The 144,179-nt window shown below is 47.9% G+C and overlaps 1 protein-coding gene across 1 annotated transcript; it reads left to right on the top strand.

Annotated features, from left to right (window-relative positions):
* The first annotated feature begins 39,756 nt into the window (after positions 1-39,756).
* LOC147709684 (uncharacterized) lies at positions 39,757-117,003 on the top strand. The gene is made up of 4 exons (XM_086928193.1): positions 39,757-39,905; positions 76,319-76,474; positions 105,619-105,774; positions 115,994-117,003. The coding sequence occupies exons 1-4, from the start codon at positions 39,827-39,829 to the stop codon at positions 116,020-116,022; spliced, it is 420 nt and encodes a 139-aa protein (XP_086784319.1). The 5' UTR covers positions 39,757-39,826; the 3' UTR covers positions 116,023-117,003.
* The last annotated feature ends 27,176 nt before the right edge of the window (positions 117,004-144,179 follow it).

Below are 144,179 nucleotides of genomic sequence, written 5' to 3'. Positions count from 1 at the left end.
AATCTTTTGATTCCACTAAAAAGGCAACTGTAAATGCACCAATTTTAGGTAACTTTGACCCTAGAAGCAAAACTATATTAACAACTGATGCCAGTAGCAAAGGCATTGGTGCTACTCTCAGTCAAATGACAGATGCTACAGAGAAAATCATGGCTTTTGCCTCAAGAGCGTTAAAATATGCAGAGTGCAATTACTCCACTGTAGGACAACAAGTGCTAGCTGTGGCCTGGGCCATTGTTCATTTTAAATTCTACCTGTGGGGCTTACCTTTTACTGTACGCACAGACCACAAGCCCTTTATACACATTTTTTCAACTAAAGGCAGAGGACATACCACTCCTCGCATAAGCAGATGCCTCATTAGCTTAGAAGGATACAATTTCAAAGTTGACTATGTCCCTGGAACTAGGAATGTAGTAGCTGACTGCTTATCTAGATTACCGTGTAGTGGAGAGGGAGCAGAAGTGGACAGCATGGTAGAACAAGTTATACTGGTGGAGATTCCAGGTACTTCCAAAGAAGAATAGGAAGCTAGCATAGACAAGGATTTATCTCTCAACAAAGTCAAGGCAAAAATTATTCTTGGTTGGCCTTTGAAACAAGGGTGCATAGAAGATGATGTGAAGGATTTCTGGGGAATTCGCCATGAGTTAAGTATTGTAGATGAGAGAGTTATGAGAAAAGATAAGCTGGTACCGCCCAAGGATCTTTGGGATAGGATTGCAGATCTTGCTCACAAAGGTCATTTGGGAAGGAACCTAACTAAGTCAAAGGTCAGAGCAGCGTACTGGTACCCAGGTATGGACAGAATCGTAGAGAACAAAGTTAAAGAGTGTATTATTCGCACTTTAAGTGACAAAACCAAGGTCACAAGAGCTGTCTCTATGTCTCCTGTGAGCGTACCTCTAAAACCATGGGATAAACTTGGCTTAGATATTATTGGTCCTCTTAAAAACTCAGTGTGGGAGGGTAAATTCAAGTTAGTACTGGTGTATTCCCACCCTCATTGGATTACGACCAAAGTCTGTGCAAAAAATCAACACATTCTCTTTGATTGAATTCCTTTCTGATGTTTTTATGACTGAAGGGGTCCCCATTACCATCGTAACGGAGTTCAATTTACTTCAAATGAAATGCAGGACTTTTTGAAGAAATTGTTTATCCACCATTTTAAGACTGCTTTATACTGTCCAAGAATTAATTAACCACAAGGGCAACCCCAGAGCAAGAGCCAGGGGCTACAATAGCTGTTTTCCAAACAATGGCTCTTGAGCTATGTTCACACACTATATACAACTAAATACCCATTGAAATATATCAAAGAAAAAAGAAAAAGGAGAAAGGAGAAAAGGCCTGACATAACCATAATATTACAACTACCCATATAAGTAGTTTTAATGAAGAAACAACAAATAGAGGGCACTCAAGTAATTACACTCTTATCATACATCCAACAACACATAACTACTGAAAAATCAAAAGACACAATGGCAGAGGAAAATATGCATACAACAATTAACACTGTACATAATCAAACAGTAGTTTCCATTGGAATTTAGGCCATATAGGAGGAGTCAACGGCGTTTCAACCCAAAGTTGTTTAAAGGGTCATCATCAGGACAATAGACTTCAAGAGTGACAAGCGACCACTTAATAAAATGTTCTTAAATGCATCTTCTGCAAATTATTCCTCCTTCAATCCAATGCAAAATGTTGGTAGGTTAAAAAGATTTAGTTCTCAAGAAAGAGTCCTGTGAGTGTGGAAATTACACACTAAATGAAAGCTTTTCAATAGCAGGCGTCAATTAATGATACCAGTCGAGCAGTATTTCAGACAGAGTATGTAGAACTATACAACTTCAGGGCATTTCACAAAGTTAATTCATTTAATTCTTATAAGCGCTCCGTGAGTGATATCTCGTCCTCCAGCAACCGGCACGAGCATACTGTCCAAGGGCCAAAGGTCTTGTAGGACGTATAAATCGTATGATAAAAGAGTGTATTCAATTGGCCCAAATTTTTGAAAAATCTGTAGTAAAGGCACTTAAAAATATGCTTTGGTCTTATCACACTACACCAAACTCTGTGACAAACATTTCTTCATTTTTGGCACTCAAGGGTAGGTTACCTGGTACCAAAATCATCCCTAACTGGTTGGGAGGAGGAGAACCTAGATGGGTATGCAGAGAAGAGATGGATGGTCAAGTAAAACAACACCAAGAAGAGTATACTAAACGTTATAACCTAAAACATGCAGTTAAAGTTGCTGATTGGAAGGTTGGAGACAGCGTAGTGGTCAAACTTCCTGTCTCCCGTTGCTCTAGTGACAGCAAGTTCTCCAAACCTTTGAGAATAGTAGAGGTTAAAAAGAATGTGGTCACTCTGGAAGATGGTAGAGCCTGGAGCATGGATAGAATTTCACATGATAATCTTAGCAACAGTAATGGCAATCATCTGTTAGACGCATCGCACACGGGGAACAATCGTGCTATTCCTGAAGGTTCTCAGGGAGACGTGATTGCTAATAGTGAATGTGTATACTCTTGTTCACGCAGATCTCTTATGTGGCACAAAGATTATGACATCCGTTGACAATTCTACTTAGCATCAGTACAAATGCCTTCTTTCTATCTGTATCCATAGGTAATGTGGTTTACATTTGCTTTATTGTATTTTTCAACAGTGTCTTCACCAGGTTGGACAATTCCACATTGTTGTGGAAGGGAGAAGTGTTATAATTAGTCCTCTCTTAATCTACCCTCCATTCCTTCTGTGTCCTGTCTCCCATTTTCTATGCCACACCTTCTTGTGTTACCTTTAGAATGTTCCTTTGCCTAGATTCTAATCGTACAGTTTAACAGGCAGTCATAATACCAAAATATCGATGTTTAAATCTTGATATGACAGAATATCGACCTGCAAGAATATCGTCAACAAGAATATCAACATGCAGGTAAGAAATATTGTTTTACTAAACGATTTAGTTAGTAATATCGTTAGTAAAAATATAGTTGTTTAGAATATCGGAAAAAGAATTAGTGTTCTGTATGTTAGTATATGTGTTAAAAGTATAGCTTATTTTTTAATGTTTGAATTTTTTTGAAGTAATTTATTTTATGTTAGTTAATTTTTGTGTATTTTAGTTCCGTAGCAGCTTGTGGGTTCATAGGGGAATAGGGTGGGAAGTAATTTAATTATAATATATTTCTTATTAACCACATCCCTGCGGCCAAGATTTACCCCCTGTGCTGGGCCCTAATGAAAACGGGTGTGGTCATGACGGAACGGTTCCGTCATCAGCACAGCCTGACTGATGCTCATGACGGAACCGTTCCTTCATCAGCATCGAAGGGGTTAATTTTTTAGAAGTTGTTAATTAAAAAAAATGTGTTTTAGTTCCGTAGCGGATTGTGGGTTTATAGGGAAGTATGGTGGGAAATAATTTAATTGAAATTAATAAATTAATAATGTTATTAATGACAATGTTTGTATTTAATAATTTATATTATTAATTATGTTCATTAATGTGTTATTAATTAGTTATTCATTGGTTATTAATAATTTATAAATATTTGATAAATATGTTAATTGTGTAATTGTTTTAGGAGCGGGTTGTGGGTTGATAGGGGAGTAAGGTGGGTAGTAATTTAATTATAATTATTATTTAAAATTTGTATTAATTAATATTTATCTAATTAATATTTGATATTATTTGGTCATTTATATTAATTATTTTGCAGGAGTGGGAGTAATAAATTATTCCCCTCCGCTATCCAACACTTTCCCTACTGTTACACTTGGTAGAGTGGGAGTAGTAAATTATTCCCACCCGCTATCCAACACTTTCCCTACTGTTGCACTCTCTGGAGTGGGAATATTATTTTTTATCCCCCGCTATCCAACATTTTCCCTACTGGTACACTCGTTGGAGTGGGAATATTAATTTTTACCTACCCTCTATCAAACACTTTCCCTACTGTTGCACTTGCTGGAGTGGGAATAGTAATATTTACCTACACGCTATCCAACACTTTCCCTACTGTTGAAATTACTGGAGTGGGAATAGTAATTTTTACTCCCCCCTCCCCCCCCCCACTATCCGACACTTTTCCTGCTGGTGCACTCACTGGAGTGGGAATATCAATTTTTACCCACCCGCTATCCAACACTTTCCCTACTGTTACATTTGTTGGAGTGGGAATAGTAATGTTTACCCAACCGCTATCTAACACTTTCCCTACTGTTACACTTGTTGGAGTGGGAATATATATATTTTTACCTCCCTGCTATCCAACTCTTACCCTACTGTTGCACTGACTGGATTGGGAAATGTAATTTTCATCCACCCGCTATTCAACACTATCCCTACTGTTGCACTCACTCGAGTGGGAATTGAAATTTTTACCCACGGCTAGCCAACACTTTTCCTACTGGTGCACTCAGTGTAGTGGGAATAGTAATTCTTACCCACCTGCTATCCAACACTTTCCCTACTGTTGCACTTACTGGAGTGGGAATAGTAAGTTTAACCTCTATGCTATCCAACACTTTTCCTACTGTTACACTCCGTGGAGTGGAAATAGTAAGTTATTCCCCTCTGCTATCCAACACTTTCCCTACTGTTGCAATTGCTCGAGTGGGAATAGTAAATTATTGCCCTTTGCTATCTAATACGTTCCCTACTGTTGCACTCTCTGGAGTGGGAATAGTAATTTTATCCCCTATGCTATCCAACATTTTCTTTACTGTTATATTGCTTTCAAGATGGCCACCGCGCAGAAGTCTGTGCTTGAGCTCCCGGGTTAGGGATTACCAACCGGTAAATATCCCTTGGACTACCCGCCCATCCACCGTCAATTTGTTCAAGGAACAACCTTCTCAGATAAACCGACTAATATACAAGAAAATAAACATTGCATCGTACCTCTAAGCTCCAGGACTGCTCTGGCAGGGAGTGGTTCATCGAGGACGAGCAGCAGCGACCAGGCAATCCTCCAGTGATTGATGAAGATTACTAGTAAATGCAGACCAAACACGACCACATACTTTTGGTAGATTGTTTTTCCTGGGATTTTCTATTTTTGGCATGAACTGCCAAGTTAACCACCAAGGAGAAAGCAGCATCCATGGCATCTGTAGATTTTGATTGGGAAGAGGAGAAACTAGAATGTTACAATGTGAGACAGCTAAAGCACTACTGCAGGAAATTTAAAGTTGCTATGACCGGTCTCACCAAGCAAGGAATACCCCTGTGTATGAAGAGGGGCTGAGAATGCAGATGAGCAGCTGGATGGGCCATTGGATCCAGGGGGAAGGAGATCAACCTTCCCCAGTAGGTAGCAGTGTTTCTGCCAAAGGCCTGTCCCCAGAGGAGTTGGAGGACAGGAAGGAGTGTAGGATGCATGAGGTGGAGCTGGCCAAGCTCAAGTTAAGTGGGCAGTTAGAATTTGAATTGCAAACAAGGAAATTGTCCCTAGAGGAAAAGAGGATGCAATTGGAGCATAAAAAAAGTTTGAGGGAGATGGAATTGAAAGCTAGAAGCTTAGAGATTACCCCCTTTGGTGGCAGCACGCCGTCCATGCCTTTGGAAGCTAGGGTGCATATTCCTAAAGATATGGTGAAAGAGTTTTATAAGAATGATGACATTGGGCAGTGGTTTAAAGCCTATAAGGTAGCCATGTCTTCCCACCGGGTCCCCGAAAAGGATTGGGGAGCGGGGTTGTAGGATCGGTTCCTTAGTGAGGGGTGGGATACACTGTTAGACTTGCCCTCTGATGTCCATAATTCTTATAGCCACATGAAAGATGCATTGATGTCCAGGTATGGGTTGACTCCTGAATTGTATAGACAGAGGTTTAGAAATTGCAAAAAGTTGGAGTCAAGCACATGGGTAGAATATGTAACTTTGTTTTGTAGAGCGTTGGATGGTTGGGTGAAGGGTAGCAAAGTTAATGATTTTGAGGAGCTCTTTGATTGAATTGAATGGGAGCACTTGTTAGGTAATTGTTTTCCAGAGCTACACCAGCACCTGATTGACATCAGGCTGACTAACCCTAGGAAGCTTGCTGAGAAGGCGGACCGCTGGGTGAGCACCCGCGTCCACAAGGGTCGGGTGGAAGACTCAGCAAAGAGTGGGCATGGTCCCCAGAAGAAGAGTGGGGGGACAAGGGAAACAGAGGGAGCTTCAGAAAGGGCCCCAAAGTAATTCCCAAGGTAACCAAGGGAAAGGTTCCCAGCCTTCCACTGAGAAGAAGCAAGGGGCCCGACAGGTAGACCTGTTCCCAGGGGACCACTGAAGTGCTTCACATGTGGTGAAGTGGGCCATAAGTCTGTTTATCCCCAGTTTAGAAAGGCAGGGCCAACTGGTGCTCCACCCCGGCAGATGGTGAGTGTAGCCCTGGGGGAAGAGATGGGTGTCCAAGGTGGGTGGGGTCCCACAGAGATGTCCCTTGTCTCTTTAGGAGACTGTGGGGTGGTCCCCAGGACCCAACTGCTGGATAACACTAAGATGTACATGCAGTGGGTGACCATCAATTGCCATAGAGTGGAGGCTCAGGGCGGGGAGGAGTCCTGTCCAGAGGTGTGCGTATTGAACAACACGTGCCCTGGAAGTACCTATGATTGGAGTACAAATGTCACTAATTCATAGTGCCTGGTGTTTTAGTAACTACTAGCAGGTCTAACAACCCATCTGGCTTCCTCCACTTACCTTAGGCGTGTTGAATTCACGGGGTCCAGGAGATATCTCCCTTTGCAGGTCATCCCCTTAGCAGCACATCTACAGCTATTATGCATGTCGCTTAAACCATTTTAGAGACAAACCCTGAATATGATGTTAAAACATCAATACTGTTGAGAAAGGGGGAACTACAATCACTGACAACGTGTGAACTGCAGGACCGAAGCCCAGGAAAAGGGGTGTTTGAGTCTAAAATAACTTAAACTGGAACCTGGCCCTTGGTCCTAGCATAAGGCCACGACTTTGCTTAATTGAACCGCCACTGTTAAAAGATCAGCGAGCCGACGACGGTTCTTAAAACTGGTCCCTCATCCAAAATAGTTCAACCCACCTGTCCCGACTCCTGCGACATCAGGAAAAACCTGTTGCTTTCCTTCTCATTCCGTTCAACTTGGGGTGCAGCATGAATGGGGAAAATGCCCAAACTGAAATCACAAGAGGAAAAGACACACAAGCGCCGTCCTGTTCCCTGCCCACTGAACCGGACCTGCTCTGAAATGCTAAGAAAGTCCCCGAGACTCGCCGCGCATTCCCAGTGTTAGGTTTTCTGGGGCCGAGGCGGCACAGCTACTGCCATTGGGGGTGGGGGGGGGGCGATAGGCGCGCACTCGTGGCATCCTCCCCCGCGTCTGCCACCCTGTATCTTTGTGTCTATCTGCTCTGACTGCTGGGGCGGGCACCATGGTTTCTGGCGAGAGGGCCCATGCGTTCTCGTGGCAAAGCACCCCCAGGCCACAAGCCCAGTTACCTCCGGCGGCCACAACCCATGGCCCGCAACTTCTATCCCTCAGTTGGGACCCTCAACAACTGCACCGTGGCCATGCATGAACAGGCCACCCCCCGAGCCAGCCCAGGGTCGGCATGGGACAAAATTTAGTTGACCCGTCGATACCCCCGCACTTCCTGAGGTACTCGCCCAGGCCTGGGAGTTATGTGGGCCATGGGCACACAGAGCCCTGGCCATCCGTTTCCCCGCAACACACCACCAGGCCAGGGGGGGGGGGCTTGTTGCGGTCTAGGCCCGAGCACCTGCCCAGCTCAACCCATTATGCCAGGATCCAACCACAAGGTCGGAGCTGCCGATAGATAGGGGAACCCACAGCATGTCCAGCGGAGGACAAAACCGCGAGTCCTTGCAAGAAAGACAGCCGGAAACTTACAACCTCCTACGTCGCGTGGCCCAAACCATAAAAGCAATGCCCCCCATTTGGTCAATGCCGCCCTAAAGCTCCAAACCAATGCCTGTAAAAGACAGTCTGACTAGGCTGAATTTTTTCTGCTGGGCGATACCATCAGCGCTCGGCTCCCAGGCTACAACAGATGCCTGTGGACAACAAAGCGGGACATAAAAAGGACAATATTTACCGGGGTCCAGTGTACCTGTCCTAAGAGCATACAACCAAGTTATGTACAAAGTTCCCCAAGAGGTAATGTGAGTATAGCAAGGTAGTCTCTCTCTCTGCGAATGAATGTGCAATCAATAGTCAAGGAACCAAAGGGGTCCCTTGTCGGAACTAGGAAGCCTCACACAACTAATTAGCTGGATGACTTGTTTTCATCCCGCACGATGGTTGTCTTGCCTCATCAACGGCTTCCTGCTCCAATGTCAAGCCGGCGCTGCAATGCCTGACGGGTAACACAAAGTGCTACACTTTTATGGAGTTCTTCTGTTCCTTGCCGTTGTTGAGTGTGTGTGAGGGACCTGGGAAGGTGAAGTAGTGAGCGTGGGAAAGTGTGTTTTAAAAAGGGTAGTCTAGTCCACTAAGTCAACTTTATTCACGTGGCTAACCGCCTTATTAAAAGAGTGAAAGGAGGGGTACTGAGACGCAAAGTCAATGTAGTTTTGTCTCGTTCAACCCTCGCCTGTGGTCAACATGTTTCATGCCCTATAGGCAATTCTTCAGGACCTAATTGTGCTCATAAACTTATAAGGGGCCCGGAATGGGCTACAGTGTGTGCAGTATACAACCTGGTGGGTCAGTAACCAGAGCAGGCCGATGGTCCTGCGTGAAAAGCAGACCTAGAGGAATAAAGAGAAAGTGTTATATACAGAAGAGTACATGCTAGTTGTTGCATGACAAAACCATATACAGTCTAGGCACATGAACCGAGAGTCAATGAACGCCCAGCGGGGTCGTGTGATGTGAACAGTGAGAGAGAGACTAGGGATGCTCATCGCATTGTTATAAAAATGAGTGTAACAACATCTTGTTGCTAACTGGGACTGATAGTCTACATCTTTTCCATTTGACAAGCTCAGTCAGTTAGTATAGCGAAGTTGAGGGGCCATTAAAATCAATAAGGGGTAAGAAGTGGCATCCCAAGTGTAGAATGCTAGAACGAGGATCTTACCCTAATAAACCATGGGAAAATCCCCGCAGACTGTTCTTGTGGGACCTGTGCTTCTAGGTGATTACCTGCAAGGTGGAGCGAGGAAAAAGTCGGGGTTAGTTAACCCAGTCAAGGGGCAGGTAGGGGTCTGGAACTGACCAACAACCTGTGTGCAGTCTCGTCCCACCAAACAGCAGGTGCCCGTCAGACGTACCTCTCGAATCAAGAAGCAGCGCCGGCAGAGACGCCGCGAGTACCGCCCGAGACCCAAGCACTCTCCACTGGGGACCATAGGGATGAGTTGCGGTCCAGCCCAACCCCTAATGGTGCCTGTTAGACGGACCGGAAGGGTCGGCCGAGGACAAGGGGAGAGGTCTCCAGGGAGAGCCGTCTCCAGCGATCGTACAGACGAGTAACTTCCCCCCCACAGACGTACACCACACAGAGATAAGTTTTAACGTTCTTTATAAGTAATCTTTAAGTACGGTGGAATGGTACAAGGAGGTCTGGACTCAGGGGTCCCCTCGATTCTAGTCTCTTGGATGGGAAGGGGGTAGCGGGACAGTCTTATTGCCAATCTGGTAGATGCGATGATATGACGAATAGCTCACAATCCTCGAGCTCGGCGTTCTAGAAGGACGGGCCGCGGCAGAGCCGGCAGGTCCCGAGATGATCGTAGGTAGCGACGGTCCGCGGCGGCGCCAGCAGGTCCCGGTGAAGGTGGTAGTTACAACGGTCCGCGGCAGAGCCAGCAGGTCCCGATGAAGATGAAGGATGCAGAAGGTTGCGGCAGCGCCAGCAGGCAGGACGATAGTTCGCAAGGCAGGGCTACGGCAGCGCCAGTAGTCCGTCAAGGATGAGTTCTTCACGGTGTCTCTCGACTCCAGGATACAACTGCCTTCCTGCTCTGGAGATGCCCCAGTTATAGGTCTGGCGCCCTTTGATGTCCGGACCCTCGCACTTGGAGGTCGGGAGGTCCGGGATGAGGGAGTCCAGACACCCCGCAGGGGGGTGGAGCCAGCGCCCGGGGGAGCTGGGGGGCGATCGGCACCTGGCAGGGGAGAGCCATCGACACTTCTTTCTCCCATTGACCTGCCAAGTGGTCCGTTCACCTCCTGGGTGGATGGTGGTGCCGGGATGTCGGGGGCTGGCCAGGCCCAGGGTTAGGGTCGATCTGAGGCCACGCGGCCTCGTGGTGCAGTGTCCAAGATGGCGGCTGGGCCGGGCGAGGGCCGGTAGTGGTTCGGCCCCATGATACAGAGATGTCCGGGGGCAGGAGCCCCGTATGAGACGGGGTGCGGGGTGCTTCTGTGGGTAACACCTGGAGGGCCGGGGCTTAGGCCCTGTCATGCGGGGGGGGGGAGCAAGCCCTTCCTGTGGCCTGTCCAACATGCGTCCCCCCCAGCTGAAGGCGGGGAGAGTCACCCATCCTCTTGGGGACTCTCCTCGTCGAGGCGGAAAAAGCGGGACAGGCCGTCTGCGTTAGCGTGGTCTTGGCCAGGTCGATGTTCCACAGTGAAGTCCATCCCCTGCAGGGAGATGGACCAACGCAATAGTTTGGGGTTTTCCCCCCGCATCTGCATTAGCCACTGCAGGGGCAGATGATCTGTCTGCACCCGGAAGTGGGTACCGAAGAGATAGGGCCGGAGCTTTTTGAGGGCCCACACCACTGCGAAGGCCTCCCTCTCGATGGTGCTCCAGCGCTGTTCTCGGGCCAGGAGACGTCTGCTGATGAAGGCCACTGGTTGGTCAAGTCCTTCGGTGTTCAACTGGGAGAGGAACGCCCCAATGCCATGGTCGGAGGCATCCGTTTGTACGATGAATTCCCAACTGTAGTCGGGGGCCTGGAGCACAGGGGCAGTGCACATGGCGGCCTTCAGCTTCTCGAAGGCCGCTTGACAGTCTGGGGTCCAGTTGACCTTCTTTGGGTGATTTTTGGATGTGAGTTCTGTGAGGGGCCCCACAATGCTGCCATAGACCCTCACGAACCGCCGGTAGTAGCCGGTGAGCCCCAAGAAGGCTCGGACCTCGTTCTGTGTGACGGGAGGCTGCCAGGACTGGATGGCGGCGATCTTGAGTTGAAGGGGGGCCACCAGACCGCTTCCCACCTGGTGTCCGAGATAGGTCACGGACCCCTGACCAATTTGGCACTTGCTGGCCTTGATTGTGAGGCCGGCCCGTTGGAGGGCCTGCAGGACCTCTCGGAGGTGGTGGAGGTGGTCGGACCAGTGGCGGCTGTACACAGCGATATCGTCCAGGTAGGCGGCGCTGAACTCCTCGAGCCCCGCCAAGACCTGGTTCACCAGTCGCTGAAAAGTAGCTGGAGCATTCTTCATGCCGAACGGCATGACCTTGAAGTGGTAGTGGCCATCGGGAGTGGAAAAGGCGGATCGTTCTTGAGCCCGGGGTGTGAGGCCGATCTGCCAGTAACCCGCCGTCAGGTCGAAGATGCTGAGGTAGCGGGCAGCCCCCATGCGGTCGATCAGTTCATCTGCTCGGGGGATGGGATGAGTGTCGGTTCTGGTGACAGCGTTCAAGCCCCGATAGTCGACGCAGAATCGGAGCTCAGGGGTGTTGCCGGGGGCAGCAGCTTTGGGGACCAGCATGACCGGGCTGGCCCAGGGGCTGTCCGAAGGCTCGATGACCCCGATCGTGAGCATCTTTGACACCTCCTCTTGGATGCAGGCCCGTACCCGATCTGGTACGCGGTACGCCCGATGTCTGATAGGGGGACTGTCCCCAGTGTCCACGTCATGCAAGCACCAGGGGGTGACCCCTGGAGTGAGGGAAAACAGGGTCGCAAACTGCAGCAGGAGGTCCCGGCAGCCTTGGCGCTGTTCCGGGGTGAGGGCATCTGAGAGTCGGACCCCGTCCACGGAACCATCTTTGTCCCGGGTCTTTAGGAGATCCGGGAGAGGCTCGGAGTCTTCTTCCGCTCCGCTGTCTGTAGCCATCAGGAGGCTGAGCTCCGAGCGCACAAAGTGGGGTTTAAGTCTATTGGCGTGGAGGACCCGGAGGGGGTTCCGTGGAGATTCCATATCGATGAGATAGGTGACGGGGCTCTTGCGCTCGACCACTTTGAAGGGCCCCGTCCACTTGTCCTGCAAGGCACATGGTTCGGTGGGGGACATCACCCACACTTGTTGGCCAGGTTCGAATTCGATGGAGGAGGCATTTTGATCGTACCATTTTTTCATGTCCTCCTGACTGGCCTCCAGGTTCGCTTTCGCCATTTCTCTGAATCGCCTGGTCTGATTGCGTAGGGTCAGGAGGTACTTGAAGACATTTGGAGGGGTCTTTAGGGGGGCCATCTCCCAACCTTCCTTGACTAGGCTGAGGGGCCCTCGCACAGGGTGTCCGTACAAGAGTTCGAACGGGCTGAAGCCGAGGGACTTCTGGAGGACTTCTCGATATGCGAAGAGGAGGCACGGCAGTAGCACATCCCACTGGCGACGGAGGGGCTCTTCCAACCCCCCAATCATCCCTTTGAGCGTGCGGTTGAACCGCTCGACGAGTCCGTTTCCTTGAGGGTGATAGGGGGTCGTGAATCGGTAGGTGACCCCGCACTGTTGCCAGAGGGACTTCATATATTTTGAAATAAAGTTTGTGCCCCTGTCGCTGACGACTTCTCGGGAAAAGCCCACCCGGGAGAAGATCCCCATTAAGGCCCGGCCGACCACCGGGGCTGTTACAGTTTGCAGGGGAACAGCCTCGGGGTAGCGGGTGGCGTGGTCCACCAGTACCAGGATGAACCGATGTCCTTGTGCTGTACGGGGGTCCAGGGGCCCCACAATGTCTATGCCCACCCTCTAGAACGGGGTGGTGACAACTGGGAAGGGTTGCAGAGGTGCTTTAAGTTTGCGGCCGCTTTTCCCGCTGGCCTGGCATGAGGGGCAGGACCGGCAGTGGTTGAGGACGTCGTTTCTCATCTTGGGCCAGAAAAAGTGGGTCACCAGGCGACTGTAGGTTTTGTCTTGACCCAGGTGTCCAGCCAGGGGGACATCGTGGGCCAAATTTAACAAGAAGTCTCTAAAACGGAGGGGCACCACCAGCACTCGACTGGCCCCTAACTCCGCGATTCTCTGTTCACTGTACAACAGGTCGTTGTCCCAATACATCCAATGGGCTCCGGTGGTGTCCCCTGCGCTCTGGGCGTGGGCTTGCTGGCGGAGTCCCTCGAGGGAGGGACAGGTCTTCTGTTCTTGACGGAACTGTTCCTGGGTGGGCCCCCCTCTTGACGCCACTGAGCCAGGCCGGGAAGGTCCTGGGGCTGAGCGAGCCCTTCGGGAGTTTGTTCTGGGGGGTCGGTGTGGTCGGTGTCCTCTACTGGAGCGATCGGGGGAGGAGGTGCTGGCCATTCGGGTTCTTCTGGTCGGTGGATGGTACGGGCGGCCATGGACCGGGTGGTTACGCACGCCCAGTCCGGGAGGCCCAACATCCCCAGGTGCTCTCTTCTTTCTACGGCGGCCCACGGGGAACTCTCAAGATCATTCCCCAGGAGACAGTCCACGGGGGCGTCATCTCGGACCATCACCTTCAACATGCCGGAGACTCCTCCCCATTCGAAGGGGACGCAGGCCATCCGACATAGACTCTCCGAATTGTCGGCTGAACGGACGGGGCAGAGAATGTTCGGCAGGATCTGCTCTGGGGTCACCAGGTGACAGCGGACGGCCGTCACACTGGCCCCCGTGTCACATAGGGCTTCGGCCCTGCGTCCATTAATGTTCACCCACTGACTATATTTTCTGGTGTTGGCGGGTAGGGGAGCCCGCGGGACCATGTCTCTTCCCCCTAGGCACGCTAGAACCATGGCGGCCGGTTCCCACTCTTGTTGTTCTTGTTCGCATTCCTCCTGTTCTTCGGAGATTTGTTCTCCCCCCAGGGCGGCGGCAGCTACCTGGCGGGGTCTCGGAGTCTGTTTCTGTGGACAGTTCGGGTCATTGGCGAAGTGGCCGACTCGCTGGCATCGGTGACACGTGACATTGGCTCGGAACCCCGGGCGCACCGGGGGGTTGCCCCGGTTGGCCGGGGGCGGGGTGCTTGCAGCGGGAGCGGCCGGGACGGTGTCTCTTCCTCGTCCCTGGCCTCCTCCTCCTCCTCGGGGACGGTGCTGACCTTGGTTGTTCCGGTTCTGTTCGTGTGGCCCATTCCGGCCTACTCGAGTGCTCTCCCACCGGTCAGCCTCGGCGGCGAGCTGCCGTGGGTCAGTCAATTTACTGTCGAGGAGGTGCTGCCTGAGCTCGACGAAGCAGTTGTTAGAGCGGTGCTCCCACACCATGAGATTAAAAAGTTGCTCGTAAGTTGTTACATGGCTTCCCTTGATCCAACCCTCGAAGGCTCGGCTGAAATAGTTTACATATTCCACCCAAGTCTTACCCGGGATCCGGGTGCAGTCTCGGAACCTCTGGCGGTACATTTCGGGTGTGAGCCCATATCGGGTGAGGAGGGCTGCCTTCATGTGGTCATAGGAGGTCATCAGATGGTCTGGGAGCTGTAACAGGGCATCGCGGCCTTCATAGACGAACCTCCCCCATAGACCGGCTCCCCAGTCACTTCGATCGATCCGGTGGGAGGTCATGGCGATCTCGTAGGCCTTGAACCACTGTTGTATGTCGTCATCTCGGAAATATTCTCGAACGACATCCTTGGGGATGTGTACTTTCTTTTCTGTCGCTCCTGGGGTGCGCGGTTGCTCGGGCACCCCCAGTTCTTTGTTCTGCTTCCGTAGGTTTATTTCTGCTAGATTGCGCTCGTGTTCGTACGCTAATCTCTTTTCTTCGAGCTCTCTCTGCCTCTGTTTTTCTTCCCGTTCTTCTCGGAGCCGCAAATGTTCTAGGTTCAGTTTCTGTTCGGCTAATTTGAGTTCACCGTCCATTTTGAGTCGGGCCATTTCTAACTCATGCAGTCTGCTTTTTTCTCTCTCTTGGATCTCTTCCTGCGAGAGACCCGTTCTTCGCTCCTCGGGAGCCGTGGTGTTCCTCTCTGATGCTGCAACGTTTTGGTCCGGGGGTCTGACGGCCCCGGTTTCTGCCCATGACTCAATGGCGTGCTTGAAATCGTCTTTAGTACTCAGACCGGTGGTAGCAATGCCTAGTTCAATGCAGAATTGTTTCAATTCACGATGGCTGTACTCTTCCAATTTCTCCATCTGGAATTTCTTGGTTGATCCGCTCTCTTTGGTTGTCATTGTGTTTTCGTCGTGGGGTGAGCTACTCTCTGTACGATTACGCGTTGATTCGGATCGCGCCGCTGGCCACCAATGTTAGACGGACCGGAAGGGTCGGGGGAGGACAAGGGGAGAGGTCTCCAGGGAGAGCCGTCTCCAGCGATCGTACAGACGAGTAACTTCCCCCCCACAGACGTACACCACACAGAGATAAGTTTTAACGTTCTTTATAAGTAATCTTTAAGTACGGTGGAATGGTACAAGGAGGTCTGGACTCAGGGGTCCCCTCGATTCTAGTCTCTTGGATGGGAAGGGGGTAGCGGGACAGTCTTATTACCAATCTGGTAGATGCGATGATATGACGAATAGCTCACAATCCTCGAGCTCGGCGTTCTAGATGGACGGGCCGCGGCAGCGCCGGCAGGTCCCGAGATGATCGTAGGTAGCGACGGTCCGCGGCGGCGCCAGCAGGTCCCGGTGAAGGTGGTAGTTACAACGGTCCGCGGCAGAGCCAGCAGGTCCCGACGAGGATGAAGGATGCCGAAGGTTGCGGCAGCGCCAGCAGGCAGGACGATAGTTCGCAAGGCAGGGCTACGGCAGCGCCAGTAGTCCGTCAAGGATGAGTTCTTCACGGTGTCTCTCGACTCCAGGATACAACTGCCTTCCTGCTCTGGAGCTGCCCCAGTTATAGGTCTGGCGCCCTTTGATGTCCGGACCCTCGCACTTGGAGGTCGGGAGGTCCGGGATGAGGGAGTCCAGACACCCCGCAGGGGGGTGGAGCCAGCGCCCGGGGGAGCTGGGGGGCGATCGGCACCTGGCGGGGGAGAGCCATCGACACTTCTTTCTCCCATTGACCTGCCAAGTGGTCCGTTCACCTCCTGGGTGGATGGTGGTGCCGGGATGTCGGGGGCTGGCCAGGCCCAGGGTTAGGGTCGATCTGAGGCCACGCGGCCTCGTGGTGCAGTATCCAAGATGGCGGCTGGGCCGGGCGAGGGCCGGTAGTGGTTCGGCCCCATGATACAGAGATGTCCGGGGGCAGGAGCCCCGTATGTGACGGGGTGCGGGGTGCTTCTGTGGGTAACACCTGGAGGGCCGGGGCTTGGGCCCTGTCATGCGGGGGGGGGGGAGCAAGCCCTTCCTGTGGCCTGTCCAACAGTGCCTCCGGGCGTGGTAGGCAGACACCCCAGGGGACGAAATTGGATGTCCGCTTGGTAATATCCCAACAAGGCCAGTGGGTTGCATGTGATGTGGAGGCACCGCGGAGTTCGCATCAGCGCCGCTAACCCGGGTGAGGGTAGTCTTCAGTCACCACAGAGTGGCGGCGAACCGAGACTCAAACGGCCTCGCTAGAAGGTCCGTGGGCAGGGAAACAAAATTGCTCATCCATACACACAGGCTTACCTGGTCAGCACGAGGCCAATGCCTCTAGGAACCTACCCCCACACTCGGGCGTGGCAAGGCACGCAGAACAGCTGGTAGTGTTCTGGGATTACCACCGCCATTAAGTACGGAAGGTTCCAATCCTCGAGCATGTCTTGTGGGGGCGTGTCCCAGGGGACGTCACCAGGCGACGCAGCCAATCAGATGCCTAATGTGTGTGGAGTAGGCAAGAGAGTGAGAGTCTATGTGATTTTGTGCCACATGGGCGCACCATGTTGGGAAGGGGTTGCGTTCTCAGGACTGGCAGAGACAGAAGACCCCATCATGTCTACTAGGCTCCTGATGCTGTAATGCGCCAAATCCCGCCCTCAAACCGGAGGGGACTTAGACGGCAGTTAGTCGAGTTATCTGGCTAACAAATTCCAGGGGACAGAATCATTAAGTCCACGGGTGTCTAATTGTAAACGATGCACCCACCTCTGTTTGATTCTATGTAGTGCTTGCTGACTGATGGAAGGGTGCCATTCCAAAACGACCCATTGCATGCTTTCGGCAGCATGGCCATTTTGTTTACAGTGTTCATACAAACGTGTATGTGTCTTAGCGCAGCGGATGTTGCTATTGTGTTCCATAATGCGCACTTTGACAGTGCGCATCGTCATTCCAATGTATTTTAAACCGCAGGGGCAGGTCAACATATAAATGCATTTGCTGCTATTGCAATTTGTGTGCTTGTTGAGGTGCCATGTGAATGTGTCCGACAGTATGATGTCTTTACCTTGTGTGGACTAGGGACAGACGACACAATTACCACAGCGAAAATGACCTACAACTGGTGGTAACCCCCACAGGGTGTTCTGAGGGAGTGTGCTTGTCGAGTGTGGATGAGTGTGTCCTTAAGGTTTGCTGTTCTTTTAAAAGCAAAGCGTGGACGTGGGATATCTAGTCCAGCCGAATTAAGGATACCCCAATGAGTGTTCACAGTTTTTTTGATGAATGTAGAGTTTTTAGTGTGAGACGTTACACAGGTAATGACATCCTTTGTATCCTTTGTGTGTGTTTCCAGTAGAGCTTCTCTATTGTTGTTAAGTGCTCTCTTCACTGATTTTTTTAGGAGTCTCGTAGGGTAGCCCCTATCCTGGAGTTTATGTTGAAGGGGGGTTGCCTCCCGTTTGTAGTCCGTTACCGAAGTACAATTTCTGCGGATCCGCAGAAATTGACCGAACGGCAGATTTTCCCTCAGTGCCCTCGTGTGATGGCTATTGTAAAGCAGGAGGCTATTTCTGTCGGTCTCTTTTCTGTAGAGAGTGGTGGTGATCTCTGTGGGCCCCAACATAATTGTCAGGTCCAGGAAGGGTAATGAGTGTTCAGATATGGTACCCGTGAACTTTAGGAATGGGTTCTGGAGGGTAATCCATGTGCAGAAGGCCTCGCAACTTGCCCGGTCACCTTTCCAAAAGATCAAAATATCGTCAATATAGCGTCGCCATAGGGTTAGGTGTTCGAGAAACAGGTTGTTGTCAGGAGAGTAGATGAAGTATTTCTCGAAAGTGGCCATGTATATGCATGCCAGGCTAGGTGCGAAGGTTGATCCCATTGAAGTGCCACGGACCTGGTGGTATAGCTGTGACTCATATTTAAAGAAATTCTCCGTTAGAGCTATGTTGGCCAATGCCATGATAAATGAGATCGGGGTGGGAGATGTCCATTCTTCCGACCTCAAAGCGGACTCAACTGCCTCTAAAGTTGCCTGTTGGGGGATGTTTGTACATAGGGCTTCCACATCCAATGTCAGTAGAAGGTCGACATCTTCCCTACCATCCACGTTGTTAATCAGGCGTAGGACATCTCTGGTGTCCTGGAGAAAGGATGGGATTTTCTTAACTACAGGTTGTAGAAATACGTCACAGAATTGGGACAGTGGTTCCAATAGAGAACCTATTCCGTAGACGATGGGCCTACCCGGGACAGGGGTGACCCCCTTGTGGATTTTCGGTAGTGTGTAGAAATAGGGCGTTACCGGTTCAGTGGGGATGAGGAAATCGGCTTCCTTCTTGGTTATCTATTCATTTGTCTCGCCCTCAATCACCAGACTCATGATGGTAGTAGTCAGGCGTTTGGTAGGGTCCACGGTTAGAGGTCTGTAATGGGTGCTGTTGGACAACTGACGTCTGCATTCTAGGTCATAGTCGTCGTAGTCTTGGATCACCGTTGCTCCCCCGTTATCCGCCTGTTTGATGACAATGGTATTGTCATTTCCCAATGCGATGGAGGCATGTCTCTCCACATTAGTCAGGTTATGGAATTGGTTGATATGAGGTTTGTTTTTAAGGCTAGCAAGGACTGCTCGCTCAAACGTCAAAACCTCTGGAGGGACCATCCCATCCGCTGGAGTGAAGGTGGAGGGTTTCGGTAGTCCAGTGTCTGGGCTCTTTGGTTCGGGTTTGTCATCAAAGAAAGCCCGCAGGCGTATCTTTCTGAAAAGTTGTCTGATTTCGATCATTTCCTGAAAGCTGTCTGGAGTAGGAGTAGGGACAAAACCAAGTCCTTTTTCCAAAATTCTGCTTTCAGTTGGGGTCAGGACTCTTTTTGAGAGGTTAACAGTTAGACTCTTCTCCCCCTGGTCGTGCTCCTGGTCTCCACCGTGGTCTGCGGTGTTGACTGGTCTTGTCACTGGACCCCTTTCTGTCCGCCTCGCTTTCGCCCTCTTCCTCTGCCCCAACCTCTGCCTTGAAAAGGTGGCGGGTTCAAAGGGTAAAATTGCGGCGGGCCCTGTGGGTAAAAGGGATACTGCCATTGAGGTGCCATATGTGGCGGCCCATGGAACAATGGTCCCTGTTGGTAGCCTTGTTGCCAACACACTTTCCCATGCTCACTACTTCACCTTCCCAGGTCCCTCACACACACTCAACAACGGCAAGGAACAAAAGAACTCCAAAAAAGATTGAGCTATTGCAGAGCACGGAGCACGGAGGAGCACAGAGACGAGCATCGGGCTGAGGGCTGGCGGCGGCGTTCTGGTGAGCTCGCTTGACCGTTTAGCTACCGAGGCCGCCGTGACACCGAGAGGGGGGGCGGAAATCTGGCCCTAACGCTGAAAAGGAGAGCCGCAGTAGGAGCCAATTTGAGATCCCGGCACCCGGCACCCGGTCCCTCGGCACCCAAGCTCTCGGCACTCTCGGAGCAAGAGACACGGAACCCCCACCACGCGCACCCGGGGCTCTCGGGGTACCCGGAGCGTCCTCAGGCTGTTGGTCCGGCTCCCAGCTGGAGGAGCTGCAAGCGGCAAGCGACGAAGGAGCAGGCGGAGGCACGAGTTCGAGGTGGCCCGCGGCCCGCAACCAGCAACCGGCAGCCTAGCAGCCCAGCAGCCCAGCCCTGCCTGGTAAACCCGCCCAGCCTCCCGCCTCAGCTCTCCTAGTTCGGCTGCGAGCCTCAAGACACTAGCCACGAAAAGCGAGAGGCGAATCAACCTGAGACAGGCAACAATCAGGCAACAATCAGCAACAAAGCGAGTGCGAGCAGTAGAGAGCCAGAGCAGAGGAACGATCTGAGATTCAGTGAAGCTGAGCACCATCTGCCATCCAAACAGCAGCCAGCATCAAGTGCAGAGCTGTTACAATCCGCCTGCCCGCGAGTGAAGGCGGGCGGCTGAGAGAACATCTTGGTGTTCCAGGGAATTGCTGCCAAATATCCGGGATCCGGGATCCGATCTGACGACCACTGACAGCGGTGAGCGCGACCACGGCGGAGAGAGTGAGTACGCGACAACCTTTACCCTTACCTTCACCCTCACTCTTCTTCCACACTCTCCCCATAAAAGACACCCACCTGACAGCGAGAGAAGGCAGCAAGAACAGTGAGAGCGGGCGAGGTGACAACAGGCAGGAGGCTGAGGCTCCCAGCGGCAGGCACCTGTAGTAGCCCTACCCCCCCCACCTACCCAAGGCAGAGCACTCAAAGCAGTGCAATAGCTGCCAGGGAAGGGAATAGACCACAGTCTACCGCCCTCGCAACACCACGCAAACAGCCCATCTACAGTAAGCGTCTCAGCCCGGCTGCAGAGAAGCCCGAGATGCTGCAACTCACGCCAAACCGTCGCAGCGCCAACGGGCACCTGAACATCGGTCCACGGCAGCAGCAGCAGTAGCAGCACAGTCTCGGCGACACAGACACAGGCACGGAGACACAGAGTGACTTCCTGAGCCCCTGAAAGGAACTCACCGGTTCACCATGAGGTCGGGTAGGGAACGAAGACCTCCAACAAAGCAACCAGCCAAACGAAAAAGAAATAACACAACCACGAGCTCTGCGTCACCGGAAAAAAATAAGCGAGCTACCAACAGTAAAAAAGAAAAAGACAAAACAACAAGTAATGAATTCCACACCACCACAAACGACGGTCCGCAAACCGGTGGTCAACAATCCGATAAGGACATCAATCACAGCCCAACCCAACTTCTAGAACAATCCAGAAGCAAAAGGAAAAACACCCACCAACTACTCAATGTAGCGGGTCAGCAAACGGAGACAAAACACAATTTTCAGCTGAAAATTTACACAAAATTTGCCTTCCTAAAAAACCCAGGAAATGTCATCTTCTCCTCAAATGACTCCATTACAGGCCTCCAATCTCCATTACAACCCGCCAATGCAAACAACGCTCTCTTACAAACTATGAGCTACTCAGTAGCAGAAATACACAACGCACCGACCCTAAGGGAAAGAATGAATGACGCAGGAGGCGAAGCAGGCGCAGGGGACAATGGGGCAAAAGAAACCAGAAGACAGGAGCCACTAGAAGTCACCACAATCCAAGCCCCCCCACCAGAGGAACCAATCAAGGGAAGCATTGATGGACGCAACGAGGAAACAATCCAAATAAGTCCCTCACTAAAGGAGGACACATCAAGGAATCACCTGTCAGAGCTGGTGGGCCCTCGGGCCTGATAGCAACAAAAAACATCTATCTCCAACCAATTCCTTCCCACACACACAGCAAGGGGCGGCAGAAGCACTAACAGCCCAAGAATCAGCACCCCCACTAGCACCCATCGCCCATCCGGAACAAAAAACTCTAAGCCACACTGAGGCTCCCGACACACCGGGACCAAGACCTGACCCTGCAAATCCGCCACCAAACACAGCAAGAGGGGATCAAAGCTTCCCAGACAGGGACATGTCTTTCCTGGTATCTCAAGAATGGAGCGAGTTAGTGGCAACATACAACGTCACAGGACACACCAATGGTAATAGCGAAGAAAACTCCCATCTGCCAACAGAGGGGACCGGAGATTCCCCTAACCCCTTCTGGGCAACCCTACTCAACACAATACAGCTATCCTCAACGGCACTTCAGTATCAATCAGATAAGCTCGATCTACAACTGTCAGTCCTACAAAGGAGAGAGGTAGAGAGGTGTGGCTCACTGGTTAGAGGCGGCAGACCCGGAGGCTGAGAACGGCCCGGGACCAGGGTTCGATTCCCGACGCGGCAGGGTCGAGGACCAGGGTCAGCGGACTGATAATTCTCGCCTCGGTGCCCACTTTGGGCAGTGATCACACTCGGTAACTCTGAGCATTAAGCTTGCCTCATCTCTACAACGGCCCCCCACAGACGCCGGGGATGCCTGGCTTCACCTTGGAGATACCCAGCATGGGACCATCTCACAGGGAAAGCCAGGACGGGTTCCCCAGCGGTCATTCGCGCCAGGATACTCCGGTAGTAATTGAGCGCGCTATAAAACACCTTACATTTACATTTACATTTACAAAGCTTAGCAGAGGCCACTATGGGGATCGACAGAAAACTAGCTGACCTTAACGGCCTAATAAAAAGAGGACAGGAGTCAGCTAACCTAATTCAAATTGAAAGAACCAGCTGCATCTGCTCACCAATCATCGACAAACTATCATCTATACCCACGATGCTGGGCAACCTTTTGGAGGACATAAAAACAAACATCACAAAGCCCCCCTCAACAATTGAAAGGCATGTTAAGACTAAAACAGAACCAACCCCAAAGAAACTTCCATCACCAAAGAGATGGCCCGACGCCCCTCACCTCAAAGGGGCACCAGAAAACAGCAAAGACCCACACAAAATAAAAATAGCACGCAGTGGTGCCAGCCCCCACCCATCACAAGCTCACCTGAAGAACTGCCTCGGAACATCTTCAAAAGAGGACAAACTGAAGCACTGGAGAACCCACCTAACGCACGGGCACGACGTAAGCAAAAAAGAAAGGGCCGGAATAAGAAAACAGCTGAACTGGAAAGTAGAGAAGAGCACAGTCAACTTACCACACCGAGGGAAAAGGAGCAGCCAGGTGACAGTAAGCACCAAAAGGAACCTATAAATCTCCCATTATCACCTATAAACCCATTGCAAACAAAGACGCCAACAGTAGCAGGAATGGGATCTTTTACACTCCTAAAAGAGGCCCCCAGCCTCTACTTAGAGCAGAACCCCGCCAGCCAACCATCTAAACCGGCAACCGGAAACCCACCAGGACAGGAACAAAAAGGGCAACGGGCCTGTCAAGCGGCAACAACACAACTAACCTCGGAAGCAAGCAGACAGTCCCGAGTGGATCCCATACCAACACGAACCGAAGCTACATCAAAAAATTTCCCAGAAAAATGCACCTGCAAATATGAGACCGGCACTAGTGAAACAACACAGAACCGCCGATCAACAAGCGTCGCCATCTCGTTAAGCAGCCAGATAAAGGAGAAACCGGAAGGGGTGACATCCAATAGCGGAACAATAACTCCGCACATTCACAAGCCACACGGTAACACCCAAACCGAGCAATAAAAGCATCAGCAAACCCCTCCCCTGGGGGAAAAGGACTCCGACACAATCTTATTCATTCCTGAATTTATCTCCAGAGGAAGAGTGGACACTTTAAACAGGGGCAACATTTTAAAGCTCATCAATTCAATAGAGAAATTAAAAAACATAAAAACCACAGATCTGCTAACACTCGAATTCCAATCAGCCCCCCACCCACAAGGAAATGAAACAACAAAGACCACATGGTCATCAAGGGAGGTAGCAAATTTAATTATGAACGAATCACCTACTTTTTCACAGTGGGGAATCAAACTTGAAGCAGAAAAAAAGCCACCCTACCCCACTCTGCTCCTTGAAGAAAGGAACCAAGAACACACCCAACCGGCCAAATCAATACTGAAAGGAGCGCTCAGCCACTCCCCAGGGTTGGACAAATATTCACCGTTCTCTCACAACCCCCCCACACAGCAATCAACGTTATGCAGTCTTAAAATCACACGCACTATACCTGGAGGAGACCCCAACTGACAAAAAGTGCCATTCTTAGCACCCGACCCAACAGCCACCCTCACTAAAATCAAAATATGCAGTTGGAACATTAATGGCCTCTCAAACAAACTGGATGACCCAGATACACAAAATTACCTAAACAGTTTTGACCTGATCCTCCTCCAGGAAACATGGGAACCAAATGATATCCCTTTACAAGGCTACACAACTTTGACCCATCCGGCAACCAGAGGCTCCCAATATGGCCGATGCTCAGGAGGACTCGCAATACTCTCCTCAATATCTACCATCGGCGCAACGGAAATAAAAAGAGCAAACATCACCCCACCAAACAAAATACAGTTTATATCATTCGCAGTTAAAAACGAACAGGTCATTCAACAGTTACACGTCATAAACACATACATTCATCCGAAGCACAAAAAATCAGGGTCAAGAGAACTCGTCAAAGAACTGACAAGGCTCATGGTCGAGGAGGACATGGAGAACGAACTTGTGGCTGAAGATTTTAATCTTAACCTTTTCAGAGACAAAACCACGGACGAAATGACAAAGGAAATGAATACCATCTGGAAAATCCCAAGCCAATCTTTCCCCCCCGAAACAGATATACTAAAACCGCAACCCAGCTTGTACAAGATCTCGAGCAATTAAACCTGAGAGTGCTCAACGGACGACTCACTGAGGTCATTCCTCCAGCACCAACTTATTTCTCATCAAGCACCTTTTCACACCTCGACTTCATGCTCGTATCACTTCCACTGTACGAGAAGATAAGCTCGTTCAAGATAGGAAATAGCACCCAAAGCGACCACCTGCCGCTAGAATACACTCTTGAATTGGCCAGCATAAATAAAGCAGCTGCAAGAAGATACTTTGCTACAGAACACACCACCAACTACAGAAGAATAAGATGCAAACCCACCGAGCCTGAGAAACTCCTAAATAGCGCTAAAATAATTATACATCAGACATCCAGCTCAAATAAAAACCCCCTCGACGCCTGGGTTGACTTCGTAACGGAAATAGGAGCCAAACATGCAACAGAGATAAAAACCCAAAAAGGCAACAACATCGCCAGGATCACAAACGGCAAAATAACAACTGCAGAGACAATAAGCATAAAGCGAGAAATAAAAAAGACCCTCAAAGAACTCCGAAAACACCCTAACGTCGAGGACACCCAAAAGAACCTCCGCAAGCTAAAAGCACTGCTAAAATAGAAGACCTGGGAAAGAAATAGGCAACTAAACGAGGACCTCTGGGCAAAAATCCTCCACAACTCCAAACAGAAGAATAGTTCCGGCTTCTGGAAGATCATCCACAGTCTCCAACAACCAGGTCACATAGGCATTGACTCCAAAATTTCCGAATCTGACTGGGCTACCCATCTATCAGCTCACTTTAACGCAGCGGACCCAACAACGGTCAAGCCAACAGGGGGAGACAGGTCAGACGCAGGGTACCAGAGCCCCGACAACCTGGGCACACTTCCCTATAAAGAGAACCAAGCCCGCAGGTCTAAATCAATCGAGGACCAAATCCCACCCGAGGCTAGAGGTCAATCACCCACACTGGACCCAACCGCGCCCCTATACAAGCAAGACCCCGCCTTCTGGTGCAACACTCTGACACCAGTATTTCACGCAATAAGAGGAACGGCAAGTATACCAACATCCTGGAGAGGCTCAATAATAAGCCCGATCTACAAAAAGGAAGCCAGGAACGACCCAAGTAGCTATCGTCTTATAGCCCTCATTGATACAGAGGCCAAATACTACGCAGGCCTCATTTTGGAGGAATTAACATCTTGGGCATAAGAAAAAAACATCATCGCAGCAACCCAAACTGGATTCTGCAGCGGCCAGGGCACCTCAACCAACATCATGGCGCTTACCCTTTTGGCCGACGCTGCAAAAACCTCTAAGGGTGCACTCTTCACGGGCTTCATTGACTACAGTGCCGCGTTCGACCATGTGGATCGGAAAAAACTCTGGCGGAAGTTGGACAGATGGGGAATCCCAGGCCCACTCTTACAACAACTGGTAATGCTATACACCGATACCTGGGTCAGAATCAAGCTGGGTTCTGGCTCGAATCTTTCGAGACAAATTAAGACCAGTAAAGGCCTGAAACAGGGCTGCGTCCTAGCCCCCATGATTTTTAACCTTTTTCTCGCAGACCTCCCCGACGAACTGCAGACAGTTAAATCCCATGCCCCAAGACTAGGCAACATCACGCTTTCAAATCTCCTATACGCTGATGACCTAGTCCTCATCAGTCGGACCCCTGTCGGTCTTCAACACCTCCTCAATAAAAACCAACGCATTTTCAAAAATCAACTCATTAACCATCAACTTAAACAAAACAAAAGTAATGACAATAAACTATCATAAAAAACGGAAACCCGCATGGTTCCTGAACGGACAGAGGTTAGAGTGGTGTGGCTCACTGGTTAGAGGCGGCAGACCCGTAAGCAGAGGACGGCCCGGGACCAGGGTTCGATTCCCGACGCGGCAGGGTCGTGGACCATGGTCAGCGGGCTCGATAATTCTCGCCTCGGTGCCTACTCCAGTCAGGGACCACACTCGGCAACTCTGGGCATTAGCTTGCCTCATCTTTACAACGGCCCCCCCAGACCGCCGGGGATGCTTGGTCGCACCTTAGGGATACCCATTAGGGACCATCTCTCAGGGTGAGCCAGGACGGGTTCCCCAGCGGTCGAAGCGCGGAGATACTCCTCCGGGAGTCGATTCCTAGCGCTATATAGACCCACAATTAAATTAAATTAACCTCCTACAGATATCTAGGCGTCATAATAGACGGCAATGGTTCCTTCAAACAACAACTAGAGGCCATTCGCCGAAAGGGCACGACATTCCATCTATCGATAAAGCCACTGCAGAAAGCACTCCCAGACCGGTCCCTGGGCCCTCTCATACAGGTATTAAGAGCTCGCTTACAGCCAATGCTCACCTACGGCAGCGAGGCCATGAGAGGAAAAGACGCAACAACACTAGATAAAACTATCAGTCGAGCATACAGGGCAATATTTCATCTCCCCATCAACTCATCACCAGCACAAATTCGGCTTGAATTCAGCCTGCAGAAACAAGCGGTCGAGAGAAGAGGCGCTTACCTAAAAAGCTGGCGGAAAATCAGAGACGCGGACCATGGATCCTTAAACGCCCATCTATGGACGGAACTATCCATAAGAGACAACTCACCTGCAAGGACCTACTTAATGGACTCACTGAAGGTCTTAGGACTTGCAGACCTATGGGAGTCGGCAACTGACCCTCGTACTTTTAAACAAGTGGTGTCAAAAGTCACTAAGATGGTTTTATCAATTGAGGACAAAGCCACCCTAGCTAAGAGAGCGCACGGTTGGGTGGTGCTGAATGGTTACAGCGCTCTAAAACCACAACACTACCTAACGATGGGCCTCACACAGAAGACAAAAAATAAGTTTCTTAACATGCGCATGGGCAGAATTCCCATAGCTCCGCACCTGGCACCATGGACAAGGGAAAATCCCGCAAATCAATGCCGCCTCTGTCTCTCTGCGAAAGAAGACCTTATACACATTATCTGCATTTGCACAAACCTCCAGGACATAAGGCGTTCCCTGCTTCGAGCTTTATGGAACCAGAAGGGCATAACGAGCTGCAGGCAGGCCGTGATGCTCTGTTTTAACTCTAATGAAACTCAGCTAAACTGCAGAATAACAAAATACTTTGATATAGTGGCCAAAAGACTAAACGAAAAAACCAGAGGGTATTCTCTAGCAGAAGTCAAATAATAACAAAACAAACACCCCTGGCTATCAAGGTCATCGAAGAGGAAGCATTAAGGCCACGAAAACTCCACAGACTCTTATGCAACTAAAGCTGAGACTTTTTACATTTGAACTACTGCACCTTACTTGTTTTAACGAAGATACTGACTTTTTAAAATTTGTACGTTTTATAATTGTGAGTTTTTATTAACTGTACAATAAACAAACCTAAACCATAAAAGTGTAGCACTTTGTGTTACCCATCAGGCATTGCAGCGCCGGCTTGACGTTCGAGCAGGAAGCCGTTGATGATGCAAGACAACCATCGTGCGGGATGAAAACAAGTCATCTAGCTAATTAGTTGTGTGAGGCTTCCTAGTTCTGACAAGGGACCCCTTTGGTTCCCTGACTATTGATTGCACATTCATTCGCAGAAAGAGAGACTACCTTGCCATACTCACATTACCTCTTGGGGAACTTTGTACATAACTTGGTTGTATACAACAGATGCCTGCCTGGTGTACCGATGGACAGAGCGGCCCCATTTTCCTGAGCTGTAGCCAGGTGAGGAGCGGCACCTGCCTTTCATACTCAAGGAGTAGTGAGAGGACTGAATCAGGTGATATCTTGATTTGTTATGCACTCACTCATTTTTGAGGGAAACAGAACAGGGTGGCTGGACAGGGCAATTATCAACAACAACTATCATCCACGTAGTCACAGATATACCACGCGACCGCCGGGAGAGAATCCCAAAGCAAATCTATTTTCTTATTAGACTCAAATTTTAAAGATTCTAGGACATGAACGCAAACAAAACAACTGTTATGACAGTGGATTAATGATGGCAATATCTACAAATATACAAAATTTACAAATATACAATACATACAAAAGTGAATGAAGCCACATTAGTGAGCAAGACACACCAAAAACAATACAAAATTCAGTGGACAATATTGATTGTAGTTATATACAGTGCAAAAAATTTCAAGTATAAAGCAAATGTAAACCAGTCCTACAGACTGTGAAACCATGGGACAGGCGGGGAGGTGGAATGAAATGCCTGCCTGTCAACCAAGCCTGTGGTTAGTTGTTAGAAGCGGGTTGCACAACTAGGGTCCAAAGGAATCGGTATAGTTATGTCCCAGTGGCACCCTTGGGGGTTTTACCACAGGGTGGAGATGTCGACGCGTTTCGAACCGGCGTAGTTACAGGTTCTCTTCAGGACAGGGACTGGGGATAGTGGTTCTGTAAAAGATATACATGGTGGGTGTCAGATATGTGTTTCAGGACAATGTTATACATAACTCTGACTCCAAGGGACAAAGAGGGGTGATTACCTGCACAATGGCGTCAGAATAGCCGTGGTATCGGTTACACTCGACCGGGCAGGATTTCTGAAATAACAAATGGAAGGCTTAGCACGGTGGCGCACCAGGGAGGCTGGAAAGATACACATGTGGTGTAGGGCCATGGAAAATGCCATTTAATCATCCTACCTGTACTTCAACCAGCTGTTGGGCTGGAATTGGGGTGCCCACGAAGCGGTGCACAAACGGTGTTAGAAGGAAGCTCACATGTTTCAGCGTCTGAGGGTGGGAACTACAGGACCACAGAAAACACACGTTGCCCAAAATTACTATCACTTGCACATATAACAGGTGGTCACCACTACCCCACGGAGAGAGATTCCTACCTGAAATCCCAGCCAAAGGAAATATATTTATATAGTCTCTCGTCTGATCCGCGTCAGCAAGGGGTTAATGATATGCGCTGACCTGAAATGAGGGAAGCGCGAGCTTCAATTAGTCAGTGTCCCTAGCGGAGCATACCATCACCGTAGAGAAAAGCGAGAGACGCGTCCAAAGGGCGCGCAACACTTACTTTTACAAGAGGAATCAATCCGGCGTTTCGAGCAGCGACACTGACTCTGAGTGAGGCGCCGCGCTCGAACGCATAACTAATGAGACCGCCCGGTCAGTGGACTGGGGGGTGTGGCTAAGGTGGATGCTCCTAGAGGATGCTGGTCTTCGTAGTTAATGTGTATGGGCTGGTGGGACTCTCAATGCGAGTGGGAACCTTTATGTAAAAAATGCAACAGTGAATGCGATAGCGACCCGCAACAGTTTCATAAGCAAAGGATTTTCTTAGATTGATTATGAACATGCTCGATGTAGAATTGTAATGAACAACAACATAACAGTGACATTGGTTCAAAGTTCATGAAAAAACATGGAAATCTTGACATTTATAAAAGAAACATGCTCTAAGCCACAATCTTGATAATGTCATGCAAGCATTTGAAACCATTTCTAAACCTGGGTGGTATCAAGCGGGCTGAAACTGATTGTATTTTACAACAGCAATTGCAACCGTGACATAGGTTAAAACCTCATTAGAAGACAGGGATTCTCGGTCTCATGAAGGAAACATGATCTATACAACAGCCCTAAGAGTGTCAGGGGTACATTGTGTGACATAGTAAAGAGAAAATTCTTTACACACATATGGAAGCAACACATGAACCAATGTAGTGTCATAAGCACCATGGATGATGTTCTGGACGACTAACAAACTTATGGACGTGTTCCCCATGAACCAGATGCAGACCTCTATCAACCCGCCCTGGTGGCCTCAACGCGCCAAACAGAAAATGATGTGTAAGCAAGCACAGATTGAAAGGGGGAGTATTGAGACACAGTTCAAAGTGAGCGCACAGCCAGGCTCTGCCAAACACTGTATTCAAAGGCTAGTAGATTCAGTCATTTCGTTCAGGCCAGAGTTGGATGTATCAAACTTGAGTATGAGGTACGCCTCCTTTTGGGATAGGCGGACGTCTGGATCACCATTGCCACCCTTAATGACTGCAAGGACCGTCCATCTCATGTCATGACTGGAATGTTTTTGTTGTACAAAATGCGAAACCATGGGGGCCGTCAGGATTTTGTTGTTGATTCTTGACCGATGTTGTATAATTCTCTGACGCACCTCCTGTGTAGTTTTACCAATATATAACAGATTGCATGGACACAGTATCGCATACACTGTATATTTGGTTTTGCAATTTGTATGTTCGTTGTGGCGCCAAAATTTGTTTCCATCCGTGAAGAGTGAGCCTTCCATCGTAAGGTCACATACCGAGCAAGTCCCACATTTACGATGCCCTGTGACTGGGCTTGCTCCAAAGATAGTACTTTGAGAAACCTTCCTTGAAGGTAGTCTGGTGGATGTGATCATTTGGCCAATGCTCCTGTTCGTCTTGAGTGCAAATAGGGGGACGCCTATGTCAGGAAGGATTTCTTGCACCAGATGCCAGCTCTTTCTGATGATTTTCTGGAGTTGGTTGGTGTGGGGGCCAAAGGTAGAGACACACACCATCCTCTCAGTCGTTGGCCTAGGTCTTTTTTCTAGTAGATGTTCCCTCGGCGTCCACCTTGCCCTCTTCATCGAATGCTTCAAGAGTTTCTGGGGATACCCACGTTCCTGTAGCTTCGACGTGAGGCTCTGACCATGCAGCTCGAACTGTTCGGTAGTGGTACAGTTCCGTCTCACTCGGAGGTATTGGCCATAAGGGAGATTATCCCTTAGGCTCCGTGGATGGTAGCTCTTATAATGAAGAGCATTGTTCTTGTCCGTCTTTTTTTGGTACAACGAGCATGACAACACATTGTCTCTGACTGAGATTTCCACATCCAGAAATGGAAGAGATCTTTCGTGGTAGCTCAAGCTGAACTTGATATCTGGACTCCTATTGTTCAGCCACACGTGGAATTCTTCCAATTGTATAGATGTTCCATTCCACACACACCAAACGTCATCTATATATCGGAGCCACTGTCCGATGTAGCCTCTGTAGGGGTTGTTGTTCAAAACGTATTTTTCTTCAAATTGTCCCATATACAGGATAGCCATTTCGGGGGCGAAAGGGCAGCCCATAGCCGAGCCTTTGATCTGAAGAAACATTTCCTCTTCAAAAGTGAAAAAATTCTTTTTCAGAGCCACAGTGGCCAAGGAGATTATGAATTCGGTAGGGACTCTGTGAGGGCGTGGTCGGCTGTCCAGATACAGTTCCATTACATCCAAGCCATCTTGTTGCGGTATTTGTGTGTAGAGAGATGACACATCCATGGAAGCGAGAAGTTGACTGCAGGGATCAAACGGAAGGCCTTCGACTTTGTTTATGAAATCCATGGTATCACGCAGGAAAGATGGTACTTGTACCACAAGGGGTTTCAAGAAGACATCCACGAATTTGGAGATGGGCTCAAACACGGAATCACACCCGGACACGATGGGGCGGCCGGGTGGTACTTTGGGATCTTTGTGCACTTTGGGGAGGAAGTACAAGTGAGGGGTTCGCGGGTGTTTTTTGATGAGATATTCCGATTCTTTAGGTCCAAGAAAACCTGCATCCTTGGCAGCGTTGACCAGTTTGCTTACTTCATCTTGTATCTGTGCCGTCGGATCGTGGGTGATTTTGCGGTACCACTCCTGGTTGTACAAATGGTTGCGCCCTTCAGTACGATAAAGATCTTTGGACCACAGGACCACCGCGCCCCCTTTGTCAGCTTGCCTGATGACGGCCTCCTGCTGGGTTTTGAGTTCTTGAATAGCCTCTCTGTGTTTTTTCGTAATGTTTTTAGGGACGAAAGGACGTTTTTTTTCCAACATATTCAGTGATGACATGACTGAACGTTCGAAGGCTAGTATATTTTTGGAGACGTTATGGTTGGGCGGACAGAACGAGGATTTATTTCTCAATCCTGATGCTTCAAAGGAGAGTGGTTCGGTAGCATCCTTGAAAAACCATCTCAATCGGACCTTTCGGAAAAATTCCATCACTTCCATTTTGATTTTTGTGAAGTCCATGGCGACCCCAGGAACAAAAGAAAGACCTAGTTCTAGAACTTCTTGTTCAGCTTTGGACAAGATCTTCCCCGAGATATTGATAATGGCAGATGGTTTCACGAGTTGTAGTGTTTCTTGCGTGTTGTCATCTCCCATTGAGGTTTGAATCGTGTCCGCTTGCGTTGTTGGCCCTGGCCTAAAAAAGGCCTCTGAGTGGTGTTCCTGTTTTGTTGATTTCTATTCGATGGGCCATTTTTGAAGCAGTAGCAAAGTAGAATATTGGTCCTGAGGAAGCAGGAGATACCGCTAGGATCTATCAACTGCAGAGACATGTCGACCTTACCATACATGCAGAAGATATTTGTTATGAACTACTTTTACTTTGCACTTTATGTTTTTAATCTTGGAAGTGGTCTGCTTTCAAATAAAATTACTTGTGCACTTACTATCCAATTTTAATAAGAGCACCTTCACTCACATATTTTTGTTTAGCACTGCTTCCAGTTACCACTATCTAGAATACCTATGCCTACAGTGTGGACATGCCACCTTGTGAAATGGCCCAAATGATGACTACAAGGGCGGTTCAAGTCAAAGTCAAGTCAAAAAAATGTGTATAGCGCACTACTCACCCAGAGGGTCTCAAGGCGCTTGAGGGAGAGGGGTTCTCTACTTATCAAATAGCCAGGTTTTGAGTTGTTTTCTGACAGAGAGGTGGTTCTGTGTAAGGCGGAGGTGGGTGAAGAGAGAATTCCAGGTTTTGGCCGCTAAGTAGGAGAAAGATCTTCCTCCCATGATGGCTATTCGGATGCGTGGAATTGCGGCAAGGGCTTGATTGGACGATCCTAGTTGGCGGGTGGGGGTGTAAAAGGTCAGGCGCGTGTTGAGGTATTTGGGTCCTAGGTCGTAGAGGGCTTTGTGTGCGTGGGTGAGGAGACGGAACTTTATTCGCTTGTTGACGGGGAGCCAGTGAAGGTCTCTCAAGTGACTGGATATGTGATTATGGCGGGGTATGTCTAGGATGAGTCGGGCGGAGGCGTTCGGAATGCGTTGGAGCTTTTTCTGTAATTTGGCTGTGGTTCCGGCGTAGAGGGTGTTTCCGTAGTCCAGTCGGCTTGTGACCAGTGCTTGGGTGACCGTCTTTCTTGTTTCGGTGGGGATCCATCTGAAGATCTATTTGAGCATACGTAAGATGTTAAAGCATGATGATGAGATGGCGTTAACTTGTCTCGTCATCGAGAGGGAGGAGTCTAGAATAAATCCCAGGTTGCGAGCATGGTCCGTTGGTTTGGGTGCGCTGCCCAGGGCCGGTGGACACCATGAGTGGTCCCATGCAGAGGGGGATGTTCCTAGGATGAGGACTTCCGTTTTGTCTGAATTCAGTTTTAAGCGGCTGTTCTTCATCCACTCTGCTACGTTTTTCATCCCTTCGTGTAAGTTGGTTTTGGCGGTGTTTGGGTCTTTGGTGAGGGAGAGGATCAGCTGCGTGTCGTCAGCGTAGGAGATGATGTTGAGGTTGTGCTGGCGTGCGATGGACGCGAGGGGGCTCATGTAGACATTGAAGAGGGTGGGGCTGAGCGATGATCCTTGTGGTACATAGCAGATGACTTCGGTGGCAATTGATCTGAAAGGGGGTAGGTGGACTCTCTGGGTTCTTCCGGCGAGGAACGAGATGATCCAGTCCAATGCTTTTCCTTGTATCCCCGCGTTGCTGAGGCATTGTACAAGGGTTCTGTGACATACTGTGTCAAACGCTGAAGAGTGGTCCAGGAGGATGAGGGCCGCTGTTTCCCCGTTGTCGAGTAGTGTTCGGATGTCGTCTGTGGCTGTGATAAGGGCGGTCTCTGTGCTGTGCTTAGCCCGGAAGACGGACTGTGAGGGGTCGAGGGATCCGTTAGACTCGAGGAAGGCTGACTTTTGACTGTCTTCTCTATGACTTTGGCAGGGAAAGGGAGGAGCGAGATGGGGCGCTAGTTCTTAAGTTCAGTGGGGTCTGCTGTAGGTTTCTTCAGGAGGGCACTGAGTTTGGCATGTTTCCAGCTTTCCGGGAAAGTAGTGGTGTTGAGGGAACAGTTGATGATATCCCGGAGATGGGGTGCGATGATGGAGTCGGCCTTGTTGAAGATGCGGTGGGGGCATGGGTCGGTAGGTGATCCAGAGTGAATGGAGTTCATCAAGCGAATGGTGTCTTCGGTGCTGATCGGGTTCCAGGTGCGAAGGGTGGTGGTGGGGGGCTTCAGTTTGGTGGTAAGGGGGGTGGACTGGTCGCCGAAGCTGTTATGTATGTCAGCGATTTTGCTGTGGAAGAACGAGGCTAGAGAGTCGCAGAGGTCTTGAGAGGGGGTGATGTCGTTGGTGCTGGCGTTGGGATTGGTAAGCTCTTTGGCGATGCTGAAGAGTTCCTTGCTGTTGTGGGCGTTGTTGTTGAGTCGATCTTTGAATGCAGATTTCTTGGTGGATCGGATCAGCTGGTGGTGTTTGCGGGTGGTGTCCTTGAGGGCGCTCATGTTGTCTGTGGTTGGGTTTTTTCGCCAGGCTTTCTCTAGGGTGAGGCAGTTCTTTATAGAGTTCTTGAGGTCGTCATTGAACCAGGAGGATTTTTTGCAACCTGGCTTGTTGTGAGGGTTTTTCAAGGGTGCTAATTCGTCAACGCAGTGGGTGATCCATTGTGCAAGATTGTTTGCTGCTTGATTTGGGTCCGATGATTTGGTGGGAGGGATTTGGTTTAGCGAGGTGGTGAGCTGGTCGGTGGTAATTTTGTTCCAGTTTCTGCGGGGGACTTGTTGTGAGTGGTGGTGGGTCATGGTCTTTCTGAAGTTGAAATGAACGCAGCTGTGGTCCGTCCAGTGGAGTCCTGTGGCATGATAGAAGGAGACGTGATTGCTGGAGGAGAAGATTGGGTCGAGCATGTGTCTGGCGTAGTGGGTGGGGGTGTTTACCAGTTTTTTGAGTCCGAGATTGGCGAGGTTGTCCAGAAGGGTGGATGTATAGAAAATGAAAGAAGGTACCCTGCCTAATGTTTATAGAGATCCTAGTTAGAGGATCCAAAAGTGATAAAAAGGGGGGTGATTAGCCCAAGGGCTGACGCTGCACAGGACAAACACCAGGTCAATCAAAGCAGACTAAACAAGATATATTAGAAAAATACATACTTTTTATTTTTCTTCTTTTTAAATATATTATTAGTAATTTTCAGAGGACAGACATATACAGATTAGATAGTCACAATGATATATCGCAAAATACATAGCAAAAGTTTTTTTTAAAGATTAAGAGCTACCCAGTACTGACCACACTTCAGACAAACTTACACACTCATTCATACAGGGATTGTCTCTAGCTCTAGTTTAAGCATTCAACTACCATTCATCCATTCATATAGTCCTGGCATAGGCAACAATAGATATTCAATAAGTTTCCTAAATCGGGAGGTTCATCCAGGTAGATAGTATTAATACGGGTCCTGATGTAATTAGGACAGAATGCTGTATTCCTGGGAAAACATGCCGACGCGCGTTTCGGTGAAAAGCCAATATGGCCACACCTTCATCAGGGCCAGGGTAGTATGCTGGGCAGGGGGAGAGAAGTAAAATCTGAAAATAAAAAAACTTTGTCTTAGTCCCGTATTTCCAATATATAAGCACATAAACATTTCATTTTCATAATATTATTTGCTTTTAGAAAAAAGGAAACATGTATAGACCTTCTCTATATAGTACATATGAGGTTGACATTTTTTGACACTGTGCAGCAACAGACCAGTTGGAGACACTCCCATAACAGATTCCCTATTCAGTGGAATCTAAAGAAGGCAAACTGATAGCCTAAGCTAAATGAACAGTAGAGTCTACTTCACAACACTAGACACACATTTAATAAGCACACACTCATTGTCGTTCACCTAAGACCCCAGGGCTTTAGTTCCAGTTTCTGCGGGGGACTTGTTGTGAGTGGTGGTGGGTCATGGTCTTTCTGAAGTTGAAATGAACGCAGCTGTGGTCCGTCCAGTGGAGTCCTGTGGCATGATAGAAGGAGACGTGATTGCTGGAGGAGAAGATTGGGTCGAGCGTGTGTCTGGCGTAGTGGGTGGGGGTGTTTACCAGTTTTTTGAGTCCGAGATTGGCGAGGTTGTCCAGAAGGGTGGATGTGTTGCTGTCGTTGTTCTTTTCCAGGTTGAAGTTGAGGTCCCCGAGGAGAATGTAGTCCTCGGAGGGGAGGGCGTGTGGGCTGATAAAGTCAGTGATGTCTTCGCTAAATTGTGTGCGGGGTCCTGGTGGTCTGTAGATGAGGGTGCCTCTAAGTGTGGTCTTGGGGTCGGTGTGTATCTGGAAGTGAAGGTGTTCGGCTGCTGTGAGGGTGTCGTCGGAGCTGATCGTGATGCGGATGGTGTTCTTGTGGACGATCGCGATGCCTCCTCCTGTTTGGTTGATGCGGTCCTTTCGGATGACCTTGTAGCCGTCCGGGATGGCTATGCCCATGTTGGGCGCTGATGAGGCGTTCATCCAGGTTTCTGTAAGAAAGGCGACGTCCGGCGTTGTGGTGTCGAGTAGGTTCCATAGTTCAATTGCGTGTCTGTGGACCGAGCGGGTGTTGAGTAGGATGCACTTCAGGTGGTTATTGTCGGAGCTCTGTTTGGCGTTTGTGGATGTAGTGTGGGTTCTGATGCAGCAGAACTTACAGGATTGGCAGGTGAAGGGTCCATGGGTGCGTCCTGGGGCGGCTTGGTGGCAGTCGGGGAGGCGGCCGGTTTTGAGTGCAGAGAGGGATGCAGCGTCGTATGTTAGGCAGGAGGGGTGGTTTCTGCGGGGGCCAGGGGGTCTGGCGCTGGGCGCGGTCCAGGAGCGGACGGGCGTAGACGGGCTTACCTTTGGCGTGCCTTCGGCACGCATGGGGCGCACCCGCTGTGCGAGAACTCTGCGCGTAAGTCTCCCTGACATAAGTGGATAGTAGAGGGGGCGGAGCGAGGGAGGAGCAGCTGGGAGGCGGGAGCGGGGTGGCGAGAGGGGAGATGGGATTGAGTGTAGATGCTGTAGGGAGCGGGGGTGGGGCCGCGGGGGTGCAGCGGCTGGGAGCGGGGAAGGGAGACCGGCTGGGACCAACAAAATGGCACCACCAAACAACAACAAAGTAATGCACGGAGAGATCGGGGCACCAAACAATAACAAAGTAATGCAGGGCGAGATCGGGGCACAGTCTGGCGCGGAAATTAATTACACCAGCAATACGATCAGCACAGTCTGGCACATAAATTAATGATAGCAGCAATACGATCGGCACAGTTTGGCACAAAAAATGATTATAGCAGCAATACGATCAGCACTGTCTGGCACAGGAATTAATACGGTCGGTCAGCAGTCAGGCACAGAGCAAATACAATACCATATCAGGCAGGGGTACAGGGACGGCCAGGAGCGGGTGGAGCGACCGTGTCTGACCAGGTCAGAGCGTGTAGCTGATGGGAACATAATCACATTGTGATCAGTCCCGATGTATCTCACTGAATTCACACAATTTGCAGATTAGACACAGATTGAATACAGAGTTAGTAGTTATTCCAGACCCACAGTTATTTCTTGTTTATATAGTGTCTTGCTGAAGGGGCTATAACTGTGTATTGGTCTTTAAATATTTCCTTGGACCCTACCCCCTCCGTGTTTGTTATTACAAGTGAGGACACCCTTTCCCAACTGAACAACCTGGGGTTTTCCTCACCTCGTCCCAAACCGCGCTATCAGACCTGCCACAGATCACTCCAGGAACGCGCCATGGGAGACATCACGGAGTGCAGGGCAGAGCATTGAGCTCACGGCCCACTAAATAGCCTCAGCACCCCCGCCTCAGACGGCGTGATAACCGGAGCAAAAAAGCTCTGAACTACCTCTCCTCATCCCTAAAAGCGAACAAGGCCATCCACTTGAGAATGCAGTGCCCATGCGACCGCACACCGAGAGGTAGAAAATCGACTCACCGCAAACCGGAGCTGACCCCACAACGGGGATGTCACCAGCACGACGCCAGACCAGGCCTCTGTACAAAGCGTCCAGCAGGCACCCAAACAGCACGACGGGCGCTCAGGCTGGCGGACACCGGTCGATGTAAGGGGGATCCTAGTCCTGAAGGAAGAAGGGTGGGGGGGGAGGGGAGGGCTACCTATGGGCCTAGGCAAAATGGTGGCCCAGGAGCAACCTGCCTTTTTGTGACCTGTCTGGTGGGGAAGCAGCAGCAAAGAGGACACGGGGAGGAGGGGGAACCCCTTATACCTAGAGCCACGCCCCCTCACCGGCGGCTTGCCTGCGCTGCCCCCAGGGTCTTGCTGCCCGGCTCCCTCAAAGGTACTCCGGGGGGCTGCCCTCCTACGGGGTCACCTGCAGGGACCTCGGGCATCCTGCAGTGCAAGTGGGCTGTGTCATTGTTCTGTGACAAAACAATAGCTTCCCAGTTTCCTTGCCATGCATAAGATTCCATCACATATATGTATTATCTTTATTCAGTGCTTCAGACCACTCTTGCTACCAGTTCTAAGCGCTGCAAGTTGTCATTGTTACCTGATGGCATTCGGTGAGAGCGTATGTTGTATTACGTTGCCCATCTTTGGACATATGTTTGTGAACTTTGCTTTGGGTGAACAAAACCTAAGAGCAAAACATGAGAGCAACAATCTCAGTGACCGCAGCTTCACACCCACTTGCAAAACAGCATTACAAATTCTGTGTTTCATCACATTTTGAAATTATCTGTCAGGCCTGGAGGGAGGACATGGGTGTCATTATAAACTGCTAATTGGGTGTGGATAGGCCCCGTAACAGAGGGGCCCGGGGCAGTGACCTTCCTTGCCCATGCCTGTGACCGTCTCTGACCATGGGCAAGGTATAAGGGTCTGCTTCGGGACCCACACCTGCTTTCTGCAGCCTGCTCCTAACTTTTGATTCATCAGTAAACAAAAGTGAATGCTTTGGTGATTGTGTAATCACTGACTTTATTTCACGTCCAAATTTCTTATGCAATTTTAAGACCGGGATATCCGCTATTGCAAAACACCTGTTCTAGAATAGGGTAAACAGGAGGGTGGAGTCAGCGACACAAGAGACCAAAGAAGCCCCTTGGGTTGAGGCGTGGCTGGCAAAATGCTGAAGAGTGTGACGTGGACATTTATTAAATCCTCACTGGCTGATGCCGTTGTTCGTTAGCATGAGGTTCCCCTCCTTCCCCGCCTGTAATAGCCTATAAATACAGACACAGAGCACCTGATTCAGACATTGCTGTCCACGTCATGATGATGCCTTCAGGCGCCATCTTGCTTCTCGGGCTCTTCGTGGCGCTTCCAGTAGAGGGGCTGGAATTTCCTGCAGGTGAGTACAGAGAGTTTGGAAGTTCCGTGTTTTGTGTCTTGATTCTCAGACATCATTGACTCGTGTTTAGGCCCGGTTCTGGAGCAGGGAGGCAGGTGGGCCACGCCCTCCCAAGGTTCACATGCAATTAGAACAAACAACGTGTGTTCTTTTTGGAATGGTTCACGTGGGCCGCCTGCAGCCTCGCTCTCTCAGTTTAATTGTTTAACTTAATACCATGGTGTATTTGAAGTGTCTGGGGAAGGTGGGACGTCAGTGGGGTTGGTTGTTTGTATCTTGCACATGTGAAATGCAGGGGTACACGTGACACTCACTTTATATCTAAAGTGACCGCAGCTCCCGTAGCACCATAATGAAGACAATGCACGTGGCAGCAACAACCTGATAGAAGTTCGACGTCACAAGAAAAGTGCCCAGTGTATGCATATACAGGCACACGAACACTACACATTTCGATTATACGATTGGATGTATACACACACCTACTGATTATATGCACATATGCACACCACAAACATACTGTTCACACACACACACACATATGCTCGCTTTCTATTACTGTTCTTCGGATTTCAGAGTCCTACTAGATTCTGCCATATGGCAGATATGCATTAATCTCAGTAGAGGTGTGTTTTAGTCTCTTCCTGCTGTTATGCTATTCATCACCTGCGGAGCCAATTTAAACAATACTACCCTTGTCGTCACCAGGGCCGGTTCTAGGATTTGTGAGGCCCTGGGCCAAAAGGGAATGTGCGAGGCCCGTCTAATTTAAATACATGATCCCTTGGAAGGAGGCCATTCAGAGACACTGCGGAAGGCCCATTTTCCAGCATTTTAGTGCCTCGCAGTTTTAACTTTCAACCCAAAAGCAATTCTTACACCCGTAGCCCGATATGTGTGAGAATTGCTTGTGGTCTAAAAGTTAAAACTATTGGGGAGGTAATATGCTAGAAAATGGGCATCCCACAGTGTCTCTGAATGGGTCTCCTTGCATTTGGGACAAGAGGAAGCGTCTCCCTCCCCTAGGCCTCCAGACTCCAACCCTTAGAGGACCAGGGAGGGGGGACCCTCCCCTGGACCCTAATTGCAAGAAGACACCTTTCTTCCAAATTGATTGCTAGGGAAACAACAGGACACACCACCGGTGTGGAGCCCCATGCTGGTAGGCTTAGTGCGAGGCCCTGGGCAGCTGCCCACATTGCCCATGCCTTGTGCTGGCCCTGCTTGTCACAGGTTTTTACTTTTTTGGCATTGTGATGTGTCAGGGCCGCTCTGCTGAGACGAGTGATGTCTGCAATGCAGTAGTGTCTGTGAATACAGGTGTGAACGTAGAGCGAGTAAATAACACTCATTCAGGTCATGTATGTCATAGCAGGGGCCCCTGACGTCCCAGAGCAATGCGTGGGTGGGTCACCCTACGGCCCCTGTATATTGTCTGCAAGATGCCTTATCTCACAGGAGCCTCACGACATCTTGCAGTGGGGTGAAATGCAGCATTGATTTGACTTGCTCCACTGACCTGCTTACTGTGCTTACAGCACTTCACTCGCGGATAATTGACCGACCGTGCAGACTCCAGATTAGTTTGGAATTTAGTAGCTAGCAGAGCTCCGCCCACTCCACACCAGCAGTGAAGCTGTACTCGTGGATCTCCATTGACAAATCGCTGTTTCCAGGTGTGCTAGTCCAGTTGAAGTGAACCAAGACTACAAATCCCACATGCCCGGGGCTGCTACACAGAAGCCCAAACCCTGGATATGCTCCCTCGGTGTGGCCATTTAAAGTCATGGGCCTAGATTTTCAAAACAGGCACAGAATGCATCACCGCATCCAAAAATGCTGTGGTGCGTTGCATGGCAGGGTGGGACCAGGAGAGCACCGTATCTGCAGACACATGGCCCCCTCCTCCCTTTTACCTAGAACAGATGCTGATTTCTGCTGGGAGCGCCATGCACAGACCTTAGCACCACGGTGTGTGCGTGAGTCTAGCATAGGTTTTATACTGGAAGGGTACCCTTCTTGTACGAAATAATATGCTTAAACACTTTAACACGTTTCCTATTTTGTATGTGTGATGCACAGTGCAGCACACATGCAAAGTCAGAAAAAAAAGGAGAAATATAATTCTTTCTCATTTTAACAACTCTATTCAAATTGTGTTAATATTTGGTGCTAAACCCTGTCTACTACTGTTTGTCGATAGGATTTTGGGTCAAAAGGCATGGGTAGTTGGATGGGAACGCCCTTGCACCACCCAAATAACGCCCCCCTTGGCACTCAGTACTGCAAAGCAGAGCTTCACACAGCTTTACGTTAATTGTATTGTACTTTCCTTTCTCAAAACAAGTTTTGAGTTGGAAAGTACATTCTGCAAAATAACATTTTGTGCTGGTTAGTGTCACCTTTGTGACGCTAACCCAATGTATATTTATATCATGTGTTAATGTTCAGGACCTGCTCCCCCTTCGCTCTTCATAAGTAGTGACGCAATAGTCACTGGTCCAGACTGACATCTACTGGACTACGGAAATGTTTGGGAGGTTAAGCATCCAAGCTGCGTACTCCATGAACTCTCCCAATGACACATCTTGCTGTCAAATGTGCTCTTTTACTGTGTGAAATCACTATGCAGAAATCATTCGACACACAAGGCACGTAAGAGCAGAAAGAACAGCCAAGTAGATGATATAGGACCTCATATATGAGGTTTTGATGTAGGGCAGCGCCACAAGGAATATTGTTGTGCTGCCTTACATCAAAACAAAAGTGCGGGAATGCGCCATATCTATGTGATATAGCACATTCCTGTCCCTTTGCCCAGTGCACAATGGGCTGCCATGCGCCCTCACAGGCACCATGGTACTGTGGTGCAAGAATGCCTGCATTGCGAGGCTGATTGATTTGTGCAGTAACAAACTGGGGTAGCTCAGACGTGGGTCCCAGAGCCTCCACACCACTGGAGTCAAGCTAGCCGGGCTGATGAGAGGTGTTACCTCAAAACCGGTCCGGTCCTCGGATGCTTGATTCCGGTCTGGGAAAGATATGGCTGTTGTAGTTCGGACTGGACTGTTCCCATTGGGCACAGGGTCAGAGCTGATTTGCATAAAGCCATTATCTGAACCAGGGTGGTGTGGAGTGCAAAAAACGATGGATTTAGGCCCAGATCCTTGTACTGGGGTGAATGTAAGACATTGATCTACATTCTGTCCATCAAATTGTTTTTTGTAATTTTCTCCCTGAGTGTACTGGGGTAGCTCAGACGTGGGTCCCAGAGCCTCCACACCACTGGAGTCAAGCTAGCCGGGCTGATGAGAGGTGTTACCTCGAAACCGGTCCGGTCCTCGGATGCTTGATTCCGGTCTGGGAAAGATATGGCTGTTGTAGTTTGGACTGGACTGTTCCCATTGGGCACAGGGTCAGAGCTGATTTGCATAAAGCCATTATCTGAACCAGGGTGGTGTGGAGTGCAAAAAACGATGGATTTAGGCCCAGATCCTTGTACTGGGGTGAATGTAAGACATTGATCTACATTCTGTCCATCAAATTGTTTTTTGTAATTTTCTCCCTGAGTGTACTGGGGTAGCTCAGACGTGGGTCCCAGAGCCTCCACACCACTGGAGTCAAGCTAGCCGGGCTGATGAGAGGTGTTACCTCGAAACCGGTCCGGTCCTCGGATGCTTGATTCCGGTCTGGGAAAGATATGGCTGTTGTAGTTCGGACTGGACTGTTCCCATTGGGCACAGGGTCAGAGCTGATTTGCATAAAGCCATTATCTGAACCAGGGTGGTGTGGAGTGCAAAAAACGATGGATTTAGGCCCAGATCCTTGTACTGGGGTGAATATAAGACATTGATCTACATTCTGTCCATCAAATTGTTTTTTGTAATTTTCTCCCTGAGTGTACTGGGGTAGCTCAGACGTGGGTCCCAGAGCCTCCACACCACTGGAGTCAAGCTAGCCGGGCTGATGAGAGGTGTTACCTCGAAACCGGTCCGGTCCTCGGATGCTTGATTCCGGTCTGGGAAAAATATGGCTGTTGTAGTTCGGACTGGACTGTTCCCATTGGGCACAGGGTCAGAGCTGATTTGCATAAAGCCATTATCTGAACCAGGGTGGTGTGGAGTGCAAAAAACGATGGATTTAGGCCCAGATCCTTGTACTGGGGTGAATGTAAGACATTGATCTACATTCTGTCCATCAAATTGTTTTTTGTAATTTTCTCCCTGAGTGTACTGGGGTAGCTCAGACGTGGGTCCCAGAGCCTCCACACCACTGGAGTCAAACTAGCCGGGCTGATGAGAGGTGTTACCTCGAAACCGGTCCGGTCCTCGGATGCTTGATTCCGGTCTGGGAAAGATATGGCTGTTGTAGTTCGGACTGGACTGTTCCCATTGGGCACAGGGTCAGAGCTGATTTGCATAAAGCCATTATCTGAACCAGGGTGGTGTGGAATGCAAAAAACGATGGATTTAGGCCCAGATCCTTGTACTGGAGTGAATGTAAGACATTGATCTACATTCTGTCCATCAAATTGTTTTTTGTAATTTTCTCCCTGAGTGTACTGGGTAGCTCAGACGTGGGTCCCAGAGCCTCCACACCACTGGAGTCAAGCTAGCCGGGCTGATGAGAGGTGTTACTTCGAAACCGGTCCGGTCCTCGGAAGCTTTAATTCCGGTCTGGGAAAGATATGGCTGTTGTAGTTCGGACTGGACTGTTCCCATTGGGCACAGGGTCAGAGCTGATTTGCATAAAGCCATTATCTGAACCAGGGTGGTGTGGAGTGCAAAAAACGATGGATTTAGGCCCACATCCTTGTACTGGGGTGAATGTAAGACATTGATCTACATTCTGTCCATCAAATTGTTTTTTGTAATTTTCTCCCTGAGTGTACTGGGGTAGCTCAGACGTGGGTCCCAGAGCCTCCACACCACTGGAGTCAAGCTAGCCGGGCTGATGAGAGGTGTTACCTCGAAACCGGTCTGGTCCTCGGATGCTTGATTCCGGTCTGGGAAAGATATGGCTGTTGTAGTTCGGACTGGACTGTTCCCATTGGGCACAGGGTCAGAGCTGATTTGCATAAAGCCATTTTCTGAACCAGGGTGGTGTGGAGTGCAAAAAACGATGGATTTAGGCCCAGATCCTTGTACTGGGGTGAATGTAAGACATTGATCTACATTCTGTCCATCAAATTGTTTTTTGTAATTTTCTCCCTGAGTGTACTGGGGTAGCTCAGACGTGGGTCCCAGAGCCTCCACACCACTGGAGTCAAGCTAGCCGGGCTGATGAGAAGTGTTACCTCGAAACCGGTCCGGTCCTCGAATGCTTGATTCCGGTCTGGGAAAGATATGGCTGTTGTAGTTCGGACTGGACTGTTCCCATTGGGCACAGGGTCAGAGCTGATTTGCATAAAGCCATTGTGAGAAGTTGGCCTGATATGTAGTGTTTCCAATTCTGGAAACACTTGGTATCAGTCCAAACAAACCCCAAAGATGTCTGGTTGTAAGTCAACCTTGTTAGACAAGCTATCCTAGTGGTAGCATGGACTAAGCAGCCTTAAAGGCTTAACTTAAGAGGTCGTGTTAAGCGAGCTGTTTTACCACATACAATCCTGTAATCAAATGAAAGGACACCACACAAGTATATATTATAAAAATATATGTATTTATTTCTAAATTACTCCCCAGTACTCTTTATGAGGAAAGGGGCACAAGCGTTAAATCAAAAGCACAGTATAACATACAAAGTTGCACAATTTTGGATAAGGGCCGGTGGCCACTTAAACCATATACTAAGAAAGTGGTATAAGAGATACCAATCGAACAGTGGTTAGGCCTAGGGCCTAGAGATTCGCTGGGAGCAGTCAGGACTAGCAATGCTGAAGTCGGGAGTAGCCCACAGGAGACGGGTGCAGCACGGAAAGTGTGGCTCGCACCAATGCAATGTCAATGGTGCGTAAAAGTTAGATAAAGTGAATTAAAAGATACTTCCGCTGAATCTAGAGGAACAAAACTTTAGACACAGACCCTAGAGGTGTGTACCAGTGTGGGAACACCGGCGTTGCAATGTTACCTCACCCACAGGCCGTGGGTGCACAGGGTCGAAGTGGCGTCGGGTTTTGACACGCAGGCTCTTGGTGCTTGAAGCTGTTGCAGCTGCAGGCGATGTGAAGCAGAAGTGTCTGGTGCGATCCAAGGGTGGATCGAAGTAGCAAAGTACCTGAAAGCAGAGGGGACAGAGTCTGGGTCACTCAGCAGTGACCAGGGTGGAACCAGGACGGAACCAGGCAATGTCGGGCGCAATCAGGTGGTTGTCGATAGGCTTCTCTCCGCTGTCACGTGGGCTCTGGGGCATCTGCGACGTCCAGGAGCAGGTCACGATCTGTCCCACGTAGGCTCTCGCCGTCAGCACCGTCGGCTTCAAGATTGCAGCAAACAGCACTTGGCAAAAGCAATCCACGCGGAACCGGGAGATTGCTTATCACTCGAACCAGGAGGGTCAGAGTGGGGGCTCCTTTTCACAAGAGCTGGTGCAGATCTGGAGCAACCAGAAAAGCAAGTTGTATTCAAGTTTTCGTCGGCACAGGGGCCACAAGCCAGCTGGCAAGGGACCGGGCCAACGCGTCGAGCCAACACAAGCAGAAGGGCCCCACGCAGCACTCGTCGAGTGTGGAGGGGTGAGCTTTGGTGCAAGTGGAGCTCGGGGCTGGGGCTTCTCAAACCCCGGTGTACAGCTTCGAGGGTCACTCGTGGGCTGCACGGTCAGCGTCTCGTGGCCTTTTCAAGATGGCGTGCCCCACGCTTCCGGTCGCCTCCACTGGTCTCAGCTCTGCAGGGACTGTGGATCGGGCAGGGAGAAGGCAGGCAAGCTTGATCTCGTCGATCTCTGTCGCTCGAGTTCCGGCGGGAACTGCAACAGAGCAAGGGTCGAGGGCTGGATGTTGCCTGTTTGCACAGGGTGGTCACTCCTTGACCACAAGGGAGATTCTTCAGTCTTCTAACGTCGAGTAGAAAGTCGAAGGGTCCAGAATTCGTTTCTTATGTTTCTTCAGGATGATCTGAGTTGCATTGGCACTGCTCCCACTCTTATTCCAATCTGAGGGGTGGATCTCCTGCTAGGTCCCTCCCCTATGGGTGGGACCAGGAAGGGGGGTGGTTACACCCCCTTTCCTTTGTCCAGGTCTCACTGGAGCTGGGGCTGGGCTGCCCCAGAACCGGTTTGACCGGATTATGCAAGGGGAAGCCTTGTGCTCCCCAGGCACTGTCTGGTTTCATTCAAACCTCCCGGCTACAATCCACTATCTCCTGTCTGGGGTGGTGTCACACCTCCCTGTGACAGGAAATCCTTCGTCCAGGCCTCCTCTGCTGAGTTTCGGTCAGCAGCAGGAGGTCAGACATGTGTCTGTGGCAAAAGCATCCATTTTGTGGATCTGAGGCTCTTTTAAAAATCAACCGTGTTTTAGCAAAAGTAACATGTCGTCCCCTCTAGAGGGGTGGAATGCTACCCCCGTCGCCAGGACTGGCGAGGGGGTAGTATTCCAAATCGTATGACACCTTACACGACATGTTTTGATAAAGCCAAACCAAAGTTGACATATAACCGCGAGGATTATAATGCACTTAATAGTATATGGTTTGGCATTATCCCGGAACAGCTAAGGGAATTGGTCCCGACAGCTGCAGACAGGCTCAGCTCATGCTAGAGCACCATCTCACATTAAACCACGCACTCTGCCTTCAGGATTGTTAAGGCCTGCCATAGGAGTGGCTCACAGGTTTATATGTGTCCAGATAGGTTTAGATATAGGCATACTATATCTAAGCAAGGGGTGATTACACCACTTTGCCCCAGCTGAGTGATCAGCCAGTTGTGTCAATTTTAGATAGCCAGCCAGGGGTGGCAAAAGATATGCTGCAGCCCCTGGTAGGCCTTGGATGCACCTATGCCCTGGGCACCTATAGTGCTCTGTACAGGGGCTGATAAGGTGACCCAAGCCAATCTAGTTATGCACCTAGGGTACATGGAATCCATTTTACAGAGAGAGCAGATAGCCTGGGGCCCTGATTAGCAGGGAACCAGGCCAACTAAGTCGAAAACCAGCTAAACACAAGGCAAAAAATCTGGGGTAACCATAGTCAGGTAGCCACCTTCCTACACAACCCCACCCCCAAACGAAAGGAGATAAGGCTATCCTTGTCCAGGTAAGCCTTTATTGCCTGAGTGGCCATATAAGGAAGTACCTGCACTAGCATGGGTACCCCCTGTCTCATGGTCCACTAAGCAGTCCCTCACCCTTGGGGTATCAGAGGGTCTCCACCATAGGGAATCACTACCTTGGGTGTGTCTTTGCAAGTTAGAAGGCTGGTTTGGATATGGAGTTTTGAAGTGAGGTTCCACTAATTTAGGACTCAGCTTCCTCCAATTATCTTCCACCATGTGTGCCCTTCTCTCTTCAACTGAGTTGCACTGTGCTCTCAGGGTCAACCTCTGGCTACCTAAAGCTGGAGGCTGGGTCCCTCTGTTTGGTTTGCTGGAGGGACAGTTCAGGTTTGGGCCCTTTGGGTCCCAGGTTTGGCAGTGCCCAACAGAATCCATCTGTGGGAGGTCCCTAACTACTTTTAAGGGGTCTCCCTCAGGAGTTTTTAAAGTTTTCACCTTACTAGGGCTACTAGTTTTGGTGCCCCTAATCTGTTGATGGGGGTGCTTTATTTGACAGGAGGCCCTCTGGGTCTCACTGTCCTTCTTGTCCTCTGCAGCCCTGGGCTGACTGAGGCAAGGTAGAGAGGGGCAGGTTACCTGCTCCAGACTGGGTCCCACCTGAGAAGGGTCCACTGCCATCAGAGGCTCTGTCAGGCCAGGCCTAACAACTTCTGGGGCAGTTCCTTCATCAGGGGTAAGATCAGTTCCCTGAGGAGGCTGATCCTGTCCTAATGTCTGGTGAGGGGGAGATTTCTCTTCCTCCTCCATGCTCTCAGTTTGGGTGGAGTGATCCATCATTTCAGGCTTCACAACACGCATATCTGTTTGAGTTTGGGCTGTGGCCATCACAGCCCCGCCAACCTTTTCAGGAGGAGACTCAGTTTGGGTTTCTGCTGTTATCATAACAGCTTTGCTATTCTGTTTTGGAAGAGCTTCTGGTAAAGATGGGGCAGAGAGTTGCTCAGCCCTACCAACCTTTTCAGGAAGGACATCTTGGGTTGGGGCTATAGCCAGTACAGCCCCACTAACCTTTCCATTAGAGATTACCATTCGAGAATGGATTTCCTGTTCAACCTCAGCCCAGGCTGAGATTTCTAAATCATTACCCAGTAGGCAGTCTACAGGCAAGTTTGGTGACACTGCCACTCTCTTTGGGCCAGTGACACCTCCCCAGCTGAGACTTACTACTGCCATGGGATGATTTGTTTGGATACCATCAATGTTTGTTACCTGGTATGTGGCACCTGGTAAAAGTTGCTTAGAGGGGACTATACAGTCAGCCACCATGGTGATGCTAGCCCCTGTGTCTCTAAAGGCTTCAACTTTCAAACCATTGATGATGGGTTCTTGTCTATATTTGCTCAAGGTATTTGGGCAAACAGAGAAGTTGGCAAACCCCATGCCAGTCTCATAAACAAGATCATTTGGGGATGGGGACCTGGATAGGCCAGGGTCCCCCTGGGCTCCAAAAGTAAACCCACCCAGATTCCTGGGTGTGCTCCCACTTCCTGGGGGATTACTGCTGACAGTAACAGGAGGTGTTGGAGCTGGCTTTGGAGGTATGTTTTCTTTATTGCCATTCTTGGGACAACAGCTGTCTGTTTTGTAATGCCCAACCTGTTTACAGGCATGACAATAAGGCTTTTTCTCAGTTGATGAAGTGTCTTGGGACCCACCCCCATTCTTGGAGTTTTGGGGCCCTGGGGAAGTCTTTTCTTTACTTTTATCCCCACCCTTATCTTGAGGCTTGGTAGACTCCTTCTTCTGGTTACTGTCCTGATTCTTAGGCCTAATCCTGGTTCTGACCCATTTATCTGCCCTCTTTCCCAATTCTTGGGGAGAGGTCAAATCTGAGTCCACCAGGTGCTGGTGTAAGAGCTGGTTCTGACAATTACTTAGGATCTGCTCCCTCATAATCAAATTATACAATCCTGTGAAGTCATGTACTTTGCTGCCATTTAGCCAACCCTCCAGAGCCTTAGTTGCACAATCAACAAAATCAGTCCAGTCCTGAGTCTGTGTCTTCTGGGTATCTCTGAACTTTAACCTGTACTGTTAAGTGGTTAAGCCAAACCCATCTATTAGAACACTCTTCAGGACTTTGTAATTGCTGGCATCCTCATGTCTGACAGTGAGGAGCCTATCTCTCCCTTTCTCTGAAAAGGAGTACCACAAGATTGCTGCCCACTGTTCCTCAGGAACCTGCTGTACCATGCAGGCTCTCTCCAGAGCAGTCATCCATTTGTGGATGTCATCCCCTTCCTGATAGCTGTGGAAAATAGAAAATTGATGTACATAAGCAGCGTTCATTTGCCCTCTCCCGTCCCCCTCCCTGTAGGCACCACGTATACCCTGAAATATTGACCGTATCACTCCGCCAGTAAAAGCTCGTGCCCATATGTACATGACAGCCATTTTAGGCACCTTGGCCTCTTGCCCACTCATTAGAATCACTGGCTTCCCTCCTGCGCGCATTTGGGCACCCCCCTCCCACTCTCACATGCATAGACCATGAAACCCAGTACTCTGCGCGACCCTGCTATGAAAGGCAACCCTCCTGCTTGACCCAGGCGCCCCGCCCCCCCATCTCCCTCTTGAAGAAGCATCCTTCGCCTCAGCTGACATAGCCCCCAGCTGTATCTGACTGCCCCTGTTCTCTCATATACGGGTCATAAGACCTCTCTCTCTCTCTGTGCGACTCTGACCCTGCGCGCACCCTGACCCCCTCCTTCTCCCTCACATGGACAAGTCATAAACCTTCCTCCTCTGCAAGACCCTGTCCTTGAGAGCCACGGCCGCGCCTGACCAACACCTCCTTTCCTTCCATGAATGCCCCTCTGTTGACAAGCCTTCCCTCCGCGCTCGATTGTCCAGCCAGCATGAATACCACTCCTTTGATGACCCCCCCCCCGAGTCCGGCTGACCACACATGTCCGAGGCCATCGCCTAAGCCAGGAGATACCATTTACTGCCCTTATTGTATGAAGTCACTCCTCTTCAAAGGACCCACTATTGATCCTAGCCACCCCACCCCCTGGGCTATGATCAGATGCACACATCCTAAACAGTTGACGGAACACTCAGCTGCGTGATTGCCCTCCCCTCTTATCAGCAGGTCAAGGGTCCCTATTGTGAACTTATGTGGGGTAGGATTGACACGAGGATTATAGGGATGTCTTTTCCTTTGCGTCACACTGTCCTGATTGTACTCTCAAGCGTTTTGTAAGGTATAAAAGAAAGAGTCTCAGCTCACTTGTTAGAGCACCTCCCGATGACACCTTGCTTCGTGTCTGAAATGACTGGCTCTCCTCATGAGAATTAAACTCTGTTCTTGATTCCTGCATCCAGCGCCCGTCTCTTTATTTGATAACTATTCAGAATGGGAACTAAGAGGCGTCTTGCGCCAGCAGCCTGGGCATCGATAGCAATGCGGGCTCATTTTCCACAATTGGCGTCCCAACGCGGGGTCCATCAGTGACATAAGGTTCGGTAAGAGAGATCCAGACGAAGAAGCGAACATCTAAAATGATCGGAGTATACCTGCCTTGAGAGGGCCCTAGCCCGGCTGCCGATCAAAAGAACTTCGCCAATTCTGAACGGACCTCTCTTGAGTGACCTATTGTCCTGACTGGAATCCCACAGGAATGCTACACGGAGCAAGAGAACGATCGGGCGCTGGAAGGAGGAAGGCGAAGAACTGCCCACACGGTCCGGTCCGGGTAAGGTCGCGTAAATGCGACAAATTGTGAAATGATTGTTTTGGATAATACGAGTATTACGCTTTGTTGAAACCCTCTGGAGATTCACTGTCTGCAAACGGAGAAAACAACAGGCTCTCTCTCTGCAAGCAGTGAAGGATAGGTAACGCAGACTTTTGTCCCCATTGTAATCCGGCGTGCTTATCTTTCTCCCCCACTGTTTCCCGAACTACCGTTCGTGGATTATTGTCTGGAGATTCTCTGTCTGCAAACGGGGAGGAACAAGGTCTCTCTTTGCAGGTAGAGAAAGAGTAGGTAACGATAACTTTTCGTGCCCACTTATTCTCCCCACTGATTGTTTGATTGGCCGAACATTGATTGTTCGGTATTGGTTCGTTTGAGGTATTCACCGCCGCCAAACAACGGAGAATAGAAATATTCTGCCTAGTCTTTGCCCGCTGTGATAAGATAGATAATGCAGACTTTTGTCCCCGTTGTAATCCGTCATGCCTATCTTCTCCCCATTGGTTGGTAGCCTGTTTAGCCCGGACCGCTTATTAGAGTCGAACCATCCAGCTCCACTGGAAGGCACACCTAATAAGGACCTGTTCATTAAAGTGTGGACTAGTCGCTATAGCTTATAATAGGTTATGGCATAAAAATACAAGAAAAGGAGTTGAGCGAAATCAGTAGGCCACTGAGGAGTTATCAACTTCGCTAAAAATAAAATAAGAAACGTTAGAAATAACCCGTAATAAGAAACATAAAAATGGCGAGGGAAGACAAGCTTGACACCAAGGCAAGCCACGAGGTAACTAGGTTCCGTTGCCTATTCCTGCCCTAAAATATGTCTGCCTCATTGCCCACCACGCCCAAATAACGGTCACATGAAATAGATACAAATCAATAGGTACCTACCCCCATTCCGGAAACTCCCGAAGTGCCGCAGGTCCGCGGTTACGCCCATCCGGTAGGCGAGGCCTCGAGGCATGCGGGGCTCGCCTGGACGCAGTCGGAAGGGGAGGCTGTGGGGCGGACGGCCCAGAAAACGGTGATGGCCTCTCCTTCTCTCCTCTTCTGCTGCCCTGCGGGCCACGGGGGGGGGCTGTCTTGCCTCAGCCACCGACGACCCCCCTCCTCTGTCTCTCGCCTGGACCGGCCCGCGAAGAAGGCCGAAGCCACAAACAAGAGCGGCGGCGCTTACATGTAGTCCCGCCACATGTCAACGCCTGGACAAGTGCAAGTAGTCCTGCCACATGCCGACGCCTGGATAGTTACAGGTAGTCCCGCCACATTTCAAATTCCTGGAGAGTTGGAGGTAGTCCCGCCACATGTCCACGCCTGGAAGTTACAGGTAGCCCAGCCACACGACAACGCCTGGACAGTTACAGGTAGTCCCGCCACATGTCAAAAAGGGGGGGGGGCTGTCTTGCCTCAGCCACCGACCACCCCCCCCCCATCTTCAATAGCCGGCACGGCCAATATCGAAACGGCGGAGCCGAGGATCGGCGAGGGGTCGCTGGAAGGGGGAGGTGACGCGAACGAGCCTCCCCCACCTCCCTCCAGGTGGAGGCTTCCAGCGACACCCCAACGCTCTTACTTAAAGAGGGTCCACATCGAAAAGCGGTCTTTTGCCCGGGGCGGGCACATGCCCCATACCGTCTCTCCTCGACCTTGAAGATTCTATAAGAGCCGGGGGGCCCCCGACCCCTCTGCATGGGTGCCCCCGTCCCCCCTCATTGGGACCCGCGACGTCGACACACTCCTGCCGGCGCCAGCCTCAGTTCGGAAATGGCTAAAACACAGCCAAAGTACAGACTTGTTCAGTTCCGGTAGGAATGCCAGAATGACCCGGTAGGAAACTTGTTGTTGCCCTCCCCACTCTTTGACTGATGGTCCATTTGTTAGACTGTTACCACATTGCGAAAAAACATTTTGAACTGCCAACGGAAGGTTCTGGTCCGACCATGAGTCATTGGAGACATTCTGACTATACCGGAACCTGCCTGACCTCGCCCAAAATGGCGCCGATACACGAAACGAAACTTTCGAACTCCCTGTTCACCTGGATTGCTCGAATATTGGTGCTCTGAGATATGTATGCATTTTTGGACAATGAAAGTCGATAAGATGGATAGTGATTATGTGCTTAGAGAAGAAAGCAATACAGATATTGATCATGTGTTTTAACAATGAACTGATTTAGGGTGGGTACTTCTTATGAATGGGAACAATGAATTGGTGTAATTTAGACAGTGAACGAGCACATGGATAATGAATTAATTAAATATGACTGAATCCTTGACATGCATCATGCTTGCTCTGTAGTAAAGTTTTATACGATTTTATTGCACTGCCGCACTTTATGCAATTAATTACCACCAACTTTGTTCTTCTTATGTACAGTTCCAATCTGCTCCGTGGCCGGTCCACTGGGTCGTAGGCCTGTATTTTATACACCAGCACTTTTTATTAAAAGCATTTTCGAAAAAGAAAGCATAGTTGTAGCGGTTGCATTAATGAGTTTTGAATGTATTACTACTGTGAGCAACGAGAAAGTATGATGAAGGCTGAAGGTTAAAAAGGACCCGATATTTAGCAGCCACATTATGTGTCACAGGCAGCCGGAAAAGTGCTTTAGAAGCTTTAAACGACACCACAGAAATACCACCTGACCGCCACCCTTGCACGCAACCTAAAGGGGTCGCGACCAAGTAACTCATGTAGATACGCCGACTGTCAATGATTATCTATCTGACCTTACTGGTCCCTCTGGGCTTAAACGCCGAGATGGTAAAGAAATGCACTACGTGGAGATAGGTCGAGTATGTGGTAGGTAAAAACATTTTCCGGATTTATGCGCGCTGATGTGTTTTGAATGCTGCACCCCCCCCCCCCCCCCCTTCTTCTCCTCCCTTCTGCAGGTCACGTCGGAACCTTGGCTGAAGTATGGAAGGACGATGACCGAACCGCCGATGAGAAAGGGAAGAAGGGAATATGAGCATAGTCCTTATGACAAATAAGTTCTTAAAAAGACGTAGACTTGACATGTCTGTATCTCCTCAGAACCTAGCGACTGGGAGGATGGACTGACATAGAGACTTGACGGGTACTGTATGACGAAAAATTGGCTCGAAATAACACGTTAGAAGAATGTAACTAGACATTTGACTAGGTAGGGAAAGGAAGAAAAGAGAAGTGCATGGGTAAGGGTTACCTAGACCGCACCAATCCGGGGAATTAGAAATGTTGCTGATGTTCAAAATGTACTGCTTCCCCCTTCTCGTACTCTTATAGATCTAGCCAAGCTGTCCGACTGTTCTCCCGATCAATACTTGCCGTTGCCTCAGCCCGGAGTACTTCCCACCAAAGGAAGGAACTGAAAAATGGTTTAAGATCCAACCATGGGTAAATAGCGCAACCAGGTTAATTTCTGATCGACTGATCGAGATGTAAGTATTGGCAATTGAGAACGCTCGAAAAGATAACAGGTGAGAGGGAAAAGGGAGGAAAAGGTAGACAGAGCTAAGCACGTAGGTAAATAGGATAGTAAAAGATAAGTAGGATATAAAAACATATAGATCTCGTTGGCCAACTATTGTTTTATGTTTTTGTTGTGAATGTCTAATGTATGTAATACATGTACTGTCTTCCCTTGTCTGAGTTTGTGTGTATGTAATGTACGGGTTGATGTCTTCCCTCTGTCTGCGTTTGCGTGTTACCTGACCTCTGTCGTTCTGTGTTGTGAGCACACTAAATGACCTATTTTCGTACACGTCTCTCTCTCTCTCTCTCTCTCTCTCTCTCTCCCTCTCTCTCTACATGTCATACGTGTACCGAATGGTTCGTTTAGGTTGCGGACGACTCTTACTCCCTACGAGAGTCCCCCTGTCCCATCCTTTTTGTATGGTAATATTGTGCCCCGTCGGCACCAGTCTGATTGGATACTTATTGAACGCGAAGGTGTTCAGCGAAATTGACCAAAACTAAAATGATTGTATCTCGCCATATTACTACCTCTCCTTTCTACAAAATGAATGAACTTGAATTGGCTAAGAAAGAGAGGACAGGTAAGACGACTGATATCCCCTAATCTGGCCCTTCTATAAGGGGGACTATATGTCAATGGCATCCCAATTTTTTATTGTTAGAGACAAGCGCCAAGGTCCAGATTGACCCCCAATGCCCAGATTGCCCCACCCCTTTGCACCCAAGCGCGAATGCCCGAAGCGTCCCCGCCCCACTTGATTGACCCCGGCTGCTGTCCCCGATATATATACGATGACCATGAGTAACTGCCGCCCTTCGAGAAAAACCTGTTTGACCCTGTCTTTCAATGATTGCACCCCGCTCTGTTTGAAAGAGTTAGCCAGCTCTAAAGGGAAATGTAAGACTGTTCAGGCTGGGGTTAGAAGGACGAGTCTCCCCTGAATATTGTCAATCTTAGGGTTTTTGATGAAATACGCAAGTGACAGGAGTCTGACCTCTGTCCATATATGTCATGAACGAACGCCGATTGGACTTGGTGCGGACGCAGTAGAAACACCCACCTACTTACTTCATGGTAACAGACTTCTGACTATGACCAATGAGCATAACGCCAGGTGCTAGGATTGCGGGTGGAATTCAAATGTAAAAATCTCTTCTCCTGCCAGTTCTCTAAAACTTGTTTTTACCCATTTAAAGATACTCAATCACCGGAGGAGAAGGGCCGGACGTGACGCACAGCGTGGCTGCAGATCATGAGACACATGCGACCTCGACCAAAGGTGGAGCCACAGCACAACAAGAAACGGGATGAGGCAGCACTCTCAAAGGCGGTAAAAGAAAGGATGAAGGGCTGTCCTGAAGCTCTCTGTCCGCCAACCCACGTGTGCCTGGAACCTCCGTCCCTCCTTTTCAAGCCCGATTGATGGGCCTGCTTGCTTGTTATCCATTGCTCCCTTGGTCCCTTTGGTGTGTCCCGGGAAATCTGCCCCCACTCCGCCCTCTCACTCCCATCGACTATCGAAACAACACACCCTCTTTTCCATGCGACTCTCTGCTGAAAGGAAGAACAGCATCTAGATGGAAATGAGGTTACGCCACGGAAATATAGGTGCCAAGCTTAAGGCGCCACTCAAAGGATTGGTTAGGGAACAGGACTGTGGTCTAACAGCAGAGGACTGACCGCACCCTGCAACTCGTAAGGATAGAACCGAGCTGGACCTATAGCTCCACCGCCGGTGCTCAACAGCGCCAACGAAAGGACACAGACTAGAGCCTACCAGTGATGGCTCACTGATAAAAAGACACTGTTACGAAGAGATCTTGCGTATTGAACTGAATTCCTCCCTCAACTACTTGGTCAAAATGTTAATTGGTCGTATTCGTTTTTGAAAGTCAGAAGCATTTATGCTATGTAGTGCGCTTGCACCTATGTACTGCCTTCTGCCCATCACATCAACTGTTCATGATTTTTATGCAATATGTTAGTATTGACAAATGCTATTTCATCAACCACATGTTTATATGTACGCCCCTTAACAAGGAAGGATAGGAAAATGAACTTTGTTGTTTATATATACCCCCATCAATTAGAAAAATGAACTCTGTTATGTAAAAAGGGGCGACTGTGGAAAATAGAAAATTGATGTACATAAGCAGCGTTCATTTGCCCTCTCCCGTCCCCCTCCCTGTAGGCACCACGTATACCCTGAAATATTGACCGTATCACTCCGCCAGTAAAAGCTCGTGCCCATATGTACATGACAGCCATTTTAGGCACCTTGGCCTCTTGCCCACTCATTAGAATCACTGGCTTCCCTCCTGCGCGCATTTGAGCACCCCCCTCCCACTCTCACATGCATAGACCATGAAACCCAGTACTCTGCGCGACCCTGCTATGAAAGGCAACCCTCCTGCTTGACCCAGGCGCCCCGCCCCCCCCATCTCCCTCTTGAAGAAGCATCCTTCGCCTCAGCTGACATAGCCCCCAGCTGTATCTGACTGCCCCTGTTCTCTCATATACGGGTCATAAGACCTCTCTCTCTCTCTGTGCGACTCTGACCCTGCGCGCACCCTGACCCCCTCCTTCTCCCTCACATGGACAAGTCATAAACCTTCCTCCTCTGCAAGACCCTGTCCTTGAGAGCCACGGCCGCGCCTGACCAACACCTCCTTTCCTTCCATGAATGCCCCTCTGTTGACAAGCCTTCCCTCCGCGCTCGATTGTCCACGCAGCATGAATACCACTCCTTTGATGACCCCCCCCCCCGAGTCCGGCTGACCACACATGTCCGAGGCCATCGCCTAAGCCAGGAGATACCATTTACTGCCCTTATTGTATGAAGTCACTCCTCTTCAAAGGACCCACTATTGATCCTAGCCACCCCACCCCCTGGGCTATGATCAGACGCACACATCCTAAACAGTTGACGGAACACTCAGCTGCGTGATTGCCCTCCCCTCTTATCAGCAGGTCAAGGGTCCCTATTGTGAACTTATGTGGGGTAGGATTGACACAAGGATTATAGGGATGTCTTTTCCTTTGCGTCACACTGTCCTGATTGTACTCTCAAGCGTTTTGTAAGGTATAAAAGAAAGAGTCTCAGCTCACTTGTTAGAGCACCTCCCGATGACACCTTGCTTCGTGTCTGAAATGACTGGCTCTCCTCATGAGAATTAAACTCTGTTCTTGATTCCTGCATCCAGCGCCCGTCTCTTTATTTGATAACTATTCAGAATGGGAACTAAGAGGCGTCTTGCGCCAGCAGCCTGGGCATCGATAGCAATGCGGGCTCATTTTCCACATAGCGGGGCACAATCTTTGTCAGGTTTCTACTATCATAGGACCTGGGTTTCTCTTTAGGAACTTTGCTGCCACCAGTGGCATCTAAGCCACTTAATTTCTGCTGCCTTGCCAAGGTAAGTTTAGCTTGAGCCAAGGTAAGCTTAGCTTGAGCCAAGGCTACCTCCTCCCTCTCTATCTGGAGTTGGACAGCCCTCATTCTGGCCCTATGCTCTTTCCTCTGGGAGGGAGTCATCCCTCTTTGAGATTCTCTTGAGGCACTAGAAACATGAGAGTCCCCTGATGGAGATCTCACCCTCCTGTTGCCTGGGAGAATTAAGTTATGAGATCTGGGGAGGTGCTGGCCCCCTCCATTCTCATGTAGGTCTAGGTTGGCCTGGTTAAGCCTGGCAACCTGTACCTGGGTCACCCTCTGATCCTGATCTTCAGGCTCTTCTACATCTGAGCCTTCCTCTTCCTCTTCCTCCTCCTCTTCATCTTCTGGAAGATCCTCATTCTCAGGGGAGTGTATCCCTTCACCTGATTCTAAGGGAGCCTGACTCACCTTATCTAAGTCATCCTTTTCTAGGATAGCTATTAGGGAAGGAATGGTAGGGCCTCTGCCCTTTTTTAGCCCCCTGGCTGTGCACAAGGCACTCAGGTCTTTGTGGCTAAGGTTGTCATATCTGGAAGTTGCCTTGGTAAGGTCAACTGCTACAGGGGCAGACCCTGAGGCTACACCTGTATCAGACATGACTGCTAGTGAGGTGTAAGTGATGCACTTACCTACACTAAGTGTTTTCCTACTGTACCTTGCTAGTGAGTTGTAGTCAGGGTGTGCTAATCCCTTTAATCTACAACTACTAAGTTCAGTAGAACTTAATATGCTAAGCTTTTGATTTATATGTACCTAGAGGTACTTGATGTGATCTTTCAATTTGATGTAAAGATTGCAATGGTAAAACAAACAGCAAGCTCAAATCCGCACCGCTGCACACCAATGTGAGAAGTTGGCCTGATATGTAGTGTTTCCAATTCTGGAACCACTTGGTATCAGTCCAAACAAACCCCAAAGATGTCTGGTTGTAAGTCAACCTTGTTAGACAAGCTATCCTAGTGGTAGCATGGACTAAGCAGCCTTAAAGGCTTAACTTAAGAGGTCGTGTTAAGCGAGCTGTTTTACCACATACAATCCTGTAATCAAATGAAAGGACACCACACAAGTATATATTATAAAAATATATGTATTTATTTCTAAATTACTCCCCAGTACTCTTTATGAGGAAAGGGGCACAAGCGTTAAATCAAAAGCACAGTATAACATACAAAGTTGCACAATTTTGGATAAGGGCCGGTGGCCACTCAAACCATATACTAAGAAAGTGGTATAAGAGATACCAATCGAACAGTGGTTAGGCCTAGGGCCTAGAGATTCGCTGGGAGCAGTCAGGACTAGCAATGCTGAAGTCGGGAGTAGCCCACAGGAGACGGGTGCAGCACGGAAAGTGCGGCTCGCACCAATGCAATGTCAATGGTGCGTAAAAGTTAGATAAAGTGAATTAAAAGATACTTCCGCTGAATCTAGAGGAACAAAACTTTAGACACAGACCCTAGAGGTGTGTACCAGTGTGGGAGCACCGGCGTTGCAATGTTACCTCACTCACAGGCCGTGGGTGCACAGAGTCGAAGTGGCGTCGGGTTTTGACACGCAGGCTCTTGGTGCTTGAAGCTGTTGCAGCTGCAGGCGATGTGAAGCAGAAGTGTCCGGTGCGATCCAAGGGTGGATCGAAGTAGCAAAGTACCTGAAAGCAGAGGGGACAGAGTCTGGGTCACTCAGCAGTGACCAGGGTGGAACCAGGACGGAACCAGGCAATGTCGGGCGCAATCAGGTGGTTGTCGATAGGCTTCTCTCCGCTGTCACGTGGGCTCTGGGGCATCTGCAACGTCCAGGAGCAGGTCACGATCTGTCCCACGTAGGCTCTCGCCGTCAGCACCGTCGGCTTCAAGATTGCAGCAAACAGCACTTGGCAAAAGCAATCCACGCGGAACCGGGAGATTGCTTATCACTCGAACCAGGAGGGTCAGAGTGGGGGCTCCTTTTCACAGGAGCTGGTGCAGATCTGGAGCAACCAGAAAAGCAAGTTGTATTCAAGTTTTCGTCGGCACAGGGGCCACAAGCCAGCTGGCAAGGGACCAGGGCAACGCGTCGAGCCAACACAAGCAGAAGGGCCCCACGCAGCACTCGTCGAGTGTGGAGGGGTGAGCTTTGGTGCAAGTGGAGCTCGGGGCTGGGGCTTCTCAAACCCCGGTGTACAGCTTCGAGGGTCACTCGTGGGCTGCACAGTCAGCGTCTCGTGGCCTTTTCAAGATGGCGTGCCCCACGCTTCCGGTCGCCTCCACTGGTCTCAGGTCTGCAGGGACTGTGGATCGGGCAGGGAGAAGGCAGGCAAGCTTGATCTCGTCGATCTCTGTCGCTCGAGTTCCGGCGGGAACTGCAACAGAGCAAGGGTCGAGGGCTGGATGTTGCCTGTTTGCACAGGGTGGTCACTCCTTGACCACAAGGGAGATTCTTCAGTCTTCTAACGTCGAGTAGAAAGTCGAAGGGTCCAGAATTTGTTTCTTATGTTTCTTCAGGATGATCTGAGTTGCATTGGCACTGCTCCCACTCTTATTCCAATCTGAGGGGTGAGGTTCCGTGACAATTGTAATTGGTGTTTTTAACTCGCACGAATATGGTCGAGTCTAGTATCTATGAACCGCAAATGACGAGTTTTGTAAGTGTGCGCAGTTTCGCTGTGCTAACTTAAACCGTTCGTTTGTTATGTGGGTTTGTCATCTGTACCCACGGGTTCCATCTTAGATACGGCATCCATTTTGTCTCTTGCCCTCAAGTAGCCAGCGAACGGACGCTGTCCGCTTCGCGACCCTGGGACTCCCAAGATATGGCGGAAGACGCATGTTCTTTGTAAGTGTCTTTATGACGAGGGGGATGCTACTGTAAGGCAGATGGCGCCGCTCGAGGCTCATCTTGCCGCACGGGCTTATTGTCTCAGTCGTGCATCTCATTAGGCACGTCCCTTTGATGCCTGTATCTCGTGCTTCTCGACACTCCCCTTTTACACCCTTTCCGATCTCCCTACTGTCTCCGTCTTCCTCTGCACCTGTCTTCGTTCCTATTTCGATCTACTTTACTGCTGATTGGAATTTGCTAATGGTGGGAAGATGGGTTTTTACAGTTGGGAATCGCCAAATGTTTCCGCACTTATGTTCCGGATCTTGTGTGTTTCAAAGTGATCTAAGCGACCCCTCTGAGAGCGACTTGTGGGAACCAGGTTGTAAACTATTGTGTAACATGTTATCCTATGGGTAAAAACTGTATAAAAGGAGCGATCCACAAATACAATTTGAAGCAGTCTCCCCGAACTACACTCGATGTACTTCCTGTGACTTCTGTGTTCCCTGCAGTAAATAAACCTTGACTCTTTGACGCCGAAGGAAGTGTCCCGTGTCTCTGTGACTTGTACGCCGGAGCAGGTTACCCACGAAGGTTTCAGGTGTTGTGCCCTGGCACCGCTGGGTCCAAAGAACCCAGTCCTTCAGTTGGCGCCCAACGTGGGGCTGCATCAGTGGTACCGGTCCAAGCCCGACGATCGTGAGGAACTTCGTGTGAAATCTCCGAGGGAAGGTGCACCCCGCTTCATCGATCCTGTTGTCGAAATAAGTGGCCCGAAGACTTTTCCCGCGAAGATTCCCGCCTCCTAACGGCTGCGACGGACTGCTGCCCTGACTGTAGACCTGTTTTGGCGCCTGGCGTAGACCTTGGTATAGCGAGACGATTGACGGGCCTTCCTGAGGACGCCATTGATCTTTGAGTTAAGTATTTGTGGGTCGCTCCCAGAGTTCTTGGTTGTAGACACTTTAGCGAGTGTCTTTGTTGTAAACACTTTAGCGAGTGTTTTTGTTGTAGACACTTTAGCGGGTGTCTTTGTTGTACACGCTGTGTGAGTGTTTTTGTCGGTGACACTTTGCTAGCGTACTTTGTTGTTGTTGTATTTGTTTGACGACTGCAGCCGCCAAAGACCGAGGGTTTAGTTCTTTGCTGGGACTTGGTAAATCCCGAAATCCCGTAACCCTTGAAGTTTGTGAAACTCGGCTAGTGTGCAAGATGCCTGGTCGCAGTACTTTGTTCAGTTGCTTTAGACCTTGTGGTGCGGATTCCCTGCTGGAGGACTCGTGTCCGATACCTCCGGTTGGAACTCCTACATATGACTTATATAGCAAACATGGGCTAGGCCCGATTGCTTTTAACGATTATTGGATCAAATATACAAAGAAAGACGGCGATCTTCGTTGGCCACCTCACGGTAGCTTCGAAGCGTCGATCTTAGATAATTTGGAAATAAAGTTGTTCGAACGTAAATCAAGGCCGGCCATGTTTGATGCCTTTCGGTTCTGGCGCAAAGAAGCCCGACAGAAAGAGATCAGACAAAATAAACGTAGTCAGCGAGATACTGTTGCTACTATAGTGAAGAAAGCTGAGCAGTTTCAGCGTGATAAGGAGGATAAGGATAAGGAAGTGTTTGAGAGATTACAGCGTATGTCCATAGACAAATGCTATCCTGTTTTGCCTACGGAGTCGGATAAGAAGGAAGAGGCAGTTGAGGATTCTTTAATGTCCTATCTTATGAAGTCGCCACCTCCGTACGTACAGGGTACCGCAGCTCCTGTGGTCCCTGCCGTACCTGTTCTTCCACCTGTTATTCCTCCACCAGTTCCTCAACCTGCACCTGCTCTTCCGACTGTTCCTGCTCCTTTGCCTATTTCTATTCCTACTGCTCCTCCGCTTCCACATACTCCTGTTCCCGCTACTGCTCACGCTACTGCTCCTGTGTTGTTAACCCCTGTTGCTGCTAACGTCTCTACTCCTTCTCTTGTTAGTCCTGTGTCTTACTCTTCTCCCTCTACTCGTAATCGTGATTCTCCCCTTGCGACAAACTTCTTTCAGTCGCTCGGACCTGTTTTTGGGTCTGCAGGTTCTGATGGTCCACAGAGACGTAGCCAGCTTCCTGGTAATAGAGAACGTGTTGCGCTATACAATATGGCGATGGGTTGGATGATAAACCCTGTTAGAAATCCACCTCGTGTTGTCCTCGAAACGTTTGATCAATTCAACATACCTACTCAGAGATATGTGTTTGATGAAATGTGCAAGTTCTTACATGATCAGATAGCGGCCAATGCGCCTGACGAGGTGCTGACCGCCCTGTCTGAACTCCGGCTTCAGTTCGCAACTGGACTGATAGTCGACACTAATGTCCGACGTGCTATTGAGCGGTTGCTATCTCTTCGTCCCGCTCCTATTCCTCATGCATTGTTCGTTGAGGACATTGAACAACGAGATGGGTCTGGCCAATATCCTATGCGTGAAGTTCCGCCAGTTTGGGTACCCGCTGATAATACTAATGCTAATGCTCCAATACCAGCACATTTCCAGAGAGTGTGGATACACCTCCCTTGGAAACGATCGGAAGTGCTTCAGGTGAAACAAACTTTGCCTGATCCTCGCAAAAATCCTGCGGGGTATTACAAAGAATTATCGCAGCTCGTAGACGCTACGATAATGAATCTGGCCGATATCGACATGTTGTTTGGCAATGTCGTACCGCAACCGGTATGGGCCAAGATTCGTCACCAAGATCACGCGAATGAATTAGGTGGTGATTGGGCTGCCATTACAGCGGCAGACGCTGGACAAGTGGCTGCTACTAAACCCGATCAGTTGATTGAACTTCTTCCCCAGCGAATCATTACATTGATGAAAACGCTTATGCCAGCTATGAGGGTAAATTGGGACAAGTTGTCAGCCTGTAAGCAGAAGAAAGATGAGAGTGTTTCAGACTTCTTTACGAGGTTCGAGGAAACATTCGTCGATCATAGTGGGCAGGATATGGGTACTGAGGGTGGACAGAGGTTGTTTGTGGATAAATTCGTATCGAACTTATTGCCCGACTTGAGCCATAAATTGAAAAATTCAGAAAGTTCATGGGCCGTTTCTACCTCAGCTCAGATATTGGCTACGGCACAATATTACGAAAATAGAGAAAAAGAGGAAAATGACCGTGCCGATAAAAAGACGAAAGAGCTGAAAACTAAAGTGTTGTTACAACAAGCATATCCGCCGCGTTCTAATCAGAATGCGCCTCAGCAGAATAGATCGCAGTCGCAATCGAATCAATCGCAGCCGCGTAATGATTCATCTTTTCAGAGATCTTCATTAGGGTACAATCAATGTGCTTATTGTAGACAGGAGGGACACATTAAATTCAATTGTCCTGTTTTAAATGACCGTAGTGGTGGTAATTCGTCTAGAGGAGGTCGTGGTGGTGCACAGCACGCATCACGTGGTAGAGGTCGTGGTGCTCAGAATGATCGCTCTGACCATTCATCAAATTCTAATAACTGTTTCGATCAACGTGGATCATCGCAAGGACGATCTGCGCAGTACAATGTAGACGATTATTACGTCGATCAGGGACCTGACGATAGTAATTACTAGGACAGCCAAAGACAAGGAGAGGGAGTGGTATCAGTTCCGGTTGATCAGAGAGGGCCTTACGTCGCAGTTGCTACATCGGGCGTCGTTGAGCCTTTTCTGTTGGACACTGGTGCAGCGAAAAGTTCTATCATGCATTCGAAACTCCCTGGCGCACCTTTGTCTGGCTTAACAAATGTTTCCGTTGGATTCTCTGGCGCCCCCGTTAGCAATCCAGTTTCGCGCCCTTTGCCCCTTAAAATTGGGCCACGTGAGCTCGAAGCTCCATTGATTTTGTCTACTGGTTGTGGCGAAAATCTTTTGGGTCTGGATTTGCTTAAACGCTTGTATGCGACTTTGTATTGTTCTCCTGCGGGTGTAAAGCTTACGTTAGGAGAGAGGGTAGTCTCTCCCATGTACTTGTCCCTCGATAAGCTTCCACCGGAATTGAGTTCTCTTCCTGCATCTTTGTGGGCGACGGGTCCAAATGACGTGGGCCTACTTGATATCTCCCCTTATGTTGTTCAGTTGAAATCGAATGTGCGATTGCCACGTATTCCCCAATATCGTATCTCCCTTGATGGTGAACGAGCTTTGTTAGCGATCATCTATGATTTGATCGAGAAAGATGTCATTGAAGAAACTCGGGGAAACGTGTGCAATAGTCCTGTACTGCCCATTCTTAAACGTACTGATCCTACCAAACCGCCTGTTTATCGTTTTGTTATCGATTTACGGGAGGTGAATAAAATTGTGGTTCCTCAATTCCCTGTTGTGCCTGACATTACGGCGCTACTGACTCTGATTCCAGCTACAGCTTCATGGTTTTCGGTGATTGATTTGAAAAATGCGTTTTTCAGCATCCCGATTGCCGAAGAGAGCAGGGACCTTTTCGGTTTCTCTCTTGGTGGACGTAGCTTCCGGTTCAAACGCGCTCCTCAGGGCTACTGTGAAAGTCCATCGATTTACAGTCAAGCTTTGAAGGGTCAACTAGATGCGTTTAGGTTGCCGGTTGGTGCGGCTTTAATCCAATACGTCGACGACTTATTGGTGGCTGCTGATACTCAGGACATTTGCAAAATTGCTACAGTGTCGTTGCTGCAACATCTCTGTGAGTTAAATCACAAGGTGTCACCTTCTAAACTCCAATATTGTTGTCAAGAAGTAACCTACCTAGGTCACTTATTGTCAAAGGAGGGAAGGAGATTGACCCCAGAGAGAATTGCAGCGATTGCGCGCATGGCTGTGCCACAAACCCAAAGAGATGTGCGTGCCTTTCTAGGTATCACATCGTACTGCAGGCAGTGGATTCCTAATTTTTCATTGCTAGCGAAACCATTGGTGGCTCTTACGTGCAAGGATGTTTCGACTCCTTTACCATGGACGGAAGAATGTCAGAAAAGTTTTTCTGAATTACGTGATTCATTGTGTTCGGCTCCTGTGTTAGGTACCCCTGATTACAGTAAACCGTTCACGTTATATGTTCACGAGAGGGAAGGTTGTGCTTTAAGCGTCTTAACGCAACCTTTTGGTGGTAAGCAACGTCCATGTGCATATTTTTCCTCGACCTTAGACCCAGTAGCTAGAGCATTGCCGAGTTGTTTGAGAGCAACTGCGGCAGCTGCGGTCTCCATCCGACAATCAGCAGGATTGGTCATGGATAATATGCTTACGGTGATGGTTCCGCATGCAGTCGATACTCTTTTGAACCGTACGAAAACTCAGCACTTGACGAGTGCGAGGTTATCTGGGTACGAATTGACGCTCTTGGCAAGCCACATTCAGATAAAACGTTGTAATGTCCTAAATCCGGCAACTTTGTTACCAATTAGTGCAGAGTCAGATGCAGTAACAGAACATGACTGTTACTTGCGGACAGAGGAGGAAACAAAAGGTCGTGTGGACCTTAAAAACACCCCATTGGAAGACCCGGATGGCATCCTGTATGTGGATGGGTCATGTTTTAAATTGCCGAATGGTGATGTGACTACTGCTTATGCTGTGGTGACATTGAATACTGTTGTTGAGACTGCGAGATTGAATCAGAATTCTGCCCAAGCTGCAGAGCTGATCGCTCTTACTAGAGCATGTGTATTAGCAAAAGGTAAACGTGTGAATGTGTACACCGATAGTCAGTATGCTTTCGGTGTAGCGCATAGTTTCGGACGATTATGGCGAGAACGTGGTTTCTTGACGTCACATGGCACGAAAATACAGCATGGCCAGCTTGTGAACGATCTTTTGGATGCATTGACTTTGCCTGCTCAAGTTGCAATTGTTAAATGTAGTGCGCATCGTAAAGTGACGGATGATGTTGGTCGTGGTAATGCGTTTGCAGATGAGATTGCTAAGGAGACTGCCCGGAACCTTAGCACTCGAATGTATGTGACGAATTCGGTTAGGTGGCCTACAGAATCAAGTATGTGTGAGAATACTATAGAGAGTGTGAAAGCAATTCAGAATGAGGCCACCGATCAGAAAAGATGGATGTTGCCTGATGCGTATGTACTGGCCGTTGTGCAAATGGCACATGGGTTAGCACATATTAGCGCGAAAGGTATTTGCAAGTTGTTGGCTGATGTGTGGAAGAATGATGGAATTACTAAGTGTGCTGAACGTTTGGTGAAGAATTGTATGGTGTGTATAATGTACAATCCTGGCAAAGGAACCCCAACTCCCCCTGGCAGTTTTGCTCCTCCTTTGTATCCCTTTGAGGTGATCCAATTGGACTTCATCCATATGGAGCGATGCAATAACCTGAAATACGTTTTGGTTGTGGTTTGCGCATTCTCCCGATGGATCGAGGCCTATCCCCTCAAAGACAATACTGCTTTGTCTACTGCGAAAATCCTACTGAAGGAATACTTTCCTCGGTATGGAATGCCTAGAGTCGTGTGGTCAGATAACGGAAGTGAGTTTGTTGGAAGTGTGATGAAGAGTGTGTGTAAGGGCCTTGGAATAAATCAGAAATTCCATAGCGCCAACCATCCCCAGTCAGCTGGATTGGTTGAAGGGTACAATGGCACCCTTAAACTAAAATTAGCGAAGATTCAAGCTACGACTGGACTTTCGTGGCCTGATGCTTTGCCTCTAGCATTACTGTCAACTAGGGCGACTGTACACTCCCGAATAGGGCTCAGTCCCTATGAAATAGTGTTCGGCCGTCCTGCGAATGTGTGGGGGGTTCCTAGGCCAGGAATATTCTCTGATCTTGAGTTTCCGATGTTGATTGATTACTTACATGACTTGACTGCTAAACTGAGGTTAATTCATCAACAGGTTTACGACGCCTTGCCGACGCAGACGGAGGGTCCAGGCCACCAGCTCCAGCCCGGAGATTGGGTGGTTACCCGAAATTTTTCACGAAAAAACAATCTGGACCCTCGCTTCACCGGACCTTACCAGGTGCTCCTGGCCACGAGGACTGCCGTTCGTCTTGAGGGGCGGAAAAATTGGGTACATGCTACCCATTGTAAGCGAGTCCCTATTCCTTTGTCGGCAGACCCGTGGGTAAGGAAAGGCATTGCGTCAACAGAAACAGAAACATTGCCGGCGTTTGTACCTTTTAGCGACGCACAGCTTGTTGGAGAACCCTCAGCGCAGCAGAAAGCCACTGTTGAACATTTGTCAGCAAGAGACTCAAGACCAGACCAACGAACTGATCAGCAGGACGCTGTCTCTTCGACAGATCCTTTGTTCGACGTGCAGACACGTCCCGGGAAACATCGATATTCTTTGCGATCTCACACTAAGGACAAATAAAAATTTGCTTGCTTTGCTGAAATTGATAACTGCAATATCTTCGTTTCCCATGATCAACTTTGAACATTCGTATCATTGAAAATTGTTTTGTATATATATATATATCAAGCTTCTTCCTTGTATCTTTTTCTTCCACAGCTGAGAAATATTGTGCTAATATATACATATTGTGTATTGAGGGCCGTAGGGCCGCGCGCGTACTTCCTTCTGGACAGTAGGTCTTGACACTAGGTTAAAGACCGTCGGTTCCTAGGAACTCCTGGGGATTGACTATTGCTGCACAGAACGAAGTGCGTCAAGAAACGTTGCGGACGGTCGTAGGGAAATGGCATTTTCGAAGCTGAATGATTTGGAAGGAGCTCAGGCATATAGAGTCAAGCTGCAGAAACTAAGTCGTACGAAATGTTTTGTATCCCAGTTGTTTGTTTTGTTTTTAACTGCTTCTGCATTTTTGGCGGGTGGGGTGTATTACACTATGTCTTACTTCTTACTTCCTACCCCTACTCCTACTCCTTACCCTAACATTACTTCTACTGCTTCTCCTCATTCCTTTCATATGTTACCAGAACACGAACAGGCTAGACGTGTAGAATTCCGCAACAATTCCTTTATCCAGCTCCTCCATCAGCATCAGTTAGTGGTTAACACTACTAATTGTTGGGTGTGTGGGTTGATGCCACATACTACGGGTAAGGGAATTCCATATCTGGTGTTACCGTATAGTTCCCAGGGGTCAGCTCGAGCATACCAAACAATGCTTCGAAGCGCACTAGGTTTCCACCCCTCTCCAGAACGTTCCCCCAAACCAGGTCCTACCTCGTATCAGTGGGTGGTATCGATGGCAATACAGGATTTAGAAGATGAGATCTATGATGCTTTTCTCATCCCTAAGGCAGAGGTACAAGCCTATAGGGCACCGAATAGAGGGGAATATAGTACGTTCACTAATGAAAAGCAGCTTAAAAGCTCGCCTCCAATATGGGTCGTACCCCACACTGGTAATCTTTGTCTTGTGGGTCGTGGCTCGCAAGCCTCACTTGGAGTAAGTGCTTGCACTGAAAGTTACGTTTTGCCAATGTCCCCGTCCCCTGTGTTTCTGGCTGCCAAGGGTACATACTTTATCTGTCATGATCGTGCATACACATGGTTGCCCGCAGACTTCATGGGCTCATGTTTTGTTGCAAATCTGTTGCCTCCGACGTTTACTGTAGATGCCGATTATCATAAGACTAGAGTTGTACGAGGCGTAATTAGCGAAGAGGATACTGCCGGTCAAGAGGCAGGAGACTTTTTCAAGGGTTTCCTCCCGTTTTGGGGACCTATGGTTAATAGTAGGAACCTGAGACATTTGACTCGAGTGGTAGAATCGACAGCTAACATTACTGCCAGTGCCCTTGGTAATATCACCACAGAACTTCAGGCGGAGAGACTTATGACATTACAAAACCGTATGGTTTTAGATGTTGTCTTAGCAGATCGCGGTGGGGTATGTAAAGTGATCCATTCGAGCTGTTGCATTTTCATTCCAGATAATGCTCCTACTGTCTATCAAGCCATCTCGAAGTTGCACAAGATCTCCGAATCCATACACGTGGATGTAGGGGATTGGACGCTACTTGGTTGGTTTTGGGGCCTGGTGTCGACTTGGGGTTGGAAGATTCTGACGATCATCGGGGTTGTGGTAGTGTTCCTGTTCACGTGTTGCCTTTGTGTGCAGTGTGGTCCTGCCTTATGTGGCCTCTGTGCTACAACGTGTATGAGACAACCATCTGTTACCAAGGGGACTCGGTTGGACAGAGCTATGCTACAGCGACATCTTGATGGTCTGATGAATATCGAGTATGATTCCGACTAGTGCTTGCCTACATGAGGGCAAAAGGAGCGTCTGAGGTTCCGTGACAATTGTAATTGGTGTTTTTAACTCGCACGAATATGGTCGAGTCTAGTATCTATGAACCGCAAATGACGAGTTTTGTAAGTGTGCGCAGTTTCGCTGTGCTAACTTAAACCGTTCGTTTGTTATGTGGGTTTGTCATCTGTACCCACGGGTTCCATCTTAGATACGGCATCCATTTTGTCTCTTGCCCTCAAGTAGCCAGCGAACGGACGCTGTCCGCTTCGCGACCCTGGGACTCCCAAGATATGGCGGAAGACGCATGTTCTTTGTAAGTGTCTTTATGACGAGGGGGATGCTACTGTAAGGCAGATGGCGCCGCTCGAGGCTCATCTTGCCGCACGGGCTTATTGTCTCAGTCGTGCATCTCATTAGGCACGTCCCTTTGATGCCTGTATCTCGTGCTTCTCGACACTCCCCTTTTACACCCTTTCCGATCTCCCTACTGTCTCCGTCTTCCTCTGCACCTGTCTTCGTTCCTATTTCGATCTACTTTACTGCTGATTGGAATTTGCTAATGGTGGGAAGATGGGTTTTTACAGTTGGGAATCGCCAAATGTTTCCGCACTTATGTTCCGGATCTTGTGTGTTTCAAAGTGATCTAAGCGACCCCTCTGAGAGCGACTTGTGGGAACCAGGTTGTAAACTATTGTGTAACATGTTATCCTATGGGTAAAAACTGTATAAAAGGAGCGATCCACAAATACAATTTGAAGCAGTCTCCCCGAACTACACTCGATGTACTTCCTGTGACTTCTGTGTTCCCTGCAGTAAATAAACCTTGACTCTTTGACGCCGAAGGAAGTGTCCCGTGTCTCTGTGACTTGTACGCCGGAGCAGGTTACCCACGAAGGTTTCAGGTGTTGTGCCCTGGCACCGCTGGGTCCAAAGAACCCAGTCCTTCAGTGGTGGATCTCCTGCTAGGTCCCTCCCCTATGGGTGGGACCAGGAAGGGGGGTGGTTACACCCCCTTTCCTTTGTCCAGGTCTCACTGGAGCTGGGGCTGGGCTGCCCCAGAACCGGTTTGACCGGATTATGCAAGGGGAAGCCTTGTGCTCCCCAGGCACTGTCTGGTTTCATTCAAACCTCCCGGCTACAATCCACTATCTCCTGTCTGGGGTGGTGTCACACCTCCCTGTGACAGGAAATCCTTTGTCCAGGCCTCCTCTGCTGAGTTTCGGTCAGCAGCAAGAGGTCAGACATGTGTCTGTGGCAGAAGCATCCATTTTGTGGATCTGAGGCTCTTTTAAAAATCAACCGCGTTTTAGCAAAAGTAACATGTCGTCCCCTCTAGAGGGGTGGAATGCTACCCCCGTCGCCAGGACTGGCGAGGGGGTAGTATTCCAAATCGTATGACACCTTACACGACATGTTTTGATAAAGCCAAACCAAAGTTGACATATAACCGCGAGGATTATAATGCACTTAATAGTATATGGTTTGGCATTATCCCGGAACAGCTAAGGGAATTGGTCCCGACAGCTGCAGACAGGCTCAGCTCATGCTAGAGCACCATCTCACATTAAACCACGCACTCTGCCTTCAGGATTGTTAAGGCCTGCCATAGGAGTGGCTCACAGGTTTATATGTGTCCAGATAGGTTTAGATATAGGCATACTATATCTAAGCAAGGGGTGATTACACCACTTTGCCCCAGCTGAGTGATCAGCCAGTTGTGTCAATTTTAGATAGCCAGCCAGGGGTGGCAAAAGATATGCTGCAGCCCCTGGTAGGCCTTGGATGCACCTATGCCCTGGGCACCTATAGTGCTCTGTACAGGGGCTGATAAGGTGACCCAAGCCAATCTAGTTATGCACCTAGGGTACATGGAATCCATTTTACAGAGAGAGCAGATAGCCTGGGGCCCTGATTAGCAGGGAACCAGGCCAACTAAGTCGAAAACCAGCTAAACACAAGGCAAAAAATCTGGGGTAACCATAGTCAGGTAGCCACCTTCCTACAGCCATTATCTGAACCAGGGTGGTGTGGAGTGCAAAAAACGATGGATTTATGCCCAGATCCTTGTACTGGGGTGAATGTAAGACATTGATCTACATTCTGTCCATCAAATTGTTTTTTGTAATTTTCTCCCTGAGTGTACTGAGGTAGCTCAGACGTGGGTCCCAGAGCCTCCACACCACTGGAGTCAAGCTAGCCGGGCTGATGAGAGGTGTTACCTCGAAACCGGTCCGGTCCTCGGATGCTTGATTCCGGTCTGGGAAAGATATGGCTGTTGTAGTTCGGACTGGACTGTTCCCATTGGGCACAGGGTCAGAGCTGATTTGCATAAAGCCATTATCTGAACCAGGGTGGTGTGGAGTGCAAAAAACGATGGATTTATGCCCAGATCCTTGTACTGGGGTGAATGTAAGACATTGATCTACATTCTGTCCATCAAATTGTTTTTTGTAATTTTCTCCCTGAGTGTACTGGGGTAGCTCAGACGTGGGTCCCAGAGCCTCCACACCACTGGAGTCAAGCTAGCCGGGCTGATGAGAGGTGTTACCTCGAAACCGGTCCGGTCCTCGGATGCTTGATTCCGGTCTGGGAAAGATATGGCTGTTGTAGTTCGGACTGGACTGTTCCCATTGGGCACAGGGTCAGAGCTGATTTGCATAAAGCCATTATCTGAACCAGGGTGGTGTGGAGTGCAAAAAACGATGGATTTAGGCCCAGATCCTTGTACTGGGGTGAATGTAAGACATTGATCTACATTCTGTCCATCAAATTGTTTTTTGTAATTTTCTCCCTGAGTGTACTGGGGTAGCTCAGACGTGGGTCCCAGAGCCTCCACACCACTGGAGTCAAGCTAGCCGGGCTGATGAGAGGTGTTACCTCGAAACCGGTCCGGTCCTCGGATGCTTGATTCCGGTCTGGGAAAGATATGGCTGTTGTAGTTCGGACTGGACTGTTCCCATTGGGCACAGGGTCAGAGCTGATTTGCATGAAGCCATTATCTGAACCAGGGTGGTGTGGAGTGCAAAAAACGATGGATTTAGGCCCAGATCCTTGTACTGGGGTGAATGTAAGACATTGATCTACATTCTGTCCATCAAATTGTTTTTTGTAATTTTCTCCCTGAGTGTACTGGGGTAGCTCAGACGTGGGTCCCAGAGCCTCCACACCACTGGAGTCAAGCTAGCCGGGCTGATGAGAGGTGTTACCTCGAAACCGGTCCGGTCCTCGGATGCTTGATTCCGGTCTGGGAAAGATATGGCTGTTGTAGTTCGGACTGGACTGTTCCCATTGGGCACAGGGTCAGAGCTGATTTGCATAAAGCCATTATCTGAACCAGGGTGATGTGGAGTGCAAAAAACGATGGATTTAGGCCCAGATCCTTGTACTGGGGTGAATGTAAGACATTGATCTACATTCTGTCCATCAAATTGTTTTTTTTAATTTTCTCCCTGTTTTTTGCAGTAAGGCACAGCTTCCTGCACAAAACCAATCACAGGAGGTGATTTCCTTTTTTAGGTCTTGCCTACGCAGCGCACATGCGCTACAAAGGGAAAAATACCATTTGCGATCGCCATGGCTTTTCAGGCAAACATGTGCACACGTTCAATTGCCTTCAATGGCAACGCATGCACGTTTGGAGATTCACTTGCGGGAGCGAGTGCCGCCATATGGTGGCAATTGACGCTCCGGCAAGTGAATCGCGCCGCCCCCTCCTCCCGCGTGAGGCGCGCTGCCTTGCCACAGCCTTGCCACAGCCTTGCCACAGCCTTATACACACTATTGATAAGTATCGATTAAAAAGAACAAGAGCTCGTTCAGGACGTGTTATACCTGGGAGATTTGATAACTCGTGCTAACCATCGACGCCTCTTAGCTGTTTTAGGCATTTTACTGCCTTAAGCCTTGCCTGTAGCAGCGGCTGAAATCACTTATCCATACTGTGGGCACACTATTAGTATATTTGTTGCTTAGCCTTTCATATCCACGTTGGACACTAATGCTAGGCCTTTTTGTTGTTTGCCGTTCGGTGTGTAAAGGGTAGGCACAGCAGCTCACAGCCCACGCGCCCTGACGACAGCATGCCTGCATGTGCTCGCAACAGAGCGGCCATTGGAGGAGCGGGGACCTCCTTGGACTTCACTCTAATGCAAATGTGGATGAAGGCACCCTCGACAATATCTATCTATTTATCAAGCCCTTGCCACACAATTCATTAATTCTTTACTAACAGGACTGAAATCGACAGCACCATCATCATCATCATCAACCACTACCATGGTGCTTAGAACGGATATTGGCACAGCCAGTAGGTCTCGCCTTTGGGACCTTATAAGAGTTTAGTTATCCAGCACAATATCCCTGGTGCAACAACCGAAAGTGTAGCATGGCTAAACACTTATAAGGTCCCAAAGGCGAGACCTATTGGCTATGCCAATGCTTGTTTATGTGTGCTGTAGGAAAGCACGAGGAGCAATAAAAACAAGTCTCCTCATTGTGCCTCCCTCACACCAGGTTCTGACGTATTCCCAAGTTCCGTGGGTGTTGCTGGGAACACCCACAGCAACACCCATGGAACGCCCTTACATGCATTTTTCTGCGTGAAAGGGGTACATATTTATAAGGCCAAGAAAAGCCGTAAAGTGGCTTTCCATGGCCTTATAAATATGCACTGACACATTACGCCACTAGAACGTAAAAAAAGTGACATCCGTTGGCTCAAAAGTGCTGGTAAGGCTTCCTAAAAGAGGCCCATAGTATGTTAATACCTACGATTAAATGGTACATTTTACAGCACCTTATTTAAAATATTTTCTTGAAACAAGGTATGGGTTTCAGAGATGATTCTGAAAAGATCGCATGGAATGTTTAAGAGACGGAGAGAAGAGGTAAAGAGAAGCGGAAAAGAGAAGAGGAGAAGCTAGGAGGTAAAAAGAAGAGTTGAAGAGATGAGGCAATGAGAAGGGAGAAGAGAGGAACTATAGAGAATAGACGGGGAGAAGAGGCCAAGAGAAGAGACGAAGATAGAAGGAAAGAGAAGAGAAGAGGCGAAGATAGAGGGGAAAGAGAAGAGGTGAAGAGAAGAGGCGAGGATAGGATAGAAGGTAAGGAGAAGAGGTGAAGAGAAGAGGCAAAGCGAAGAGGCAAAGATAGGAGATAACAAGAAGAGACAAGAGGCAAAGAGAAGCAATGAAGATTGGAGGTAAAGAGAAAAGATGGAGAGAAGTGGCAAAGAGAAGAGGCAGAGATAGGGAGTAAAAAGAAGAGGTGAAGATTGGAGGTAACGACAAGAGGCGCAGGGAAGAGGCAAAGAGAGGAGACGAATATAGGAGGTAAACGGAAAAGATAGAGATAAGAGGCAAAGAGAAGTGACAAAGATAGGCGGCAAATAGAAGAGACAGAGAGAAGAGGCAAAGAGAAGAGACGAATAGAAGAGACAAAGAGAAGAGATGAAGATAGGAGATACAGAGAAGAGCATCAGGGAGAATATAAGCGGGGAAGATGCAAAGCGAAAAGAGGTAGATTGTAAAGATGGAGAGAGCGAGTGAAGCAGGCTGTCTCATTTGCTCTACATTGTCACCGTTCTCCTCTTTTGTCTTGTCACAGTTCATGCTGGCGTTTGCCCCATTCCTAAACCGGGTCTGATTGTGTGCCGACCAGAGACTGAACAAGTCCGGTGCGTCGACGACTCCATATGTGCTGCTGATGAGAAGTGTTGCGACACTGGACTGTGTGTGAGAGAGTGTAAGAAATCTCTGCCAGGTGCGTTACTGAAACCGGATCCTTCTCAGTTTATTTGTTTTATTCTCCTGGTTTGTGGTTTTTTGTAAGCATCTTCCTACCGATAAGGTCGGCAGTTCAGCAAAAATAGCTGCAGCATGGGAACCTGCATGTGACCTTACATGTGAACCTCCATGTGACCCTACATGAAAACCTACACAGGAAACATCTGAACCTACATGTGAGTGTGCGTGTGAGCCTGCATGTGGAGTGGAGAAGTGTGGCTCAATGGTTAGAGCGGCACACCCTGATGCAGAGGTCTAGCCCGGGACCAGGGTTCAATTCCCTGCCTCGGCGGGTCTTGGGCTAAAAAATTCCACGGACCTGATAATTCTCGCCTCGGTGCCTATTCCAATCATGGAGTCCCACTCTACAACTCTGGGCAATAGCTTGCTTAACCTCCACAACGGCCCCCACAACGCTAAGGATGCCTGGCCTCCACCTTGGGGGTGCCCAGGAGTGGACGCCTCACAGGGAAAGCCAGGATGGGTTCCACAGCGGTATTCGTACAAGCGCCTTGAGACCCTTGCGGGTGAGTAGTGCGCTATACAAGTATCAATTTACATTTACAATTTACAACCTACATGTGAGCCTGGGTATGAGCCTGTGTGTGAACCTACGTTTGAACCTACGTGTGTGTGAACGTACGTGTGAGCCAGCATGTGAACCTAAATGTGGGGCTGCATGTTAACCTACAGCTGAGCCTGCGTAGGAGCCCAAGAAGATTGGCAATAGTAAAGGAATATGTTGTTGTTGATTGTACTCTCCCAGCCTATGTTTATATGTTTTATAATGTATTGTTTTTTATTGTTAAATAGGGCACCTCCCTCCTTTTTTTAAGTGACTTACAAGGATGGAGTTTTAATTTGCTTTTCTATATTTTAATGATTGTCTACTGACACATGATTTGCCTACTGGTTGTAGATGAGATTTGGTATATGAATAAAGGGTTAAGAGAATATGAAAACATATGCGCAAACCTACTTATATGAAAGCATACACGTGTGGTGGTGTACCTTAATGTCATCGGGGATGGACAGGAAAAACGGATTGAAACTGGAATGAGAGTGTTGTATGTGCCTGATATTGAATATATAAACCCAACTGGAGTTTTTCTCTGACGGAATTGTTTTTGTACTCTGGCCCGTTTCCCAAGAGGGGCGTCTCCACGGCAGATAACGCCCATGACTCGGAGGTTTAGTCAGCGTCGACAAACATTTACCGGGTGATTACCTAATCATCTCCAGTGTGAATGTCAGTTTAAAGAAAAACGCCGGGCTGATAAGGTCAATTTACAGCTCCCTTCAGATCTTTAAAGCAAAGTACACCACTCAAAATGTAATTGCTTGCAGTAAAAGCCGACTTCGTCCAATGTCGCCCCAGCAAGACAGACCAGCGGTTCAGGGGTATATGCTTTTGCAGGTGTGGTGATCGATTTGGTTGTACAGTCTGCGCACCTCTTCTTAGACAGGACAAGTCGGTTTCCCAGCATGCCACGGTAGCCCCCTGTCTCTGTGTTCAGAATCCGGTTTGGCATGCTGTTCTCGCTCGAAGGAGGGGCCCCATATAGGTTGTTTTGTTCTACACTCTGCTCTCCCCTATGACAAATCCACTGGTGAATCCAGCTGTGACAGCTGGACACCACCCAAAGGGAGGTTAGTGACCAGGCTCAGTGCTTGTTGGTTGACCTGACCTATCAAGTGGAGTTGTGTAATGCATGAACTTCAAGGCTGAGAATTTTGGCACTGGGCCTAATTGACAAAGTTTTTGTGCATATTGGTCTAACTTGGGCACGCCAAACGTGCCACCTACCCGCCAATTGAGAGACCGAGGCCCACATAATCAGGAAACACACCTGCTTCCTGCCCTCATATGCAGTTTATGGCTGTCTAAAATCTGCAGGCATTGATGTATTTCTCACAGTTGGATTTTTATTTTTGATTTTTGAAAAATACATGAGTTAGTCGTCAAAGAGTCATAATTTGCAGAGTACATAGTTACTATTGACATTCATTACATCAATTCTTCAATAAATCAATAAATCAATAATCCTGGAGCCAGATACATGATATATCGAAAAAAGGTAAATGAATACATTTTAGAAATTATATTTAACTCATATTAGATACATAATGAAAAAAAAAATACAATTGACAATGCAATAAGGTAGATACATATCGGGCTAATTAAAAAATAAGAAAAAGGGGGAGTTACCAGAAATAAACCATCAAACAGTGGACTCTAGATGATTAGTGATCTTGCCCCAAATCTGTTGACCAAGCTTCTTTTTCCTATGCCCTTTAAGGGCGTACAGACTATGCTCCATATTGTGAACTGCAAAAAAAAGCGCTCTCCATAGTTTAAAAGAGGGGGGTTCCTGCTGTAACCACCAAGATGCTAATAAAAGTCGGTATACCGCTGTAACTAAGAATATTAGTTTTACATGTGGATGTAATAGATCTGATATTACCGGCCCCATTTCTGCACCTAGCATTATCTGCGTAGCACTTAGTTTAACGGGAAACCCTAAAGTGGCTGTTAAATAATTCTCTATCTGTGAAAGTAAAAAAGATAGTCGAGGGCACCCAAAAAAAAATATGGAGATCGTCTGCAGATATGTATTCACACCTATAGCATTTCCCAATAGCATCACCCTGCCATTTCGAAACCTTGTCAGGAGTATAATATAAATTAAAAATGGATTTGTAATGCTGTGCAGATAGTTTTGCCGAAAGGAATACATTCGTTGCCATCTCCAGTGAGATTTCTATCCGTATATCCTGCCTCCCAAGTTTATTCCCCCATTTAACATTTTGTTGCTATAAATCATTCGCCTTAGTATTCAGCAAATGGCCATATAGCACTCCTATTTTTGCAGATTTAGTATTATCCTCTATCAGAGGGTTAGCTTGTAGATTACTGGCTTTTTGTGATAGAAAATTAATAATTTGCAAATATTTTGCAAAATTCTCCCTGGGTAGCTGATATTGTATACGAAGTTGCTCAAAAGATTTCAAAGATCCATCCCTAAAAAAATCCCCCACTAACCTTAATCCTTTTTGCCACCATACATAGACCACCCTATCCCATAAGTCAATTGGCAAAAATAATGGAGACGTCAATGGTGTATACCAAGAAATGTTCCCTATTGCAAACATTTTCCTTAATGTCCTCCAGATTTTATATGCTGCTAATAGTACCATAAAACGTGTGTGTTTGTAGTATCTCCATTCCTGATGTAGTAACAGACAATTTTTAGCCTTCACACCTAGTAGCATCTGGTAAATTGACGGGCACTCTGCAATATTCAGAGAACCAACACCGGTTACCAGAACATTCATCCCTTGAAGCATACAGGCATAGTAATAAAGAGTAAAATCTGGTACTGACCAACCTCCTAGATTTCTAGGTAAAATCATAAAACGCCTAGCTCGGCGGGCCTTACCACAGGCCCACATAAAACGCATACAGAGAGCCTGGAGTTGTGCTAAGCTAGTAGTAGGGACTTCTAAAGGAACACACCTGAAAAAATACAATATTTGTGGCAAAATCATAATTTTTAATAGGCTACATCGTCCTTCTAAAGAGAGATAGAGACATTCCGCCTGATCCAACTGTTTCCTCACCCCTATTGTTAAGTCCTCCCAGTTCGACTTGACCAGGGCCGTTGAAGAGACCCTTAATTTAATCCCCAGATAGGTGACTTCTTCACACACCTGTGGATCAGAGTACTTAGGCAGATTGGCACATAGTAGCTGGGTTTTAGTAGCATTTAATTTATAGCCAGCGACTGCCCCGAAGTTAGCGGCAATAGATTCAATCTCCCTCATTGCAGCTGTGGGGCATGTGGTGACAACTGCCACATCATCGGCATATGCTAGGACCTTGAATTGATAGTTTTGCATCACCACAGGTGGTATCCTAGAGCAAGTCTCCAGCATTCTTAAAAAAGGCTCAATGTACAACGAAAATAAAAGAGGAGAACAAGGGCAGCCCTGTCTGGTACCCCTCTGTATTTGTACTAAGTCCGACACGAGTCCCATGGTACTAATACGGGCTGTAGGTTGCAAATACAATGTCTGCACGGATTTTATGAATTCAGGTCCAAACCCCCTTCGCTTCATTACGTCCCATATAAAGCACCATGAGACCCGGTCAAAAGCCTTTTCGGCATCCAATAGAATTAAGCATAATGGCTCCTGGGTAACATTAACAAAATCAAATAAAGTAATCACCCGACGAACATGATCCGCCGTTCCACGGTGCGGAATAAACCCATGCTGTATAGTGGAAACTAGATTGGTAATTACCCTAGACAACCTATTCGCAAGAATCTTCGAGTACATTTTTCCATCCGCATTTAAAAGCGAAATAGGACGGTAAGACCCAGCAAGGTTCGCAGGTTTTCCTTTTTTGTGAAAAACCACAATGCATGCTTCGCTCCAGCTCCCTGGGGGTGCCCCTTTCTGAGCATTTCTCATCGTCTCTAGAAGATCTGTTTTTAAAACAGAGAAAAAGGTCTTATAAATTTCCACAGGGAGCTTATCTGGGCCTGCCGCCTTTCCCCTGGCTAATCCATTAACTGCCATTTCAAGTTCCTCTGCCGTAATAGTTGCCTCTAGGCTTTCTCTTTCATCCTCAAGTAAATCTACCATGCAATATCGCCCGATAAGTAAAGTAGCACTATTTATGTCATATTCATCTCCTTTGTACAATGATTCGTAAAATTGTCTAAAGATCTCTAATATTCCAGTTTAGTTGTCTACTAAGTTTCCTCTTAGATCTAGCAAATTATCTATCCGTTGTGATGCTTCCCTTGACCTTAATTTCTGAGCTTAACATCTGCCACTTGCTTCCCCATACTCATACTGCATTTGTTGTTTAATAAAGAACGTTTTTGCACTTTCCTGCGACCATTTAAGATTTATCTTCGCTTTAAGCCTAGCTACTGCTGTCATTTGATCATTTATATCCGCCCCTAATCGTATACCCTGCGTTAAGGATTCCTACGCCTTTGCTAATTCTTGATAAAGTTCTTGAAGTTTTATCGCCTGCTGCTTTTGATTGTATAATCCAAAGCTCAGGACCTCACCCCTGAATGCTGCTTTGAAACAGTCCCAAACATTGCCCACACTGCTTGTTTCTCGATTAATAAAGAAAAATGTTTCAATCCACTGTTTCATATAATCAGTGAATTGTTGTTCTAGTAATAACTTACGATCAAAAGAGTATGGCCTTGGTCTTTTAGCAGTTACTAAGTCCGTTATAGATAGAACCACCGGTCCATGATCAGACGTGATTCGAGGATAAATTTGAATAACAGCAGATTTAAGCAATACCTGAGGAAGGAAAAAGTAATCCAGACGTACTAGCTTGCGATGGCGGAAGGAAAAAAATGTATACCCAGGAGCTGTTCCCCTTAAAAAAGCCCATGCATCTACCAGCCCATGTGTCATGATTAATGCCTGTAATGCCCTAAACACCCGTGGCTTAATAATAATACTGGTATTTATAAAGCACGAACAGCTGCCTCAACTAGGAGGTGTCCCGGCGCTGTGAGGGCATGGCAAGAAAGCTAGCTGGAAGTCTGCGGCTTAGAGAGGCTCCGAGAACAGCCACGACTTAAGCTGTCTCCTAAAGCTTGTTTCTGATTGGGCCTTTCGCAGCTCAGGAGGTAGGGAGTTCCAGAGACGGGCCACGTTGGCTGAAAAGGTCCGGCCGCCCAATCCAGCCCTTTTGACTTGCGGCACACTCAGTAGCACCTGATCGTTTGAGCGAAGGGAGCGGGTCTGTGTGTATCTGGGCAGACGGGCTCTCAGATAATTAGGGCAAGTATCGTAGAGGGACCTGTAGGCCAGAGTAAGAGTTTTAAATTTTATTCTACTGGCAATCGGGAGCCAATGCAAGGCCCGAAGATGGGGGAAAAAGTGCTCTTTGAAGGGGATATTCTTAAGCAGCCTGGCTGCCGCATTTTGCACCGTCTGCAGCCTTTGTACCAAGTATTTCGGGAGACTGCTATACAGGCCGTTAGCATAATCCAGTCTCGATGTGATGGTGGCATGGATCACGGTTTTCCGGCATGACTCAAGCAAAAGTTTCAGGACTCGGCGGAGATTCCTCATTTTGCTCAGGCAGCACCCTGTGACCTGATGGATCTGGGGCACAAAAGAGAGATTTTCGTCCCACTTGACCCCCAGATTTTTTGCCCACTGGGAGGGGGGAGGCGGGGTACCCATCTCAATCGGCCACCAGAGCTCGGCTGGAGGGTGACTGCCTTTGCCAAAGAAGATCACTTCCGTTTTTCCCGGATTCAGTTTCAGCTTATTAGTATTCATCCAGGATGCCACATCCTGAAGGCACCCCTTAAAGTTTGCAAATGCCGCTTCTGAAACCTCTGAGTAGGGAAAAACCAACTGGGTGTCATCGGCATAAGATATTGCGGTGACTCCCCAGTTGGCAATGAGGGAGAAAAGAGGGGCAAGATAAACATTAAACAAAAGGGGGCTTAGGGCAGTTCCTTGCGGGACCCCGCATCTCAGCGGCTTACGCTTTGAGGCACATGTGCCTAGAGTGACCCTCTGCGTTCGGTTTGACAAGTAGGACTGCATCCAACCAAGTGCCTGATCTTGTAGACCAATTTCTGCCAAACGTTGGACCATCCTAGCATGATCCACCGTATCAAACGCGGCTGAGAGATCCAGGAGCATCAGCATAGCTGAGTCTCCTGAATCTAACGACCACCTCAAAGAATCAGCCCTCTCAATCAGCGCTGTCTCCGTGCTGAAGCCGGGTCTGAACCCGGACTGAGTCTCATGAAGGATGTTATTAGATTCAACATGAGCATTCAGCTGGCGCTGAATTAGTTTTTCCAACAGGGGGTGGTGAGGGACAGAGTCTCTGAATTAAGCAGAAAGCTCTCACCCAGTCAAGAGATCAGGGCTAGATCCAACACCGTTTTTTAGCTCACTGCACCATCCCAGTTTCAGAACCTGGCTGTATGCAAATTAGTCTGTTCCTGTCCCAGTGCATGATGGGAACAGGGCAAACCAAACTACAAAAGCCAATTCTTACACTGGAAAGGAAACAAGCTCCCGGGGACCGGTTTCTGGCATTACAGCCGTCTTCGGCCCGGTTTGCTTGAATCCTGATGGTGCAATGAGCAAGGGTCTCACATCTGAGAATACCCTTCCACGCTTAGGGTGGACAAAAATATTTACAACAGGGGGTGGTGAGGGACAGAGTCTCTGAATTAAGCAGAAAGCTCTCACCCAGTCAAGAGATCAGGGCTAGATCCAACACCGTTTTTTAGCTCACTGCACCATCCCAGTTTCAGAACCTGGCTGTATGCAAATTAGTCTGTTCCTGTCCCAGTGCATGATGGGAACAGGGCAAACCAAACTACAAAAGCCAATTCTTACACTGGAAAGGAAACAAGCTCCCGGGGACCGGTTTCTGGCATTACAGCCGTCTTCGGCCCGGTTTGCTTGAATCCTGATGGTGCAATGAGCAAGGGTCTCACATCTGAGAATACCCTTCCACGCTTAGGGTGGACAAAAATATTTACAACAGGGGGTGGTGAGGGACAGAGTCTCTGAATTAAGCAGAAAGCTCTCACCCAGTCAAGAGATCAGGGCTAGATCCAACACCGTTTTTTAGCTCACTGCACCATCCCAGTTTCAGAACCTGGCTGTATGCAAATTAGTCTGTTCCTGTCCCAGTGCATGATGGGAACAGGGCAAACCAAACTACAAAAGCCAATTCTTACACTGGAAAGGAAACAAGCTCCCGGGGACCGGTTTCTGGCATTACAGCCGTCTTCGGCCCGGTTTGCTTGAATCCTGATGGTGCAATGAGCAAGGGTCTCACATCTGAGAATGTTATGTTATGTTATGTTAATGGGTGACTTATATAGCGCACGGCTACTCCAAGGAGTGTCCCGGCGCTTTCTGACCCATTACTGAAAAAAGAGAAGGATAACAGACATAACAGTATTATTGATTAAAAAGCCACGTTTTCAGGGCCTTTCTAAAGGCAAACAAATTGGGGATCTGGCGGAGATCAACGGGAAGGGAGTTCCATAGTTTGGGGGCAAGATGTTTAAAGGAACGTCCACCAATTCTGGCTTTCTTAATGGGAAATACCCTTCCACGCTTAGGGTGGACAAAAATATTTACAACAGGGGGTGGTGAGGGACAGAGTCTCTGAATTAAGCAGAAAGCTCTCACCCAGTCAAGAGATCAGGGCTAGATCCAACACCGTTTTTTAGCTCACTGCACCATCCCAGTTTCAGAACCTGGCTGTATGCAAATTAGTCTGTTCCTGTCCCAGTGCATGATGGGAACAGGGCAAACCAAACTACAAAAGCCAATTCTTACACTGGAAAGGAAACAAGCTCCCGGGGACCGGTTTCTGGCATTACAGCCGTCTTCGGCCCGGTTTGCTTGAATCCTGATGGTTCTGAAATGCCAGAAACCGGTCCCCGGTAGCTTGTCTCCTTTCTGGTGAAGAATTGGCTTGGTAGTTTAGTCTGCCCTGTTCCCATGATGCACTGGGCCAGGGACAGACTGATTTGCATATAGCCAGGTTCTGAGCTGGGATGGGGCAGTGAGATAAATAACGGTGATGGATCAAGCCCTGATCTTTGGACTGGGTAAGAGTGGTCTGTTTAACTCAGACACTCTGTTCATCACCACCCCCTTTTCTAAATCGTTTTTGGCCACTATAGGTGTGGCAGGGTATACTCAGACATGAGTCACTTTCTCACTGCTCCATCAGGATTCAAGCAAGCCGGGCCGAAGAAGGCTGAAATGCCAGAAACCGGTCCCCGGTAGCTTGTCTCCTTTCTGGTGAAGAATTGGCTTGGTAGTTTAGTCTGCCCTGTTCCCATGATGCACTGGGCCAGGGACAGACTGATTTGCATATAGCCAGGTTCTGAGCTGGGATGGGGCAGTGAGATAAATAACGGTGATGGATCAAGCCCTGATCTTTGGACTGGGTAAGAGTGGTCTGTTTAACTCAGACACTCTGTTCATCACCACCCCCTTTTCTAAATCGTTTTTGGCCACTATAGGTGTGGCAGGGTATACTCAGACATGAGTCCCTTTCTCACTGCTCCATCAGGATTCAAGCAAGCCGGGCCGAAGAAGGCTGAAATGCCAGAAACCGGTCCCCGGTAGCTTGTCTCCTTTCTGGTGAAGAATTGGCTTGGTAGTTTAGTCTGCCCTGTTCCCATGATGCACTGGGCCAGGGACAGACTGATTTGCATATAGCCAGGTTCTGAGCTGGGATGGGGCAGTGAGATAAATAACAGTGATGGATCAAGCCCTGATCTTTGGACTGGGTAAGAGTGGTCTGTTTAACTCAGACACTCTGTTCATCACCACCCCCTTTTCTAAATCGTTTTTGGCCACTATAGGTGTGGCAGGGTGTTGTAACATGTAAAGTTCACTATATGTTGGAAGGTTGGCGTTCCAGCTTTTCCTTGTGTTCTTCCCCTACCCCCTGCTCATTGGACATCGGGTGCCTACGTCACATCATTTATCAGGCTCCGCTGTTGTGAGTTGTCATTCTAGCCCCAGCTGTTTGCCTTAACGGTCCTGCACTCGCGGGTCTTTGTAATTGTAATAAATTACTTACATAACTCAATTGGCCTTGCGTATTGCCTACATTGACACTTCAGATGGCGACGAGGACGGGATGCGAAAAAAATTCAAGACCCGCCGGTGTTTGACAGAGGATCGTCTTGTCTCTTCAAAATATTTTTTTTCAAGGCAAGTTATTCAGATTTCTTTGTTCGGGGCGTGTTATTCAATGCTAATTGATTGTTTTACTTTTCCATATGAGTACGAGTTAGGAAGCGAAAGAGTGTTCCTTTGACTCAAGACTCGGCGACCTTCTAAGCTTTACTTTAAGGCAAGTTACGATATTTCGATTTTTGCCTAAGGAGTTTTCTAGCGCTAATTCTTCTTTCATCTATTTTCTTGCATGTGCTGATGCGCTGAATTTCTCATATTCGACAGCGTTTTCGAGGAAGCAAGTAGCATTCTCCTCAGCTGTGAACTGTCAACGGTCACATCTATTTCAACGTCGGCCGTTGGAATTTTCAGTTCAGAGTATCGGCCAGGCATTCCTGTCAGCTGTAACTGACATTGCGGGTGGTTTCTGATGTCATCGCGTAGCCTACGATTTGGAGCGTGACTCCATTTTGTTTTCTGAAAATGTTATTTTCTCTCAGAACATCGTTATTCATGAGAGGAATTTAAGTTACTTGTTAAATGAAAAACTGATTTTTCCTGTTTTCCATGTTTAGAATTTCTCTTGTCAATGAGCTATTTCTTTCAAGAATCTAAACTTGATATTTAGAATATTTAGCATTATTTTTGTGAAATTAGTGAATGGTATAAAAAAAAAAAATTTTTTTTTAAGTTTAATAATAAGTTTTGAAAATAGCGTTTCTTATTAAGAAAGAGGTACAAGATAAACTTTCAGAAATGGCTACAAATTCAAATATATGTGCTCCAGCTCCTTTCTTGAATGATCCAGGGAAACCAAGCATGAAGTGGAAAAACTGGTTGAGGGCTTTTGAGAGTTATTTAATCGCAATAGATGGTAAGAATTATGATCCTGAGAGGAAGGTGGCAATTTTGTTTGGATTATTGGGAGCAAATGGTCAAGAAATTTTCGATAGTTTGCCTGAGTACGAGCCACCCCCGGGACAGTTTATACCATTAGATGAATACCAAGAGGCACTCAAACGTTTGGAAAGGCAGTTTGGAGAGGAGCCTAATATTATGATTGGGCGTCATCATTTCACTATGCGTAAACAACAGGAGAATGAAACTGTTGAGGAGTATATTGGTGCTTTGCGGGTTCTAGCAACTAAATGCGAATATAATGACATGGTGGATGTATATATTAGGGATCAGTTTGTTTTTCACTGCCATGAAAAGAAAATACAAGAGAGGCTGTTGTCGTGTAAAAATCCAGCTTTACAAGAGGCAATTGATATTGCCAAAGGGATTGAGAGATCTCTTCAGACATCAAAAGTTTTATCTGCTTCCTCAAACTCAAGGGCTGATGTGTATGTTGTTAATGATTTAAAACAAAAGTACCCTGCTTATGAGAAAAGAAATAGAGATGGAAAGGGGACAGATTCAAATGTTATTATATGTTATAGATGTGGGTCAAAGAACCATAAAGCTGATTTTCAAGGATGTCCAGCACAAGGTAGAAAGTGCACAAAATGTATGAAAATTGGTCATTTCGCTACGTGTTGTAATAATTCCAGATCTCAAAGATTCCAGAAAGTGAAAGTAAGTTATGTTAATGATTTCGAGGAGGATATGTGTGCCAATATTGTTCTGTCTATTGATGACCAAACTGGAAATATTAAGGGTCCATTAGGCATGGCCCACATTGGAGATGTAGAGGTAAAGATTATGGCAGATTCAGGATCTCCGATCACTATCATTTCAGATGTGAAATACGCTAAATATTGGCCTGATACAGACTTGTTTGCTACAGATATATATGCCAAAGCATTCGGAGAGTCTGACATTAATGCATATGGGTATTTTTATGACTTGTTAAATATAAAAGGCAGGATAATTTCCACCAAAATATATGTGGCTGAAAAGGGAAAAGACATCGTAGGTTGGAAGGATTTAGCTAAGCTGGGCATTATTCTTAAACCAGGTGCGGATGACCCTATTGTTCTGGACGAAAATTTTGTACAAGCTTCTATTTCTTTGGTAAGTCCAGTTGTAAGTGATGATTTGGAAAATATTCTTAACAAATATGAGTCTTTGTTTGAAAATAGAATTGGTTGTGTTAAAGGTTTCGAACACGAAATTAAGTTGAAGAAAGGTGCAATACCAGTTAAACATAAGGTAAGGGCAGTTCCTTTATCAGTAAAGTCTGATTTGCAAGAACTTTTAAACAAGCTTGTCGAGGAAGAAGTAATTGAGCCAACAAATTCCTCAGAATGGATTTCGGCTATTGTTTTAATTAAAAAGAGAAATGGCGAAATCCGTTTATGTGCAGATTTGAGGTCGTTAAATAAAAATATTGTTGTTGATTGTTTCCCTCTGCCGAATATACAGGAGATTTTGGCAGCCACTAGTGGATCAAAGTATTTTTCAATTATTGACCTCAAGTCTGCATATCATCAGGTGCAGTTATCAGAAGTGTCAAAGGAGTTAACCACATTCATCACTCCTTTAGGGGCTTTCAGATTTAAAAGACTTCCATTCGGGCTGGCTTCTTCAGCCAGCGTATTCCAGAAATTGATGGAAGCTATTTTGAGTAAAGTTGATGGAGTACAAACATTCCAAGATGATATTCTTATACATGCGAAAACAGTAGAAGAACATAATGAAATATTGGATACTGTTTTAAGTAAATTGTTTAATAGAGGGATGACTGTATCTAAAAACAAGTGCAAATTTTTAAAAGATGAGGTTGAGTATTTAGGCCACGTGTTAAGCTGTGAAGGTATTAGGCCCAAACTTGATTTAGTTAAAGCCATAACTGATGCCCCGAGGCCATGCGATAAGGATGCTCTTAGATCATTTCTCGGACTTAGCGAATATTATTCGCGGTTTGTTGAAAATTACTCTGGAAAAGTTGAACCTCTACGTGTATTGTTGCGCAAAGGAGAGAAATTTTTGTGGGCTGAAGAACAAGATAAGTCTTTTAAAATGATTAAAAATGCAATACTTAATGCTCCAACTTTGAAACCATACAATCCTGAAGGGCATAATGTGGTAACTGTGGATGCGAGTTCAGTGGGTATTGGAGCAGTATTCTCACAAAGGGTTGGCAATGAAAGTCATACTATCGCATTTATTTCTAGGAGGTTACAGGAAACTGAAAGACACTACAGCACCATAGAAAGAGAAGCATTGGCTTGTGTCTGGGCAGTTGAGAAACTAAGAATGTATTTATGGGGCAAAAGTTTTGACTTGGTTACAGACCATAAGCCACTCACTTTTCTTATGGATGGTTGTGGTAGAGGGAATGGAAAAATTTCATCCAGATTAATCAGGATTCTGTCAAAATTACAAGAGTATAACTTCACTATCAAACATATTTCTGGAAAATGCAATGTGAGAGCCGATTGTTTATCACGCCTTCCACTTGAATGTGATGATTGTAAGGAATATGATGACACTGAATGTGTAGTTTCTTTTGTAAACAGTAGCAATCAATTTACCAGTATTTGTGAGGAATCTGATTGGGTTTCGCAGCTTAATGATGACCCTGTATTAAGTAAAGTCAAAATATTTATTTCCAGTAGCTGGCCCCCAGTAAGAAATTTGAGTTCAGATCTGAGAACGTATGCACAAGTGGCAGATGATTTAAGCATCGAGGACGGGTTCATAATGAGAGGTGAACTGTTGGTACCCCCGCCTAAGGTAAGACGAATTCTTTTGCATAAGGCTCACAGAACTCACCTTGGATCTACATTAACCAAGAAAGCCCTTAAACAATATTATTGGTGGCCAGGTTTGGACTCAGAAGTTAATTCATATGTAGAATCTTGTGCCACGTGTTTGAATTCTGACAAACGTTGGAAGTCCAGAGTTCAGGAGTTGCAATTAGTGGACATACCATCTTCTTCTTGGAATAAAATTGCCATAGATTTCTCTGGCCCTTTTTATGCTTTAGAAAGTTCATGTAAGTTTTTAATGGTAGTTTGTGACTATTACAGCAAATGGGTCTATTTCAAGTTTGTTCCCAATATAGATTCTAAGAGTGTTATTCAATTTTTAGAACAACTTTTTACTATTGAAGGTTTACCCCAAATCTTAGTGTCAGATAATGGTAAACAGTTGACATCGGAAATGATGACGACATTTTTGAAGAAAAATCGAATTTCACAAGAAAAGACTCCATTGTACTCCCCCAGATCCAATGGGCAAGTTGAGCGGGTCAACAGGTTTATTAAAGATGGTATTCAAATGGCCCTAGCAAACAATTTATCAGTTGTTGAATTCACTCAAGATAGAGTGGATATGTATAACAGAACTGTCAATAACGTTACCAATTTCTCCCCTTTCTTTCTTATGAGAGGTAGACAAGCCGTCACAACTATATCACCCAAGCTTTCTGTGCATCAAAAAGGGAAAAGTGACTTTACAGTTGTGGATGATGATAGTCTAAAAGTCAAGAGTTCTATCTGCAAGCAACAACTAAAATCCAAGAAATACTATGATGACACGCATAAAGCTGTTCACAAAGACATTGTTGTAGGGGATTGGGTTTTAGTGAAAAAACCAATTGTAAAACAGAAAGGAGATTCTAAATTTTTTGATCCTAGCGAAGTTGTAGAGGTATCAGGAGGTGCAATTCGTGTTTCAGAATTGGGTTGGAGGAACAAAAGTGATGTAATCAAAATCAAAGACTTCCAAAAGAAGTTGATGTCTGATTATAAAGATCAGAATACTGTATCACTTTCAGATAGCTTTTGGTATGAGGTGACATCTAGTGATGAGAATATGGTTAATGATAAGGAGTCTGAAATGTGTGCCTTTTCAGATCCCAATGGTGAAATGTGCCAGCGAAAAGACACTGCTGACGTGGCATTAAGATCAAATAGAGAATTGTGTTTAGAAGATTCCTCTTCTAACATCCAAGATTTGAATTCCCAAAGTTCTGCTGCAAATAAGTACAATGAAAGTGTAAGTTTGCAGAATGAGCAGGAGTTATTATTTTATCCTAATACTGTCGAATCTGCTAGTACAAGTTCAGGAAGAGTGGTACAGATGCCTAGCAAGTTTAGAGATTTTATAATGTATTAATTTCATTCTGCTCTTTTTGAAGGAAGGGAGATGTTGTAACATGTAAAGTTCACTATATGTTGGAAGGTTGGCGTTCCAGCTTTTCCTTGTGTTCTTCCCCTACCCCCTGCTCATTGGACATCGGGTGCCTACGTCACATCATTTATCAGGCTCCGCTGTTGTGAGTTGTCATTCTAGCCCCAGCTGTTTGCCTTAACGGTCCTGCACTCGCGGGTCTTTGTAATTGTAATAAATTACTTACATAACTCAATTGGCCTTGCGTATTGCCTACATTGACACTTCACAGGGTATACTCAGACATGAGTCCCTTTCTCACTGCTCCATCAGGATTCAAGCAAGCCGGGCCGAAGAAGGCTGAAATGCCAGAAACCGGTCCCCGGTAGCCTGTCTCCTTTCTGGTGAAGAATTGGCTTGGTAGTTTAGTCTGCCCTGTTCCCATGATGCACTGGGCCAGGGACAGACTGATTTGCATATAGCCAGGTTCTGAGCTGGGATGGGGCAGTGAGATAAATAACGGTGATGGATCAAGCCCTGATCTTTGGACTGGGTAAGAGTGGTCTGTTTAACTCAGACACTCTGTTCATCACCACCCCCTTTTCTAAAGCGTTTTTGGCCACTATAGGTGTGGCAGGGCATACTCAGACATGAGTCCCTTTCTCACTGCTCCATCAGGATTCAAGCAAGCCGGGCCGAAGAAGGCTGAAATGCCAGAAACCGGTCCCCGGTAGCTTGTCTCCTTTCTGGTGAAGAATTGGCTTGGTAGTTTAGTCTGCCCTGTTCCCATGATGCACTGGGCCAGGGACAGACTGATTTGCATATAGCCAGGTTCTGAGCTGGGATGGGGCAGTGAGATAAATAACGGTGATGGATCAAGCCCTGATCTTTGGACTGGGTAAGAGTGGTCTGTTTAACTCAGACACTCTGTTCATCACCACCCCCTTTTCTAAATCGTTTTTGGCCACTATAGGTGTGGCAGGGTATACTCAGACATGAGTCCCTTTCTCACTGCTCCATCAGGATTCAAGCAAGCCGGGCCGAAGAAGGCTGAAATGCCAGAAACCGGTCCCCGGTAGCTTGTCTCCTTTCTGGTGAAGAATTGGCTTGGTAGTTTAGTCTGCCCTGTTCCCATGATGCACTGGGCCAGGGACAGACTGATTTGCATATAGCCAGGTTCTGAGCTGGGATGGGGCAGTGAGATAAATAACGGTGATGGATCAAGCCCTGATCTTTGGACTGAGTAAGAGTGGTCTGTTTAACTCAGACACTCTGTTCATCACCACCCCCTTTTCTAAATCGAATTAGTTTTTCCAGCATTTTCCCGGGATCTGCCAGCAGAGAGATAGGACGGAGGTTAGTTAAATCCTCCGCATCCCCGTTTGGCTTCTTCTTCAGTGGAAGGAGCGTCGCATGCTTCCAACTCTCCGGAAATTCCCCAGTGTCTATGGATGTGTTCCAGATGTGTTGAAGCATAGGTGCAATAGCGTCCGCTAAAGGTTCCCACAGGTTAGGTGGGCATGGGTCCTCTGGGGAGCCTGACTTACACCGGGTTATCTCTTGCCTTGCCTCATCTAGCGGGATTGGTTGAAATTTCCTCAAGGAGACTGGGGACCCGCCCCCACTCTCTCTATCCTCCTTGGCCGTAGGTTTATGCGGGCCAAAGGAGTCATAGACCATCTGTATTTTATTGTCAAAATAGATAGAGATCTTGTCACAGAGTGCTACGGATGAAGGAATATCCCTTTCAATACAGTGGGGCTTCAAAAAGGATTGAACCAGTTTAAACACTTCTTTGCTGGGGTTCTCTGCCTGTTGAACAACGGAGGCATAGTAGCTCTTTTTTTCTTTCCTAATCTGCTTATGAAACAGCTTGGTGGCCTCTTTAAATTGTTTTTTTGCTAGGGGGCAGTAGTTTAATCTCCATTGTCTTTTGAGTTTTTTACAGGCTCTTTTTTCCAGTCGTAGATCAGCGGAGAACCATGGGGCAGTGGGAGAGGTTCTCTGCGCTGTCACCCTTTTTGCTGGCGCTACAGCCTCTACCATGTTGCTAATCCAGTTACTTAGTGCCTGGGCATCCACGCTGGCATTCATAGTACACTTAGGCGGATCATGGGACAAAAACGGGCTCATAATGGCCGGAGTGAGATTTTTCCATTGCCTCTTCATATAAGAGTGTTTGCTTTTTCTAGGCTCTACACCATTTAATGCTAGTGTGAATGGTATAAGCCAATGATCTGACCATGCTACTGGAAGTGCATCATCCACTACTATGCTTTCTAATGTGGAGAAAATTAAATCAAGCGTGTGTCCAGATCTGTGTGTGGGACCTTTATTATAGAGCATCAAGTTTACAGCACTCATTGCTGCCATCAGGTGCTCTGCCGCTGTGTTGCCATCCCTATCAATGTGGACATTAAAATCTCCCACAACCAGGAAGTGCTCGTGCTTCAGCGCATTCAGTGTAATCGCAGCTATAAGTCGAGCAGTGCTGCTCTCAGCGCAGTCCGGGGGGCGATAAACCACCATCCCAGCAATGGCTAGTTGAGGGTTTAGGAGAAGGCAGAAGTATAAGCATTCCATTCCTGGGATTGCAACTGATGCTGCGGATGATAAGGAGAAGCAGTCTTTAAAAATTACTGCCACCCCACCCCCGCTGTACTTCGCATCTTTATTGCAGAGAATGTTCGGGGCTAGGTTTATATTTAAGTCACCGCACAGACTCAACGGTGTAGGCCAAGTAGCTAGCTCTACATTTAAATACTCCAAGGTTGATGCTTCATCAAGATTTGCTCCATAGACTACACAGACAGTAAAATTAACCAAGCCTACAACACATTCTGCGATTGCCCATCTACCTAAATCATCAACTATAGTTCTGCCGGTTTTGCCTATATGCTTCTTTCCCAAAATTGCTACCCCTCTTGATGAGCCCAGATATAGCACACAGATTCCCGTTCACGATGCGTCAACATGGAAATGAACAGCAGGCTGAACAGAATCCATATCCTAGGGTAATACTGATATGTTTGAATAATTATCTGTTACGCGAAGCACTTTATGATTTAGCACGCCCAGGGAGAAAAAGGAGCGGTTTGGGCTGTGAGTTTTTTGTCCGCCCTGATTTTTGCCCTGTAACTGTAACTGAACGATGGCAATTGCGTACATTGATAGCTCCTTTACAAGCCAAAGGAGCTCAGGTCTTTTTGCTCAACCCGTCCAAGTTAAAGGTCATTCTCAAAGGACACACTAGGTATTTCACTTCCGCCAGGGCAGCACAGGAGTTCCTAACGGGTCTTGGGAACAGTCCTCGAATAGAGGGCTCACCACCTCCCCGGCCAAACTGTGACCGTCTGGACCCACTCCTGAACGGTCGCTCCCCCACGCTCCCGGAATCTACAACCTCTTCGCGCTGCCACGCGCAATTGCACTCTGCTGACACGCACTCCTTACCGGATTTGGTATTGTCTTATGTGCTAACTGTAATTGCTAGCGCTTTTTGTGATAACTGTAATTGCTAGCGCTTTTTGCCTGTTACCGTAGCTTCACTTTAGGAGTATTCATTTCTTCACATTGAGCGTTTTTACTACGTAGTGCCGCACTCTCTGCCCTGCTTTACAGCGTGGCATTGCTGAGGATTATTTGCATGTTGGTACTTTGGTTGCACACTCGGTGCCATTGGACATTTGCTGCCCCTGTCTCCCTTTCCCTTTGACCCTCCATTTTGTTGTTGTGGTTTTCCCCTGGCCCGCCCCTCCTCCCCGCTACCGCCTCCCTGCTGCCCCTCCCACGCTCCGCCCCCTCCACTAACCATTTATGACGGATGTCCCAACGTGCAGCGTCCACGCGCTGCGGCCGCGCCAAAGGTGCGCCAAAGGTAAGCCCGTCTACGCCCGTCCGCGCCAAGCCCGCGCCCAGCGCCAGACCCCCTGGTCCCCGTACCACCCACCCCACCCGCATTACATACGACGCCTCCACCCTTTTAGCCCTAAACCCCGGTCCACTCCCCAATTGCGCCCAAGCCGCTCCCGGACACACCCATGGACCCTTCTCATGCAACTCCTGCAAGTATGACGGCACCAAGACCAACTCCTCATCCACTAACACCAAACAGAGATCTGACACCAACCACCTAAAATGCATCCTGCTCAACACCCGCTCGGTCCACAGACACGCCATCGACCTTTGGAACCTACTAGACACCATCTCTCCGGACGTCGCCTTCCTAACAGAAACTTGGATGAACGCCTCCTCAGCCCCAGACATCACCATTGCCATCCCGGAAGGCTACAAGATTATCCAAAAAGACCGCACCTACCAAACAGGAGGAGGCATCGCTATCGTCCATAAGAATACCATCCGCATCTCAACCAGCTCAGACGCCAACCTCGCTAACGCCGAACACCTTCACTTCCAGATCCACACCGACCCCATGACCACACTCAGAGGCACCCTCCTCTACAGGCCACCAGGACCCCGTGCACAATTCAGTGAAGACATCACTGACTTTATCACCCCACACGCCCTCCCCTCCGAGGACTACATTCTATTGGGAGACCTCAATTTTCACCTGGAAAAGAGCAACGACAGCAACGCCACCACCCTTCTGGACAATCTCGCCAACCTCGGACTCAAACAACTTGTTAATACCCCCACTCACTACGCAGGTCACACACTCGACCCTATCTTCACCTCCAGTAAACATATCTCCTTCAGTCACACTACAGTTCTCCATTGGACGGACCACAGCTGCGTTCACTTTATCTACAAAAAGACCACAACCCACAACCATCCTCAACCTACTCTGCGAAGAAACTGGAACAAAATCACCATCGACCAGATCTCCTCATCGCTTCTTCAAAACCCCCCTGCCCACTCTTTGAACCCCAACCAAGCAGCCATTAACCTCACTCAATGGCTAACCAACAGCGCCGACAACCTAGCACCTTTGAAAAAACGTCAAATCAAACTAGGCAGCAAAAACGCTCCCTGGTTCAACGATGATCTTAAGAAATCCAAGAAACTCTGTCGCTCCCTTGAGAAGGCCTGGAAAAAAGACCCAAACACCAGCACCAGGGACTCCTTCAAAAACGCCACCCGCATACACCACCAACTGATCCGGACTGCCAAGAAAGCCGCATTCAAAGACCAACTAGACAACAACGCCCACAACAGCAAGGAATTATTCAACATCGTCAAAGAGTTTACCAACCCCACTGCCAACTCCAACGACATCACTCCCTCTCAAACCCTTTGCGACTCCCTAGCTTCGTTCTTCCACGACAAAATTGCGGACATCCACAACAGCTTCGACAACCAACCCGGAGACCAACCCACCCAACCTTCTACCGTACCTTCACCCCCCTTGAACATCCTTAATGACTGGAACCCAATCTCCACTGAGGACACCATCCGCCTGATGAACTCCATCCACTCAGGATCCCCCACAGACCCATGCCCTCACCACATCTTCAACAAAGCAGATTCCATCATAGCACCACACCTCCGAGACGTCATCAACTGCTCCCTCAACTCCGCCACCTTCCCGGAAAGCTGGAAACACGCCGAACTCAGCGCCCTTCTGAAAAAACCCACAGCTGACCCCACCGAACTCAAAAACTACCGCCCTATCTCGCTCCTTCCATTCCCGGCCAAAGTCATCGAGAAAGCTGTCAACAACCTTCCTCGAAACCAACAAATCCCTCGACTCCTCACAGTCCGGCTTCCGAGCCAAACACAGCACTGAGACCGCACTCATCGCAGCAACAGACGACATTCGAACTCTACTGGACAATGGAGACACATTCGCCCTCATCCTCCTCGACCTCTCCGAAGTCTTCGACACAGTCTGTCATAGCACCCTGTTACAACGCCTCAGAAACATCGGAATCCAAGGAAAAGCACTGGAATGGATCACCTCGTTCCTTGCCGGAAGAACTCAGAGAGTCCGCCTCCCACCCTTCAAGTCAGAGGCCACTGAAGTCATTTGCGGCGTGCCACAAGGATCCTCACTCAGCCCCACCCTCTTCAACGTATACATGAGCCCCCTCGCAGCCATCGCACGCCAACACAACCTCAACATCATCTCCTACGCTGATGACACTCAACTGATCCTCTCACTCACCAAAGACCCTAACACCGCCAAAACGAACCTACATGAAGGAATGAAAGAAGTAGCCGAGTGGATGAAGCACAGCCGTCTGAAACTGAATTCAGACAAAACAGAAGTCCTTATCTTAGGTACCTCCCCCTCCGCCTGGGACGACTCTTGGTGGCCAGAGGCCCTTGGAAAAGCACCCATCCTGTCGGACCACGCACGGAACCTGGGCGTCATCCTGGACTCCTCACTCTCGATGACCAGACAAGTCAACGCCGTTTCATCATCTTGCTTCAACATTCTTCGCATGCTCAAAAAAACATTTCGCTGGATCCCCACCGAAACTAGAAAAACGGTCACCCATGCACTGGTTACAAGCCGCCTGGACTACGGAAACACCCTATACGCCGGTACCACCGCAAAACTGCAGAAAAAACTCCAACGCATCCAGAACGCATCAGCCAGACTCATACTAGACATCCCGCGTAAAGACCACATCTCTGGTCACCTGAAAAACCTCCACTGGCTCCCCGTCAATAAGAGGATAACATTCCGCCTCCTAACCCACGCACACAAAGCACTTTACGAACTTGGACCCGAATGCCTAAACACACGACTTTCCTTCTACACCCCCTCCCGCCAGCTACGCTCTTCCAACCAAGCCCTTGCTGCTGTACCTCACATCAACAAAACCATCATGGGAGGAAGATCCTTCTCCTACCTGGCGGCTAAAACCTGGAACTCACTTCCCATTCACCTTCGCCTCACTCAGAACCACCTAACATTCAGAAAGCAACTTAAAACCTGGATATTTGACAAGTAATTCCCCACCCTTCTCCAAGCGCCTTGAGACCCTCTGGGTATGTAGCGCGCTATATAAATTAATTGACTTGACTTGACTTGACTAAAAAATGAACGTATATGTTATAGTTACGATGAGCACATTGCTCTAGGAGTATGTTAGATTTTGTTTACTGTTGATGGAATGGGGGTAGTCACCACATGGTAATTTGTAGTTCTCTTCTTTGTTACTGTTTTCCCTTTCTTCCATGAAATATGCATAAAGTATGTGTAAGGGTTTTCCGTTTTTCTCTGAGACATAGACGGATACTCTGTCCTTCCTTTTTTTTTTTTTTCTAGCAATGATGAAATTGCATAAGCTGGAAGGAGGTGTATTGAACAATGTACTATTGATAATGTAATAGATATCTCACCGAGTGGATGAAAGTTTTAGAAATGACGTGAATTTATTGTTTAAATAGGATTGGGAGAAAGATAGGATAACAGATAGATTGTTCTCTATATCTGTATAGGGTATGTTGGAATACCAAATAATAAGAAGAGAGGGAGGGAAAATGGTGTATAAGAGTTTGGAGGGGGGTCATTGGGAGGGGGGGGTCGGTCAGAGCGCCTCGACATCACTGAGGACATGGTCCTTAAGCCTCATAATGGGTGTGAGGGGTGGGGGGGGAGGGGGCAAGGGGTTCTGGGGTGGAGTGGGGGGGGCGAAGTTGGGGAAGGAGGGGAAAAACATAAAATATTACATGAAAATTGGTCGGAAATGAGTTACTCTGGTAGAAAGATCGCTATTTTTCAATTAATAAAGGGAGCTTGTCCAGCTAGATTTGATTTAATTAAATGGCAGGTAGGGGAATTAGGATAGGTACACTGAATGTTAGGGGGCTAAATTCAATAGATAAAAGAAGACGGGTAGCACAGGAATTAAGGGCTCTTTTTTGCGATATAATTTGTCTCCAAGAGACTCATATAGTAGGGTCAAAACGTCGGTTGCTCGAAGACCTGGGGTTCAATCTTATTGCTTGTACAGTTGGATGTTTAGTGGCAATGTTGGGAACATCTGTGTTACTAAAGGAGGCCAGTAGCAGCAAGAGACTGGCCATTGGAAAGGTAGTCAACATCCACTTAGTCAAAACTCTGTGTATTCACAAACTTTTCCAATGATTTTCCACACATACCTTGTGCATTCATTTTGGTATCAAAAATTGTTGGAGTAAATTAACGAAATTGGTATGAAAAACTGAGAGCTTCTCGTTTTCAGGGATGTAACAAAACAGACTTTTTTTTCTAGACACATTTTTCCAGGAAAAGGTAAGGAATAAGGTCAATTTACACATTAACTGTGAACTGGTACAGTTCTGTCAAGCAGAAAATCTAGCAAGTTAGTGTTACAAATGCACTTCGAAATAAAATTATTTTTAAAATAGAATTCAACATGTAGACTTAAAGTTTTTGAGAATTCTAAGAAAAGAGCAAGCCTAAAAATGTTAAATTTAGTGTTTTCATAGTTCAGCTCCCCCCAATGGTATTTGTTTTATTTTATACAGATTGAGTAACACATTCAATAATTTGTCTTTCCTTCAGATTGTCCCCCCATTTTGGGGTACCCCGATACAGTTGCAAAAAAAAAACATTCCTGGTATCTTTTTTGTTTGTTTGTTTTGACTAAGGGAGTCCTTTTCTGTACGTGCAATATGAACATTTCTTATGAAACTGCAGGCAACACTTGGTTTGAACAGGAAACCGAGGTGTTTACTTCTTTAAAACTCAAAACGTTTTCACATCTGAAAACAATGTCTTTAATGTATACAAAACGTGTTCAAAATTCTTACGCTTCCGATGTAAGAGATAGCAAAACAGCCCGAGGAGATGGCATGCATGTGTGTGCACTTGTCGGTCTCTTCGGACGTTTTCCGAACAGTCAGGTTCAGATGAGACAGGTATTCCAGAGCAGCAAGGGAGACAAACAAATTATAGACACATCACGGTATGTTGTTCTCACCCTGGTGATCACACCCCACCAGGAGATAACAGTTAAAGTAACAAAGTCTGGGAGAATGCGGGCCGACCGACACGTCCCCGCAGGGGACACACATAAGAGGGCAGCCCCTTAGTGCCACAAGATGGCACACAGGGCAGCCCAGTGTTACACGACCCTAACGGGTCCTATACGTCACTTCTGGCCGTGGTGGGAGGTGGGGAGAGGTATATATTCCTCCCCCGCCCACCTGGCGGCCTCTTTGTCCCCTCTCCCTGACGCCGTTTCGGACGTTTCCTGGGGGAGCGGCTGTATACGCTGCTGTATACATCGCACAGTGATTGCGTCGATGCCCCAAGCCAACCCCCCGGCCGAGCTCCCATTGGATGCACCATGGGCATGGGGGCCCGACTAGGGCTGCAGGCCGCCGGGGGTGGGGGGAGAGCAGCACCTTTCGTGCATGACTCAGTTCTTCCGAGCTGCCCCAGGTCGGCGGGGTCGCCGGCTGGGGTTCCCAGGGGACATGAGTGGGTCTTGGCTCATATGTCCTGCACGCTAGTCTCCGGTGTCTGGGACTTGAGCGCTCCTCTTCTCCGGCGGTGGTGGGGCAGTCAGGACACTGGATCTGGTCCACAGGGACTGTGCGCACTGGGCCTGGACTATTGTCTTCGATATTATGTCCGGGACTCAATGCGGGGGAGACAATTGTGGAGAAGGGGTTGGAGCCCAAGTCTGGCATGTGGCATATGTGCCCTTTGCTCTTTGTTGTTCTCTCAGCGCCCTCTGTGCCCCTTTGGGGGTCGCTACGGGTACGGGCCTCTCTCCTTGTGCCCTGAGTTACAGCAGTTGCAGGCGGGGCTCCGGGTTCGTGTGAATGTGGCGAGGCTGTCCTTCCCACCATCCACCCGACCCCCCCCCACTTGTTCAACCAAAGTTGGCGGCATGTGGGGTTGTAGATAGTCTCACCGCAGGTTGCCTCAGCCTCGCAACCCCTCCATGACACCTTCCCGGTCCGTGTGCGTGGCGATGGATGGATGGGGGGAGTGCTTCTTTATCCCTGCTCCTGCCAGGTGCCCTATCCCCGTCTTCCCGGTGTTGCGGGGGAGGGGGGGCAGGCAGCGGAGGTTTGATCAAATACGTTTATTTATGGTCCGGCCACCAGCATATCATTCGACGCCCCCGTTCCACATGCACACGGGGGATGTGCAATGTCGTGTGATAGAAATTATAGGTCTAGAATTTTTACTCAGTTGGGGGCAGAGTTACGTGGCTTTGCCAATGGCGAGTTGCCTGTGTCTCGGGCCTTTATGTCTGGAAGCGCGATGAGAACATGGAAAGATTCGCTCGACATGCTCTGCTTAGGCGCTGTAAACTAAAGAGCACGATACTTATCTAGGTAATGTCTCGAGCACGGTTTTCTTTTCGAAAGATCCAGTTTGTATTCGTGTTGCATGCTAGGATTATTGGAGTGCTTTCAAAAGGTAGTCCTGTTTCACGTAAAGTATGAAAGTGCGCTCGCAACCGAGCGCTTCAATGAGAAATTATAATGGGCTTTTGCTTCTTTCTCAAGCTGCATGCGTCCGCCGCTAATTCAATTAGAGGTGTGCCCGCGGGCACAGGCAGCTCGCAATGCACCCGGACGCTGCCTTGGCTTGCGTGAGGGGGAGAGGTTGTGGCTTCTCTGCCAGCGCTGCCGACTTTGGAGCTAACTAAGTACACAGATTGCCAGCCACACACTTACTTAAATCCTCCATTTTTGAGGGTACAAACCATAAGAGACTTCCTGGTTCGTACGGGTATATCACTCGGAGCTAGGGCACCAGTTTCGAGCCCTGGCTCCCAGCTTCCTGTGATTTTGGCCCGGAATTTCAGGGTTTTATTTGTGCAATGTGTTGGGTCCGACTGCCCATTTGTGCATTTTACGAATGCTGGGACGGCCATGCCGGTCGCCATGGCAGCAGCTGGGCTCCGTGGCTCCGTGGCTCACTGGGTGGGGGTGCTCGGCCTTTGAAAGGGCGGAAAGGTCATCGCATCACTGGTTTTGGGGACAGAGGCTCGAAGAGAATAGCAGCCTCCTCTCGGTCCAATCTTCCCCTGTGGTACCCCCCCTTCCACATGCCGACACACACAGACTCCCTGGGGGCATGAGGCGGATTCGCACGAGAGAGCATGGCCTGCCATGCCGTTAATAAAGATACCCTCATAAGCATTGTTGGGAATGTGACCTTAATGAATGTTCGACTGTCATGTGGGAGGAACTCCGTGGCTCACCTGGGCAGTGCTCGGCCTCTCCAGCCCTGCAGACTAGGGTTCTAGTCTCGGGTCTGCTAGATAGTAATTTACCGAGGGGTTTATTTATTCATTCCTCTTTGTGTTTTACGAGTGGCACTGCTAGGTTGAAGCTTTTCACTTGAATTATAGAGGACTCACTTCTTCTTTGGGCCACGGGGATAACATGTAAAAAGTTGTGGGCAGAGAAGTGGCGAGTGCTTATATTAGATTGAGCTCCTTGGCGGGTAAGGTCCAGCCCACTACCAATGCCTGCGCCCTGCGCTTTGGCAGTCTGAGATTTTATTTCCCAGAGCAGAACAATCAGGGTAAGACCTGATTTTTAACTCAATTCAGTGCGCGTGTCACTGCCTCTTTTCCTACACTTGGGACCTCCTTGCCTATGGACAGAAGGCTTTTCCCCCCTTCTGTTGGCCCCACGCGGACAAGCATTAGCAGGTAATGGTGGCCTAGGCCCGAGCGGGCCGTTAGCTGGGGGGAGGGTAGTAAGTGCTATAGGCTCCCTCCCTCGCGGTCTCACACCGCATGCGCCACATTCCGTTTTACACAGCTGGCTGGAGTGGCACAATTGCCCATTTGTGGTCTTTATACTAGTGTTGCTCTTTCTTCATTACTTTACCTACTAGCCAAGGCGTTTACATAGCTGATTCCAAAATGGCGAATGTGTGGATGCACATCTCTGGAAATGTGTTGTAAATAGAAGCCTGGAGCCTGGTATCATTTAGGTTGCTTTATTCAAGTCTTCAAGATGTTAAGATAAGATATAGAGAAGACCCACCAGGAGTGACCAGCTTGCCACTCAGCCTGCCTGGTTCCAACTGCCAGTTGTCACCAGGCTAAGCCCCAAACACTCCATGATGTCACCAAAGGTTCTAGTGGTGACATCATGTGAATGACAGTGAAATCCACAGGCAGAAAAGAGACAGGCTAAATACAACAAAGTGTTTGTGCGGAACGCACGGCAGGGGCCACGGGGCTTTTGGATCAGCCATTAAGCGGCTAGTGGGAGTGGCATGTGTGGCAGCTGTTATCGATTAAGAAAAGCCAATGTGGTTATGGACCAAGCATCAGAATACATGCAAGCTTGCATGGGGGTGCCACAGCGCCATTTTGTCCCATGAAATCCACAGTTCTCACAGTTTTCAGACAAGACTTATTTTACTTTTGCAACCTGTCCCGCGGGCGGGTATCAGCCTTTTGATTGCGGCCACCGCGCTGCCTGCACTTGGCTGAGGCATATGGGCATTTAGCGCACAGCCACGGACTGGTTGGATGCATACTTGGTCCCTTCCCAGTGCAGGTAGGTGAACGTGGGACATAGCCTTTTAGGAACACAGTGCTGTAGATACAACTGTCTGGTGCCAATTTGGTCCGAAGAGCAATTTTGACATTCTAGAATGCAGTGTAATTCAGTGGCTTCAGTGGCGCCTGGCTGCATGGGAGGCAAGTCATTAAATGTATTTATAGGTAGCAAGCTAGTGTCCGGGAGGCTACTTGGAGAAGGCATGGCAGCGTTTAGGCACTTGCCCTAAAAGAAGATAGTGGTGAAAATGTTGTTTCTCCATTGGTAAAGGAGTGGCTAAAATTCCTCGCGACTCAATTTTACTTGAAATCATAATGGTTAGAAAAGCAATCTTTTGTAATGCAATAAGTCTCACATTTTTTAGAGTTGGAGCTATCGGTGTTGTAAATTACAATGTCTTTCACCCGTCTTCCCATCCCAGCTGTCAAGCAACCTCTTGTCCAGCTTCAGTTATTTATCAAGCCCTTGCCACACAATTCATTAATTCTTTACTAAAAGGACTGAAATCGACAGCACCATCATCATCATCATCATCATCATCATCATCATCAACTACCATGGTGCTTAGAACGGATATTGGCACAGCCAATAGGTCTCGCCTTTGGGACCTTATAAGAGTTTAGTTATCCAGCACAATATCCCTGGTGCAACAACATAAAGTGTAGCATGGCTAAACACTTATAAGGTCCCAAAGGCGAGACCTATTGGCTATGCCAATGCTTGTTTATGTGTGCTGTAGGAAAGCACGAGGAGCAATAAAAACAAGTCTCCTCGTTGTGCCTCCCTGACGCCAGGTTCTGACGTATTCCCAAGTTCCGTGGGTGTTGCTGGGAACACCCACAGCAACACCCATGGAACGCCCTTACATGCATTTTTCTGCGTGAAAGGGGTACATATTTATAAGGCCAAGAAAAGCCGTAAAGTGGCTTTCCATGGCCTTATAAATATGCACTGACACATTACGCCACTGGAACGTAAAAAAGTGACATCCGTTGGCTCAAGTGCTGGTAAGGCTTCCTAAAAGAGGCCCATAGTATGTTAATACCTATGACTAAATGGTACATTTTACAGCACCTTATTTAAAATATTATCTTGAAACAAGGTATGGGTTTCAGAGATGATTCTGAAAAGATCGCATGGAATGTTTAAGAGACGGAGAGAAGAGGTAAAGAGAAGCAGAAAAGAGAAGAGGAGAAGCTAGGAGGTAAAAAGAAGAGTTGAAGAGAAGAGGCAAAGAGAAAGGAGAAGAGAGGAACTATAGAGAATAGACGGAGAAAAGAGGCCAAGAGAAGAGACGAAGATAGAAGGAAAGAGAAGAGAAGAGAAGAGGCGAAGATAGAGGGGAAAGAGAAGAGGTGAAGAGAAGAGGCGAGGATAGGATAGAAGGTAAGGAGAAGAGGTGAAGAGAAGAGGCAAAGAGAAGAGGCAAAGATAGGAGATAACAAGAAGAGACAAGAGGCAAAGAGAAGGGATGAAGATTGGAGGTAAAGAGAAAAGATGGAGAGAAGTGGCAAAGAGAAGAGGCAGAGATAGGGAGTAAAAAGAAGAGGTGAAGATTTGAGGTAACGACAAGAGGCGCAGGGAAGAGGCAAAGAGAGGAGACGAATATAGGAGGTAAACGGAAAAGATGGAGATAAGAGGCAAAGAGAAGTGACAAAGATAGGCGGCAAATAGTAGAGACAGAGAGAAGAGGCAAATAGAAGAGACAGAGAGAAGAGATGAAGATAGGAGATACAGAGAAGAGCATCAGGTAGAATATAAGCAGGGGAAGATGCAAAGCAAAAAGAGATAGATTGTAAAGATGGAGAGAGCGAGTGAAGCATTTGCTCTACATTTTCACCGTTCTCCTCTTTTGTCTTGTCACAGTTCATGCTGGCGTTTGCCCCATTCCTAAACCGGGTCTGATTGTGTGCCGACCAGAGACTGAACAAGTCCGGTGCGTCGACGACTCCATATGTGCTGCTGATGAGAAGTGTTGCGACACTGGACTGTGTGTGAGAGAGTGTAAGAAATCCATGCCAGGTGCGTTACTGAAACCGGATCCTTCTCAGTTTATTTGATTTATTCTCCTGGTTTGTGGTTTTTTGTAAGCTGCTTCCTACCGATAAGGTCGGCAGTTCAGCAAAAACAGCTACAGCATGGGAACCTGCATGTGAACTTACATGTGAACCTCCATGTAACCCTACATGAAAACCTACACAGGAAACATCTGAACCTACATGTGAGCGTGCCTGTGAGCCTGCATGTGGAGTGGAGAAGTGTGGCTCAATGGTTAGAGCGGCAGACCCTGATGCAGAGGTCTAGCCCGGGACCAGGGTTCAATTCCCCGCCTCGGCGGGTCTTGGGCTCAAAATTCTACGGACCTGATAATTCTCGCCTCAGTGCCTATTCCAATCATGGAGTCCCACTCTGCAACTCTGGGCAATAGCTTTCTTAATCTCCACAACGGCCCCCACAACGCTAAGGATGCCTGGCCTCCAACTTGGGGGTGCCCAGGAGTGGACGCCTCACAGGGAAAGCCAGGATGGGTTCCACAGCGGTATTCGTACAAGCGCCTTGAGACCCTTGCGGGTGAGTAGTGCGCTATACAAGTATCAATTTACATTACATTTACAATTTAAAACCTACATGTGAGCCTGGGTATGAGCCTGTGTGTGAACCTACGTTTAAACCTACGTGTGTGTGAACGTACGTGTGGGCCAGCATGTGAACCTAAATGTGGGGCTGCATGTTAACCTACAGCTGAGCCTGCGTAGGAGCCCAAGAAGATTGGCAATAGTAAAGGAATATGTTGTTGTTGATTGTACTCTCCCAGCCTATGTTTATATGTTTTATAATGTATTGTTTTTAATTGTTAAATAGGGCACCTCCCTCCTTTTTTTAAGGGACTTACAAGGATGGAGTTTTAATTTGCTTTTCTATATTTTAATGATTGTCTACTGACACATGATTTGCCTACTGGTTGTAGATGAGATTTGGTATATGAATAAAGGGTTAAGAGAGTATGTGTATAAATGTAAATGTATTGGCATTTATATAGCGCACTACTTACCCGTAGGGTCCCAAGGCGCTTCGACCGCTGCGAAACCCTTCCTGGCTTCCCTGAGAGATGGTCCCTTAATGGGTATCTCCAGGGTGAGACCAGGCATCCCCGGCGGTCTGGTGGGGCCGTTAGTGAAGATGAGGCAAGCTAATGCCCAGAGTTGCCGAGTGTGATCGCTGATCAGAGTGGGCACCGAGGCGAGAGAATTATCGAGTCCGCTGACCCTGGTCCAGAAACCTGCCGCGCCGGGAATCGAACCCTGGTCCCGGGCCGTCCTCTGCTCTCGGGTCTGCCGCCTCTAACCAGTGAGCCACACTACTTCACCAAGTATGAAAACATATGCGCAAACCTACTTATATGAAAACATATACGTGTGGTGGTGTACCTTAATGTCATCGGGGATGGACAGGAAAAACGGATTGAAACTGGAATGAGAGTGTTGTATGTGCCTGATATTGAATATATAAACCCAACTGGAGTTTTTCTCTGACTGAATAGTTGTATTACTGTGTGGCATCAGGATTAAATGATCTACATTATAGTCAAGATAACACATAAGAACACTATTTCTATATAAACATTTAGTGAACCTGTGTTTTGATAGCCTCATAACATATTAGTAGAGGGGGGAGACATTTTCACACGCCGCCACCGCCGAGAGTCACTTACCTGCAGCGAAGGCACCCTGTTGCTCCAGCCGCCACCGCCAAGAGTCAGGAAGGCACTTGACTCCGCGTCGCCGCTCCGGGGGACTACAGCTCCCGGCAGGCCACGCGGTGGCGCGTCTAGGGTGACGCACACGCGCCAGAGAGCGCCAACGGGGAGTTTAAAGGCCGGAGAAGCCCGGCAGAGCGGGGGAGACATTTTCACACGCCGCCACCGCCGAGAGTCACTTACCTGCAGCGAAGGCACCCTGTTGCTCCAGCCGCCACCGCCAAGAGTCAGGAAGGCACTTGACTCCGCGTCGCCGCTCCGGGGGACTACAGCTCCCGGCAGGCCACGCGGCGGCGCGTCTAGGGTGACGCACACGCGCCAGAAAGCGCCAACGGGGAGTTTAAAGGCCGGAGAAGCCCGGCAGAGCGGGGGAGACATTTTCACACGCCGCCACCGCCGAGAGTCACTTACCTGCAGCGAAGGCACCCTGTTGCTCCAGCCGCCACCGCCAAGAGTCAGGAAGGCACTTGACTCCGCGTCGCCGCTCCGGGGGACTACAGCTCCCGGCAGGCCACGCGGCGGCGCGGCTAGGGTGACGCACACGCGCCAGAGAGCGCCAACGGGGAGTTTAAAGGCCGGAGAAGCCCGCCAGAGCGGGGGAGACATTTTCACACGCCGCCACCGCCGAGAGTCACTTACCTGCAGCAAAGGCACCCTGTTGCTCCAGCCGCCACCGCCAAGAGTCAGGAAGGCACTTGACTCCGCGTCGCCGCTCCGGGGGACTACAGCTCCCGGCAGGCCACGCGGCGGCGCGTCTAGGGTGACGCACACGCGCCAGAGAGCGCCAACGGGGAGTTTAAAGGCCGGAGAAGCCCGGCAGAGCGGGAGAGACATTTTCACACGCCGCCACCGCCGAGAGTCACTTACCTGCAGCGAAGGCACCCTGTTGCTCCAGCCGCCACCGCCAAGAGTCAGGAAGGCACTTGACTCCGCGTCGCCGCTCCGGGGGACTACAGCTCCCGGCAGGCCACGCGGCGGCGCGTCTAGGGTGACGCACACGCGCCAGAGAGTGCCAACGGGGAGTTTAAAGGCCGGAGAAGCCCGGCAGAGCGGGGGAGACATTTTCACACGCCGCCACCGCCGAGAGTCACTTACCTGCAGCGAAGGCACCCTGTTGCTCCAGCCGCCACCGCCAAGAGTCAGGAAGGCACTTGACTCCGCGTCGCCGCTCCGGGGGACTACAGCTCCCGGCAGGCCACGCGGCGGCGCGTCTAGGGTGACGCACACGCGCCAGAGAGCGCCAACGGGGAGTTTAAAGGCCGGAGAAGCCCGGCAGAGCGGGAGAGACATTTTCACACGCCGCCACCGCCGAGAGTCACTTACCTGCAGCGAAGGCACCCTGTTGCTCCAGCCGCCACCGCCAAGAGTCAGGAAGGCACTTGACTCCGCGTCGCCGCTCCGGGGGACTACAGCTCCCGGCAGGCCACGCGGCGGCGCGTCTAGGGTGACGCACACGCGCCAGAGAGTGCCAACGGGGAGTTTAAAGGCCGGAGAAGCCCGGCAGAGCGGGGGAGACATTTTCACACGCCGCCACCGCCGAGAGTCACTTACCTGCAGCGAAGGCACCCTGTTGCTCCAGCCGCCACCGCCAAGAGTCAGGAAGGCACTTGACTCCGCGTCGCCGCTCCGGGGGACTACAGCTCCCGGCAGGCCACGCGGCGGCGCGTCTAGGGTGACGCACACGCGCCAGAGAGCGCCAACGGGGAGTTTAAAGGCTGGAGAAGCCCCGCGTCGCGGGACGCGAGCGGGACGCCCGGGGCGAAGCCCAGGCAAAGGGCGGGCCCTCTACGGCCCTCATCGGCAGGAGAAGGCAGGGGCAGGGCCAGAAACTCTGCAGGTGTTTCGATACTGATCGTCCCTCAAGTAAGTCTTGTGTACGCTATCTAAATATATTATACAGTCTGAGCAATGTCTAAAAAAACCTGCAGCAGTGCAACAAAACAAGATAAATAATTACTTGGTCCAGACTGTTCAGAAAATTAATATGCAAAGGAGGGAGTCTTTGGGGTTGAGCCTATCGCCTGATTTGCTATGCCCATCACCACCTACATCTGCTTCTATCCTGTTTGATGGAATAATAACGCAGGACGTTCATAGTGTAGACTCTACTGCTGATATTACACCCCAAGTCATACCCGGATCCCCGGAGAATGCAATTCCGGCTTTTGAAGGCTTGCCTATTGAAGTTAACACAGATATTGACATTGATCACGACCCTGAGCAAGACACACAGTCACAGGTCTCCGTCCTAGATCAATCTCTTACTGGACATGCTGGTAGACCTAAACGTCAATGTACAAAGAATCCCTCCAAGCGGGGGGGGTTTACGCTCAGGGACTAAGCGGAAGAGGGCAACCACTCCAAAACACAAACAAGTGACTCATGTTGAGGATCATCCTACTTGTTCCTCTGAGGAAGCCCTACTTGATAAAATCGCTGATCTTATTGAGATGAAAATCAATATCATTGTTAAACCTCTCATATCCAAGATCGATAAACTGCAAGCTGAGGTCAAGAAGTTGGGTGCACTCCAAAATACAGTTGCAAGTGGTATTGAAAAATTCACTACGTTAATTACTCATCCGGATAACAATCTTAGAGGAGCTGAAGCAGGAAGTGATATGGGTGTTGGAGATGGAATGGAACTGCTTGAGGCGAACCCAACGCAACAAACACCATCAGTTGCAATTGAGGGCTCCATACCAGCATGCTCCACATCAGACCCAACTCCCTCCCTTAACATTCTTCCCGCACAAATACAAGTGCAAGCTCAAACTCATTCTACGGATCCCTTGCAATTCATCGTTGAGGCCACACCCGTGGTCCTGGTCCTCGCAAACGTTCCCCCATTAGAAGGGGGCATAGCTGAAACTTCAAACTCACTTTGCAGCAAAGCCCTACATTGGTTAACTAGCAACATGCGACTAGCACCAGGGGGGAAACATCATCTTGCAAGTGTGATTAAATCTGCAACCAGGGTTCCTTGGTTGGGAAACCGGCCAAAAAAATTAAAAGGGGACTGTGTGGCGGTGAGCTTTTCAAACCCAGACGTTCTTCCCAATATTCTTGCAAATATTCTTCCTCCCCAACGAAGAAGAGGCACTGTGGTTCCCCTTACTTTGAAATTTTTTTATGGAGAACAGCAGAATGTCTCTTTCCCAAGGACTCCCGCCCCAGGGTGGGATACCAACTGGGATTCTCACTTCAGATGGGGCCAAGACCTAAGGAACAACGCCTCAGTTCACCGTCATCAACCTCCAATGTTTAACCCTGTTATACAGCCACTTGAACTTTCTAACCGTTTTGCGCCACTTTCATTTATGGACCAAAACGATTGACTTTTGCCAGCCGGAGATAACAACTCTGAGGGTTTACAGCCTGCTCTTGGCCCTTTAGCTCATTCTTCAGTAAGTGTTGGGGTTCGAAGAATTATGAGCTGGAACATCGCCGGGCTTAGAGCTAAACTTAAAGATAAGAATTGGCTGGACCTAATTAGAAATTATGACATTCTTGCATTCCAGGAAACTTGGGAAACATCAGATTGTTTGGCTATAGATGGCTATTCTCATTTTTATGTACCTGCAGATCCCAGTAAAGCAGGAAGAGCAAGGGGTGGGTTGGCTATATATATTTCACTTGATGTTAAAGGAAAAGCAAGGTACATTAAGTCTAACACTAAAAACTGTTTAATGGTTGAATTGAGCTCATCAAACTCCCATCCTATTTTACTTATGAATTTTTATAATTCTCCAGCCAGTCAATTTCCTACCGAGCACTTAGCATCCCTAGAGGATCTCTTATCGACTTATAATGTGAACAGTTCTCATGGGTATGAGGTGATCCTCATGGGAGATTTTAATATTCACCCTTGCCAGGCGGGTTGCCAAAGAGAAACAGAGGAATCTTTTCTATATTCTCCCACACCGCATTTTGAACACACACCTAGTGGTGAGGCTCTGGAACTGTTTTTGGCTACCTTTAACCTTCATGAATTTTGTACCTGTTTAATGACTTGAGGTTGCCGACTTATGAGGGCAAGGACCGAGGCACAATTATTGACTACATCTTCGTATCTTTTAGAGTTTTATCTGATGTATTTGTTTATAAAGTATTAACGTCTGTTTTTAGCGATCACAATCCTGTGATTTTAGAGGTTTTAGCTCAGGGAGTCTTGGGAAATAGGACGTCTGACAATTTCTGTGCAACAGACCTTGTGCTGAGAGACCAAAATCGAAGGCTTAAATGGGATAAAGTTACCCCTATAACCTTCTTACAAGACACACTGGCCAAGGTCGAAGGAGAAGTTGCCATTTGTTTAGACAACAAAAACTCTAGCGCTTCTATGGTTGAGGCCTTTAGCGCTATTTGTCAACAAGTCAATATAGATCTGACTGTGAAGGCAAAGTCAAATAAGACAATGGGCCCCAAATGGTTTGACACAAACTGTTCCAAGGCTCATTCAACTTTACTTAAAGCCTTAAAGAACAAACCTAGAAACAGAGCATTGGTAGCATCCCTAAGAAAACAATATAACTTAGCTATTAGAAAGAGGAAATCCGAGATAAAAGATGAAGCCTGGAATAATCTGTTACTGCCTGAGATACAGAAAGACAGTGCTAAATTTTGGGCAGTCATAAATCATCCGTATTTTGTAGGATTAGACCATCAAAGAGCGGATTGTATTATTCCAGATGAACAATGGGTGACACATTTTAGCAATATTTATCGTCACACTGATACGATTACAGAATGTGCATTTCCTCTTTCTCAAACGCCAAATCCCATCTCTCCTTTTACTCAGGAAGAGGTGAAAAAAGCTATCAATGATACACTCTCCAAAAAGGCACCAGGACCAGATGGGGTCCCGGCAGACTTTTTCAAGAGTGCCCCTGATTTTAGCTCAAAAATCCTAACTAATATTTTTAATGCTACACGGGAATTTATCTTCCCCTCTAGCTGGGCAAACTCGACCATAGTGCCAATTTTTAAGAAGGGACAGAGGACAGATCCGGCTTGTTATAGGCCAATTTCTCTTATTGATTCGAGCGTAAAAATTATGGGGAGAGTCCTCTTATCAAGACTAACCCTTATTTTAGAAAGTAAGGGCATTTTATCTAACGCACAATATGGCTTTAGAGCCAAAAGAGGAACTTTAGATCAGTGCCTTAATTTAGAATTAATTTTAAACAAGTATGTGATCGCCAAGGAGGGGTCTTTATACATGGCCTTCATGGACCTGTCATCAGCTTTTGACCTGGTCAACAGGGCAAAGCTGTGGAGGATCCTTTTGGCCATGGGTCTCGACCCCCCTTTGGTTGAATACCTGGCTGAGTTACACAAGGATCTTATGACCTCAGTCAGAGTTACTCGGGAAGGAAGATGCACTTGTCACTTTAGGTCAGAGAGGGGGGTTAGGCAAGGGTGCATACTTGCCCCCCTCCTCTTCACTTTATACATCAATGACTTAGAGGCAGTAATGATAACATCCCACAGTGATATTCCGCGTGCAGGGGAGACAAAGATTCCTGTACTCCTGTATGCGGACGATGCTGTCCTTTTGGCACGCTCCGGAGTTGCGCTAAACAAACTCCTTGCATCCTTCGGGGCTTTTATGTCATCTTTGGACATGAAAATTAATACAGACAAATCACATGTAATGATCGCTGGATCTGCAGGCAGGAAAAGAAAGTTGCCAACATTTTCCTGTGCAGGAAAGGAGGTCAAGAGAGTCCCCTCCTTCCCATATTTAGGAGTCACTTTTGACGATAGGGGCACTTGGGGCCCTCAGCTTTTGGCCAAAAGCAGCGCTGTTGCTAGAGCGGCCGCAGGGCTGTTGGGGTTTGCCAAAAACCTGGGCGCCCGCCCCATGGAAAGTATCATCAAAGTTTATAAATCCAAGTGTCTGTCAGTCGCCCAGTATGGCTCTGTAATCTGGGGATATACTAGCCCAGCTAAAATACAGAATGTAGAAAATAAATTCTTGAGATCTTTGCTCTCTGTCCCCCAATCAACTTCGACCTTCGCATTACATACAGAGTTAGGTTTGGGCTATATCTCTGATATTTTAAAACTAGCCCCAGTGATTGGTTGGATAAAAACATGGCTCAATCAGGAGCTCACTTTAAATCACACCATCTTAAAAGATTGTTTAGCCCTGGATAGAGCCCTCTACATTCCTTGGTTAAGATACGTTAAAATGCAGCTTACTTTGGCAGGTCGCCCGGAGCTCTTCTCTTCTCCAGAGGGGATAACTTATGGCGATGTAAAATCAGTCAAAAACACCCTGACAAATGTATATGCAATGGAGAGGGAAGAAGTAGAGCTAAAAAAGACTATGGTTAGGAAACATTGTATGCTCTCCTTAGCTCCAGGAATGGAACCTTATCTCCTTTTTACTACAAATTCCTATCATCGTTTTCTCTTAACGAGATTCCGCTTTGATTTAATTCATTTTGTACTGGGTAACTTCAGAACTTGGTCAAGACCTGATGATGCCGAACCATGCGACTGTGACCACTTCTCAATACAGGATACGATGCACTTTATTATGTTCTGCGGACATTACACTGAGATCAGGAAAAGTTATCTGCTCCCTATTTTACGTCACCAGGGCTTCATTCAGGTTAAACCAGCCCTGTTGTTTTTGCAACTTCTCCCTAACGTCAAAGTAGCTTTTTCAGTGGCTAGTTTTCTGGTTGCAGGTGCACGTTTAAATAAGCATCGCACAAGGCACAGGCATTTTATCTTTGAAAAATGAACTTCCTCTTTTTTCTACTTATCTAAATGAATTGTGCTTTAATAAATCCTTCTTTTTAGCTTTTTTAGATATTTATGTATGTTGTATCGTAGTTTATTTGTCTTCACAATATTGATCGTATGTTTTAAATTTGTTAAAATGTTTTGTGCTTCAATGAAATTGTATGTAACAATGATATGTAATACTGCTTGCTCTTTTATGATTTTCAATAATCGAATAAAGAAAATTAACTGACTAGTAGAGTATGCCAGGCAAGATTTGATCGCTTCGTAATAAAACGTTTGGCACAGAGAAAAGCCAATTTGAGCAGGTTTCATTTTTGGTAGGACAGCAATAGAAGTTAAGGCTCAATGACAAGTCACCTTAAGAAACATGTAATAGGATAAAACATGGTAATGATGCATGTTGAAAATACACATAGGACCCTATTTAAGAGCAGGTTTGCAACATGGTACAAAAGCAACTCAAACCTTCAGTCAGATTTATGAAGTCAATCATGGCACGTTGCGTGTCCCTGAGTGGATCCATAACTCTGGAGTAAGGCAATGCAGTGCAAATCTACGGCAATGCAGTGCAAATCTAAGGCAATGCAGTGCAAATCCACGGCAATGCAGTGCAAATCTACGGCAATGCAGTGCAAATCTATGGCAATGCAGCGCAAATCTAAGGCAATGCAGTGCAAATCTAAGGCAATGCAGCGCAAATCTACGGCAATGCAGTGCAAATCTAAGGCAATGCAGTGCAAATCTACGGCAATGCAGTGCAAATCTACGGCAATGAAGTGCAAATCTATGGCAATGCAGCGCAAATCTAAGGCAATGCAGCGCAAATCCTTCCCTATGTGTTATTAGGCCTGGGTCTGGCAGATGCACCATTTCAGCTCATTCCAAGGTCCACAGGTCTTTGTAAATCAGGGAATGTGCCAAAATCAATGTGTGGATGCGTGGGCACACCCATACTCCACCCATGGAACGCCTCCCTGGTGCAAGGTAACGCTGAGCTGCACTGCAAACATATGGTAAGTCCTTTGTAAATCTGGTCCCCAGTGGGATAGCTTGACTTTGGGTGGAGGGTACGATGTAGATGAGATTTCGCATTGATGTTGAAGATCTAGGATTTGGTGCTGTTGATGAAGTGTGGTGTGAAGTTTTCAACTTCATTTATTGTCCCATTTCTAGACCTTATGTGGTTGATGTCACTGCAGATGAAGACACATTCAGTCTTGGTTAGATCTGGCTTGAGAAAGGAACAATACCACTTTGGTTTACACCATCAGATACCCCATTGATTTCCCTGTTCAATCCTGCACATGACTCCCTCCCTATACCTGTTACATTATCTTTTAGAACTGGTAGCGCTTAGTAGCTGCAAAATATCCCATATGTAGCATTATATTGGCAATGAACATTTAAAGCTCTATTTTCTCGATAGGACTGATAATCCTGTTGCATGTTGAATGATTATGAAAATTATATAATTTGTTTTAAACTTAATTATATTGATATTATAAGAGTTGTTTTCCTTGTGGCAAATCCTAAAGAAAGGTATTAGAAACAAACTTTTAAACAATGTTGGACACTTTAAAGGAGTTGGCTGTTAATATTCTCTTTACTCTAGTCTTTTGCTTCCCTTGTCTGGAGATTTTTACAGTGAGAATCTATGTTGTGCTGTCTGTGCCTCTTCTTGATTTGTGTGTCTCTCATTCAGTTCTTGTTTCTTTCCTGCAGCTCCACAGCCTGAGTCCAGTCACAAATGAAGTTCAGGGGGTACTCCTGCGTCCAGAAGGAGTGCTGTCCATCGTGTCCTTCACCGCTGCAATAGGAGATGCACCATCCACTGATAGTAGTCAGGGCATTCTTGGGATTTTGAGTTTGGGCTTTGCTTTTAATTTGTTTTCCGCTGCTTGTTAATATCACACTGTCCCATAGGACAGAGTTATAAAGGGATAACGCTTATGGAACTAGTTAGTCTATATGTGTGATCAGGAAAGCTACATGGTGAGGATGTGAGCGACATAGCATGCACACCATCACAGGTGTAGCATTTTGATTGGCTGGCAATGTAACTAATCATGTGTTGTGATGTTGTACATAGCATGCGCTTCATCACTGACATAGCATTTTGATTGGCTGGCAATGCACCTATTGATGTGATGTTCTCTCCCCGTATGCTACTGTCTTCCTTTGCTCTGCTCATTGGTGCGCATGCTCAGTAAAGCCACATACATTTCACATATATTTCATTAAGTCAGTGACACACGTTCTTTAAATACTTTTAAAATAGTAATCTTTCCATTCCTACAGTAATAATGGGACACTAACTTGTTTAATATTTTACAATGTCAAACATTTCAACCATTTTAAAGGCGTTTTTCTGGGAAAGAGCCAGAAAACCATGTAACAGCAACACAGGGTGGATGTCTTGTAGTCCTGCAACTCGGTTGTTTTGTTACCAAATAACAGTAAACCTTAGGTGAATCAATCAATCAATCATTCAGGGTTGTTGGAGCGTGCTACTCACTCTTGAGGGTCTCAAGTCACTGGGGTGGGGGGCTGTTAGCAGTTGTACATATAATTGCATACGTAACACTTATTACTAGCATATTCATCCATTCCGCTGTCAGTCTTCCTCGGATCATATTACTTCATGCTTATGATATGGCTTTGTTCATGTGCTCACCCTGTAAAATCAAAGGATGAATAGAACAATGCTTCCTGAAGAAAGCTCTTGAAATGAATATGATGTGTATTATCTTTAATGTCTCAAAACTACCCCAGTTTATTATACATTAAATACATCATTCATCCTTTATATTGAAAGCATTGAGATTCATTTTAAGCACTTGATAACTCATCATACCTGCAATCTGTCACTCATGCTGAGTGGGACATTGGACCCGTTCATTCGGCCTCTGAGACATTCACTCATTCCTCCATGCACAATATAGCACACACGCAAATTCAAGAAGTATATGCAAGATAAATAAAGGAATAAATGTAGAGACAATGAAAAACTGTGCTGTCTAAACACGGTGAACATGTGCTTGCAATTGGAATAAGAAGAAAACTGACCATAGCAGTGAGTGTCCATCTTGGAACTGTGTTATGGTTAATCTAGCATTGTTTTAAAGCTCCATTATGGTCACTGCGTTTTCAAGGAACATGTCAGCCATAGGTGAGACACAACATTGATTAAAGGTACGTGGTACGTAAACTGGAATCAGACTAAATCACCTTTAAATTGTAAACACCCTGGGGTCGCATTACAGACAACATTATTTTTAAAAGGTGCGCCAGGGGTAAACAATGAAAATGTGCCCTATTATGATGAATGTGTTGCCCCCATGGCAGCTGCAAACTTGAGCTGCCACCAGGGCAGCGCATTCATGTGAAAACAGGGAGCAGCTGCTTTACAGCCACTCCGTATTTTCACAGAGCAGGCGGAAAACTGTCTGCACTTTTAATGGGTATTAGAGATCCCCTTGCAGGTGGGTGCAGACTGTACATGTCTGCAAAGGGATGTCTGGGGGGGGGTCCATGGAACCCGCTTTCCCCCAACCAGAGGGCTGCACTCACAGTGAACTACTTTCTAGGTGGTTCACTATGAGTGGGCCCCATGAGAGCTTCTTTGCCTCTGCACCTGCGTCTGTAGTACAGCATGGGAGCAGAGGATTAGGGAGTCCCTCATTTGCATTGGGCACACCCACATGCAAATGAGGGAACATCCCCTGAAGATAACGCTGGTGCTTTATGTGCGCCAGCGCTATCGGTATTACAGAAGGGGCTGTACAAGCATCTGTGCCCCTTCTGTAATACCAAAGTGCCTCGGCAGCGCCCAAAGTGGGCACAAGTACCCGGTGAGCCCCGGGGCACTTTCTGTAATATGGCTCCTGGTGCTCTGAATCTTGGTGAAGAAGTGAGTATACAGCATATTTATGAGAGGAGTTGGGTCACTACAAAATCCACATGATATGGTAACTCCAATATGCTTTTTCCCACACAAATTCGACAGCTTTGACCTGCTGAAATGTAATGATTGCTGACTTATTTAATACATCAGTTAATTATCAAATGTGTTACATAAAATCAAAGTTGTTATTCCAACCCATGCGTAAACAGAGGTTTACGCATAGGGTCGCAATTTACCAAGCAACTTGGGTTCAGGGCCTACGAGCCAGAAAACTAAGAATTGTTTTTTGGGGGCAGAAAGAAGCCTGAACAGCACAATGTTACCGTCTACATGCAAAAGAACTGCCCAAATGAAGAACTGACCAAATGAGGAACTGTATCTGTGGATGGACTGATAGATCACAAAATCTTCACAGGTGCCATACACTGCTCCCAATTATGATGGACATAAGGGGCCCATGACAAGACAGGGAAAATACATCATAGGTAGAGAGATCACGCCGTGCCCACATAGAGAGAGGAGGAAGGACCCTAAAAGGGTACAAGAAAGGGGCCTCTTTTGCATAGGGGATGGCTACTGCCAGCACATACAGAAATGAGAAAGGGATCCAAAGATTAACAAGGAAAGCATATCATCCGAAGAGCAAAGCCCTGTGAGGATATTCCCCCTGATGAGGAAGGGGATTGTCCTTAATAGAATCAACTATGGGCACTTAAGGTTTCAGTCCTGAAATGTCCAGGGCTGAATGCCATTCAGTAACATCTCTACATCATACAAATGCAGAAGGTAAGAGATTAATTATGCTCGTTTTCAAACGTCTACACTGCAGGATCATTAAAGATGATGAGAACCTCACCCACCAAATGGTGGCTTGGTTCATCATTGGTGCCTCTTCTCACCTAGGTAGGTTCATGATTGGTGCCTCTTCTCACCTAGGTAGGTTAATCATTGGTGCCTCTTCTCACCTAGCTTGGTTTATCATTTGTGGCTCTTCTCACCTAGGTAGGTTCATCATTGGTGCCTCTTCTCACTTAGGGAGGCTCATCATTGGTTCCTCTTCGCACCTAGGTAGGTTAATCATTGGTGCCTCTTCTCACCTAGGTAGGTTCATCATGGGTGCCTCTTCTCACCTAGGTAGGTTCGTCATTGGTGCCTCTTCTCATCTAGGTAGGTTCGTCATCGGTGCCTCTTCTCACTTAGGGAGGCTCATTATTGGTACCTCTTCTCACGTAGCTAGGTTCATCATTGGTGCCTCTTCTCACTTGGGGAGGCTCATTATTGGTACCTCTTCTCACGTAGCTAGGTTCATCATTGGTGCCTCTTCTCCCCTAGCTAGGTTTGTCATTGGTGCCTCTTCTCACCTAGGTAGGTTCATCATTGGTGCCTCTTCTCACTTAGGTAGGTTCATCAGTGGTGCCTCTTCTCACCTAGGTAGGTTCATCATTGTTGCCTCTTCTCCCCCAGCTAGGTTTGTCATTGGTGCCTCTTCTCACGTAGGTAGGTTCATCATTGGTGCCGCATCTCACCTGGGTAGGTTCATCATTGGTGCCTCTTCTTACTTAGGTAGGTTCATAATTGGTGCCTCTTCTCACCTAGGTAGGTTCATCATTGGTGCCTCTTCTCATCCAGGTAGGTTCATGATTGGTGCCTCTTCTCACCTAGATAGGTTCATCATGGGTGCCTCTTCTCATCCAGGTAGGTTCATCATTGGTTCCCTCTTCTCATCCAGGTAGGTTTATGATTGGTGCCTCTTCTCACCTAGGTAGGTTCATCATTGGTGCATCTTCTCACCTTGGTAGGTTCATGATTGATGCCTCATCTCACGTAGGTAGGTTCATCATTGATGCCCCATCTCACTAAGGTAGGTTCATCATTGGTGCCTCTTTTCACTTAGGTAGGTTTATCATTGGTGCCTCTTCTCACCTAGGTAGGTTCATCATTGGTGCCTCTTCTCACCTAGGTAGGTTCATCAGTGGTGCCTCTTCTCACCTAGGTAGGTTCATCATTGGTGCCTCTTCTCACTGAGGTAGGTTTATCATTGGTGCCTCTTCTCACCTAGGTAGGTTCATCATTGGTGCCTCTTCTCACCTAAGTAGGTTCATCATTGGTGCCTCTGCTCATCCAGGTAGGTTTATGATTGGTGCCACTTCTCACCTAGGTAGGTTCATCATTGATGCCTCATCTCACGTAGGTAGGTTAATCATTGGTGCCTCTTCTCACCTAGGTAGGTTCATCATTGGTGCCTCTTCCCATCCAGGTAGGTTCATGATTGGTGCCTCTTCTCACCTAGATAGGTTCATCATTGGTGCCTCTTCTCATCCAGGTAGGTTCATCATTGGTTCCCTCTTCTCATCCAGGTAAGTTTATGATTGGTGCCTCTTCTCACCTAGGTAGGTTCATCATTGGTGCATCTTCTCACCTTGGTAGGTTCATGATTGATGCCTCATCTCACGTAGGTAGGTTCATCATTGATGCCCCATCTCACTAAGGTAGGTTCATCATTGGTGCCTCTTCTCACTTAGGTAGGTTTATCATTGGTGCCTCTTCTCACCTAAGTAGGTTCATCATTGGTGCCTCTTCTCACCTAGGTAGGTTAATCAGTGGTGCCTCTTCTCACCTAGGTAGGTTCATCATTGGTGCCTCTTCTCACTTAGGTAGGTTTATCATTGGTGCCTCTTCTCACCTAGGTAGGTTCATCATTGGTGCCTCTTCTCACCTAAGTAGGTTCATCATTGGTGCCTCTGCTCATCCAGGTAGGTTTATGATTGGTGCCATTTCTCACCTTGGTAGGTTCATCATTGATGCCTCATCTCATGTAGGTAGGTTAATCATTGGTGCCTCTTCTCACCTAGGTAGGTTCATCATTGGTGCATCTTCTCACCTAGGTAGGCTCATCATTGGTGCCTCTTCTCACCTAAGTAGGTTCATCATTGGTGCCTCTGCTCATCCAGGTAGGTTTATGATTGGTGCCATTTCTCACCTTGGTAGGTTCATCATTGATGCCTCATCTCATGTAGGTAGGCTAATCATTGGTGCCTCTTCTCACCTAGGTAGGTTCATCATTGGTGCATCTTCTCACCTAGGTAAGTTTGTCATTGTGCCTCTTCTCACTTAGGGAGGCTCATTATTGGTGCCTCTTCTCACCTAGGTAGGTTCATCGTTGGTGCCTCTTCTCATTCAGGTAGGTTTATGATTGGTGCCTCTTCTCACCTAGGTAGGTTCATCATTGGTGCATCTTCTCACCTTGGTAGGTTCATCATTGATGCCTCATCTCACGTAGGTAGGTTCATCATTAGTGCCTCTTCTCACCTAGGTAGGTTCATCATTGGTGCCTCTTCTCCCCTAGCTAGGTTTGTCATTGGTGCCTCTTCTCCCCTAGCTAGGTTTGTCATTGGGGCCTCTTCTCATGTAGGTAGGTTTGTCATTGGTTCCGCTTCTCACCTAGGTAGGTTCATCATTGGTGCCTCTTCTCACTTAGGTAGGTTCGTCATTGATGCATCTTCTCACCTAGGTAGGTTCATCATTGGTGCCTCTTCTCATCCAGGTAGGTTCATCATTGATGCCTCATCTCACGTAGGTAAATTAATTAATTACCCTGTCAGAATTTCTATACATTAATAAGGATCATGCATATAATGAGAGGCAGAGTCCGTGGTGTCCAATTCAGAAGGGCTTTAATTCAGTAACTCGAGTTAAGGGAGAATCGGGTTCCATCACCACTAGGGATCAGGAAGGATCGTCATCTGAATCTTTATTCACAGAACACATTATATATAGTTAAAACATACATTGACTTGGATAGGGAAGGCGGAGTGCTCCAGGCGGAGCAAGTGAAAGAGAGAGATAAGAGCACATGGGCGTGAAAGAGGGCGTGTAAGAAGGCGTACATGTGGGTGTTCACTTGATGTGTCATAGGTGTGTCATAGATGGGTGGATACATGGAGGGGGTCTGCATGGTCAGCAGGAACCTTTACCCTACTTGTGCGCTCAAATTGGTCATGACCTGGAATTGACGTGTAGCTGGGGATAACTGGGGGAGCTGACTTTTCGTGCTAGTAGAGGAGTCTTGGATGTCAGGACGACCTGCACTCCTGGCATTATCTGATATCTTGTGTTTGGAGGATGTATTGTCTGACTTAAAGGTCGCTGGAGCAAAGGCTGCTCATCACTAAATGCTAGTGTGTGCATATATTTCTTCGTGCATTACGGGGGCCATGGGCCTTCTATAGATGCGGGTTCAGTAAATCACTTGAATGGAGACAGAAAGGCTAGGCCCTATCTTCTGCAGGCAGAATATGTTTACCCCTTTCATTAGACAGGAATGTGTTTCTGTGGAGCGGAGCAGATAACTGTAGGCAAAATACTGTCTTTGGCAGGCCAGGCTGGGCACCTCTCGGCATGAGCAGGAAGTAAGTGAGAGGTCAGGGATACATAACTATTCTGCAGCTTTCAGAGTGTCAGGAGGCTTGGAGCCTGAATTCGGGTCCTGGCTCGGCTGAGCCACAAAAACGAGTTCATCTCGACTTTTAAACGTGTATCATGTAAATGCATTGGCAACATAGGCCTCAGTGCAGAATTAACGTTTCATTCATGGAGGGCCTGATAACTGACATGCTAACAGTGGACGGAAATGCAGAGGCATTATTATTACAGGCATGAGAAGGGAATTGTATGATGACATGGACATACACGGGGTATATGTACATACATAGGGTGCTTGTAGGGGACACACTGGCCACGTAGAATTTCTATTTCCTCAGTAGGTTCATTATTGGTGCCTCTTCTCACCTAGGTATGTTCATCATTGGTGCCTCTTCTCCCCTAGCTAGGTTTGTCATTGGTGCCTCTTCTCCCCTAGCTAGGTTTGTCATTGGTGCCTCTTCTCACGTAGGTAGGTTCATCATTGGTGCCGCTTCTCACCTAGGTAGGTTCATCATTGGTGCCTCTTCTCACTTAGGTAGGTTCATCATTGATGCCTCTTCTCACCTAGGTAGGTTCATCATTGGTGCCTCTTCTCATCCAGGTAGGTTCATGATTGGTGCCTCTTCTCACCTAGGTAGGTTCATCATTGGTGCCTCTTCTCACTTAGGTAGGTTCATCATTGGTGCCTCTTCTCACCTAGGTATGTTCATCAGTTGTGCCTCTACTCACCTAGGTAGGTTCATCATTGGTGCCTCCTCTCATCCAGGTAGGTTTATGATTGGTGCCTCTTCTCACCTAGGTAGGTTCATCATTGGTGCCTCTACTCACCTAGGAAGGTTCATCATTGGTGCCTCTTCTCATCCAGGTAGGTTTATGATTAGTGCCTCTTCTCACCTAGGTAGGTTCATCATTGGTGCATCTACTCATCTTGGTAGGTTCATGATTGATGCCTCTTCTCACCTAGATAGGTTCATCATTGGTGCCTCTTCTCATCCAGGTAGGTTCATGATTGGTGCCTCTTCTCACCTAAATAGGTTCATCATTGGTGCCTCTTCTCATCCAGGTAGTTTCATCATTGGTTCCTTCTTCTCATCCAGGTAGGTTTATGATTGGTGCCTCTTCTCACCTAGGTAGGTCCATCATTGGTGCATCTTCTCACCTTGGTAGGTTCATGATTGATGCCTCATCTCACGTAGGTAGGTTCATCATTGATGCCTCATCTCACGAAGGTAGGTTCATCATTGGTGCCTCTTCTCTTTTAGGTAGGTTTATCATTGGTGCCTCTTCTCACCTAGGTAGGTTCATCATTGGTGCCTCTTCTCACCTAGGTAGGTTCATCAGTGGTGCCTCTTCTCACCTAAGTAGGTTCATCATTGGTGCCTCTTCTCATCCAGGTAGGTTTATGATTGGTGCCACTTCTCACCTAGGTAGGTTCATCATTGATGCCTCATCTCACGTAGGTAGGTTAATCATTGGTGCCTCTTCTCACCTAGGTAGGTTCCTCATTGGTGCATCTTCTCACCTAGGTAAGCTAGTCATTGTGCCTCTTCTCACTTAGGGAGGCTCATTATTGGTGCCTCTTCTCACCTAGGTAGGTTCATCGTTGGTGCCTCTTCTCATTCAGGTAGGTTTATGATTGGTGCCTCTTCTCACCTAGGTAGGTTCATCAGAGAAGTGTGGCTCAGGGGTTAGAGGCAGCAGACCCGGAAGCTGAGATCGGTCCTGGACCAGGGTTCAATTCCCCGCCTCGGCGGGTCTTGGGCTCAAAAATTCCACGGACTCGATAATTCTCGTTCCGGTGCCTACTCGACTCATGGGCTCACACTCTGCGACTCTGGGCAATAGCTTGCTTAATCTCCACTACGGCCCCTCATGGCGGGATGCCTGGCTTTCACCTTGTGGATACCCTGCTGGGGTTATCTCGCAGGGGAATACCAGGACCGGTTCCCAAGGCAAGCGCCTTGATGCCTGCGGGTGATACGTGCGCTATATAAATCGCAATACATTTACATTTACATCATTAGTGCATCTTCTCACCTTGGTAGGTTCATCATTGATGCCTCATCTCACGTAGGTAGGTTCATCATTAGTGCCTCTTCTCACGTAGGTAGGTTCATCATTGGTGCCGCTTCTCACCTAGGTAGGTTCATCATTGGTGCCTCTTCTCACTTAGGTAGGTTCATCATTGATGCCTCTTCTCACCTAGGTAGGTTCATCATTGGTGCCTCTTCTCATCCAGGTAGGTTCATGATTGGTGCCTCTTCTCACCTAGGTAGGTTCATCATTGGTGCCTCTTCTCACTTAGGTAGGTGCAGGTTCATAATTGGTGCCTCTTCTCACCTAGGTAGGTTCATGATTGGTGCCTCTTCTCACCTCAGTAGGTTCATCATTGGTCCTCTACTCACCTAGGTAGGTTCATGATTGGTGCCTCTTCTCACCTAGGTAGGTTCATAATTGGTTCATCTTCTCACCTAGGTAGGTTCATAATTGGTGCCTCTTCTCACCTAGGTAGGTTCATCATTGGTGCCTCTTCTCACCTAGGTAGGTTCATGATTGGTGCCTCTTCTCACCTCAGTAGGTTCATCATTGGTCCTCTTCTCACCTAGGTAGGTTCATGATTGGTGCCTCTTCTCACCTAGGTAGGTTCATAATTGGTTCTTCTCACCTAGGTAGGTTCATGATTGGTGCCTCTTCTCACCTAGGTAGGTTTATCAATGGTGCATATATTTACCTAGGTAGGTTCATCATTGGTGCCTCGTCTCCCCTAGCTAGGTTTGTCATTGGTGCCTCTTCTCCCCTAGCTAGGTTTTTCATTGGTGCCTCTTCTCACGTAGGTAGGTTCGTCATTGGTTCCGCTTCTCACCTAGGTAGGTTCATCATTGGTGCCTCTTCTCACTTAGGTAGGTTCATCATTGATGCATCTTCTCACCTAGGTAGGTTCATCATTGGTGCCTCTTCTCATCCAGGTAGGTTCATGATTGGTGCCTCTTCTCACCTAGGTAGGTTCATCATTGGTGCCTCTTCTCACCTAGGTATGTTCATCAGTGGTGCCTCTTTTCACCTAGGTAGGTTCATCGTTGGTGCCTCTTCTCACTTAGGTAGGTTTATCATTGGTGCCTCTTCTCACCTAGGTAGGTTCATCATTGGTGCCTCTACTCACCTAGGTAGGTTCATCATTGGTGCCTCTTCTCATCCAGGTAGGTTTATGATTGGCGCCTCTTTTCACCTAGGTAGGTTCATCATTGGTGCATCTACTCACCTTGGTAGGTTCATGATTGATGCCTCATCTCACGTAGGTAGGTTCATCATTGGTGCCTCTTCTCAGCTAGGTAGGTTCATAATTGGTGCCTCTTCTCACCTAGGTAGGTTCATGATTGGTGCCTCTTCTCACCTCAGTAGGTTCATCATTGGTCCTCTACTCACCTAGGTAGGTTCATGATTGGTGCCTCTTCTCACCTAGGTAGGTTCATAATTGGTTCATCTTCTCACCTAGGTAGGTTCATAATTGGTGCCTCTTCTCACCTAGGTAGGTTCATCATTGGTGCCTCTTCTCACCTAGGTAGGTTCATGATTGGTGCCTCTTCTCACCTCAGTAGGTTCATCATTGGTCCTCTTCTCACCTAGGTAGGTTCATGATTGGTGCCTCTTCTCACCTAGGTAGGTTCATAATTGGTTCTTCTCACCTAGGTAGGTTCATGATTGGTGCCTCTTCTCACCTAGGTAGGTTTATCAATGGTGCATATTTTTACCTAGGTAGGTTCATCATTGATCCCTCATCTCACGAAGGTAGGTTCATCATTGGTGCCTCTTCTCACTTAGGTAGGTTTATCATTGGTGCCTCTTCTCACCTAGGCAGGTTCATCATTGGTGCCTCTTCTCACCTAGGTAGGTTCATCAGTGGTGCCTCTTCTCATCTAGGTAGGTTCATCATTGGTGCCTCTTCTCACTTAGGTAGGTTTATCATTGGTGCCTCTTCTCACCTAAGTAGGTTCATCATTGGTGCCTCTTCTCATCCAGGTAGGTTTATGATTGGTGCCACTTCTCACCTAGGTAGGTTCATCATTGATGCCTTATCTCGCGTAGGTAGGTTAATCATTGGTGCCTCTTCTCACCTAGGTAGGTTCATCATTGGTGCATCTTCTCACCTAGGTAAGTTTGTCATTGTGCCTCTTCTCACCTAGGTAGGTTCCTCATTGGTTCCTCTTCTCATTCAGGTAGGTTTATGATTGGTGCCTCTTCTCACCTAGGTAGGTTCATCATTGGTGCATCTTCTCACCTGGGTAGGTTCATCATTGATGCCTCATCTCACGTAGGTAGGTTCATCATTGGTGCCTCTTCTCACCTAGGTAGGTTCATCATTGGTGCCTCTTCTCCCCTAGCTAGGTTTGTCGTTGGTGCCTCTTCTCCCCTATCTAGGTTTTTCATTGGTGCCTCTTCTCACGTAGGTAGGTTCGTCATTGGTGCCGCTTCTCACCTAGGTAGGTTTATCATTGGTGCCTCTTCTCACTTATAAAGGTTCAACATTGATGTCTCTTCTCACCTAGGTAGGTTCATCATTGGTGCCTCTTCTCATCCAGGTAGGTTCATGATTGGTGCCTCTTCTCACCTAGGTAGGTTCATCATTGGTGCCTCTTCTCACCTAGGTATGTTCATCAGTGGTGCCTCTTCTCACCTAGGTAGGTTCATCGTTGGTGCCTCTTCTCACCTAGGTAGGTTCATCATTGGTGCCTCTACTCACCTAGGTAGGTTCATCATTGATGCCTCTACTCTTCCAGGTAGGTTTATGATTGGTGCCTCTTCTCACCTAGGTAGGTTCATCATTGGTGCATCTACTCACCTTGGTAGGTTCATGATTGATGCCTCATCTCACGTAGGTAGGTTTAAAATTGGTGCCTCTTCTCACCTAGGTAGGTTCATGATTGGTGCCTCTTCTCACCTAGGTAGGTTCATGATTGGTGCCTCTTCTCACCTCAGTAGGTTCATCATTGGTCCTCTTCTCACCTAGGTAGGTTCATGATTGGTGCCTCTTCTCACATAGGTAGGTTCATAATTGGTTCTTCTTCTCACCTAGGTAGGTTCATGATTGGTGCCTCTTCTCACCTAGGTAGGTTTATCAATGGTGCATCTTTTCACCTAGGTAGGTTCATCAGTGGTGCCTCTTCTCACCTAGGTAGGTTCATCATTGGTGCATCTACTCACCTTGGTAGGTTCATGATTGATGCCTCTTCTCACCTAGAAAGGTTCATCATTGGTGCCTTTTCTCACCTAGGTAGGTTCATCAGTGGTGCCTCTTCTCACCTAGGTAGGTTCGTCTTTGGTCCTGCTTCTCACCTAGGTAGGTTCATCATTGGTGCCTCTTTTAACTTAGGTAGGTTCATAAGTGGTGCCTCTTCTCACCTAGGTAGGTTCATCATTGGTGCCTCTTCTCATCCAGGTAGGTTCATGATTGGTGCCTCTTCTCACCTAGATAGGTTCATCATTGATGCCTCATCTCACGTAGGTAGGTTAATCATTGGTGCCTCTTCTCACCTAGGTAGGTTCCTCATTGGTGCATCTTCTCACCTAGGTAAGCTAGTCATTGTGCCTCTTCTCACTTAGGGAGGCTCATTATTGGTGCCTCTTCTCACCTAGGTAGGTTCATCGTTGGTGCCTCTTCTCATTCAGGTAGGTTTATGATTGGTGCCTCTTCTCACCTAGGTAGGTTCATCAGAGAAGTGTGGCTCAGGGGTTAGAGGCAGCAGACCCGGAAGCTGAGATCGGTCCTGGACCAGGGTTCAATTCCCCGCCTCGGCGGGTCTTGGGCTCAAAAATTCCACGGACTCGATAATTCTCGTTCCGGTGCCTACTCGACTCATGGGCTCACACTCTGCGACTCTGGGCAATAGCTTGCTTAATCTCCACTACGGCCCCTCATGGCGGGATGCCTGGCTTTCACCTTGTGGATACCCTGCTGGGGTTATCTCGCAGGGGAATACCAGGACCGGTTCCCAAGGCAAGCGCCTTGATGCCTGCGGGTGATACGTGCGCTATATAAATCGCAATACATTTACATTTACATCATTAGTGCATCTTCTCACGTAGGTAGGTTCATCATTGGTGCCGCTTCTCACCTAGGTAGGTTCATCATTGGTGCCTCTTCTCACTTAGGTAGGTTCATCATTGATGCCTCTTCTCACCTAGGTAGGTTCATCATTGGTGCCTCTTCTCATCCAGGTAGGTTCATGATTGGTGCCTCTTCTCACCTAGGTAGGTTCATCATTGGTGCCTCTTCTCACTTAGGTAGGTGCAGGTTCATAATTGGTGCCTCTTCTCACCTAGGTAGGTTCATGATTGGTGCCTCTTCTCACCTCAGTAGGTTCATCATTGGTGCCTCTTCCCATCCAGGTAGGTTCATCATTGGTTCCCTCTTCTCATCCAGGTAGGTTCATGATTGGTGCCTCTTCTCACCTAGATAGGTTCATCATTGGTGCCTCTTCTCATCCAGGTAGGTTCATCATTGGTTCCCTCTTCTCATCCAGGTAGGTTTATGATTGGTGCCTCTTCTCACCTAGGTAGGTTCATCATTGGTGCATCTTCTCACCTTGGTAGGTTCATGATTGATGCCTCATCTCATGTAGGTAGGTTCATCATTGATGCCTCATCTCACGAAGGTAGATTCATCATTGGCGCCTCTTCTCACTTAGGTAGGTTTATCATTGGTGCCTCTTCTCACTTAGGTAGGTTTATCATTGGTGCCTCTTCTCACCTAGGTAGGTTCATCATTGGTGCCTCTTCTCACCTAGGTAGGTTCATCAGTGGTGCCTCTTCTCACCTAAGTAGGTTCATCATTGGTGCCTCTTCTCATCCAGGTAGGTTTATGATTGGTGCCACTTCTCACCTAGGTAGGTTCATCATTGAGGCCTCATCTCACGTAGGTAGGTTAATAATTGGTGCCTCTTTTTACCTAGGTAGGTTCCTCATTGGTGCTTCTTCTCACCTAGGTAAGCTAGTCATTGTGCCTCTTCTCACTTAGGGAGGCTCATTATTGGTGCCTCTTCTCCCCTAGGTAGGTTCATTGTTGGTGCCTCTTCTCATTCAGGTAGGTTTATGATTGGTGCCTCTTCTCACCTAGGTAGGTTCATCATTGGTGCATCTTCTCACCTTGGTAGGTTCATCATTGATGCCTCATCTCACGTAGGTAGGTTCATCATTGGTGCCTCTTCTCACCTAGGTAGGTTCATCATTGGTGCCTCTTCTCCCCTAGCTAGGTTTGTCATTGGTGCCTCTTCTCCCCTAGCTAGGTTTGTCATTGGTGCCTCTTCTCACGTAGGTAGGTTCGTCATTGGTCCTGCTTCTCACCTAGGTAGGTTCATCATTGGTGCCTCTTCTCACTTAGGTAGGTTCATCATTGATGCATCTTCTCACCTAGGTAGGTTCATCATTGGTGCCTCTTCTCATCCAGGTAGGTTCATGATTGGTGCCTCTTCTCACCTAGGTAGGTTCATCATTGGTGCCTCTTCTCACCTAGGCATGTTCATCAGTGGTGCCTCTTTTCACCTAGGTAGGTTCATCGTTGGTGCCTCTACTCACCTAGGTAGGTTCATCATTAGTGCCTCTTCTCATGCAGGTAGGTTTATGATTGGTGCCTCTTCTCACCTAGGTAGGTTCATCATTGGTGCATCTACTCACCTTGGTAGGTTCATGATTGATGCCTCATCTCACGTAGGTAGGTTCATCATTGGTACCTCTTCTCAGCTAGGTAGGTTCATCATTGGTGCCTCTTCTCACCTAGGTAAGTTCATGATTGGTGCCTCTTCTCACCTCAGTAGGTTCATAATTGGTGCCTCTTCTCACCTATGTAGGTTCATGATTGGTGCCTCTTCTCACCTAGGTAGGTTCATAATTTGTTCTTCTCACCTAGGTAGGTTCATGATTGGTGCCTCTTCTCACCTAGGTAGGTTTATCAATGGTGCATATTTTCACCTAGGTAGGTTCATCATTGATGCCTCATCTCATGAAGGTAGGTTCATCATTGGTGCCTCTTCTCACTTAGGTAGGTTTATCATTGGTGCCTCTTCTCACCTAGGCAGGTTCGTCATTGGTGCCTCTTCTCACCTAGGTAGGTTCATCAGTGGTGCCTCTTCTCATCTAGGTAGGTTCATTATTGGTGCCTCTTCTCACCTAGGTAGGTTTATCTTTGGTGCCTCTTCTCACCTAGGTAGGTTTATCATTGGTGCCTCTTCTCACCTAAGTAGGTTCATCAATGATGCCTCATCTCACGTAGGTAGGTTAATCATTGGTGCCTCTTCTCACCTAGGTAGGTTCATCATTGGTGCATCTTCTCACGTAGGTAAGTTTGTCATTGTGCCTCTTCTCACCTAGGTAGGTTCATCATTGGTGCCTCTTCTCATTCAGGTAGGTTTATGCTTGGTGCCTCTTCTCACCTAGGTAGGTACATCATTGGTGCATCTTCTCACCTTGGTAGGTTCATCATTGATGCCTCATCTCACGTAGGTAGGTTCATCATTGGTGCCTCTTCTCCCCTAGCTAGGTTTGTCATTGGTGCCTCTTCTCCCCTAGCTAGGTTTTTCATTGGTGCCTCTTCTCACGTAGGTAGGTTCGTCATTGATGCCGCTTCTCACCTAGGTACGTTTATCATTGGTGCCTCTTCTCACTTATGTAGGTTCATCATTGATGTCTCTTCTCACCTAGGTAGGTTCATCATTGGTGCCTCTTCTCATCCAGGTAGGTTCATGATTGGTGCCTCTTCTCACCTAGGTAGATTCATCATTGGTGCCTCTTCTCACCTAGGTAAATGTAAATGTAAATGTATTTGAGCTTATATAGCGCACAGCTACCCACAAAGGGTTTCCCGGCGCTTGCTTAGGGAACCCGTCCTGGTATTCCCCTGTGAGATAACCCCGGCCGGGTATGCACAAGGTGAAAGCCAGGCATCCCGCCGCGAGGGGCCATTGTGGAGATTAAGCAAGCTATTGCCCAGAGTCGCAGAGTGTGAACCCGTGAGTTGAGAAGGCACCGGAGCGAGAATTATCGAGTCCGTGGAATTTTGAGCCCAAGACCCGCCGAGGCGGGGAATTGAACCCTGGTCCAGGGCCGATCTCAGCTTCCGGGTCTGCCGCCTCTAACCCCTGAGCCACACTTCTCCACAGGTAGGTTCATCATCTAACCCCTGAGCCACACTTCTCCACAGGTAGGTTCATCATTGGTGCCTCTACTCACTTTAGGTAGGTTCCTCATTGGTGCCTCTACTCACTTTAGGTAGGTTCCTCATTGGTGCCTCTTCTCATCCAGGTAGGTTTATGATTGGTGCCTCTTCTCACCTAGGTAGGTTCATCATTGGTGCATCTACTCACCTTGGTAGGTTCATGATTGATGCCTCATCTCACATAGGTAGGTTCATCATTGGTGCCTCTTCTCACCTAGGTAGGTTCATCATTGGTGCCTCTTCTCACCTAGGTAGGTTCATGATTGGTGCCTGTTCTCACCTAGGTAGGTTCATGATTGGTGCCTCTTCTCACCTCAGTAGGTTCATCATTGGTCCTCTTCTCACCTAGGTAGGTTCATGATTGGTGCCTCTTCTCACATAGGTAGGTTCATAATTGGTTCTTCTTCTCACCTAGGTAGGTTCATGATTGGTGCCTCTTCTCACCTAGGTAGGTTTATCAATGATGCATCTTTTCACCTAGGTAGGTTCATCATTGGTGCATCTTCTCACTGAGGTAGGTTCATCGTTGGTGCCTCTTCTCACTGAGGTAGGTTTATCATTGGTTCCTCTATTGATCTAGGTAGGACACTGCCACCTAGTTGGCCTCAACCAGACCCCAGAGCTCTTACATCTATGATTATCGGCTCCAGGACAGGAGGTCCAGTTCAGGCTAAACATTGTTATGGGATTAATCTAAATGTCTTTGTTCAAAAAGTCCCAAACCATCATTAAAAACAATTCAACAGGATGCTAAAGTGGAAATCCAATGATTGCTGTGTCTCTCATGCCAACATGCTTCGGCCGAATTCAAAACTACCCAATGGGTCACTCAGCCTTCTTCAGAGCTCATGGGCCTCCCAATCTACCCTTTTCTAATTAGGTGTGTTTGTACTGAAGGAGGCATAGGACTCTACTACCTGATCACTGAAAAGAAACCTGTATGATATCAAGAAAATATATATAATGCCAGCACAATAACTAAATCTCTTCAAACACATGGGCATTCCTAATTTGAAGGGCCTGTTTGCATATGAGACAACACACAGTTCTGATCTGTGTTCACAGCAAACCATGGATACTCAGTACCTAACTCCTTAGCACCCCCATCAGTATCCACTGCACTCCACTCCATAGAGGCAATCCTTGTTCATATATACTGGAGCGTATGTCAACAATTGCAGTCATATATGGCCAAGAATGTGTGGGTGTTTATTTTATAGAGACAAACCTAATACATGATCTAACTCACCTAACTAGGTTTACTGCCAGGCCCTATCGGCTTGGAGGGAGTGGACAAGTCCCTGTTGTCACAATCTTAAAAACAGGATAAAACGAGTCTTCCTGTAACTGTTATGCAGCCATAGATTCTCATTCGTTGCATGCCCTGTTCTCTGATGAACCAAAGAACTCTACTTGCTGGGCAGCGAGGTTGGGCCAGGACATTTAGGAACATAAAACAAGCAACAGTGGGCTCCTTTTTTCCATCCACTCTGCCAATGACCAGCTCATATGTCTGAATTTAAAGGGGTCAGCTTGCGGGGTTAGGGGTGAAGGCGGGTGGTACAGAAACTCAGTCTTATGTGAAGGTTTCCAGGGAATCCCAATGACCTTCTGGGATAGAGCTATCCATCGACTCATGAGTGGGAAGCTCCTCACCTCTGCTTGACCTTTGAATTTTTCTCCAGCGATCCACTGGACAGAAGTGTGGAAGACACTTCTCTCTGTCTGGGTATTTATGTCTTTTTTTAATAATTAATGTATTTATTGCTGGGCAGAGTACTATACCATCCAACTCGGTGGGCGATACATTTCATGTAGAGTGGCTCTTGATGCTTTACAACCTATGCCATTTCAGTTTATTCCACATAGACAGCATTATTATGAGTGGATCTGGTTCGATCGCCAGAGTCATTCCATTTTCTGGCAATGGCTTTTGAGGGTCAGAAGTTCAGGATTAACCATTTGGGTTGCTTGGTGGTTCTTACCCTGGGATTGCTGTTCAGGGGGGGTGATGGTGTGTTTTGCAGTAGGCATCTTGCACTATACTGCAGCTTCACTTTGGAAATTCAGGGCAGTGACGATTGGCTAGTGGGAGTGACTTTAGATGGAACGCACGGATGTGAGACTACCAACAGATTGTCACCTTGCTCGGCTCCCTTCCCTTGGTCCTGATGCTGCGTGACTAATCCTGACGCGAGTGCCCTGGAAAAAGGACCACACATCCATCCATCACTCACTTTTCTGAAAACGCCCAATATGTCACTTAACCAAACCCAGTGAATCTTGCCAATTCTGCGTGTCTTAACAGACATCAGGTTAGTATGGAAAAATGTAGTTGGTTGATTCGCTCCAAAAGACTATCTCAATTTAATTCATTTTTAATTATTTTATTGTATGTATCAAATGGCATTTTTTACTGTTTTAATCCTTGAATGTATTTTTAAATTGATGATCTGCAGTTTTATACATGTATGTAATGCTTTTAAGATATATGTGCATATCGAAATAAAGCTATCAACCAACGGAAAAATGTAGCAGCACGGACTGACTGGATGCCCTCAGGTCATGCTAGCTGTGGTTGTAGCAGGCTGCTCCTGTCATGGTTTTACAAAGAGCAGAGGATGCCAAACTGAGCTCTATGAAAGCCCTTAACTGAGCCGGCAGCCATCTTTGAGTGGAGAGTACATGTTTCAATCAATCAGTACTTTACTTTACTTTTTGGCTTGTGCCTCTCTTAGGGAAGAATAACTGGAAATAAACCATCCCACCAACTTCCCTCCTTTGTCCTTTATCATATTTCATATCCACTTTTGCATTTGTTGTGCATGTCATTCAGGCCTGCCTCCAGCTCAAGCCACAGCGAACCACGTTTCAGAATTTGATCCGCGTAATTATTACTGGGAACAATGTACCAGGTTTTGATACTATTGGTGTTTTTTTTTCAGTATGTCTCATTAAACTCTCTTGCACAGCAGTTGCTGTTCTGCCGCTTCAATCAATTATCTAGACTGGAGACATCTGACACCACTGTTGAATTGACTGCTAGCCAGTGCTGTACGGATGGTGATCTACCGGCCATTGGGGCTGGTATTTTGCTTTAATTGTGTTTCTAGTTATTAATAAACTCGGAGGCCCACTTTTTGAGCCTGCAAGCAGCCAGTAGTTAATTGAGCTTTTTGTGCTTATGGGTCAGCTGTCAGACCTGCCCTACTAATACTCACTATGCACAGATGCAATTTGCTGTGTTGTTAGGCCTTTAGTGAAATTGAGAGAAGTTTGAATGCGGTACGATCAGGCTGTGTTGCTCTTGCAACTGTGGAGCATGAGCAATAAGTATTTGTTAAATCCAGTGCTAAATTCAGGCCGGCGGTTGCAAGTGGGGCAGGCTTTTTTGGGATCCGGCACTTACCTTACCTTGTTGGCCATTGCCATGAGCAAGATAGAGAAAACATTTAAATGTGAAAGAAGGAGGAAGAGAAAGACAGAAATGCAGGCACAAAGGGAGAAAGCAGGACCAACAAGGGTGGGATTAGCTGTGGCTCCTCTGTAATGGCGGAGGAGCATCTCCCCACTGGTAATAAAACAATGTTATTATCATTTTATTTTTTACTGTGAGCTACGTCTATCGGGTCTGCAGAGGAGTGGTGGGCACCGTAAGTGCCCATGTCGGTTTGGCTGGCCGTATTAGGATGCCCAAACTGACATGCGCACTTAGATTTCTCCAACTTAGCTGTGTTGTACAGCCGGATGGAGGAGAGGCACAGCCTCCTTGTGCCTGAGCAAGCAGGAGACCAGCACTCTCAGGCCAATCCCGGTGCTTTTTTCATGCTTGGTATAGCCTGAGAGCAGCACCTAGATTGGATGGGTAGCCTGTGTAGAACCCAAGAAGCCATGAATGAGCACCGATGCGGTGGACGGCAGCATGAGCGGCAGTGGCAGATAAGCCATATTTTTATTATTATTTTCCCTCTGCACTCTTTATTGGCAGCAGCCATGTGCTGGGTGAGATAAAGGATCAGCAGGGACGCGTACGGGATTAAAGAGGCCGAAGGTGAATTCAATACTACCAGCCTTGGTACTGATTTTTACTTGCACCGCTGGACCAGCGCAATGGGCACTGTTACTGATTATTTTACAAATTAAACACTGGTTAAGTCTTTCATGCTTCAACATTTCAGAAATCTCATCGTAGGGAATCTTGGAGATCCAGCAGTAAGCACAGAATTTGGCTTCCTTTCCAGATAAGTTAAAGCTCTGGGCTTATTTCCGACTCCATTTTATTATACACATTTAAGATTATTTAGGAATCAAAAGCTACTGTCTGCCTGAAAAGGTTATGTCAAGATGGTGCAAATCATCTTTAATAGGCTTTTTTTCAGCTTCATATAGTGCAAATTCAGCCGTAGGACATTGCAGCATTGGCAAAGCCTATAGCCCTGACGTTGGCCACCAGTCTATTGGCAATTCTGGTTTTGATTTGTATGGTTTTTTGCTAATCTTTATTGTTCTGGAAGCCCTCAGGACTTAATCATTCTAAAAAATAACATTGGCTAAAGGCAAAAATGTTTTTGAATCCCAAAAAAGAACCCATTACTATAGTAGTCCCTGGCACTGACGGGGAACTATTTTTTGAGCTGATGTGCTCATTGTGAAAGGGAAGCATTCAGTAACTCATAGTGTAGTCTACCAAAGGCTGAATTTGGCTGACACATTGACCCTTGATGTACACTCGAGTAGATGGAAGAAAAATGTGAATGACACAACCACAGGCAGATGGATGAAGTGAGACTGAAAACCTATATACGCAACTATGTCATACACATAGTTTTAGGAAAATCCAAAGGTTTTGGCTAACACTGACATTAAAAAACGAATCTCTCTGCCATTGACTGCCAACGTCTTCTCTTTCTGAAAGGAAAGACGGAAAGAAAGAATTTTAAAGTAAGAAGGCAAGATATAAGGAAAGAAAGAAGGCAAGAAAGATGGAAGTAAAGAAAGAAAGAAAGAAACAAAATTAGACAAGTATGAACAAAGAAAGGAAGGAAAGAATGATGGCATAAGCGAAAAAGGGAATAAAGAATAAAGAAAAAAAGAAGGAATGATATAAAGGAACTATCAAAGAAAGGAGGAAGAACATAAAGTAAAAAGGAAGGAAGGACAGAAAGAAAGAATGAAAGAAAAAGAAAAAGGAAAGTTATTTTCCTTATGGTTAAATATTTTAACTATTTCATGTATCAACATTAATGTTATATGTATGTACATTTATGTATGTGTGTGTATATATATTATATATGACACCTCAAACTATGGCAGAGTTACCAACAATCCAATTAATAAAATGAAACTAGATTTGCAGGACAAATTAACCAAATAGCATAATGAAAATCTAATAAGTGATGAAGAACTGACATTTTTGATTAACAAATTCCCGGTTATTCCAGCCATATATTTTTTACCCGAAATACATAAGACCAATTGTTTCCTCCTGCAATTTACTCCACGAGAACACCTCAGAATATGTTGATCTATTTCTTGCCCCTGTAGCTAGAAGCATGACCTTTTACATCAAAGACATTGGGGATTTCTTACGGATTCTGAACGGTATTTCTTGGAATAATCCATTTTTATTGGTAACCATAAACCTAGTTACCTTATATAAGTCCATACGACATGATATAGGACTGAAGGCCTCAAATTATTTCCTGAAACAGAAAAAGTTCTGAGATGAAACACGCACAGATGCTACTGTTTATGATTGAGATGTGCCTCACAAATAATATCTTCTGTTTTAATAAGGAACTTTTCAAACAGCTGTATGGAACTGCCATGGGCATCTCATTTTCAGTGAACTACGCTAATATAACTATGGGGTGGTAGGAGAAGATGGTGGCCTGGGATGTGGAAAATCAAGAAGATCTGGACAAAATTGTTCTATGGGTTCGTTACATTGAGGACTTGTTTTTAATATGGAACGGAACTGAAAAAGAATTCCAAGACTATTACTGCAAACTAAACAATAATCAAGTCGCTCTGTCTTTCACATACAATATGAGCAAAACAGAAGCTCCCTTCCTTGACACATTTGTATTTATCAAAGATGATCAAATACATTCCACGATTTACAGGAAGGAGACAGCCACCAACAGTATTTTGCATGGAACTAGTTTCCAACCCAAACCCCTAATGAACAGTATTCCGTATGGGGAATTTATGCGGATGAAATGTAATTCCTCACGACCAGAGGATGCAGAGGAAAAAATTCTGGAAACCATGGCAAGATTCAAACAAAGAGGCTACAAAGAAAACATTCTGAAGAAGAACAAGAGAAGGATTGATCTTGTATCAAGCGCAGTATCTCTGACACCGAAAGTAAAACAGAACCAGAGTGAAGCACAGTCAGTGCCTAGATGTCGCGATTGCTGGCTTGCAGAGAGGTAGAAGGGTTAAATCAAGTATTAGACACACTACAACCTTCTGTTTCGAGTGTGCCCCTGAAAATCAGTAGTTACACCCAGTGGACTACAACTCCCAGAATGCATAGAGGCGCTTCAAACGGAAGTGAACAACTGACCCCTCTGTAGTGTCCTGCCAGGACACAGTCTAGTTGTTTCTAAGTGTAACCCTACACTGAACACCCACCCACCACAGACGTCACTGGGTCAGGTGACGCTGCTAATAAAAGACCCAGAGCGCACGTGCTCGAGGCCAGAATTACCATCCCTAAGCTGGTGTCCTTGTCACACTTATCTCTATCATGCGGCCCTAGGGCCCCATCTTTACAATGGCGACGAGGTCGGTAGTGAAGCCCATGTGTGCCACTGCCAAGCATCCTGGAAAAAGGGGGAGAGAGCTGCCCGCCTAGAGGGCACCCCCTGCAACACGGCGCGACGCGCCGAGATGCCCACAGGGCGTGCGACGAGCCCCGAGCCTGGGGGAAAAGGAGGAGATGACCGGGAGCCCAGCCCACACCTCTCCAGCCTGCAGAATGCCGCTCTGCCGTGGCGGTGCCCCCAAGAGAATAAACGGACCAGCCAGAGCCCACCTGTAGCGGCCGCAAGGGAGATGGTGACAACGCGGATTGACCGGAGCCCACCCGCGTCATGACGAAGTGAGAGTAGGCCGGAGGTGAGCCTGGGCGATATAAACTGCCTGGGGGCCGCGCAAGCCTGAAGCGGCCCCCCCTTGGGTCTGTGATCGTAAGCGGAGCCCACCCGCAACGCACACAACGGTACAAATGGCGGTTGCCAGCTAGCGCCGCCAGCAACACATATAAAGTGGAGCCCACCCGCTATCAACATTAACTGTGCCCCCAGATGGTGCGAGCGGTGCCAGACATTGTCCCTGTACTAAAGCGAGACTCGCGGAGCCCACCCGCGGCCTGCAGCCACCCTTGACCCCTGCCGCGCAGCGTGTGACTAAGGCTTCTGCGGCGGTGGGGTAAATGAGCTCGGGCACCGTGAGAGGCTGGAGGGGCCGCGCGAGCCTGCAGTGACCTCACCAGATGACTGTTCGTGAAAGCGGAGCCCACACGTGCAAAAGTGTGCCATAACTGCGGCAAGCAAAGAATGTGGCCTGCGGCCGCTAGAAGAGACATTTGACACCCCTCCCCCCTGCGCAGCCTGAGAAGCACAGCTGTGAGGATCAAGGCGGCGAGAGACTGCACGCGGCTAGCGCCACCCCGGGACACGCCACAGAGCCCCCTGCCAAGTGCACAGACCGCCGGAAGAAACGCGGGTCCCCGCATGGTCAGAGGAGACTGCATGCGACATGCGGTGGAGCGGCACCTGCAACCCCCGCCCCCGACACAGCCCAGCAAGTGAAAAGGCCTCCCACGAGGTGCGGCAAAAGTACTCACCACAGTGAGGGAGGGAGTGAGCTAGCAGCGAGCGGCGGAGTGCACCGAGGAACAGTGTGCACCCAGCAACGGCCAAAAGGAGAAGATAGCCCAGAAAACTCGTGGCGGCAGGCTGAGCAATCAGGGCTGGTGGTGGAGTCCTGCCGGTGAGCCTCCCAAAGAGCAGAGCAAGGAAATCACCACGAGACACGCAGCATACAAGAAGCTGCGGGTCACACATTCCCCATCAACCCTACACTGCCATCTGGTGGTCATTTTGAACAACTGCGCCCCTAAAATAAAGGAACAAACAAGCTTTGCACCAACCAAATTCAGACTCTTACTAGGTGTCAGGGACTGTCCGGGACTTTGTGGGGAACACAGTCAGGGACTTGGACAAGGACTGGGAACTGGGTAGAAGACGTACACAGTAAGGAGGAGTACCGTGCTGCCCAGGATCATACAGGGAGTCAGAGGAGAAAGAGGGATCCAAAGGGGAAGCCTGTACAAGTGAATAAGATGGGTAAGACTCAGAAAGGAAGGGCACTCACAAGGCAATTTAGCATTCAGACTATCTACACCCAGGACGGACGTGCAAGACATATAAATAATACAACATTAACAATAAAGGGGGGTGTGGGGTAAAGCACTCAGGAGCTCCAGATGGTAAGACTAAAGCTCAGTAAGTTTCTTACCCGCAATTGCTGTTACAGATACTGACTGCAAATACCCACATGTAGGATATGCATGCAAAGGCAGGGTCTGTGGAGCTTATACCTATAGTGATGTTATAAATGTAACTCAAAGACAAAACTCACAGTGAACAAGAAACACCACCTAGGTAGTCAGCTGAGCCCACGGATCCTGGCGATCAGGAACAGGAACACGCAAGGCAGTAGCAGCAAAGGGGTAGAACTAAACACAAGCACAATAGACTAGGAGCTAGCAAGGAGGAGTGCTTAACAGGAAAGGAAGGAAATGACAGGGCACACTTGGCAGAAAGCAGGTAACAAACATACAAGGTAACAGAAGTAAGACAGCAGAATAGAAAGGCAGCAGACTAGAACTGGATCCAAGGAAATGGGAAGCAAGGCAGGGACTGGAAACGGATATACAGAAGGGGAGGCTACAAGGGTATACTAGAATAGTGCAGGTTAAGGAATCAAGAAAACAAAGTAGCAGAGAAGGCAGTGCTGGGGCAGGAACAAGAAGTGAGCTAAGGCTCAGGAGTCAGGGCAGCACTGCAGACAGTGCTGGTTCAGGAACAGGGAACTACCAAAGCTTCAGGAGTCAAGGTAGCACTGCAGGCAGTGCTAGTTCAGGAACAGGGAAATTACTAGAGCTTAGAAGTCAAGGTAGCACTGCAGGCAATACTGTTTCAAGGAAACAGGACATAGCTACAGCTCAGGAAACGAGTCAAGAGAGCACTGCAAGCAGTGCAAATCGGGAACAAGAAATGGCTAAGCCCAGGAACAAAAAATAACTATAGCTCAGGAACTCAGGAAACAAGAGCACTGCAGGCAGTGCTAATTCAGGCACAGGGAATAGCTATAGCTCAGGAACTCAGGAAACAAGGTAGCACTGCAAGCAGTGCTAATTCAGGAGAAGGGAAACTGCTGCAGTTCAGAAACAAGGAATAATAAGGCTATTGGGTCAGGGTAGCACTGCAGGCAGTGCTAATTCAGGAACAGCAGCAGGTCAGGAACAAGGCATAATTAAAGCTCAGGAAACACTGGAAACAAGAATAGCAAAAGCTCAGGGTACTCTGCAACCAAGGATTGGTCTCACCGGTAAACAGCTACAATGACCAACCTTTGTCCGAAGGGAGCTGGGGCTTAAAAGAGCTCACAGTAATCACATGCAGCTGGTGTGAGCAGGCTAGCAGCAGCCAGCCACAGGTGAGCTGAATTCCTCCACCCATCCTTGGCCTGCAGGGGTGGAGACAAAGCAGTGAGCAGGGAATTCTGGGTAATGGAGTTTCTGGCATGAGTAGGCTGGCTTTAAGTCTAAGCAGGCTGGCATTCACAAAACCCGGCATGGATTGGGTATTGGCGATAATTCCCAAATAGTGTCCAAATGGCTGGAAGTCAGGATATGCATGCAGGGGAGTGTCAGGAAGCATATTAGAACACTGGAGAGTCCCACAGTTCAGCCCCCTGGTGGTGGACACGAGAACACAGAGAGCTAATCGTGACACTAGGAAAGTAGTGAGCAACACCAGGTTTGAGTGGCAACATGAGACAATAGACAATCAGTGAATAGCGCACCGCACTAAACAAGGTTCTATCCCACTGAGCTCACAGTGCCATGAAAACCCTGAACACTGAGCGCGTGGAGGGTGCACACGAACACTGCCACGCCCGAGTCACACCAAACCACCACACAGGCAAAGGTACAGAAGGGTACGGCGCAGGAACACGCCAGGAGGGCAGCAACTCCAAAAGAACACTACAAAGGTAGATTACGACTAGGTACACGCCAGCAATCAAGGAACAAAGCAAAGTGCGAGCCAGCACTACCAGATGACACCACCAGGACAACCTAGCACTGCGCAGGAGAAGCGCAAGGAGTGAAGGAACTACATGCACCAGGAGAACGGACAGGAGCACAGCCACGCGAGCCAACAACGCCACGAGGCGCAGGAACGCACCAGAAGCACGGAACCATACCACAAAGTGCAAGAACGCAACAGGAGTGCAAGAACTCCACACCCGCATAACAGGACCGCGCAGCACTGTGCCGGAACGTGCCAGGAGCGCCAGGAATCAAGAGCGCCAGAGTGACGCTTCACAGTGACACGCCAACGCCACAGGACAACATACAAAGGTCCCTAATAGAGACAGCGATGTCTCGCAGCAACCAGAGCGCCATCGTCAGCACGCATGGCAGCATGCACCAGGAGCTGTGACGCAACCCTCTTCCGCGCAGACAAACGCCAAAACACAGTGACGGTGAATAGCGACCACGAAGAAGATAGCACAGTATGACGACTCATGCCGAAGATGAAAGCCGACCACCCAGTCAGGTCGCCAAGGAAAGAAGAGAAGCAACAGAGAAGATCGCGACAAACGGTCCAGTCAAAGAAGAGAAGAACACCATGCCAGAGAGCTATGCCCAGACCAGAGAGAAACAGGTGGAATGCACGCTGCCTGGAGAAGACTGGTCGGGAAGGCCAACAACAGCAAGAGGACCACGTCACAAGAAGGAACATGGAAAGGAACGGCATAACGCCATAAAGAAAAGGAAGAAGGAACAGTAGAGCCAAAGGAACCCGACGAGACAGGAGAGTCACGATGGAATTGACAAAGGAAGGGTATCCTGATTGAAGGCAACAGAAGTGATCAAGTAACAGGAAGATACGACGACTGGTCTAGTCAACAGGCCAGGGGAAGACAGGGTCCTACCACATGGACAAGACCAAGGGGACGACATGTAGAGGGCCCGCTACTTGGAGAAGCCTGGTTAGCATGAGCAAGCAAGAAAGAAGACCTGATCACGTCGAGGAAGAGAACGAAGAGGAAGAATGGAGTAACACAACATCACTCCACAGAGGAAGAGAGAGAACCACAGTCAGCACACAGGAACATTGGTGCTGTCCAAGGAGCATCACAACAGTCAGCACACAGGAACATCGGTGCTGTCCAAGGAACATTGCAACATCCGTGTGGATCCCAGTAATCCCGACAACTCGCACCTGAGGAGACCAACCACTGAAGAACCGTATGGGTGCCCCGTGAACCTGAAGCTTGCCAAAGCAGAGCATACCCGAGCACTAGACAATCCACCCTTGTGGACTACACAAGGCTCGACTGTGGCCTTGTCCGAAGTTCCGCAGCGACCCGCTCAACCCACGCGATCAAGTGGCAGTCCAGGGGACAAGGGCCTCGGCCGCATGTCCTGTGAGAGAGGAATCCGGATGGGAGAGGTGCAGCAGCGGCAGCTCCACAACAGGCAACAGGAAGCACGAAGGCCCCCGGGGAAAACCTGGCACCGAGAAACGGTCTGGTGAAGACACTGAACCCATGTCCTAACGGCAAGACCATCCTGGCGGATGACATCAACACCCCCGAGGACATCATGAGAGATTTGGCGGTGAGTCCGTTGGCAGTTCCTCAGCGACGCCTTTGCGCGGCTCATGCTAAGCCCCGCACGGTCCACCCGATCCCATTGTGTCCGGCAAGAGGGTCCTCCCAGCGTCTCTAGTGAGAGAAGAGTCCAAGCACGAGAGGCCAGTCATCGAGGCTCCAGTGAGAGAGGAGTCCGGCAAGAAAGGCAAGTCGGAAGTTACTTGGCCGGACGGAGGTGTGAAGGCATCAAGATCAGCAAATCCAAAGAAAGACCTCTCGTGCCGCAGTCGTCTCCAACAACCAACAAGTGTTGTCATCCACTGGACTAGGAACACCTGTGAGACCCCTCAAGGGTCACACCCATTCTGCTCCTGATGCTCCAAGTGATGAACACTGTATATAAGCGTCAACACAGCAAGTCAAGGATGATCTGAAGTACACCGCTGAGGTGAAGCTCATCTGATTGACTTTGCAGT

The sequence above is a fragment of the Lissotriton vulgaris genome, chromosome 6 (assembly GCF_964263255.1).
Source record: "Lissotriton vulgaris chromosome 6, aLisVul1.2, whole genome shotgun sequence".
Classification (NCBI taxonomy): domain Eukaryota; kingdom Metazoa; phylum Chordata; class Amphibia; order Caudata; family Salamandridae; genus Lissotriton; species Lissotriton vulgaris.
Note: the sequence above shows the minus strand (reverse complement) of the source record. Positions and strands in the feature narration are given on the sequence as shown.

Bases quoted from the DNA above. Each gene is read 5' to 3' on its own strand.
- LOC147709684 (XM_086928193.1), top strand. From the start codon at position 39,827: ATGATGATGCCTTCAGGCGCCATCTTGCTTCTCGGGCTCTTCGTGGCG. The intron at 76,475-105,618 runs GTGCGTTACTGA...GTCTTGTCACAG, and splicing joins GTGTAAGAAATCTCTGCCAG to TTCATGCTGGCGTTTGCCCC. The intron at 105,775-115,993 runs GTGCGTTACTGA...TCTTTCCTGCAG, and splicing joins GTGTAAGAAATCCATGCCAG to CTCCACAGCCTGAGTCCAGT.